General features: G+C 44.1%; 1 protein-coding gene across 2 annotated transcripts; it reads left to right on the forward strand.

Annotated features, from left to right (window-relative positions):
• Positions 1 to 61,973: 61,973 nt before the first annotated feature.
• LOC141143526 (protein DGCR6-like) lies at positions 61,974 to 112,242 on the forward strand. 2 transcript variants are annotated; one of them, XM_073629335.1, is made up of 6 exons: positions 61,978 to 62,155; positions 66,367 to 66,527; positions 69,502 to 69,602; positions 76,849 to 77,088; positions 109,298 to 109,438; positions 111,881 to 112,242. In XM_073629335.1, exons 1-6 carry the CDS (start codon positions 62,046 to 62,048, stop codon positions 111,962 to 111,964), a joined length of 837 nt encoding a protein of 278 aa, XP_073485436.1. In that variant the 5' UTR covers positions 61,978 to 62,045; the 3' UTR covers positions 111,965 to 112,242. The 2 variants fall into 2 exon arrangements, with proteins under 2 accessions (XP_073485437.1, XP_073485436.1); XM_073629336.1 differs by lacking the exon at positions 76,849 to 77,088 and having other exon boundaries at positions 61,974 to 62,155.
• The last annotated feature ends 15,818 nt before the right edge of the window (positions 112,243 to 128,060 follow it).

Raw genomic sequence — 128,060 nt, forward strand, 5'->3', positions numbered from 1 at the left:
CACATCGGACACTTTTGACACATTTTTGGGACCAATCACATTTATACAGCGATCAATGCTATAAAATTGCATTGATTACTGTGTAAATGTGACAGGCAGTGAAGGGGTTAACCACTAGGGGGCAGGGAGGGGTTAATGTGTTTCCTAGGGAGTGATTACTAACTTAAGGGGGAGGGGACGCACTAGGGGAGGAGACCGATCTGTGTTCCTCCGTTCTGGGAACACAGATCGCTCTCCTCAGAGCTGACAGGCTGTGGATCTGTGTGTTTACACACACAGATCCACATGCCGGCCCGGTTAACGGGCAATCGCGGGTGCCCGGCGGACATCGCGGCCGCCGGGCACACGCACCGGGTCCCGAGGAACGCGGCGGGCGCGCGCGCGCGCTCCCTGCGGCGGGCGCGCGCGCGCGCCCCCTAGACGCCCGGGAATCCCAGGACGTCATATGACGTCCACCCAGGATGGGAGATCCCATCTGGGGACGTCATATGACTATGGGCGGGTAGGGAAGTGGTTAATTAGATTACTGGTTATGTTTAGGTTGGCTGTTCCTTAGCTATGTTAATTATCTTACTGTTTGTATAACAAGGGGTGCTAGAATTTCCCGCAAACTATTGCGAACACCCGATGTTCGAGTTGAACTTACTCGAACTGGGGGCTCATCCTTAGTGGTGAGTGCCTGTGGGATCCTTGGAGTGGTTTTGCTTCGGGTTCAGGTACATGTCTCCCTGAAACACACAGACTCTGGGAACCCGATGCTGGGGTCTCCTGCTATAATCTGTTCATTAAGGTGTCATTTTTTTCCCTATGGTATCATTTCCCCATTGTGTGCCTCCTAGGTGTGAATTCCAGTGGCGGCCCATCCATTAAGGGCACACGGGCACCACCCCCTCTATCACGCCACCCCCCTATATGAGTAATGGATAGATTCATGCACAGATTTGATGGGCACAGTGGCTGCAATAATGACACAGTGGCTGCATTTGATGGGCACAGTGGCTGCAATTGATGGACACAGTGGCTGCAATTGATGGCCCAGTGGCTGCATTTGATGGGCACAGTGAGGCTGCAATTGTTTTTTTCAGTATTTTTCAGAATTTTTCACTTTGCGCCCCCCCAAAAAAATTTTGAGCACCAGCCGCCACTGGTGAATTCCCATTGTTAATTGAGCTACCTATTGTTTCTGTCTGTCTGTTAATCCTTTAGCGATTTGGACAGCCCTAGGTCTTCCTACTGGGGAACTGGTGGCGAATGGTCTGGGTGGGCACTGAGTCACCTAGACTTGTCTAGGTTACTAGTTAGCTTACTATTTAATTAGATTGCTGGTTATGTTTAGGTTGGCTGTTCCTTAGCTATGTTAATCATCTTACTGTTTGCATAACAGGATCAAGCTCTTATCTGATTTTGTGTGGTGTATATACAGTATATTCTATGTGAGTTTACAATAAAGTGAGTTCCAGTTTGCACCTAAGCTAGTGTTGTCTAGTCCTTGGGTGCAAGATTCAGCTATAATACCTGGTTCCTGGTTCCAGAGTGGAGGAAGCTGTATCTAGATGGAGGCACCCAGGCTGAGTGCCTGGTGCTCCATCACACATGTGATGGCTGTATTCGTTTTCTTTTCTAGGCTTTCTTTCCCTTATTTTCACCTGGTACAGGTCAGTGATTAAAAGGGCAGGGATATCTTAACCAATTGAAAGGAAGGGACATTTAAAGTTGCCTGATTATTCTTTAATAGGAGCAAATATGTATGCTCTCTGTGCTGTAACCTCATATTTTCTGTATTTATTTTGGTGGTTTTGGAGACACATCTGGTTAGATTCATAGATTACTATCTATGTTGGTGCTGTCTACCCTCATTATATATTATATTATTGATAACAGCACAAGCACATCTTCTATGGATTACAAAATTCAATATTTTCTATTCTATACTGTTTCGATCTTTCATGTTCCTTTTTTATATGCTCAAACATAATTTTACACCCTTCCTTTCTGAGAGCTTGATCGTGTTTTGGCTCCTTGGGGCTTTTCTCTAAAGTTCAAGAGAGCATCGTGCATTCTCACATAACAGTGCTACTTTTTCAATATGTATTTCTTTAGCTTGTGGGCATTTTTAAATTGAATTGAAGATTTTTAGATTGCAAGAGACCTAAAATAACTAACTAAACCAATCTGTTGCTACAGACTTGAGGCATATTTAGGCTTGTCTCTGTTTTCTGCGCTGCTTCTTGTCTATGTCTGCAATATGTTAAAGGGGGCTTCTAGGCCAACATATAAATTACACAGTTTGAATAGAGAAACATAATTTGTTTAACTAACCTATATATTTGTAATTCTATTGAGTTGCTTTTGTATTTTACACGCCCTTGTTGGACTATATTGAGTTAATCCTCCACATTGTGTAAAAAGGCTGTTTAACCACTTGAGCCCCGGACCATTATGCTGCCTAAGGACCAGAGGTATTTTTCCAATTTGGCACTGCGTCGCTTTAACTGCTAATTGCACGGTCATGCAATGCTGTACCCAAACAAAATTTGCGTCCTTTTCTTCCCACAAATAGAGCTTTCTTTTGATGGTATTTGATCACCTCTGGAGTTTTTATTTTTTTGCGCTATAAACGGAAAAAGACCGAAAATTTTGAAAAAAAATGATATTTTCTACTTTTTGTTATAGAAAAAATCCAATAAACTCAATTTTACTCATACATTTAGGCCAAAATGTATTCTGCCACATGTCTTTGGTAAAAAAAATGTCAATAAGCGTATATTTATTGGTTTGCGCAAAAGTTATAGCGTCTACAAACTAGGGTACATTTTCTGGAATTTACACAGCTTTTAGTTTATGACTGCCTATGTCATTTCTTGAGGTGCTAAAATGGCAGGGCAGTATGACCCCATTTTGGAAAGTAGACACCCCAAGGAAATTGCTGAGAGGCATGTTGAATCCATTGAATATTTATTTTTTTTGTCCCAAGTGATTGAATAATGACAAAAAAAAAAAAAAATATTTACAAAAAGTTGTCACTAAATGATATGTTGCTCACACAGGCCATGGGCCTATGTGGAATTGCACCCCAAAATACATTCAGCTGCTTCTCCTGAGTATGGGGATACCACATGTGTGGGACTTTTTGGGAGCCTAGCCGCGTACAGGGCCCCGAAAACCAATCACCGCCTTCAGGATTTCTAAGGGGGTAAATTTTTGATTTCACTCTTCACTGCCTATCACAGTTTCGGTAGCCATGGAATGCCCAGGTGGCACAAAACCCCCCCAAATGACCCCATTTTGGAAAGTAGACACCCCAAGCTATTTGCTGAGAGGCATGGTGAGTATTTTGCAGCTCTCATTTGTTTTTGAAAATGAAGAAAGACAAGAAAAAACATTTTTTTTTTCTTTTTTCAATTTTCAAAACTTTGTGACAAAAAGTGAGGTCTGCAAAATACTCGCTATACCTCTCAGCAAATAGCTTGGGGTGTCTACTTTCCAAAATGGGGTCATTTGGGGGGGTTTTGTGCCACCTGGGCTTTCCATGGCCTCCGAAACTGTGATAGGCAGTGAAGAGTGAAATCAAAAATTCACGCCCTTAGAAAGCCTTAAGGCGGTGCTCGGTTTCCGGGGTCCCGTACGCGGCTAGGCTCCCAAAAAGTCTCACACATGTGGTATCCCCGTACTCAGGAGAAGCAGCAGAATGTATTTTGGGGTGTAATTTTACATATTCCCATGGCATGTTTGAGCAATATATCATTTAGTGACAACTTTGTGCAAAAAAAAAAATTTGTCTCTTTCCCGCAACTTGTGTCACAATATAAAAAATTCCATGGACTCGACATGACTCTCAGCAAATAGCTTGGGGTGTCTACTTTCCAAAATGGGGTCATTTGGGGGGGTTTTGAACTGTCCTGGCATTTTATGCACAACATTTAGAAGCTTATGTCACACATCACCCACTCTTCTAACCACTTAAAGACAAAGCCCTTCCTGACACTTTTTGTTTACATGAAAAAGTTATTTTTTTTTTGCAAGAAAATTACTTTGAACCCCCAAACATTATATATTTTTTTAAAGCAAATGCCCTACAGATTAAAATGGTGGGTGTTTCATTTTTTTTTTCACACAGTATTTGCGCAGCGATTTTTCAAACGCATTTTTTGGGGAAAAAACACACTTTTTTAAATTTTAATGTACTAAAACACACTATATTGCCCAAATGTTTGATGAAATAAAAAAGATGATCTTAGGCCGAGTACATGGATACCAAACATGACATGCTTTACAATTGCGCACAAACGTGCAGTGGCAACAAAATAAATACATTTTTAAAAGCCTTTAAAAGCCTTTACAGGTTACCACTTTAGATTTACAGAGGAGGTCTACTGCAAAAATTACTGCCCTCGATCTGACCTTCGCAGTAATACCTCACATGCATGGTGCAATTGCTGTTTACATTTGATGACAGACCGCCGCTTGCGTTCGCCTTAGTGCGAAAGCAGGGGGCGACAGGGGTGCTTTTTTTTTTTTTTTTTTTCTTTATTATTTTTTTGCTTTTTTATCTTATTTTTAAACTGTTCCTTTCATTTTTTTTTTTTTTTTAATCATTTTTATTGTTATCTCGGGGAATGTAAATATCCCCTATGATAGCAATAGGTAGTGACAGGTACTCTTTTTTTGAAAAAATTTGGGGTCTATTAGACCCTAGATCTCTCCTCTGCCCTCAAAGCATCTGACCACACCAAGATGGGTGTGATAAAATGCTTTCCCAATTTCCCAATGGCGCTGTTTACATCCGGCGAAATCTAAGTCATGAAATGCTCGTAGCTTCTGGTTTCTTAGGCCATAGAGATGTTTGGCGCCACTCTGGTCTCTGATCAGCTCTATGGTCATCTGGCTGAATCACCGGCTGCATTCTCAGGTTCCCTGTTGAGACAGGAGAGCCAGAGAAAAACACGGAAGACGGTGGGGGGCATTCCCTCTCACAGCTTGTAAAAGCAGTCTAGAGGCTAATTAGCCGCTAGGATTGCTTTTACATGAAAGCCGACCGCTGGCTGAAAAGAATGATACCAAGATGATACCTAAACCTGCAGGCATCATTCTGGTATAACCACTCAAAGTCGTGAATGGCGTACCTGAAGACAAAAAAATGGTTAACAATAAAACACAGTAAGCAGTAAAGTATAAAAAATTGCATACCTGAAAAGCAGACATGATAAAACATAATAACAATAAAACATTGCAGAATAGAATACAGTTAAAAAGAGCAGAACAATAGAGAGAGAGAATAGAGAGAGAGAGAACAATAAAACGACAACTATTTTTTTTTTATTTTATATATTTTTTTTTTTTTTTTTTTTACACTTTTTTTGTAACTAACTTTTATAACTGTAACCGGTTCCAGGTTCGGGTCTCTCAAAATGCGATGGCATCTTGGGAGACCCTGTGAAAGTGCGCCTAGTCTGTGCAATGCTGTACCCTACGCTAATACTCAACTAGTGAATGGTAGCGTTCAAAACATTCACCAATGCAAAGACCAGGATTGTCAGGACAGGAGGGACAATAATAGCGGGTGTCACGCCTATATCCGCGCTTGCTGCAGACACGACATCTTTTTTGGGGGGGTTCGTTGGGTAGGGGTACTCGGGAGGACATAAAGAAAATGCCTCTCATGCAGCTGACTGCATTTGGTTGGGGATGTGAATGGGGGAAGTACGGGTGCTGCAGAAGCGGTGGGTTCCCAATTAGGATTGGCGAATGCAGCAGGAAGGGCACTATGGGCACGACGCGCCTGTGTTTGTCTTTTTGGTGGCAGCGGGACACTACTTGTGCTTGCCACCTCACCAGCTTGAACTGCACTTATGGGACTCGCCACGTCACCAAGTGTTACTGCAGTGCTGGTTTGACTACGACCGGGGTGTACTAGGCCGCTGGTGCTTGCCAGTTCACCAAAACGCTACCAAAAAAACTGTTAGCGATCGCAGGGATCAGGCCTGACTCTGCGAACACTGCAGTTATGCGTTTAGTGTTTTGTAAGTGACAGTGATCGATCGATACTGCACTTGGGTGGGCTGGGCTGGGCCGGGCGGAGGGGCAAAACGCAGGTGATAGCAGGTATCTGGGCTGATCCCACTAACACTGCGTTTTTGGGAACCCTAAACTGCTGGGGACGCTAGTATAGATCTGATCGGATCAGATATTGATCCGTTCAGATACTATACCACTAAGGGAGGTGTATGGTGTGTGCGTGGGTGTTAGCGGTACTGACACTAACCTGACGCTGCCTGGGGCTGGTGCTTGCCAGTTCACCAAAATGCTACCAAAAAAACTGTTAGCGATCGCAGGGATCAGGCCTGACTCTGTGAACGCTGCAGTTATGCGTTTAGTGTTTTGTAAGTGACAGTAATCGATCGATACTGCACTTGGGTGGGCTGGGCCGGGCGGAGGGGAAAAACGCAGGTGCTAGCAGGTATCTGGGCTGATCCCGCTAACACTGCGTTTTTGGGAACCCTAAACTGCTGGGGACGCTAGTATGGATCTGATCGGATCAGATATTGATCCGTTCAGATACTATACCACTAAGGGAGGCGTATGCTGCGTGCGTGGGTGTTAGCGGTACTGGCGCTAATCTGACACTGCCTGGGGCAACGCATATCACCGCCGGGCGATCAGGGGGCTAAACCTTTATTCGGTAATAAACGGCGGGTGCCCTGACACTATAAAAAATGAACGAACTAACCAGCGTCACCCGTAACGGTTATACGGTGATCAGTGGTGAAAGGGTTAACTAGGGGGCAATCAAGGGGTTAAAACCTTTATTAGGTAGTATATGGGGGTCCCTGTCGCTATAAAACGCTGACGGCGAACCTAAATATTTACCTCCCTAACTAGCGTCACCAGTGACACTAATACAGCGATCAGAAAAATGATCGCTTAGCGACACTGATGATCAAGGGGTTAAAACTTTATTAGGGGGGGTTAGGGGGGTACCTTAGACCTAAAGGGGGCTAACACTAACTGCCCTAACACAGTAACTGTCACAAACTGACACCAATGCAGTAATCAGAAAAAAAAAAAAAAACTGCTTGGTGTCAGTTTGTGACGGGGGGGTGTGATTGGGGGGTGATCAGGGGGGCGATCGGGGGTGTTTTGTGTGCCTGGCATGTTCTACTGTGTGTGTAGTGTTTGTGCACTCACAGTGATGTCTTCTCTCCTCGGCGCCGGAATGGAAAATACCGAGCCGAGGAGAGATGACATCATTTCCTTTGCTGCTGTTTAGCATACAGCAGCAAAGGAATGTTCCCATTGGCCGGCGGCGATCGCGAGGGGGGGCCACGAACGGATGACCTCCCCCTCACCTCCGATCACCGGGGGACAAAAGAGGACCGCTTCGGGCACCGGGGGGGGTCCGATTGGACTCCCCACCCGCGGGAGGCAAATCACGTATATGTACGTGATTTTGCCTGCCTGTGCCGCCTTGCCGACGTACATCGGCGTGAGGCGGTCCTTAAGTGGTTAACCCTGTCTTCTCTGATCCTCCTCTTCTTCCACTGTCCCCAATATATCTCATGATAAGACAGAGCCTTTGGAGTCACTCTGCACATGCTCAGTTTGGTGTGTATTGCTAGAGAGTTTTTTTTCTTGGGGGGGGTGCACGTGATCAGCACAGGGCCAATCAGCATTGTCCAGACAGAGGGTCAGGGGTCCTGCATCATCATAAGACAGTCAGAGTAGAATGAAAATTCCTCCTACAAGCTTTAACCAGACCCTGATAGAAGTCATAAGACTGCTATATGCTGCTGATGAGAAAAGGTATTTAGCAGTTTATATTTACTAAAACTATTGCATTTCCATGTTCTTTGTACTGTGGATGACCAGATATAGTAACAATTTAAGGCCAAAGCCCCTTCAACATTGGTGCCCCGGTATACAGAATGACAGTGATTTTCTAGGCGCTAGAACACAGTGTATTCCAACACTCAGCAGTGTACCTTAACTGGTGAAACCTTTGTTATGTATTACAGCACTGTGATAGTGCCTGCAATGTTCTGGCCATGATGTAACTTGCCCAGTAGAGATGCTGAGTGGGGCATATACAATGGTACGTGGCCACTTAATGCCAATGGTGTGGGGGCTTTTCTGCCAAGGATGGAGCACTGTTCTTTCCATCAACACCACCAATTAGCCACTAACATTCTCATTGACACCAACAATGGGCTACTTTCATCTCCCTAAATACTGCTGTCATGGTATGTTTTACTACTACTGACCTCTGACCCTGAAGCATATTTATCTCCCACTAACCACCAAACCTGGGGCACTTTCTGACTTCAGAATAGAGACAATAGTTTCTAGATAACATAGGCAGTTCACAATTTTATTGCTTAGAGGGAATTGCCTATTAGTGTGGTAGTACTCCCCCACAGCTACTACCCATTGTTCCACTTGACCTTCCCTTCTAGATTGTAAACTGTATTGAGCAGGGTCCTCTGATCCCTCCTGTATTGAATTGTATTGTAATTGTACTGTCTTCCCCGATGTTGTAAAGTGCTACGCAAACCGTTGGTGCTATATAAATCCTGTGTAATAATAAAGTAGTAATATAAATAGTCTACTAGCTGACATTTGGCTTGGAAGACACCCTGTCTCATGTCCTTCTGGATTATGGCCAGGACTTCTGAAAAGAGAAAAAAAAATCAGTTAAAAATAAATATTGTGTATTAGGATCAATTCTGCTTAGATGTTTGGACAATCAGTGAAACTTCTCGGGCCCCCGGGAGACACTCAAATCAACACACACACAGTCGGGTTGTTTCAATGTATAAGGGGTAAAAGGCGTAGCGCTTTTTACCCCTTATTTTTATTATTGTACCCAACAATATTGTGTCAGCAGCTACTTGTAATATTATTTTTCTTAGTTTACCGCAACAAATCTTCTTTTTATTGTTTCAATGAATGCTCAAATGTAATGACAGGTTAGCGAAGTTTTATACAGGATATGGACAAAGAATATTGCACAAAGAAAAGGAGGGAGGGAGGGAGGACAGAGTTCATCACATGAGGCATAATTCCTATATAAACATATAGCATCTGAGACATAATTTAAACTATTTATTGCTGACGTTTTGACTTTGTCTGAAAACATCATTTCAAAACAGGACCATAAAATAAAGATATTCCTCAGTCAGCTATTTTAAAGTTTTAGTCATTTATTATTATTTCAGGTACTTATATAGCGCCGTCAATTTACGCAGCGCTTTACATATACATTGTACATTCACATCAGTCCCTACACCCTCAAGGAGCTTACAATCTAAGGTCCCTAACTCACATTCATACATACTAGGGACAATTTAGACAGGATCCAATTAACCTACCAGCATGTCTTTGGAGTCTTAACTCTTTCTCACCCTTCATTGTGTATGAATATTTTCTTATTATATAGATAGCCAGAGGCTCCATTTAAAGGTTTCCAGTTTTCCATTGATGCCTGCTGTTAACAGCCTGTTATTTACAGAGCTCAGTAAAGCAAAGTGAAATTTACACAGAAGAAAATTAGTCCTTCCATGCTTTCAATGAGAGATAGTATACCAGTAAGGAAAGTGCTTGTGCTATGCTATCTCTTAATCTAAACCATAGTGCTCAGTGGATCCTTTGTTATGTATTATGCCCCGTACACACGGTCGGACATTGATCGGACATTCCGACAACAAAATCCTAGGATTTTTTCGGACGGATGTTGGCTCAAACTTGTCTTGCATACACACGGTCACACAAAGTTGTCGGAAAATCCAATCGTTCTGAACGCGGTGACGTAAAACACGTATGTCGGGACTCTAAACGGGGCAGTAGCCAATAGCTTTCATCTCTTTATTTATTCTGAGCATGCGTGGCACTTTGTGCGTCGGATTTGTGTACACACGATCGGAAATTCCGACAACGAATTTTGTTGTCGGAAAATTTTATAGCCTGCTCTCAAACTTTGTGTGTCAGAAAATCCGATGGAAAATGTGTGATGGAGCCTACACACGGTTGGAATTTCTGATAACAAAGTCCTATCACACATTTTCCGTCGGAAAATCTGACCGTGTGTACGGGGCATTACAGTTAATATTTATAGGTAAAAAGTTAGTGAACTTAAAGGAGTAAGATAACTAACCTAGCTAAGGAACAGCCAACCTAAACATAACCAGTAATCTAATTAAACAGTAAGCTAACTAGTAACCTAGACAAGTCTAGGTGACTCAGTGCAAGCTGCTGAGAGCCTGAGCCAGCTGCTCTCACCCCCTCTACAGCCCAGTGTTCCAATGAGCACTGGAGGGGCAAAGGAGGTTGCTGCTGACTGACAGTCACCAGTTCTCTGAAGCCTGGAGACCAAGAGCTGAGTGATCAATGAACTTTGATCGCTCTGTTATTGGTCTTAGAGCCAACAGGGGACAGATGCAGTATTGGCTCAATGCTGCATCCACCTAGGTGAGTATAAAACTTTATTTTTTTAAAACCCAAACTTCTCTTTTAAAGCTCATCTTTGGGAATAACAAAAAATCAGTGGGGACCAGGGGTTTCAAAATAGGCTGTATTACTTACCTGATTCTCCACAGTAGCAGGCTGTGGCACTCTCCCTTCTCCTTGAAGCTCTGGTCTGTGGGTGGAGCCTCAGCATCATCATGTACAGTGATAGCTAATAACCCTGTATTCTACATTGTGAGGGCAATGCATGTGACTGCTACCGGGAGCAGCTTATGGATGAGGCTATGGTGGCCCAATCACATGGATTGAGGGAGCCTGCTGGAGTAAGGAGTAGGGTAAGTAATATAGCCTCTTCTGCAAACCCCTAGGCTTAATAAATATTTACCCATTACAGTGGGGGGGCTCTCCACCGAAAGTGGGGTTTTTTTTTGTGTGCCTGTAGTTGGGCACAAAATAGATTAGACAAAAAAATTTCATTTACACTTAAAGTTATAATGATTACTGAATGGGTGCTGAGATTGAAGTTTCAAATGTAAGCAGAAACTTTTTTTTTTTTTTTTTATGGGGTAATCTTAATCTTCCTTCTTGTACCAATCTTTCTTCTATGTGTGCTGCTCCATTGTAGTCTTCATCATGATGTTTTGCTTCATCCTATCCTTTATATTGACATTATTTTGTAAATCCAATCTCTTTGTCAAGTCTAATCTCTTTAAAATCCAGGAGTTGTGTGGTCACTAACGGCACTGGAGCCAAGCAAAGCCTCATTGATTTTACAAGTCATCACCACAGTTTTGTCAAATAGTATTGTAGAAAACACTTAAAGCTTGATTCCAGACAGATAATATAAGATTGACATTGTCTGTATTTATTCAAAGGAAATTGCGAGAAAATAAACAATCATAATTATCTTTGTGGCTGCAGCATTGGTCCAATGCTGCAGATGTCCCCCGCTGGCTCTAAGACCATGAATCGTGCGATCAGATGACCGCTGATCACTCAGTTCTCGGTGTTCACTGAGCAGAGAGCAGTGTCAGTCACTGGCTCTCTGCTCTGTCCCTCTAGCGCTCACTGGAGCTCGGGCTATAGAGGGGAGAGGAGCGGTTGCTAGCGCTGCTAGTCAGGAATCTGGGTGGATCCGGACATTAATGATCCATGCACAACCTGGACTGTCTATGTGACGTCAGCCAACAGCTTGCTGTCAGCTAAATCTGGGTCATGGGACTGCAGAAATAAGTGACTGTGACCTACATGAGAAGTATGGATGAAAAAGCTTTAGCCATACTTCTCCTTACCCTGCAGATGGCAGGACATAACGAGCATTGGATGCACAGTCCTGGAATTGAACGAGTGAGCACATGGCTTTGCTCCTTACCCAGGTATGTACAGTTTGCTCTCTTTCGCAATGGCACTTAGCTGCGAAAAAGACAATTGACTGTGCCTACACCATCTAGGTGAAACTTTTTTCACATACTTTTTTTCAATAGCACGCCACTGGCTTTGGAGTCCAGAAGCCAGTGGAGCGTTAAGCACATTTGTAAAGCAGAGTGCTGTCCTTCATAAATGTGGCATTATCTTTTTATCAGCAGTATTTAAGTCTCCCATATGCAAATACATAAATGACAGCTTTGTTTTTTACTTTTTATTTCTCACTGTGGCCAGTCATTGGAACGTGTTTGTAAAGTTTCTTCAGAGCTAATATAAAACATACATTCCTGGGTTTGTAGTATTTTTTGAATAGTGAAGTTAATATTGTTTGTGGGCAGGCATAACTGGGTGGCAGTAATTTCAAATGTTGAGGCAAGACAACCTCATTTATGAATTTTTTTGGTTCTTTTAAAGAATAGTAAAAAATACAGCAATGCAATGGGTATTCCTAACCACTTCCGGACCGCCCCGCATACATTTATTGCGGCAGGGCAGCCCGGGTGTGCAAAATCACGTACCTGTACGTGATTTCGTGCACGCGGTTTAGGGGGCTCCAGCTGTGACTGGACACAGTGGGAGCCAATCAGCGGGTCCAGCGGCCACAATGGCCACTGTTACCCGCCGATCGTTCACAGGAGAGACGGATCAGCAGTGTGCCGATGTAAACAAAGCACACCAGTGATCTGTCAGGGAGGAAAAGTGAGAGATTGTGTTTCAGCTAAGCTAAATCACAATCTCTCTTTTCCTCCAGTGTAACCCCCCCACAGTTAGAAACACTTCCAGGGAACACATTTAACCCCTTGATCGCCCCTAGTGTTAACTCCTTCCCTGCCAGTGTCATTTATACAGGGATCAGTGCATTTTTTTTAGCACTGATCACTGTATTGGTGTCACTGGTCCCCAAAAAGTGTCACTTAGTGTCAGATTTGTCCACCGCAATGTTGCAGTCCAGCTAAAAATCGCAGATTGGGGGGCGTGGCCAAGATGGCGCTGTGAGTGGCTGCTTTTTCAGAGAGCTCTGCTAATCAGCAACTCAAATCCAGATCCATCGGTACCTAATCTCCCGCAAAATCATCCCTGCTGACCGGGGGGGGACCCAGGGACTCCCTGACCACTGAAGTGTGAGGAGGATTTTTGTTCCTGGGCCGCGATCGGCGTCCTGCCAGATGTTCCCGGCCTACCTCGAGTGACTAGGCCAAAGCCGCGGCCTTTCCTGGCGGGCCACGCTGCGTGTCGGGAGATCCCTGGCGTGATCGGCTCCGCTGTCGGGTCTCACCGGCTGCTGCGGACCGCGGATGGGGGCGAGAGAGTTGGCCCTGGTTTGAACATAGGCCGTGCTCTGGGCCTGGTCCCTCATTTCTCCCCACGTTTAACTAGGCCGCGGCCTTTCCTGAGGGTCCGGAGCCGTCGGACCGGCTGGAGGAGTGCCCGACCCTGGTGGCCTGGAAGAAGGGACCCTGAGACGGCTGGCGACCGCTGCCTGGCAATTCCTGGAGCATCTCCACCCCTGACATCCCGGTTGTGAGGGGCGGTGGCCTGGCTGAATACCCCTGTAGGCCTGTGGAGGCCTGAAGAGGACTGCTCCTGCACTACACAATCGCAGGTGAGGGGGAAGACTGTTAAGGGGACACATGCTGCACTGTACCTACTGCCTGGATACCCCTGACCCCACTGACAGGCTCCCACAGCCAGTTATTGACTACTGCCCAGAACAGGGCCCCAAACACCTGAATGAGGCGCAGGAACTCCAGCGCAAAATATAGTAAAGGGGGCAAGAGGCTGACCTTTCCACCACAGTCGGACTCCCCTCAGACCCCCACCTGCCCCCCTCCGGAGGCTCTCACTACACGCAGTGCCCACAGAGCCTCGCAGACGAACATTATGGAGTCGGATGACTCTCGACCCCCCTGGCTGGCGGACGTCATGGCGGCCATAGCTACTTGCCAATCCACGTTAACAACAAAAATTGAAGCTGTTCAGCTGGATATGGGTCTCATCAAGATATAGACAAACTCAGGTCACGAGTCACTGAGACGGAGCAAAGATTGAGTACCACTGAAGACACCATCGCGGAACATGGCGCATCACTCCGTACGCTTCAAACCAAAGTAAAGGCCCTTGAGTACAGAGCCTGAAGACGCAGAGAACAGGAACCGGCGCAATAATCTTCGCATTATTGGTTTACCAGAGGGGGCAGAGGGGAATAATCCTACCTCCTTCATAGAGGGTCTGTTGCATGACCTTTTACCCGTGGCCCGTTGGTCACCCTACTACACGGTCGAGAGGGCACACCGCATCCCGCCTAAGCCGGGGCCTCCTGGATCCCTTCCCCGCACCTTCATTCTCCGTTTCCTCAACTTCAGAGACAGAGACGAAGTTCTGCGCGCCTCTATGAATGTTGGAGACCTCAGATTCCAGAATACTAAGTTGATGATTTTCCCCGACTACTCGGTGGAGACCCAGAAACTCAGGAAATCTTTCGACCAAGTTAAAGCGGCTTTGCGATCACGCAGCATTCGCTACAGTGTACTCTTCCCTGCTCGCCTGAGAGTCCAGGACGGCGAGACAACTCGTTTCTTTACCACACCGAGAGAGGCCTCTGCCTGGCTGGACTCACTACCACAGATTCGCTGATTGCCTAACCGGTATGTGCTGAATGACCCTTTTCATTGTTTACTCACAATAACCTGGGCCCAGGTCTGAGTTACCACACGAACTACCCCATGGATGACTTAGTTTTGTTGCACAGGTTATGCCCAGTTCAATCCATGGTGTGTGCGGACTTGCGGGGGGATGCTAACTATCCCTATCAGGAAATTTTAAGTTAATGCCCCTGCCAAAGAACTTGGTCATTAGACTGTTGAGATACGAAGTTCCTTTACACTTGCTTGCTCCCTCGAGCAGTGCTGGAGTTTTTGTTTTGTGTATCCTTCTAATGCTGGATCCACTTCACTGTGGGGTTGCACTATGGGCTACTTTCCTTCGTTTGACTTTTTAGTTCCTCACAGCCTGTTGTATTACAATAGTGGAGATCTCACATTTGGAAAGCCGCCTGAACTGCTGCTTACCCACCCGTGTGAAGTCTCGGGGGGGTGGGCTCGCCTCTTCCACGGACCCCCTGTTGTAGCCGGCAAGCTGAATAAGTTCGGGATTGAAACCCGCCTCAGTTTGGGGGGTCATGTGGGGTGGGGGGTGGGGAAAGTTCCCCTAATGGGGCTAGTTTCATTTACTTCAGATATCGGGATCCTATATCTGTTTTTAGTTTGGTTTTGTTTTTGTTTGATTATTGTACTAAAATAATTGACTCATCAGCATTGCACTGTTTCCAGATGTGTCCGTTTTGGGTCCCGGGGTCCAGTCCAGGAGCCGTGACCTACATTGATCCTAACATTCTTATTATTCTTGGTACACATGTCCTCCCTTAACATCATCTCCTGGAACACCAGGGGACTGAACTCCCCGGTCAAGCGTTCCCTGGTGTTCCAATTCATTAAAGCTTATAACCCACATACAGTATATGCGTGCTCCAAGAAAGGCACCTAACAGGAAGTAGGATTCTGGCCCTAATAAAACCATGGGTGGATCACCACTACCACTCCACGCACTCCACTTTCTCTAGGGGTGTTACTATTCTGGTATTGAAGTCACTTCCTTTTCGGCTCTTGGATTTGGCCCTGGACCCTGATGGTCGGTATGTTATCATTCATGCTAAAATATACTCTCAAAAGTGGACCATTGTGGGCTTATATCTGCCTCCTCCGGCTTCCTTGCTGGTGCTCAACCAGATCACCAGCAAAATGGCCGACTTTGCATCAGACAATAATGTTATACTGGGTGACTTTAATCTGGTCCCTTTCCCGGATTTGGACAGACTAACTTCTGTGGGACATCATTGCCCTGGGTTGGCTGAGTGGGCGGATACCTATGACTTGACTGATGTCTGGAGGTGGCGTCACCCCCAGACCAGGGCATACACATGCCACTCGGCCTCCCACAGAACATTTTCCTGCATAGATTTGGTCTTTGCAGGGAGCCCGGTCCTCCCACGGGTCACAGACATACAAATACTGCCTAGGGGAATCTCCGATCACGCACCCTTGTTGTTGTCATTGGACCTATCCCTGGGCCCAGTAGAAAAGATATGGAGGCTCTCTAGATTTTGGATTTCAGACACTGCAGTGGATTCCCAATTCAGAACGGAGTTGCTTGACTTCTGGGCAGTAAATGACCCCACAGTTGTGTGGGATGCCTTTAAGGCCACGACGAGGGGACATTACCAGACCATCATTGCCAGAGTTCGTGGGGAGCATAGGGTAGACTTGATAAGGGCTGAGAGGAAGGCGAGTAGTGCAGAGGCTCTTTTTGTTCGTACCCGAGACCCTATGCACTATTCACAATTACAACTTATGACGCAGGAGGTTGTTCGTCTCCGTACCTCTCTTACCCAGAAGAAAATGTTGGCTCAATCCCAACGGATTTTTGAGCAGGGAGAGAGGTCAGGCCGTTTGTTGGCCTGGCTCTCCAGGGAACAGGTGGGAGGGATGAGCATCTCACAAATTAGGGACCCCTCGGGACAGCTGATCCATACACCGGAAGGGATCAATTGTTGTTTTGCGGAATTCTACGAATCCCTCTACAAGTCCAGGGTAGACTATAGAGGAGAGGATCTGGTAGCATACTTATATGACATTGATATCCCAACCCTTACAGTAACGTATCGTGACAAGTTCGACACCCCAATTGCATCCTTGGAGATAATCCAGGCACTTAAATCAATGCAGACAGGGAAAACACCGGGACCCAATGGCATCCCTGTGGAATTTTACAAACAATATGCTACAGAACTAGTTGATAAACTTCAGGGCCTCTTCTCTGCATCGACGCGCTTCGAGAAACTCCCGGACACAATGAGTGAAGCGATCATAGTGGTTATCCCTAAGCCAGGGAAAGATCCCACATTATGCTCCTCGTATCGCCCTATATCCCTCTTGAACATGGATGCAAAAATACTGACGAAAGTATTGGCCAATAGGCTTAATTTGGTCATTACTGCCCTGATCCACAGGGATCAAACAGGCTTCATGCCCGGGAGAGGGACTGACATTAATATCAGACGCCTTCATACTCACATAGACAGAGCAGACAAGACGACTAAAGGAACGGTGGCCTCACTCGACGCGGAGAAGGCTTTTGATTTCGTCGAGTGGGGCTACTTATGGGAAGTGCTCTCGCGATTCGGCTTTGGCCCGGGTTTCATGGCTCCGCATGCTATACCATGGCCCTTCAGCTAGAATACGTACCAACGGATGCCTATCTGGGAAGTTCCAATTATTTCGGGGCACACGACAGGGGTGTCCCCTCTCCCCGGGCCTATTTGCTCTGGCAGTGGTGCCCCTAGCTTTAGTGCTGAGGGCTGACCCTGGGGTAAGGGGACTCCAGGTAGGTCCAATTGAGGAGAAGATATCGCTGTATGCGGACGATGCTCTGCTCTACTTAGCGGATGCGTCGTCCTCTTTACAGACTGCACTGGATCTGATCAACCAATTTGGCGGGTACTCGGGGATTCGCATTAATTGGGACAAGTCAGTTCTTTTCCCGCTCCATCCCTCGACCCCTAGGGTGCCACACCCGCAGCTCAAATGGGTAGATGACTTTAAATACCTGGGGATTAAAATTAGCGGTAAAGTCCAGGACTACATGGACAACAATTTGCGACCAATCAGCTAACGGCTAGGAGTGCCGCTTGGCGTTCCCTTCCATTGACCCCTGTTGGCAGAGTCAATTTCTCAGAGTCAATTTCCAAAAAACGATTTATCTTCCCAAATATCTCTACTTCTTCTGTAACACACCCATACACATCCCTAGGACTTTTTTCCGGAGTCTGCTGATACACTTTGTCTGGGCTGGGAGGCCACCCAGGGTGGCCAAACAGATCTTATATCTCCCACTTTCGGGGGGGGGACTGGCGCTACAGAATTTTCAAATTTATTATTGGGCAGCCGTTCTGGTCACGATTCGGTGGTGGTTCTCCCAGCTCACACAGAATCCGGCAGTCACTCTGGAGGCAGCCATTCTGGGTTCCTTTGCTGCCCTGAGCAATCTCAGTTTCGTGGACTTAGGGCCAGTTCGTCCATGACAACTCTGATGCGAACCACCGTGAGGGTCTGGCAGGAGGCTAGAAAGATATACGGGAAGCCCAATCACATCTCACCTCACATGCCCCTATGGGGTAACCCAATGCTCCCTCACTTTTACAGTATACTGGACCCCTCTCTCTGGGCAAAAAAGGGAATCCTTACATTAAAACATATATTTCAGGACGGTAGGCTTATGACTTTCCATGCCCTGAGGCAATCTTTTGCTATCCCGTCCTCCTTCCAATTCAGGTACTGGCAGCTGAAGCACGCCTTTGAAGCTCAGTTCCTTGCCCCCCTCATTCTGGAACCAGACTCCATTGAACGGCTCCTGATTTCCAGTGTGATGGGGAAGCCTCTCTCAACACTATATCTATACCTTACAGTGGAGTACGATACCAAACTAACTAAAACCTGGGAAAAGTGGAGGGTTGATATTCCCTCTTTGGACGAGGAGGAATGGAAGGAGTGTTTAATCTCCTACATTCCTTCCATGATCGCTGCAAAAGATAGGTTCATACAATTTAAGTTCCTACACAGAGCGTATTTCACCCCACAGAGACTGGCGCGCATTTACCAACAAAGAGATCCCAACTGTCAGAGATGCAGGCAGGAGGTGGGCACTTTCTGTCACATGGTCTGGTCTTGTCCCAAACTCAGACCCTTTTGGTCAGCAGTGGCCTTCACACTGAGCAATGTCACAGGCTTAAACTTACCGGTGGATCCTCAAATACTGTTGCTCAGTCATCTGGAGGATGTTGAGGGAGACAGGTATATTAAATTGTGTCTAACCTTCGCATTATATTAGATGGAAACTAGTAGAACCTCCTACTCTGGCCTCGTGGAGAAGGTCGGTGAATATGGTACTCCCCCTGTATAGATTGACGTATGAATGCAGGCAATGCCCAGGGAAGTTTGATAAAATCTGGTCATCCTGGGTGGACGCCTCCGGGGACCCTGAACCCCCTACCCCATAACCATGACGTGAAACACATTGGAGGACATCCTACATCTCATGTCTATTCTTCTTATGCCCGTTCCCCTTCATCCCCTTCCTTCCCCTCCCCCCCCCCCCCCCCCCGCCGCCCCCAACATGCTTGATCGAATATTGGCTACTTACTTTAGATTATCTAAGAGTTTATAATACTATAATGAAATAAGGAGTAACTGTTAAGTGAAACTTCTGACATTTGCACAACTGGAATCTCTGATAAATAGTGGCTACCAGTTGAAGGTAGATCTTACTGTCATTATTCTAACCGCATTGATTGTTCTAACTTCTCTTGTATTGTAATGCTGATTTGTTTAATAAAAAATTTTCTGGTAAAAAAAAAAAAAAAAAATCGCAGATCACCGCCATTACCAGTAAAACATTAAAAAAAAGTCCCTAAATCTATCCCGTAGTTTCTTGACGCTATAACTTTTGCGCAAACCAATCAATATAGGCTTTTTGGGATTTTTTTACCATAAATATGTAGAAGAATACATATTTGCCTAAATTGATGAAAAAATTCATTTTTTTACATTTTTTGGGGGGGATTTATATTATAGCAGAAAGTAAAAAATATTTTTTTTTTCAAAATTGTCGGTCTTTTCTTGTTTATAGCGCGAAAAATAAAAACTGCAGAGGTGATCAAATACCACCAAAAGAAAGCTCTATTTGTAGGGAAAAAAAGGACATCAATTTTATTTGGATACAGCGTCGCACAACCGCCCAATTGTCAGTTAAAGTGACGCAGTGCCGTATCACAAAAAATGGCCTTGTCAGGAAGTGGGTAAAATCTTCTGGGGTTGAAGGGGTTAAAGTATCCATATAGACAGCAAAGCACTTTTTTCGTTCCATAATAGGGCAATTTAACTATGGATCTCACATGCTTGAACACTGCTACCTTAACAGGTTTTCTCAGGCTCACACAGTGCTGAGCTAGCGACACAAGGCACAAGAATGCGCCAATCCAGATGCAGGCTGGCAGAACCAGGTGGTTTCCAGAGATTAAAAGAACAACTGCAAGATGACCCTTTTCCACAAGAACCTTTACCTATGATGAGCCTCAATCCTCAAATCTCCACACAGGAAAGGTGCTCAGAATGACAGCCCCCCTCACAAATTAGATTCCATTGAAATAAATTAAAATGCATTAAAACACATATTAACGCCCATGTGACGTTACACCACATTACTAAACCATCCCCACACTTTTTGTTAATTTTTTGGAACAGGAATTGAAAAGATCTTCCCAATAATGACGCAGATTATCTAAAACAGTTGTAATGCCGTGTACACACGAGTGGACTGTCCGACAGAAAAAGTCAGACGGAAGCTTTTCATCGTATATACTGATCGTGTGTATGCCTCATCAGACTTTTTTTTTTGAAAAATCTGACGTACCTAGAAATGGAACATGTTCTAAATATTTCCGATGGACCCAATTCCTATTGGGAAAACCGATCGTCTGTATGCTGGTCCGACGGACCAAAAAAGACGCATGCTCTGAAGCAAGTACGAGACGAAAGCTATTGGCTACTGGCTATTGAACTTCCTTTTTCTAGTCCCGTTGTAAGTGTGAGAATACCTTGAAAACATATTGTTAACTTGCTTTCCAGTCCAAGTTTAGAACTCAAAAACGTTTCAGATGTACCAATGTAATGGCAAGCAACTCAACAGTTTTCAAAAAGTAATGTTCAAACATTACTCAAAAACAGTGCTTTAAAAACAAGTAAACGACTTTAACAGTAGATAAAAAAAAATTGCTCATTAACTTTTTGGAGGTTGCAATGTGCAAACTATCTTCTAAAGTTTTAGAGGATAAAATATGCAAAAACCTGTTTGTAAACATTGTAAACAAATAACTAATCTAATCAAAAAAATAAAGATTAACCAGCATTGTAATCCTCAGACATGCTTGTAATGTTATGTAAGCAACATCCCTTGTAGCAAGCTGCTTTTTGAAGGCAGAACAACAATGATGGTTTCATTGCTTAGTCCAATCAAGGCCTCTTTTTCCATGGACATAAGCATAAAGGCCTCCAAATGTGGTTGGGAGAGGGAATTTCGAAGTCTGTTTAAGATATATTTCAGTTTTGAAAATAACCTTTCACATGCTACTTGAGAAGAGGAAAGTGTCAGTGTTAATTTGTATGCATTAAAAAATGAACTATACGTCAGACTGTATAAGTTGTAACGCAGTAACAGATTGTAGCAGCATGCTATACAGTTCTTACAAGTCTTGCACTTTCCATTTTGATCACCAACAGTTGAGTATGGTTGTTCCTCAGTTTCAGTGATAAGATGAGAATGTATGGCGTCTTCATCTTGACCTTCATTGTTAGCATGAGTATATTCTTCATCAAGAGACATTTTCAATCTTTGCCACTTTGATGAAAAATCAAGTAGCTCACTTTGCAGTTTCTCTTTAGTTGCCATGGAGTCAAATTTAATTACAAGACTGCTCAGTCTTTCTAATGCATTGTTGGGAAGGTGTAGCAAAATGTCTTCAAAATTTCTGGGATCCAAACATGCCAAATCTGCAAATAGCTGACCATGTTTTGTAAATCGGCTCTGCAGACTATTAATAATCTTGTCTAAGGTCACTTTGTATACCTCCACCCTGAACTGATCACTTGTCAACAAGATTGGTTCGTCTACTGCAAGCTCACCAGCCATTCTTTTCTTTCGTTGTATTCTTTTAGTTGGTGGAACTTGGCATAACTTGGCAATCAGTTGTCTCCAACTTGCCATTTGCCCAGACTGCAAACTTCTTTGCAGCATCTATAATCATTTGAGAATCATGATCATGTGCTTGTAAGTTGTCAACGGTTTCTGACACCATTCGGTATGCCTGCAGTATATCCATACCCTGTGTTTGCAGGTACAAGGATAGTGGAGTGGTATTCTTGAAAATAAATAAGTACAGCTATGCTGTTATACATGTTTTGAATTTCTTGAGGGAGTCTAAGAAAGTTCCAACCTTGTATCTTATGTCAGCATTAAAATGATCAGAACATGATATCGCTGCCATGGTCTGGATCAAATTTACATACAAGGCTCGACTTGGATCATTAAATGAACCAAACACCTTTGTAAGTGCTGCATCTGTGGACCACCATCTTGTTTCTCCAATCACAGAAAGTGATCGGAATCTTTCTTCCTGAGACTTATCCCGCCATACATTCATCCGGAGGTAAGATTCACGGATAAACACAGCACATGAATTTAAAATGCCGAACAATGATATTGCCTGAACAGATATCTTTGTGACATCCATCATCACCAGATTTAGTACATGTGCATAACACTAAACATGAATCTGGCCAGGCGCTTTTTTACTCAGCCATGTGCTGAATCCGTTGTACTGCCCCTGCATATTAGAAGCTCCATCTATTGAGTTCCCAACACAGTTTGTAACTTCAACTTCCATGGATTCCAATACATCGCAAACCAGTTCACACAAAGCCTTCCCTGTCGTGGATGTGCAATTTACCACAGCAACTAGACGTTCATGGACCTCATCCGTGACATATCGAATTATAATTGAACACTGGTCTGAGACATTTATATCCTGCGTTGTATCTAGCTGAATTGAGAACATGCCAGCATCTCTGATCTCTTGGGCAATACCTGTTTTTAAAAGTGTTGAAATTACACAGATGATATTGTTCACTCTCGTTTTAGAAACTAGTGTAACAAAGCCGCCACGTCCTTTGCTACTCATTGCACCTTGATGCTTCTTTTTACTTTTTTTAATAACTGTATCAAGGTGATTTTTCAGCAAGGGATCAAACTTGCTTAGGAGTAGCAAAATCTCAAGGAAGTTTCCATCGTCCAAATTTTTATCTTCTAAAGTATATGCTGCTTCAGCTGTTGCTCTATAGCTTAGACCTCTTTTTCCAATCAGCTTGATGGTGTCAATCACTCTCTCTAGGATGGCACGTTTTCTCTTCACTTCCTCCTTTCTGGCTGTTGTTTGTTTCTCAAAGAAATGACTAGATATGCCCATATTCTTTGAGCTCATCAAGAAGGATTCAGAGCTATTACTGTGGTGGTTGCTTTTTTCATGCTCTTCAATTTCCTGATACGCATGTTTTTCATCAAAGCAACCATCAATAAAAGCACTGATGTTTGTCTTTCTACTGAAAGCAAGACACACCATGCAGAAAAAAACACCATGTTCATGTGAATAGGTCAACCAGTGACGCTTCTTTCCATCCCTCCTCTCATATAACTTTTTCAAATTAAAAGAATGGAAATCTGGTTGACATGGATGAAACCGGAAGAATGAATCCAAATTTTCTGATTTTGGTCTGATAAACCACATTTTATCATCAACTGTGTCAGGTATGCCCTCATTAATGCCCACTACTTCTGGAATCTCTTCTACTGCTAATGATTCATCCACAATTTCTTCTTCCAATTCTTTATCAGTTTCTAGCTTAATAGGAGGTCCAATACTGTGGTGAATATCTTCACCTGCATCAGTATCCATATCCACTTGTACAGTGCTAGGTATTTAAGTGGAGATGCAGGTAGTAAGTCATGCTTTGTTGTCACTATCTTAAACAAGCTACTGACTTTTTGATACTGGTTTGCAGCTTTTTCTAAGAGTTTTTTTTTTTTCACGTTCTTTTTCTGCTCCTCCTTTCTGTTTTCTTTTACCTTCACCCTTCTTATCCATTTCAATCACTAAAAAGAAAATAAAAATACATGTTTCCTAAATCTCTCCTAGATCAAAACACGCTGTCAGCAAACAGCAAATACATCTAATAAGTCATTCCCTAACTGGACATATTTCCAAATCCGCCACTTTCTACATGACAGTAACTGTAATTCAACGGTTTCCCGGGCACTCTCCCCTTTTAAAACTCTGTGCTCCCAATCCTCACCCCAGCAGCATGTACTATCAAATATTCATAATATGCTTTACGCGTACTCCTCCCACATATCTGCGAAAGTATGCCAAGCCTGGGAAAGGGGATTGCAACTGGACCAAACAGAGGATCAGCGGGAGCGCATTTTCACTTTTGCCCACAAAGGCATCACTAAATGTCTTGATCCAGGAGAATAACTATAAGACCCTCACTAGATGTTATCACACACCTGTTATGTTTAATAAATACCACCCAGACACCCCCAACACTTGTTGGAGAAGCTCCAGGGAACCTGGATCACTACCACATATTTGGTGGTCATGTTCACTAATACAACCTTTCTGGTCACAGGTTCACAAAATAACGTCACTAATCTCCACCTACTTCCTGGAACACACTCCGGCCCAGTTTATCCTCCATCACTTCACTACACCTGTACAGTCTTACCATAAGTACCTGGTTATCAGGGTGGATAAATATCAATGATTGAGAGCCGGTTCACACGGGGGCGACTTGTCAGGCGACCTAGCCGCCTGACAAGTCGCCTCCCGTTCTGTACAATGGAACCGTTCTAATCGGAGCGACGCAAGTCGCTCCGACTTAGAAGAAAGGTTCCTGTACTACTTTGGGGGCGACTTGCATAGACTTCTATACAGAAGTCGTCTTGCAAGTCGCCCCGGCAGTCGTGTGCAGGTCGCCTCGGTGAGGCGACCTGCAAGTCGTGCCGCGTCTAGTGTGAACCGGCACTTAAAAAAAAAAAAAGATTTTTGTTTGATTTTTATCAAACTTATTTTAATAAAATGCTTTTGGAGTAAAAATCTAAAAGATAGTTTTCTATTTAAAGTGGAGGTCCACCCTGAAAAAAAAAATGCACCAAAAAATACCTAAAAAAATGGAGGAAAAGAAAAAAATATTTTTTTTACTTACGTGAAATGGATGTTGCTAGGCAGTCTTCCTAATCTGCCTGTTCCTACACTGCGGTGATCTTCAGTCTTCTCATCTACGCGTTGTCTTGTGGGGAATGGGGCGCGGTGTGTTATGGGAACTGTGTGTGTCCCACAACACATCGCGTCCCACTCACAAAGCGCCGCGCCGCTGCTCGTGAATGCGCAGTAGGAAACTGGCAGTGAAGCCGCAAGGCTCCACTGCCTGTTTCCCTTACCTAGGATGGCTGTGCCGGGACCCGAGAGCCAAGGGACGGGTCGGCCTCGGGCGGCCGACATCGCAGGCACCCAGGACAGGAAAGTACTTATTTAAAGTCAGCAGCTACAGTGTTAGTAGCTGCTGACTTTTAAATTTTTTTTTTTCAGGAGCGGAATCCCGCTTTAAGATGAAATAAGAAAAAAAAAAAAAAAAAGAGGCTGTATATTCTGCAATATTTTCATTTTTGGTAAACTCATTCAATGAATCCAAACTCTGCAAGTTGATATAACATGCACTGCATTGATGTCACAGTAACCATGAACAAAATTCAAGAATATTACTTATCCCATTGTTTTGCATATCTATATACACTGCAAACTGTATGATTGAATCGGTTCTGATATCGCTGTTTTACTAACCTGACAGCTTATTATTCTAAATAGGAAACCTTCATTTTGTTTGCAAATATTAAAGATTCTAACTACCAGCTAGAATGGTTCCTTACATTTAAAGAGCACCTGTAATTTCAGATCCATCATGGCAGCGCCTGTTAGCGGGCATCCACTTGCCTGCTGCCACCATGTTCCTCACCTTGTTGTGTCACTGCCGCATTACCAGCCGTCCCATTAAAGTGGGACTGTCGGTGAGTCAACAGCAGGTCAGAGGAGGAGCTGCTGCAGGACAGAGATGACAGTTGCTCTTTAACCACATCCCACCCAGCCACTGCACACATACGGCCAGGTGGGCGCTTCCTCCTTCTGAGTGGAGGTTCAGGAACGTCCCTCAGAAGGAGGGGGATCGCGCGCGTGCGTGCGTTCCTGCGCAGCGGCGCGATCCCGATGCGCTTGTGTCACCTGGACACGGCGCATCTCCGATCGGCAGGAGGGCTCTGTGATTGGCCACAGCTGTGATTCAACACAGCCGTCATGTGATTAAATAGAGAGACGTTTTACTAGGCGATCGGCTCTCCTCTCTTCACACGGAAGTTGTCGGAGAGGAGAGCGGATCTCTGCAGCCGGCTAGTGATCAGTGAGTATGAGCTGTTTTTTACAGCTTTTTAAACACTGATCACCAGCCTACTGTCCCCACACATGTCCCAACACAATGTAAACACACAAAGTCCCCAAAACACTGTCCCCACACAGTAAAAACACCTGTCCCCCACATATGTAACAGTAAAATCATATGTCCCAATGATCATCTGCACACATGTCCGTGATCACCTGCGCACATCTGTACGCGCACATCTGTACATGATCATCTGCGTACATATGTCTGTGATCACACAAACCAGCTATTATACACTTAACAGGATTTTTTTACCAAAGACATGTAGCAGAATACATTTTGGCTTACATTTATGACAAAATTAGATTTTATTGGATTTCTTTTAAAATAGAAAGAAGAAAATATTGTTTTTTTTTCCAAATTTCCGCTCTTTTTTTCCGCTTATATCGCAAAAAATAAATAACTGAGTCGTGAATAAATACCACCAAAAGAAAGCTCTATTTGTGTGAACAGAGTTGCATGACTGCGCAATTGTCATTGAAAGTATGACAGCGCTGAAAGCTGAAAATTGGCCTGGGAAGGAAGGGGGTGAAAGTGCCCAGTAATGCACACAAAAAATAAAAGAAATTGCCTGCACACCACTCTGTCCCTTAATGCCCACCTCCTTTTTATAGGGCACACAGTGTATAGGGACGTATAATACAAAACATGGTGGTATTTCCCCACCCAGGGGAAATACAACTGGGCAGTGGCGGTGCGTCCATTGCACCCGTCAATCTTCAATAGACAGATTCATGCATCGCATGAATCTATCTATTGTCGCTGCTGCCGCCCCCTATTCAGGTGTCCAGCCCCTTGTCGGGCATCGGGCATCTGAATTACAGCGCCGGGGGTGTTTTTAGAAGTGCCTGATTAGAGCCGTCAGCTCTAATAGGCTTCCAAATTGGTAAACAGCGGGCACACTGTTGTGCGTTCGCTGCTTACACAGTGCTGTGTTAGGAAATCAAATAAATCGCTTCCCTAACACTGACCCGCCTCTCAGCCAATCAGGTGCACTGGGTCTGGTTATCTGTCACCTGATTGGCTGAAGCGACAGGCGCTGTGATTGGATGCCTATCGGAGGGAGCGTGGAGCAACACGCTGACCTGAGACAGGTAAGTGCCGGGCGGGGGGGGGGGACACTGGCAGGATTTGATGGGAAAACCGGTGGCAATTGATGGGGCAAACTGGCGGCAATTGATGGGGCAAACTGGCGGCAATTGATGGGGCAAAATGGCAGTGGCTGCATTTGATGGCATAGTGGCTGCGTTTGATGGGCACAGTGGCTGCGTTTGATGGGCATAGTGGCAGCGTTTAATGGGAACAGTGGTGGCAATTTATGGGTACAGTGGCTGCGCTTGATGGCACAGTGGCTGCGTTTGATGGTCACAGTGGCGGCAATTTATGGGTACAGTGGCTGCATTTGATGGCACAGTGGCTGTGTTTGATGGGCACAGTGGTGGGAATTTATGGGCACAGTGGCTGCGTTTAATGGGCACAGTGGTGGCAATTTATGGGTACAGTGGCTGCGTTTTAATGGGCACAGTGGCTGCGTTTAATGGGCACAGTGGCTGCAATCGATGGGTACAATGGCTGCGTTTGATGGCACAGTGGCTGCGTTTGTTGGGCACAGTGGCTGCGTTTGATGGTACAGTGGCAGCGTTTAATGGGCACAGTGGCGGCAATTTATGGGTACAGTGGCTGCGCTTGATGGCACAGTGGCTGCAATTGATGGATACAGTGGCTGCGTTTGATGGGCACAGTGGCTGTGTTTAATGGGCACAGTGGTGGCAATTTATGGGTACAGTGGCTGGGCTTGATGGCACAGTGGCTGCGTTTAATGGGCACAGTGGCTGCAATCGATGGGTACAGTGGCTGCGTTTGATGGTACAGTGGTTGCGTTTGATGGGCACAGTGGCAGCATTTGATGGTACAGTGGCAGCATTTAATGGGCACAGTGGCGGCAATTTATGGGTACAGTGGCTGCGCTTGATGGCACAGTGGCTGCAATTGATGGATACAGTGGCTGCGTTTGATGGGCACAGTGGCAGCTTTTAATGAGCACAGTGGTGGCAATGTATGGGTACAGTGGCTGCATTTGATGGGCACAGTGGCGGCAATTTATGGGTACAGTGGCTGCGTTTGATGGCACAGTGGCTGTGTTTGATGGGCACAGTGGTGGGAATTTATGGGCACGGTGGCTGCGTTTAATGGGCACAGTGGTGGCAATTTATGGGTACAGTGGCTGAGTTTGATGGGCACAGTGGCTGTGTTTAATGGGCACAGTGGTGGCAATTTATGGGTACAGTGGCTGGGCTTGATGGCACAGTGGCTGCATTTAATGGGCACAGTGGCTGCAATCGATGGGTACAGTGGCTGCGTTTGATGGTACAGTGGCTGCGTTTGATGGGCACAGTGGCTGCGTTTGATGGTACAGTGGCAGCGTTTAATGGGCACAGTGGCGGCATTTTATGGGTACAGTGGCTGCGCTTGATGGCACAGTGGCTGCAATTGATGGATACAGTGGCTGTGTTTGATAGGCACAGTGGCAGCGTTTAATGGGCACAGTGGTGGCAATTTATGGGTACAGTGGCTGCGCTTGATGGCACAGTGGCTGTGTTTGATGGGCACAGTGGTGGGAATTTATGGGCACAGTGGCTGCGTTTAATGGGCACAGTGGTGGCAATTTATGGGTACAGTGGCTGCGTTTGATGGGCACAGTGGCTGCGCTTGATGGCACAGTGGCAGCGTTTAATGGGCACAGTGGTGGCAATTTATGGGTACAGTGGCTGCGCTTGATGGCACAGTGGCTGTGTTTGATGGGCACAGTGGTGGGAATTTATGGGCACAGTGGCTGCGTTTAATGGGCACAGTGGTGGCAATTTATGGGTACAGTAGCTGCGTTTGATGGGCACAGTGGCTGCGTTTGATGGGCACAGTGGCTGCGTTTTAATGGGCACAGTGGCTGCAATCGATGGGTACAGTGGCTACGTTTTATGGTACAGTGGCTGCGTTTGATGGGCACAGTGGCGGCAATTTATGGGTACAGTGGCTGCGCTTGATGGCACAGTGGCTGCAATTAATGGATACAGTGGCTGCGTTTGATGGGCACAGTGGCTGTGTTTAATGGGCACAGTGGTGGCAATTTATGGGTATAGTGGCTGGGCTTGATGGCACAGTGGCTGCGTTTAATGGGCACAGTGGCTGCAATCAATGGGTACAGTGGCTGCGTTTGATGGTACAGTGGCTGCGTTTGATGGGCACAGTGGCTGCGTTTGATGGTACAGTGGCAGCGTTTAATGGGCACAGTGGCGGCAATTTATGGGTACAGTGGCTGCGCTTGATGGCACAGTGGCTGCAATTGATGGATACAGTGGCTGCGTTTGATGGGCACAGTGGCAGTGTTTAATGGGCACAGTGGTGGCAATGTATGGGTACAGTGGCTGCATTTGATGGGCACAGTGGCAGCAATTGATGGGTACAGTGGCTGCGTTTGATGGCACAGTGGCTGTGTTTGATGGGCACAGTGGTGGGAATTTATGGGCACAGTGGCTGCGTTTAATGAGCCCAGTGGTGGCAATTTATGGGTACAGTGGCTGGGCTTGATGGCACAGTGGCTGCGTTTAATGGGCACAGTGGCTGCAATCGATGGGTACAGTGGCTGCGTTTGATGGTACAGTGGCTGCGTTTGATGGGCACAGTGGCTGCGTTTGAGGGTACAGTGGCAGCGTTTAATGGGCACAGTGGCGGCAATTTATGGGTACAGTGGCTGCGCTTGATGGCACAGTGGCTGCAATTGATGGATACAGTGGCTGCGTCTGATGGGCACAGTGGCAGCTTTTAATGGGCACAGTGGTGGCAATTTATGGGTACAGTGGCTGCGCTTGATGGCACAGTGGCTGCGTTTGATGGTCACAGTGGCGGCAATTTATGGGTACAGTGGCTGCGTTTGATGGCACAGTGGCTGTGTTTGATGGGCACAGTGGTGGGAATTTATGGGCACAGTGGCTGCGTTTAATGGGCACAGTGGTGGCAATTTATGGGTACAGTGGCTGCATTTGATGGGCACAGTGGCTGCGTTTAATGGGCACAGTGGTGGCAATTTATGGGTACAGTGGCTGCGTTTGATGGGCACAGTGGCTGCGTTTAATGGGCACAGTGGTGGCAATTTATGGGTACAGTGGCTGCGCTTGATGGCACAGTGGCTGTGTTTAATGGGCACAGTGGCTGCAATTGATGGGTACAGTGGCTGCGTTTGATGGCACAGTGGCTTTGTTTGATGGGCACAGTGGCGGGAATTTGTGGGTACAGTGGCCGCGTTTAATGGGCACAGTGGTGGCAATTTATGGGTACAGTGGCTGCGTTTGATGGGCACAGTGGCTGTGTTTAATGGGCACAGTGGTGGCAATTTATGGGTACAGTGGCTGGGCTTGATGGCACAGTGGCTGCGTTTAATTGGCACAGTGGCTGCAATCGATGGGTACAGTGGCTGCGTTTGATGGTGCAGTGACTGCGTTTGATGGGGCACAATGGCAGCAATTTATGGGTACGGTGGCTGCGCTTGATGGCACAGTGGCTGTAATTGATGGGTACAGTGGCTGCGTTTGATGGTACAGTGGCTGCATTTGATGGGGCACAGTGGCAGCAATTTATGGGTACAGTGGCTGCGTTTGATGGGCAGGGCACAGGGGCAGCAATTTATGGGTACAGAGGCTGCGTTTGATGGGCAGGGCACAGTGGCGGCAATTTATGGGTTTAGAGGCTGCGTTTGATGGTATACAGCTTTTCCAAGATAATCTGGCACTTGAACAAAACATGGACACCTCCCTGAGAGAGAGAGAGAGAGAGAGAGAGAGAGAGAGAGAGAGAGAGAGAGAGAGAGAGAGAGAGAGATATTTTTTTCTGTACCTTAATTCTTGTGCTGCAGCTGCACGACCGGCCGTTCTGTTCTCTCCTTGTGCAGATTAGTGGGCGGTGCTGGCGCCGCACGGGACGAGTCACGAAGGGAAAAATCAAGCAGCCAGCACGGCGTTCTCCTGCTCCTCCTCTCAGGCACACAGAGGCATATTACTCTTTAGTTCAGTGGGCGGCGCGCCGGATCGGAGGAGGAGCCACACAGCCATTGCATAGTGCGGCAGCCGCCACTGCTCTTTATATTGCTGACACAGGCAGCCAGCCAAGCTCCAAGCCAAAAGCGCCCCCAGCGGTACTAAGTGCAGACAGCCTACCGGGAAATATCCCGGTATCCCGGTATCCCGGTAGGCCAGTCCGGCCCTGGTTGGACTTTGGGTTGACCGTGTGTAGGCAAGACCGCTTAAATGGAATTCCATCAGATATCCGTCTGAGAAACCATCGGAGTTTATTACAAGGGCTAAACCGGTTGTGTGTACAGGGCATAAGAGTTTGTAACTTCTCCACTCCACTCAGTACTGAAAAGTGGTGTGGTCTACTTTACTACTTTGCAGCTAAATCCATTCTAAAATGTTAAACATGCATCACAAAGATATAAGGGAAATCGCTTAAACAAATATAAAAATACAATAAAAATTTAAAATATCTCATCCTCTTCTAATCTGCTGAAGAAATAATATTCTGCAGAACCTTCAGAATCATGCCAGGAACTCACTACTCACTGTGCAAAGGAAAGAAAATAACATTGTAATAGTTTTTCTACAGTGTATTATTTTCCTGCTGCCCTATTACAACAAATATATGAGACCCATTTCTAAATATTTTTTGTGTCAAAGTTTTACTGTGTGCTTGCTGTGTTTTCCATTAAAATCGATAGAAATGCATTAAAATGCATGTCGACGAGTTAAAACGTGTGTCAGCTAGGAAAATGGCAACTGTTCTTTTCTGGCACAGCTTGGATTTTTAAGTCGTAAAACAGGTATAAATGAACACAAACAGCCACAATTTCTAAAGCTGGATTCACACCTTTGCATTTTTGTTGGATCCATTTTCCTATAAAATCAATTAAAATGTATTAAAATGTATCTCAACACATGAGTTAAAGTGGATGTAAACTGAATTCATGAAATCTGACCTGATACATATATCTGTAGTGTTTACTTATCTCTCTCCAAAGCTCTAAGTCCAGTGTCTTTCTGCTGCTCCGTTCTTCTGTTATCAGCATGATAACTTCTGACAAGCTCTCCAACAGAGGAGATAAAAGCAGCTGGAAATTTGTGTCAGGGAGGGAACTAGAGATAGATTAGCAGAGAGCTTGTTTACAAGCAGAACAGCTCTGCAAATTTCTTCGTTCCTCTGCCTATGTGGAGGGAGGGGGTGTGCCTTTCCTTCAATCAGCTCACACACAGTGTATGCCCAGACTCCCCTCCTACTCCTGAAACAGGAAGACAAATTTCTAACACAAAGGGGGTTATTTACGAAAGGCAAATCCACTTTGCGCTACAAGTTCACTGCAAGTACACTCGGAGGTGCAGTCGCTCTAAATCTAAGGGGTAGATCTGAAATGAGGAGAAGCTCTGCTGATTTTATCATCCAATCATGTGCAAGCTAAAATGCTGTTTTTTATTTTCCTTGTATGTCCCCCTCAGATCTACAGTGACTGCACTTCCAAGTGCACTTGCAGTGCAAAGTGGACTTGCCTTTAATAAAAAAAAACCCAATGTGCACTTTCTAAAGAATATAGAACGCTGAAGACAGCAGATATACATGTAAAACTTATGTAGGGATATTTGTTTCATCTCTGTGTATTATCTGAGGCTGTTCACTTCACTGTGTATATGTGAGGGTTTACATCCACTTTAAGACTTGCGTTAATACATTTCATGACACACATAAATGAATAATGAAGCATGTCTATGCAGCTTATGTGCAATATCATTAACATACATTACAAAATACTTTGAAATGTGCATTGAAAACACACAATAATGCACATTAACCTGCAACGGCATTTGTTATAATGCAACTTTATTCACGTCTATGTGTTTTCCCGGATGCGTTTCTATTAAAATGTATTAAAATGCTTCAAAACTCATATTAATGCATTATCCTGCGTCACCACGTGTTGTAATTCACTTTGTGTTGAAAGCCAATGCACGTCATAAAGCACATTTCTATTGATTTAAATGGAAAACGGAATGGGGGGAAAAGCACATAGTTGTGAATCCAGCAAAATTGTGGTGCTGAGTTAATTTATAACTTTAATACAACTGCCAAGAATCTCCATCACTTCCTATACTGCTAGACATGCTGTGCCAGAACAGAGCAGTTGCCACATTCACAGGAAGGAAAGAAGAATGCAATAATTGTCAGGATATGAGCCATATTCCAATTTTACAATTATTAGATGCAATTTTTATTCTATGGCTACCTCTAAGGTGTTAAGTATATAGACACTCCATTTACAAGATTTTCACAGCAGTCACTTTCCCTTTGCTGGGATGCCTATGGGAAAACATGACATTTATTCTCACTATATATCAGTGTACATTAAACTGATGTTTTACCCGTTATCATAATCCTAAGTGACTGATTTGCAGTCATGCTAACATTGCAGAAATTGCATAAATGAATACTTGACTTGAAAACTGTCTGCATTGATCAGCCATACTATGAATTTGCTGTTGGAGAGAAGAACACTACAATACCTCTGCTGAAATTTACAATTTGTTTCAAAAGATAAATCTGAGCATAGGATTTTAAATTTTAAACACTGACACAGAGATCATGCAATACTTCACAAGTTTTGAGATTAAAATAAGCGTTTAATCACACATTGAAATTCTTTTGAAAACAGCTTGTTACAGACATCTCTAGTAGACAACACAAGAGACTGCAAAGCTCTGGTACTACCCAACTGCTCATAGCCTGCACTCCCAGACAGGAGTCATGATTGAAATAGACTTAAATAATATGCACTTCTGATAGTCCTTCTATTAAAGCCATTAGTATTTGGTGGTGCCGCTCCAGGCTGAGGTGTAGAGCCCGATTGGTACTCAGGATAGTAGGGATGCCAGCGTACAAAAAAGCGCATTCAGTGAGCAATGAACATTTAAACGTAAAACTGCCACTCACCATAGCCGATCCTAGTGCTGATGTATACATGTGAAAGCCTTAGTTAATGGCGCTCCTCCTTGATTAAGCATCGGTGGACGGGGCGAAACCTGTCAGGAGATATGGCCCGAGGGGAGGCATTGACTGAGGCTATGACATGTATACATTCACACTATAATCGATTATGGTGAGGGGCGGTTTTATGTTCTAATAGTCCTTTGAGACAGAGTCCAATAAACTGTCTATTCTATCCCCCACTATGCATCAATTGACCTCAATGCTGAAAAAAAGCACAAGTAATGCATTGAAAACCTAAAACTAAAGAACAGGAAGTGCATTTATCCAGCTCAATTAAAACAACTTTACTGAAGGAATAATAACTCTAGCAATATATGCACTCACATGTACCCAGATAATGCAGCACTATGTACACAGTCTCTGTGTAGAAGGGGGTAGCAATTATGAGGACCAGCAGCATTACTAGATTTTTTTCAAAATCCTCCTCCTCCGGAATTACTGTCTCACCGGTTATGAGTATGGTGCACTTCCTTAGATTGGATATTCCACAGGCTGGATCAGAATGAGCTTAATGTGTACTGCATTCACCATTAGCTGGATCCTTCATTAAGATAGAAAATTGCTCCAATGTTCCTTTAAGTCCACTCAGACCACCAGACATTATGCAGCATAGCATCTCATAGTTTAATTGTTTTTTATTAAATCCCACACAATAAAAAGTATGTATTGCACTTACAATGTAAACAGCAGATCAAGGCCTTAAAAAGTGAAACCAGAAGCACTGTTGTGCCACCAGCGTGCATTCCAAGAAAGTGGAAGTGACATAACCGAAAGTCTCGCCCTGCGTGTTTCGTCGTTAGTGTGCAACATCTTCAGGTACAGCACAGTGGAGCAATTTACTGTCTTGATGAAAGGTTGAGCTAATGGTGCATACAGTATTAATTGAGCTCATCCTGATCCAGCCTGTGGAATGTCAAATCTAAGGAAGTACAGGTTGATTTCCCTTCACAATCAGAAGATGGCCAGTGGCACCATTAGCTCAGACTTGGCAGAAACCTCCAACATGGAAATAAGGCCAACCTATGTACAAAAAAACATAAGGACTGGTGTGCGGAAAAATGGTAATGGGTGTTCTGGACTGATGAGTCCAAATTTAAAATATATAGCTAAAACAGAAGACAGTTTGTTTGCTGAATACCTGGAGAGTTGTACAAAGTCAAGCATTGTAGAAGTTACTGGCTGGTTAAGGGCTGCATTTCTGCACATGGAGTTGGGGATTTGGCTAGAATGAATGGTCTTCTCAATGCTGAAAATACAGTCCTAAAATTATTCTGCAGCAGGATAAGGACCACGAACATAGAGAAAATGTCAAAAGTACTATCTTCAATGAAAAGAATAAAAAGGAATTGCTGGAAGAGATAGTATTACCCCACAGGACCCCAATCTCAGCATCTGTTTCCAATTACATGAGAGGACAAAAGCAACTGAGACAGCCTATATCCACAAAAGAGCTGTGGTTAGTTCTCTTGGATGTTTCGAAAAAACCTACATGCTGGGTTCTTAAAAAAAAAATTGTGTGCATGTGTACCTAGGAGAATTGATGATGTTTTGATGTGCTTTTGATAATGATTAGACATTTACTGTATATAGATTCTAAAATGTAGATTGAGTCACCATGTGAACTTTTATTGCATTTCAAACAGCATCACAATTGCAGCACTGACTGCAGCAATATGACAATCGTTTTGAGCTGCTAGCGCTTTAGCAAGTCAATAGACAGATCTGATACAAAAGGGTCTATATATAAAAAGTTCACTGAACAGACATGAAGCACATTCACACAGTTCTAATGAAATGTGCTGTTATCTGTGTTATAGAACTAGCGCATATGATCATTATCGCCATCTTGTGGCCATAATGTGGTAATTCTTCTTAAATATCAGGAAAACCTGAATTTTGGCCATTAGATGGTGCGTAAGCCATAGAAGATAGTTCTATAACACAGAATATGGAAAATTTCATTGGAGCTGTGTGAATGTATGTCACTTTCGCAAACTTTTTATATGTAGACTCCAAAGTTTCTCACAGCAAACATTTAAGCAAAACACGCTGAAAATTACATATAAAAAGAATATTTTAAAGTGGAGACCATAACAACTTGATAACAAAAATGTTCTTTAGCAAGGATCGTACATTCCACATTAATAATTATGCTACCAAAATTAGTGTGTGCTGTAAATTGCTTCCAACATTGCTCCTGTTTCTTCTTGCTGGAGGCTGCCATTTTGCTGCAGGCCAGAGTCCCTGAACAGCAGTAAATTTTTAGGCTGTCAGCAGATTGGTCTCTACAAATTCCGCACAAATAGAGAGCTATACCTGCATAGAGGCCAGCCTGAAGTGATCTAGTAGGACTTAATGTTCTGACTAAAGTTCCACTTTAAATCTCTGTCTCAGACAGAACGAATATACTGTACATGCAGACATAGTTATCTCTTTCCAATACATTTAATCTTCTTGTTTTTCCTTAAAAAAAAAAAAAAAAAATCAATTCCTAAAGTGGAACTAAAGGGATTAAAGTTGTATTAAAGCTTTGTGGGTTTTTTTTGTTTTTTAAATAACAAATATTTTATACTTATCTGCTCTGTGCAGTGGTTTTGCACAGAGCAGCTCCGATCTTCTTCTTTCCCGGTCCCTTGCTCTCCCGGCTCCTCCCCCTCAAATCAGTGCTCCCAGAGAAAGACGCTTGCCCTGGGGGCACCACTGCGTGCTCGCTCCTGAGCCACTGCTCTATGCGTCCATAAGACACATAGAGCCACAGCTCAGCCCCGCTCTCCTCATTGGCTTACTGGCTGTGATTGCTCCCACTGCTGTCTCAGCCAATAAGGAGGGAGAGTCCCAGGACAACCAAGGCTATCGTGAACATTGCTGGATCGAAAGGAACTCAGGTAAGTATTGGGGGGGCTGGGTGCTGCTGCACACAGAAGGTTTTATACCTTCATGCATTCAGCCTTCAGAACAACTTTAAACTTTCCTTCCCAGTGCTCCCTCACTGGTGCGAGCATCTTCTTCTGTGTGCCGTTTTTTTGGCCATCTTCATTGGCCGGTAGAGGATGGCGTCAATACAGCGCATGCGCAGCAGCCAGTCATTCTGGCACACAGAGACCGACCCGGTGCTGTAAGCTGAGCTGTGCATGTAGCACTGAAAAGGACAGTGAGCAGGCAGGTAGGGGCATTTTATTGCAGAAGTGATATTGCATGTCTCTCCTGCAATAAAACCCTGCCTGCTCGCTGTTTGTTACAGTGGAACTGCAGTTCCGCTTTAAAGTGATTTTAAATGTATTTTTTTTAAAATAACAAACATGCCATTCTTACCTGCTCTGTAGAATAGTTTTGCACAGAGCAACCCCGATCTTCCACTTCTCGGGTTCCCCACTGGCACTCCTGGCTCCTCGCCTCCACCGAGTGTCCAAGCTGCTTGCTATGGGAGCACTCATGCGGGTTCAATAGATGCAGAGAGTGGGACTCAGCCCCGCCCCCTGCATCCTCATGACTGGCTGTAATTAACAGCAGCAGGAGTCAATGCCTCCCACTGCTGTCTCTGAGCCAATGAGGAGGAAGAAAGCAACCAGAGCCTCAGCTCTTGTACACATCACTGGATCGAGATCGGGCTCAGCTAAGTATACTGTAAGTGGGGAACTTGGGGGGAGACTGCATGCAGAAGGTTTTTTACCTTAATGCAGGGAATGCATTAAGATAAAGAATCGTCTGCCTTTAGAATCACTTTGACTTTACTAATATAAATATGCATCCAGGCCCTCATTTAGACTCTTAAGTTGGAAAGTATACAATCTGTAGTTCCACGCTTCATCTTTCTATTTGACTTTCAGTGGTTCTCAACCCCTGTCCTCAGCACCCACTAACAGGCCAGGTTTGCAAGATAACTGAAATGCATCACAGGCTATATAATTTGCTGCTCAGTCATTGCAGTATTCTAGTCTGCATCTCCTCAAGTAATACTTAAAATCTGGCCTGTTAGTGGGTCCCCAGGACAGGAGTTGAGAACCACTGCACTATATGATCTTGCAATAAAGCATCTTGCAACAAGCAATTCTCTTTGCTTGTGTTTTATTTAGGTATAACTAAAGGCAAAACTTTTATATTTCATTTTGAATAGAGTGAAGATGGATTAGAAGCCCTGTCAGGTTCTACTAAATATTGAATATCACTGCACTAGAGGTAGGGTTTCCCAAATAACAGCAGCTGAAAACCTCTGCCACCCCAATCAATATTGTAAGCTTTTCATACACCACTGTTGAATCCTCATCTACAGTTGCTATGTGTTATCCTTCTTGGGAGAAATCCTCGCGTCACACTTCCAAATGGATATTAGGAGCTCCCAAAAAGGAAAATTATACACATAGTGTGATACCATAAAGCCCCCTTCACACTGGCGGAGTCCGCCAACCGATCCGCCCCCTCAGCAGGGGATCTCTCTGCTGATCTCTGCTGAGCAGGTGGATGACAGGTCCGTGTCCGCTCCACTATGTAGAGTGGACATGGACACAGCCCGCTGTTCTCTATGGGCTGTCAGATTGAAACAGATCGCTTGTCCGTTTCCATCCTACTGTCATCCGATCTGATCCGCCAGATGGGTGGGAACAGATCCCTATCCATCTGTTTTTAGTGGATAGGATCGGATTAGATATCAGCGGGTGTCCCCCGCCACTCCATAGAGAGCAATAGATTGTCCAATCCGGTCCACCTGAAAAAGTGACAGGCAGACCCGATCAGTCCATCAATGTAAAAGGGCCCCAAAACTTGTGAACACAAAAAAAAATCTTTTACAAAAACCTACTCACAAATAGTGAGCCTGAAACGTGCTTGTCCCTTTAAATCCCAATCTCCAATCCACCACGTGTCTTGTGCTACACCAATGCCTCTATGCACCTTACCAGATATTAAAAAAAATCTTATGCAGTGTGTATTATTGATGGCCACTGGGGGGGGGGGGGGGGGGGGGCGGAATGAGTTTACATTGATTTTGACCCCTGAGGTTTTATTATGTAATTTTAAGTGAAATACAATGTTATAAAGACAAATCACAATTGTATTGGGTATTTTGTACATGTAATTTATATGATGTTATCGGTTTGGTAACTTGGATGTTTGGGCGGCACTCAGAGGCTCAGGGCTGTCTATTTAAATACACTGTACTCGGATGAAACGTACATTGGGGCTGGGCCTGTGCTGAGGTCATCGCACATGCTGGAGCTGTTACCAGTAGCGCTGGTTGTTGAATTGATTTGCACAACATATTTTAACATAGAGATATAAAGTTTTTGGCCAAATAATGTTATGCCGTTTTACACTATTGGATGCTGTCATCTGTTTCCCTTGTCGGTTTGACACCATTTGGGTGGAGGAGATTACAGCTCTTTTCCCTAGAGGTGCGCTCTGTGGTTCATCAGCTTGTCAAGGTCCACACACCTCTGAGCTTGTATAGACCACCTATATCTTGGGGTCTCCAATTTTGGTAAGAGGCTGTGGGGTTTGCTTACTAAAACTGGAAGGTACAAAATCTGGTGCAGCTGTGCCTTATAGCCAACCAGCTTCTGACTTCAGCTTGTCCAATTAAGCTTTGATAAAAAAAAACCTGGAAGCTGATTGGTTTCTATGCAGAGCTGCACTAGATTTTGAACTCTCCTGTTTTAGTAAATGAATCCCAGTGTGTGTCACGGTGGAGGGATGCACTGGAGGCACTTGAAATATTGCACTAATGGATTTATTATGAGTTGTTCACTTTTACACAGCAATTGTGGTATATTATATGAAAGACATTATTTGCCCTTTTTATTTGATGCTCAGGTTTGTATTGAATCTTGTATACAGTTTTGGCATTTATTACTGACAACACTTGTATTTTTGTGTTTTGAGTGCAGCTGTAGTTTAACTCTTTTAATCTCGTCGTATTTGAGCACCAAGCGCAGTTCTTTTTTGTTGAAATCCTTTTATTATACCACTTACTATACACTTGCAAAATAATTAACGGGACAGACCATTAATAAAGGAAAAGTTAATAATGAGGATTGAGGAGCTTCTACTTGCTTATAAAAATGATATACTGTATATCCTTTATTATAGAAACTCATAATTAAAAATCACAAATTTTATACTACACCTTTCGCTGTGGCTGTGGGTGGCTCGGATGTCTAGTGTATGAAATGACAACGTTGTCATTTTTTAATATATGGTGAAGGTGTAGTATAAAATTTATAATTTTTAATTATGAGTTTCTATAATAAGGGATAAACAGTATATCATTTTTATAAGCAAGTAGAAGCTCCTCAATCCTCTTTATTAACTTTTCCTTTATTAATGGTCTGGTCCATTCATTATTTTGAAGGTATCTCCTTTCTGACATGTTATGCCGCATACACACGAGCGGACTTTATGGCAGACTTTGCCCGGCGGACTTTTCAACGTACTTTACGATGGACTTTCTGAATGAACGGACTTGCCTACACACAATCAACCAAAGTCCGACGGATTCGTACGTGATGACATACGACCGGACTAAAACAAGGAAGTTGATAGCCAGTAGCCAATAGCTGCCCTAGCGTGGCTTTTTGTCCGTCGAACTACCATACAGACGAACTGACTTTTCGACCGGACTCGAGTTCGGCGGATTGATTTAAAACATGTTTCAAATCTAAGTCCGTCCAACTTTTAAGAAAACAAAGTCCGCTGGAGCCCACACACGATCGAATTGTCCGACGAAATCCCGTCCGCCGGGCAAAGTCTGCCGTAAAGTCCGCTCGTGTGTACGCGGCACTACAAGAAGAACCAACCAACTGCTGTGCAATTATACATGGAAAATCTAAACTGAAAGGGAAAAAAGGTAGACCAGCAACAAGGTAGATGTATGCAGCCACAGAAATGATAAATGTAGTGGATGCAACGCGGCCCCTGCAATTTTGCCGACTGAATATACAGACCAGACACGGGCTCTTCAGAGAGAGGAAGAGTGCGCCGGGTCAGGACCTCCTCTTCACTGATTCCTTCAGCTGATGCAAGCAGCGCTCGCACATCCATGGCCGCCTGGCTTACTCCCTCCCCTGCATCCTCATTGGCAGGAAGAAAGGGAGCTAATCAGAAGGGGCTAAATACAGGAGTCAATTGTTAAGCAGCAGCTGCAAAGCATCATGGGATATGTAGTCATCATATCAAATGGCCCTATAGACTTGTATGGTGGCAGGAACTACAAAGCCCAGCATGCTCTGGGAGAAAATCTCCATCTTGTTTTCCTGAGGGAGTTCAGCAGAGACCAGAAAAGCCTGCTTGTACCAGGACGTTTGTTTGGCCCTAACCATAGAATTGGTGAGGGGGCACTTGCCCATCCACAGGAAACAAGGACACTACAAATAGACAGAGTTAATTCACTTTTGCCCATACTCACTATAACCTGGGTCTAGTCAATGGCCTGTCAAGCAGTCACAGTGTCTGCTTTGTTATTTGGATACTGTCAGCATACCACCGTGACACTTTACCAAGCAGGAGTTAAGGTGCACCAACTAAAGTGGCTAGCTGAAGATATAAGGCCTCATCCTTCTTCCAAGGACTTAAGTTACTGGTGCCATATCGGCATGCACACACATACTCAGGCACAGCCACTGATAGAAATTACAGGGCCTCGTACAGCCTACCTGACGAGGCCCCCTTCAGCCACACCCCTGGTCCTGCCTCTGGCCCCTCCTGCAGCCTCACTGTGCCCATCTGCAGCCTCATCGGTGCCATCAATGCAGCCTCCCTGTGCTCATCTGCAGCCTCACTGTGCCATCAATGCAGCCTCACTGTGCCATTAATGTAGCCTCACTGTGCCCATCTGCAACCTCAATGTGCCATCAATGCAGCCTCACTGTGCCCATCTGCAGCCTCACTGTCCCATCAATGCAGCCTCACTGTGGCCATCTTCAGCCTCACTGTGGCCATCTTCAGCCTCACTGTGCCCATCTGCAGCCTCATCAGTGCCATCAATGCAGTCTCACCGTGCTATCAATGCAGCCTCACTGTGCCGATCTGCAGCCTCGCCAGTACTTTGATTACACAGAGCAAGTATCTCCCGCTGTGTCATGGAGCTGGGGTCTGAACTGTAGGGTGGCCGTCCACTCACTGTAACAAACCCCCGCCTGCAAGACTGTGATAGACGGGACACTGATCCCATTTCCCAGCATTGGATCAGGGTTCTGTCTATCACAGTCTAGGAGGAGGCGGGGCTTTGTTACAGTAAGTGGACGGCCACCGAACAGTTCAGACCCCAGCTCCATGACACAGCGGGAGATTCCCCATGAATAAGTGGAGAGAGATAAATCACTTCGCCAGGGAAGGCAGGTCAGGACTTGAGTCAGCAATGACATGCGGAGCGGCCGTGGAAGTGACTGTACTCAGGGCCTTGTGTGTGTAGTGGGTGTGTGGGATAGTCTGACTTGGGAGTGAAGTCACTAAATGTTGATTTGGGTACAGTGTTTGTAGTTGGGCCTGTGGTGTCAGGAGACAGAAGAGAGGTCTGATATAAGGTGTCAGGAGGCAGAAGACAGAGGTCTGATATAAGGTAAGGTCATTCCTCTGCTCTCCTCCTGCCTGGGCTCATATAGACAAATTAAGTGGAGGTAACTAATTTGATATAAGTCGCCATTAGTGATCATATTGTAGAAGTGTTTGCCTCTGCTTTTGGGGTCTTTCTTAGGTTTGGAATCCCCTGAAAGAAGCTTGAATACAGTATTGAGCTATATTGCTCTTGATCTCAGTTATTGCTCTCCAGTTGAATTACTTGAATATATACTGTTACTGTCTGTTACCCTTGTCCACAGTTATGTTGCAGTAAAGACAATTTCTGTGTTTTATCATAGCAGGTGTGTTTTATTGGTGCTTGCACCTACACTATTGCCAGGTGTGCCAGGGAGGCTGAGACTATTGTTGGAGTTGAGAGGCAGAGTACGGAACCAAACATACTCAAGCGGCTCCTCTGGGGGTAGCGCTACATAAAAATGGCATTGTGAAGACTGAAGACGCAAAGAGAAGACAAATTATTCTGAAAAAAACACTATCCATGCATTCTCCAGGAGTCAACATTGATTTGGCTACACTTAAAGTGGTAATTAACCCTAAACCAGGGGTGCCTAACCAGTGGCCCGTGGAGCCCTCTGATGTGGCCCACGAACTCCTGCTCTGGGATGGCGGGTTGGCAAGTCCAGATCCCAGAGGATCAGTGTTGTGAATGAAGCCAGCAGTAGAGGAAGCAAGCGGCTGCGGAGCAGAGCTGCATAAGCCAATGTATTTTTGTATAGAACCGGCTCCTGTCACAGATAGAGTGATACCAAATGCACTCTGCCTGGGACAGCAACAGCCAGCGATACCTGAATGGAAGACTGTTATTAAAGGTAAGTTTATTACTAAAATCACAGTATATATTTGGGCATATCTGTTCTGCAGTGGTTACTGGACTGCTTTCAAACTGGTACAGCGCAGTGCACGTGGGGGTTACCTGCACTGAGCCATACACTTCTGTTATTACCTGCGGGTTTGGCGCACTTTCTGAAAGTGCACCCCACCTGCAGGATATAATCAAAGTTTATGGCAAAGTTCAGCTAACCCCCAGGAAAGCCACAGGTGCACTGCCCTGTACCTGTGGTATGGGTAAATAGCAGTGCGTCAGTGTGAAAGCAGTTTTAAGCCCCTTTTCACATGATCGGTCCGACCCAATCAGACCCTCCATTTACCTCTATGGAGCAGCAGATGTAAACAGACTTGTGTCCACTTACACCCGCCTACCTCCAATCCGATCCACGAAAAAAAAAAAGAACGGGATCCGTCCCCTACCATCTGGTTGGATCGGAGGGCCCATAGAGTAGAGTGGGCTGTGTCCTTGTCTGCTCTGCATTTGCGGAGTGGACACGGACCTGCTATCTTCCCGCTCCGCTCATTGTAGCCCGTGACCTGACCGCATTGGGTGACCACATTTCCAAACATTTCCAAACTGCCATTCAGGGACAAAACCCCCCACAACCCCCCCCCCCCCCCCCCCCCAAAAAAATTTACATTTTTTTTTTTTAAATCAGCGGGCCCGTGTGCAAGATCAAAAGTGGGCCCTAGGCATCAAGAAGAACAACAATATGGCGCGCAAAGCGCGTCGTGGTAAACAGTGGACATATCTTAAATTGCGCTAAATATTGGATTAAAGGGGGTGTTGTTAAAGAGAGTCTGAGATGACTTATATAGTGCAAAATGCGGTAATGTTAAATAGGGAATGCAGAGTGTATGGTGGTGAGTAGTATGTACAGGAGAGGAGTGCGGAGTGTATGGCGGTGGGTAATATGTACAGGAGAGGAGTGCGGAGTGTATGGAGGTGGGTAATATGTACAGGAGAGGAGTGCGGAGTGTATGGTGGTGAGTAGTATGTACAGGAGAGGAATACAGAATGTACAGGAGAGGAGGCAGAGTGTATGGCGGTGGGTAATATGTACAGGAGAGGATTGCGGAGTGTATGGCGGTGGGTAATATGTACAGAAGAGGAGTGCGGCATGTATGGCGGTGGGTAATATGTACAGAAGAGGAGTGTGGAGTGTATGGCGGTGAGTAGTATGTACAGGAGTGGAGTGCAGAATGTATGGCGGTGAGTAGCATGTACAGGAGAGGAGTACGGAGTGTATGGCGGTGGGTAATATGTACAGGAGAGGAGTGCGGAGTGTATGGCGGTGGGTAATATGTACAAAAGAGGAGTGCGGCGTGTATGGCGGTGGGTAATATGTACAGAAGAGGAGTGCGGAGTGTATGGCGGTGGGTAATATGTACAGGAGAGGAGTGCGGAGTGTATGGCGGTGGGTAATATGTACAGAAGAGGAGTGCGGAGTGTATGGCGGTGGGTAATATGTACAGAAGAGGAGTGCGGAGTGTATGGCGGTGGGTAATATGTACAGAAGAGGAGTGCGGAGTGTATGGCGGTGGGTAATATGTACAGGAGAGGAGTGCGGAGTGTATGGCGGTGGGTAATATGCACAGAAGAGGATTGCAGAGTGTATGGCGATGGGTAATATGTACAGAAGAGGAGTATGGAGTGTATGGTGGTGAGTAGTATGTACAGGAGAGGAGTGCAGAATGTACAGGAGAGGAGTGCAGAGTGTATGGCGGTGAGTAATATGTACAGGAGAGAAGGGCGGAGTGTATGGCGGTGGGTAATATGTACAGGAGAGGAGTGCGGAGTGTATGGTGGTGAGTAGTATGTACAGGAGAGGAGTGCAGAATGTATGGCGGTGAGTAGTATGTACAGGAGAGGAGTGCGGAGTGTATGGCGGTGGGTAATATGTACAGGAGAGGAGTGCGGAGTGTATGGTGGTGGGTAATATGTACAGGAGAGGAGAGCGGAGTGTATGGCGGTGGGTAATATGTACAGGAGAGGAGTGCGGAGTATATGGCGGTGGGTAATATGTACAGGAGAGGAGTGCAGAGTGTATGGCGGTGGGTAATATGTACAGCAGAGGAGTGCGGAGTGTATAGCGGTGGGTAATATGTACAGGAGAGGAGTGCGGAGTGTATGGCGGTGGGTAATATGTACAGGAGAGGAGTGCGGAGTGTATGGGGGTGGGTAATATGTACAGGAGAGGAGTGCGGAGTGTATGGTGGTGGGTAATATGTACAGGAGAGGATTGCGGAGTGTATGGTGGTGGGTAATATGTACAGAAGAGGAGTGCGGAGTGTATGGTGGTGAGTAGTATGTACAGGAGAGGAGTGTAGAGTGTATGGTGGTGAGTAGTATGTACAGGAGAGGAGTGTAGAGTGTATGGTGGTGAGTAGTATGTACAGGGGAGGAGTGCGGAGTGTATGGTGGTGAGTAGTATGTACAGGAGAGGAGTGCAGAATGTACAGGAGAGGAGTGCGGAGTGTATGGCGGTGGGTAAACGTTACAGGAGAGGATTGCGGAGTGTATGGCGGTGGGTAATATGTACAGGAGAGGAGTGCGGAGTGTATGGTGGTAAGTAAATCAAGCCTCCAAATCTCTGCGCTTAGGACATATAGCAGAAAAAAAAAAAAAAAAAGGGGGGGAGAAAGAGTAATGCAGATGGACAAAAGATGCAGATATAAAAGGGATGGGAGGGGGGAGGAGGAAAGGAAGGAAAGAAAAGAAAATTGTAGGTATGCTGCCTCCCCAAGTTAAGTCCTCAAAAGGGCTAACATATAATGGATTGTAGGTGGGGGTATGGCGCTTCCTTGTGAGATGTGGACTATTAATTTTATGTGCGTTTAACAGTGACTATACCATATAGGTTAAATAGTATTCCAAACGCAAAAGGTGAAGACTGTGAAACTCTTACTCGGTGAACCCATATTATGTAAATCAAAAAAGCAATAAAAATATATGTATATGTATATGCAACCCCTATTATATTGCATATACCTCTGTGTCACAAGTAGTGTCAAAAGGTGCCACTAGGTGCTGCTGCTGAGCAGCTGATGTAATAAATCCAACTTATATGTATGCAAAATTAGTAACATATACATATAACAATGCAGAAACATATATATGCCATATATACGTATATATATGACCGTGCAATCCAACATATAGATGTGCAATAAAGTGCAATATAGTGCAATAAAGTCCAAAAAAAGCCAAAAAGGAAAAAAACTGTAAATGACATCAAAATTGCAAAAAAAAAGAGGGGATGTCATTTTGATGTCATTTACAGTTTTTTTCCTTTTTGGCTTTTTTTGGACTTTATTGCACTATATTGCACTTTATTGCACATCTATATGTTGGATTGCACGGTCATATATATACGTATATATGGCATATATATGTTTCTGCATTGTTATATGTATATGTTACTAATTTTGCATACATATAAGTTGGATTTATTACATCAGCTGCTCAGCAGCAGCACCTAGTGGCACCTTTTGACACTACTTGTGACACAGAGGTATATGCAATATAATAGGGGTTGCATATACATATATTTTTATTGCTTTTTTGATTTACATAATATGGGTTCACCGAGTAAGAGTTTCACAGTCTTCACCTTTTGCGTTTGGAATACTATTTAACCTATTTGGTATAGTCACTGTTAAACGCACATAAAATTAATAGTCCACATCTCACAAGGAAGCGCCATACCCCCACCTACAATCCATTATATGGTGGTAAGTAGTATGTACAGGAGAGGAGTGCAGAATGTAGGGCGGTGAGTAGTATGTACAGGAGAGGAGTGCGGAGTGTATGGCGGTGAGTAGTATGTACAGGAGAGGAGTGTGGAGTGTATCGTGGTGAGTAGTATGTACAGGAGAGGAGTGCGGAATGTATGGCAGTGAGTAGTATGTACAAGAGAGGAGTGCGAAATGTATGGCGGTGGGTAGTAGTAACAGGAAAAGAGTGCGGAGTGTATGGCGGTGAGTAGTATGTACAGGAGAGGAGTGTGGAGTGTATGGTGGTGAGTAGTATGTACAGGAGAGGAGTGTGGAGTGTATGGTGGTGAGTAGTGTGTACAGGAGAGGAGTGTGGAGTGTATGGAGGTGAGTAGTATGTACAGGAGAGGAGTGTAGAGTGTATGGTGGTGAGTAGTATGTACAGGGGAGGAGTGTGGAGTGTATGGTGGTGAGTAGTATGTACAGGAGAGGAGTGTAGAGTGTATGGAAGTGAGTAGTATGTACAGGAGAGGAGTGCAGAATGTATGGCGGTGGGTAATATGTACAGAGGAGGAATGCGGAGTGTATGGAGGTGGGTAATATGTACAGGAGAGGAGTGCGGAATGTATGGCGGTGGGTAGTATGTACAGGAGAGGAGTGCGGAGTGTATGGAGGTGGGTAATATGTACAGAGGAGGAATGCGGAGTGTATGGAGGTGGGTAATATGTACAGGAGAGGAGTGCGGAATGTATGGCGGTGGGTAGTATGTACAGGAGAGGAGTGCGGAGTGTATGGAGGTGGGTAATATGTACAGGAGAGGATTGCGGAGTGTATGGCGGTTGGTAATATGTACAGGAGAGGAGTATGGAGTGTATGGAGGTGGGTAATATGTACAGAAGAGGAGTATGGAGTGTATGGAGGTGGGTAATATGTACAGGAGAGGAGTGTGGAATGTTTGGCGGTGGGTAGTATGTACAGGAGAGGAGTGCAATACCACCTCCTGATAGTCTGTCAGCCACTGCTATACCACCTTGGTGGTGGGGCACCCTGAAGGATGTAAGGGGGCACTCTGGAGGAAGTAAAAGGGCACTCTGGAGGCACTAAGGGGGCACCCTGGAGGTTGTAAGGGGGGATGTAAGGGGGCACTCTCGCGGTACTAACTTAGTCAGAGCCCCCTTACATCCTCCAGGGTGCCCTCTTAGTCCCTCCTTACATCCTCTGGAGTGCGCCTTACATCCTCCTCCAGAGTGCCCCCTTACATCCCCCTCCAGAGTGCCCCTTAGTACTACTGTACTAAGGGGCACTCTGGAGAAAGTAGTAGGTGTCACTCACTTCCTGCAGCACATGTCCACGGTCTTTGCGGTGAAATGCAGGGGGTAGGGGGGAGGAGAAGATCCGGGACTGGAGTCTGGACAATGCATGCGATGCTCCTCTTCGGTCAGCCTGACAGACTCTGCCCCTTCTGCTTTCTCATGCCATCGCCGGACCCTCCACCTGTCACTTGAGCAGTAGCAGCAGTTGGGCACATCCATTCTTAGCTGACAGTGGGCAGGCTGACAGCACAGCGGGGAGCGTGGGCTGACACTGGAGAGTGAAGATTACACCAGACCAGTCCCTGCTGAATGCCGCTGGGTGCCGGAGGAGGAGGGGCAGGGCCGGGGGGTGCCGAGGTGGGGGCATAGAGTTGTGCAGCACTAAGCGCCGGCTTCACTCCTGGCCTGTCTGACTCTGATAGTTTGTGACATCACTGGTTGCTAGACGGCCCTAACAACCAGTCCAGGAAATTTAGGGTGGCTGCACTGGCTGACAGGCTGTGTCCTCTATTTCATTTAGGGACACTGTATTGTCCCGGAATGAAGGTGCCCGGGACCTGGGACATACATGGCAATTGCGGGATAGTCCCGGGCAATCCGGGACACGTGGGCACCCTACGATTACCAAGTCGCCTAAGTGGCCTCGCTATTCAAAATTTTGGGCACCCCTGCCCTAAACAATCCCTAAACCAACATCAATTATTAGATGTAGTGGCTGCATTTGTTTAATTTTTTTCCCTCTGTTTTCACCTGGTCATCCAGCCAGTAACAGATCTCCTGTATGAGAGTGCTTCCTCTCAATAATGGAGCACATGGGCATAGCAGCATTGTCAGTCTGGGGGAAGGGGAGTGTTAGATGGACCAGCAGATTTAGATACACCAACAAATTGAAGCCAAACACCACACTGCAGTTACAGAAACCGCTTTTTTGCCTTTTGAGGTAAAGGTTTTACATGAATAAATAAGAGATGATAATTGTAAGCACCACTGTCAGTGGTAAATGGTTTGTGTTAACACTCTAACTGCTACAGCTGTAGGAAAACATGTTCTGTTGAAAATCAACAGATTTACCGGCCAGATCACCAGCTGAAATAAAAGTGTAGCAAAGTCTTTAAAGTGGTGTTCCAGACGAAATTATACTTTTTAAATAAAAATACCCCTATAATACACAAGCTTAATGTATTCTAGTAAAGTTAGTCTGTAAACTAAGGTCTGTTTTGTTAGTTTATAGCAGTAGTTTGTTATTTTATAAACTTACAGCAGGCCGTGGCCATCTTAAGTGTGGGCATCTGAAGACTATATTTCTTCCTGGATCTCATCCTTGCAGATCTCACACATGCTCAATGCAGCACAAGCAGTGTAATAGGTTTCAGGTCAGGTTTCCATAGCAATGGCAGTGTTAGAGGAGGTTGCCGCCCCTTCCCAGAAGACACTGAAAGCAGGAAATGATGCGATGGGCCGCCGCCAGGGAGGAGGAAGTCAAAAATGAATACAGCAAATATACAGTAGGTGCTGAGAAAAAAAAATTAAAAATATCCAATTTGTTTACAGTGCACAGTTTAGTGAGGGATGCTGAAGAGTTGTAAAAGTGGGTAGAACTCTACTTTAACCTCTTCCAACCTAATGAGAACCTTCAAGGCCAAAGACAGCTGACATCCTTCAATATGTAGTGGGTTGTGAGGTATAGTGGGTACAAAGATGGTGAAAGTCACTGGGCGCCGGACACTTCTTGGATGCAAAAGAGGTTTTACTTCTTTTAACAATCCTTTTTATATTTTGAAGGGAAAGAGGGTTAGGGCCTGGACACCCTTAATTAGTGGCAATTTCAACTGGCAGACACTGAGACTTCAATATGAGGACAGCTGTACAGGAAAAGGCCCCAGCAAGGCGTCACTTCTGCACATGCAGGATTGCTATCTCCTATGGCAACAGTCTTTAACAGTTCCTAACACAAAGTTCAACAGTTCACTCATCTTCATTACAACTTCTACTTCCTTAGCCCCTTGAGCTCCTGGTCTCTCACTGCACTCTCTGATTCACTGACTCTGAATCCTGTGAGCTCCTCAAGGCTTTTGCGGTGGTATCTCCCTCAAGTGTCACCCACGCTTCCCTGCTGGGTCCCTAGCTTGGCACTCCAGATACTCCTCAAGCTTCACCCCTGCTGACCGGTCCCTGGCTTGACACTCAAGGCTGCTCTGCAAGCATCCCCACCGCTGGCTGGGTCCTTGACTTGATCACCGTCTGAAGTTTCCTGATTCTCCACCATGCCCGTTCGGTGAGAATACTGCTCTGGTACTTGCTTCAGTTACTCACTGTGGTCCCTGGTAAAGGTGGTTGGTCCCTTAGTGGCGACAACTTCCCCTTTACCTCCGACCACTGACAAGTTCTCCAACCAACTGCAGAACTGTCTTTTTTGGTTGGACTGCAAGCCGCAGTCCCAACCCTGCGCTGCTCTCTTACTTCTGGATAGGCCCTCACACAGCCTGGCAGCCACAGCCTGCAAAAACAAGGTCCATAAAGACATGGATGTGCGAGTTTGGGGTTGTTAGGGGCAACTCTTAAATAAGTTGCTTATAGTTTATATTGCTTTGTCTAATTATTGCTTCATATAGGAATTAAGACACAGAGTCAGGTATGTCTGTATCAAAGTTCTGAGCATCCCCACAAAAGGACTGCTCCCTTTACTTCTTTTATAGGCAGTTCCAAAAGCAGTAATCTTATCGGCATTACCAAATGAGGTTAAGGTACAAAGAGTTTCTCATCAGCGAACATGTAACGATTATTCAGCAGTTCCAAATTCCATCTAGATACAGATTGATAGAACAATTGATACGTACACAGGTAAGAAAGGAGCACAAACAATTTAAATAGAACAATTGATACGTACACAGGTAAGAAAAAACAGAAATAATTAAAGTGGAACTCTAAGTCATTATTTCAACCCTATCAATTTCCCCCTTTGACATCATCCTCTCCTTCCCCCTGGGTCCTCATGAATAAGTTCTAGTCAGTTTTTCCCCAGAGTCCTTTCCCTGACCGCGAGTTGTCAGAGGGGTAGAACCCATCCCCCTAGGTATTACCAACATCTTAAAATTCAAGAAGAGGAGTTTTATAGGAGTAGGGTGATGTCAATACACATTTATCAGTATACCCTGTCTATTCTCCTAATTTTCCTATTTATTTTCCTGTATACACATATATTCGTGATTGTAAGTGATATTAATATTAGAATAATAATTACCATTGGACTTAACAACCAGTGAAAGGTATTGGTTGCTGTAGAAGACATTCCACTAAATATATCCCACCAATGTGGTACAGTATCCTGTTGTATCTGTGAGGAAAGATGTACTAGTCTACCTTTGTCAATAATAATTTACTACTTTAGGATCATCTATAGCCCATTCGAAAGTTGTTGTTTCCTCTACTTCAAGTACATTAATACCAGGAGTCCATGCATATATTTGTAAAACAACAATCTTCAACAAAAAATATGTAAGTAGATATTTCATCATGTTGTTTTCTCGGGTTGTTTCTTGCAATGTGATGCGTGTATCCAGGTAGGTTTTCCTTCCAGCTTTACTGAGGTGGCTGTGGTCAAGAGTACTTGGTAAGGACCTTCAAACCTGGGTTCCAATGTCTTTCTGGTGTGTTTCTTCACATATACATAATCCCCTGGTAGCAGAGTATGTGTACCTGTTATTGAATTAGGGTCTGGAAGAGAAGAATACACACTTTTGTGGATCTTAGTTAGACGTTGTTGTAATTGTATCACATATGCAGTCAAACTATCACATTGCAATTGCATACTCTGTGGAAAGTATAAACCCAATCTAGGTGCATTCCCAAAAAGTATCTCATATGGGGATAATCCTGTCTTTCCTGTTGGAGTGTACCTTATAGAGAACAAAGCCAAAGGCAGGCATTCTAGCCAAGGCTTGTTTAATGCCGCGTACACACGGTCGGACTTTCTATCCTACTTGGTCCGGCACACTTTCCGACGGACTTTGTCCGCCAGGTGCGCCGGACTTTAAAACGGACGGACTTGCCCACACACACCCGGACTTTCCGGCGGGCTAAGTCCGCCCGTCTTTCCGACGGACTTTCGCCGGAGTTCCGGCGGACTTTCAGAATGAACGGACTTGCCCACACACGGACAAGTCCGTTCATTTTGAACGTGACTCAGGTGCGACGGGACTAGAAAAGGATGTCAATCTTGCCGCTTTTATCGGCGAGATTGACACCTTGCGAGCCCCGTCGCGGGGCATACCAGGCCCTTAGGTCTGGTATGGATTATAAAGGGAACCCCCTATGCCGAAAAAACGGCGTGGGGTCCCCCCTAAAATCCATACCAGACCCCGATCCGAGCACGCAGCCTGGCCGGTCAGGAAAGGGGGTGGGGACGAGCGAGCGCCCCCCCCCCTCCTGAACCGTACCAGGCCGCATGCCCTCAACATGGGGGGTGGGTGCTTTGGGGGAGGGGGGCGCCCTGCGGGGCCCCCCCACCCCAAAGCACCTTGTCCCCATGTTGATGAGGACAAGGGCCTCTTCCCGACAACCCTGGCCGTTGGTTGTCGGGGGTCTGCGGGCGGGGGCTTATCGGAATCTGGGAGCCCCCTTTAATAAGGGGGCCCCCAGATCCCGGCCCCCCACCCTATGTGAATGAGTATGGGGTACATGGTACCCCTACCCATTCACCTAGGGAAAAAGTGTAAGTAATAAAACACACTACACAGGTTTTTAAAATATTTTATTAAACAGCTCGGGGGGGGGGATCTTCCTCCGGCTTCGGGGGTCTTCTTCCGGCTTCGGGGGTCCCTCCGCTTCATCTTCTCCCGGCGTCCGGTTGGTTCTTCTCCGCTCTCTTCTCCCCCTGTTCTGGTCAACATCACCCAGTGACCACGCCCCCTAAAACGTCACAGTCCCAGCATGCCCAGGGACTGTGACATCAAAAGGGGGCGGGGTCTCCACCTATATAAGTCACAACGCAGCCCTCGGAGAGCAGTCCAGCAGGAGAGAGCGTCGTGTCAACATCTGGGGAAGAGAAGCCCAGAAGCCCAGAAGCCCAGAAGCCCAGAAGTCCGGACCTCTGCTGGCAAGAGAGCTACTTGAAGACAGCAGAGGAGCCGGCCGAAGAACAGGAACACCGGGAGAAGAGAGCGGAGAAGAACCAACCAGACGCCGGGAGAAGATGAAGCGGAGGGACCCCCGAAGCCGGAAGAAGACCCCCGAAGCCGGAGGAAGATCCCCCCCCCCGAGCTGTTTAATAAAATATTTTAAAAACCTGTGTAGTGTGTTTTATTACTTACACTTTTTCCCTAGGTGAATGGGTAGGGGTACCATGTACCCCATACTCATTCACATAGGGTGGGGGGCCGGGATCTGGGGGCCCCCTTATTAAAGGGGGCTCCCAGATTCCGATAAGCCCCCGCCCGCAGACCCCGACAACCAACGGCCAGGGTTGTCGGGAAGAGGCCCTTGTCCTCATCAACATGGGGACAAGGTGCTTTGGGGTGGGGGGGCCCCGCAGGGCGCCCCCCTCCCCCAAAGCACCCACCCCCCCATGTTGAGGGCATGCGGCCTGGTACGGTTCAGGAGGGGGGGGGCGCTCGCTCGTCCCCACCCCCTTTCCTGACCGGCCAGGCTGCGTGCTCGGATCGGGGTCTGGTATGGATTTTAGGGGGGACCCCACGCCGTTTTTTCGGCGTAGGGGGTTCCCTTTATAATCCATACCAGACCTAAGGGCCTGGCATGCACCGCGCTCACCGCAATAGGAAAATTTGTTTTTCCTATTGCAGAGAGCGCGAGATGCAATACCCTGCCCTCGCGTCGTATCTGGTCTGTCGGACCAGCCTACACACGAGCGGGCTTTCCGTCGGACCAGCACACACACGAGCGGACTTTCCGCCCGAAACTGAGTCCTACGGAAAGATTTAAAACTTGTTTCAAATCTAGGTCCGGCGGGCTTTTGGGAAGAAGTCCGCCGGAAAAGTCCGCCGCCGCCCACACACGGGCGGATTGTCCGGCACACTCTGGTCCGCCGGACCAAGTATGCCGGAAAGTCCGACCGTGTGTACGCGGCATAACTCTTGCATGGCTTTTTGTATTTTTAACTTTATTGTCCCATTTACTCTCTCCACTGATCCTGAACTCTGTGGGTGGTAAGGGGTGTGAAAACTTTGTTGAACCCCTAACATGGTCATCACATTCTGCATAATTTCTCCTGTAAAGTGTGTCCCCCTATCTGATTCTATGGTTTCAGGAAGACCAAACCTAGGTATTAACTCAGTGATCAGTTTCTTAGCTGTGGCTTTAGCTGTAGCTGATTTTACTGGATAACTTTCGGGCCAACCTGAGAATAAATCGATACACACGAGGACAAATTCAAAAGGGCCGCTCTTAGGCATTTGTATGTAATCAATCTGCAGTCTCTGGAAGGGGTATTGGGCCCGGACCTGGTGTTTTCGTGGGGTTTTTACTCTCTGTCCTGGGTTATTCAGGAGACAGATTTGGCAGGCTGCACAGTAGTTTCTTGCAGTGCTACTGAATCCAGGGGCGAGCCATCCTTGGTTCACAATCCTATACATGGAATTGGAACTGACGTGTGTGGGTAGGTGAACTGCCGCTGCCATTTCTGGGTACAGAGAGGCAGGCAGGCATATTTTGCCTCCTTCCCTCCATACATTGTCAAGGTCTGGTGCTGCTCCCATCCTGATCCACTTATCTTTCTCGCTCTCCCCTGCTTGCACCTGTAATTTACTCAGCTGCTGCCATGTTGGTTCTGGGATACTCACCTCTACCGCTGCTAAGGTCTCAGGGCTTCCTTCCCCTAGAGCTGCCTGTTTTGCAGTCAAATCTGCAAATGCATTTCCTTTTGCCTCAATAGTTTTTGCGCTCGTGTGTGCCGCTATCTTCATAATGGCTACTCGTTTAACCTTTTGAAGATTGTTCAGGACTCTCTTAATCCCTTCTCCATGTTTTACAGGTGTACCTGCTGCTGTCAGATAACCTCTAGCCCTCCATATGTGGCCATAATCGTGCGCTACACCATAAGCGTAGGCAGAGTCAGTGTAAATATTCCCTTCTCGTTCTTTTAAGTATTCTAGGGCTTGTTCTAAAGCTTTTAATTCTGCTTCCTGTGCTGACATGTGGGCTGGTAAGGCCTGTGCTTCAATTACCTGCGTATCAGTCACTACAGCATACCCTGTGTGATATTTACCCTTGTCATCAGCAAACCTACTACCATCTATATACAAGGTGTGCTCAGCATTTAAAATCGGTGTATCTGTAACATGTGGGAATCCCATTGTCTCCTGTTCCATGAGCTGAAAACAATTGTGCTGATCTACTTCTTTAAACAAAAGAGTGTCAGTGTCCTCATTTCTTTTCTCACTAGTACTATTAGTACTATCATTCCCCCTTGCCAAATCTGGTGACTGAAGAGGCAAAAAGGTGGCCAAATTTAAGGTTGTACAGCGCTGAAAAGTAACATTTGGAGGTAAGAGTAAAGTACACTGTAATCTTAATTGCCTAGCCATTGAAATGTGTTTGGGCTGTACCTGAGACAAGATTGCATGTATGTCATGTGTGGTATGCACTACGACTGGATTGTCTAGAACAATCTCTGATGACTTATCTATGATAATTGACACTGCAGCTACCGCCCGTACACAAGACGGTGAACCTCTAGATACTGGATCTAATGCTGCTGAAAAGTAAGCGACTGGTCTTTGTTTTACATGTGCCTGTGTCAGAACACCTGTGGCGTGTCCAGTGATCTCAGCAATGTACAGATTAAATATCTTGGTGTAATCTGGTATACCAATAGCCGGGGCAGAAATCAACAACTTTTTCAAAGTGATAAACGACTCATAAGCTACTTCTGTAAGCACATACGGTACAATTTTCAAACAATCGTATAATGGCTGCATCAAAGCGCTAGCATGTGGTATCCACTGTCTACAATATGACACGATACCTAAAAACATACGCAATTGTTTGAAATTCCGTGGGGGTAACATTCCCTTTATCACTTGAACCCTCTCCTCAGTGAGATGTCTCGTACCCTGTGATATACAATGTCCCAAAAAGATAACTTTTTCCTGACACACTTGTAACTTTTTCTTATTAACCTTGCAACCTTTTTCTGCCAAAAATCGCAACAAATTAAGGGTGGTGGCCAAACAAGTTTCTTTGTCAGGGCAGCATAACAATAAATCATCCACATATTGTAACAATACACAGGAATCTGGTGGTACCCATTCTCCCAACACCGTTTGCAATGCTTGCGAATACAAGGTAGGTGAATGCGCCATACCCTGAGGTAGGCGTGTCCAGGTTAGTTGCCGATTTTTGATTGAAAATGCGAACCAAAGTTGGCATTCTTCAGCAAGCGGGACGGAAAAGAAAGCATTCGCTAAATCTATAACCGTAAAGTACATACTGGTTGATGGTATTTGTGACAGTAATGTATGTGGATTGGGTACTAAAGGTGTCATCGGGGCTAGTATTTTGTTGACCGCTCTAAGGTCTTGGACCATTCTATACTTAACCGGACTACCGGCTACTGATTTCTTTTTAACCGGGTACAAGGGAGTGTTTGCCGGTGATTTTACCTCTTTTAGAACTCCACTTTTTAAGAAGGATTGGACCTGCATTTCTATGGCCGTCTCTTGGGGTGCACTAAGTGGATACTGCTTTTGTTGGGGAAGCACTGCTCCTGGAATCAGCTGTAGGGTAACCGGAGGTATGGGCAAAAGTCCAACATCAGCTGGATGTTTTTCCCATAGTTCTCCTGGAAGGGACGACAAAATCTGATCTAAGTCTGAAGGAGGTGTGCCGGACAATTCCGATTCCTCCTCTAGGTATTGTATCAGGTTACACATCTCCATGTGTTCTTGATTATCCCCTATAGCTAAGGTGACAGTGCCATCTGGGTGATAGGTAATGTTAGCTCCTATTTTCTGCAAAATGTCAGCTCCTAACAAATTAGTGGGGGCTCCTCTGGATACCAGAAAGCGTGAAAGGAACATGTGGTTTCCTACTTTAACTTTCAGAGGTTTTGTAAGCGGGGCGTCGGCTAAAATGCCATCATATCCAGTTATTAGTAAAGTGTCAGGTGATTTTTGGCCAGGGAGTAGTTCAGAGTCAGAAAGTAACGAGCGTGAAGCTCCTGTATCGACTAAACAAGAGATTTTCTTATTACCAACCGTTATATTTGTCTTAAGCATTGTTGTTTTGGATTTTTCTAAAACCGGGGTGAGTCATGCTCGTGGACCATCTCCCTGCTGCCTGATATGACTATTTTTGTTGTCCCTGGGCTGGTTCCTTCTCTGATTAACTGGAGAATCAACACCTTCCTCTCCTTCATCCCTTATTCTTTTCTTACAGTTGCGTCTGATGTGACCAATCTTGTTACAGTAGTGACAGGTAAGGGGTTTGCGAAAGGAACCTCTACCTTGCTCTTGGGGACCCCCAAGTGCGTTGATAGCATGAGATTTCCTCCCTTTGGTTTCTGCTAAGTCCGCCTCTATGCCTTGCGCTTTTTGTAACAACGTCCCTCTATCTCTAGTTGCCCTCCACTCTGGTGTGCAGGCTTTCAGTCTCTCACTTATCTGTGGAATTAATCCCTCCATAAATTGTCTATTGAAGGCTCGGATTGTGACTGGCAGGGCCAAGTCCAATCCCTCATCTGCCATCATACTTTCCATAGATAAGTAAAATTCCGATACAGTCTGTCCTGGCATTTGCTTCATGGGTGATATGGACCCCCTCTCCTGTTGTTTTGCCTGACAAAAAGCTTCTAATCTAGCAATAAAAGGGGCCCTTGAGTCTATATGTCTGACATGTCCTGTCTCTAAATTGCCATCCCCATCAACTTGTCCTGCAGGTCTGTGTGGACCTATTTCTGTCATAAACTGGTTAAACAGGGTCAGAGTCATTTTGTGTCTGCATAGATCCTCCCCATCCTGCCAGGTCGCTTCATGTGTATTCATTAACTGTGTCACAAATCTACAAAAAGCAGCTGGCTTTGCTACCGGGTCTGGGGCGCTCTGTATTAATGCCATAAGGGTGTCTGCCGACCATGGTGCCCAAGTCCTTATTTGCATTCTACGAGTGACAGTAGGCGGGGCATTTGGATGGGCTGCTTGTCCAAATTCTGGATTGTTTACCTGAACAATGCGTGTATCAGTGCGTACGGGAGCTACAGTTTCTGGATGAGGTTTTTGTGCCCCACAATGCACACATTCTACTGCCCATTCTGGGTTTTGTGCTCCACAATCCTGACAAACCCATCCTCTCCCCTCAAGTACCGGATATATCTTGTGTGGTTTGCGTTCTACGTCAGTGTATGGGGGTGGGATGGCTGAGCTGGGAGCCTCGACATTTTTTGTTCTTCTATCTTTCATATCCCAACCATCACAATCTGGATTATACTTCCACCCCTCTTCTTTCGCTCTATTTGAGACCTTAATTAAGCATTGAACCTGACGCATCCATTGCTTCTCTAACACCTCTCCTTGTCTGTCCCTTTTTATTTCACTCCATACATCCGGGTCTAAGCCCGCTGCTCCTTTCACCTTAAATTTACGAAGGACATCCTTTAAGTCCTGTGCTTCGGTTTTCCCATAAATGTTCTTAATTATCTGTGGCACCGTATAGTGCGCCACAATTCCCTGACGGGGTTTTGTGTTCCTCTGGCCCATTCTAACAGTCCTGCCTAGGTAGCGTGTGGGACACTTAGTGTACAATATAATGCGGCTACAACATATACAAGAATGAATAATTACTTTATATGCTAGCCCAATAGCAAACCAGCTAAGTTACACTAGTTCCTCGTTGCCTTCCTCCTAGGGTGCTAGAATTCTAGAAACCTCTCCGGAATGAGATTTCTGAAACCGAATTACTTTATATGCTAGCCCAAAAATAAATAATTACTTTATATGCTAGCCCAATAACAAACCAGAATGCGGCTACAACATATACAAAAATGCGGCTACAACATATACAAGCATTCCTTTAAGTGGCCAGGTATCCGACTAGATCTCGGGACTTTGTTGAGACCTTATTCCCTCCCCGTATCTGGGAATCCCTCTCATACACTCTTATCCCTGCTTTATGGAGCAGACAGGGCTTATACTCTCAACCCGTCTATGGTTTATGAGTTAGATGTGAGGTTAAGCATAAGCGTCAGACCCCCAAGCTCACAAGCCCTCAGGTTCCCAATCGTGTGAGGTAAGGCGCATTCCGTTTCTTAGTTCGGCAATCCCCTTCTAACTCATACCATCCTTGACAAGGCTCATTCACTTTCTCAACAAGACAGACAAGACAAACACAGATAACAAAACAAACAAATAATTCCAGCAATATAAACTAAAATATGCAGTAATTCTAGACTCACCACTACAGAGGCTGGTGTTTTAAAACCAGGAGAACCGTAACTCACAGAACGGATAGGCACAAATCAGGGGAGCACAGAATATAAGAAAAATAAAGCTTTTTCTTACCTGCGCAGGTTTTTTGATCTGTGATTCCCGGAATGCCTATTCCTTTTTGTTCCGTCAGCCGCGTTCGTCCACCTCTTGTAGTATCATCGGTGAGTCCCTGTTTCGGGCGCCAAAATGTTAGGGGCAACTCTTAAATAAGTTGCTTATAGTTTATATTGCTTTGTCTAATTATTGCTTCATATAGGAATTAAGACACAGAGTCAGGTATGTCTGTATCAAAGTTCTGAGCATCCCCACAAAAGGACTGCTCCCTTTACTTCTTTTATAGGCAGTTCCAAAAGCAGTAATCTTATCGGCATTACCAAATGAGGTTAAGGTACAAAGAGTTTCTCATCAGCGAACATGTAATGATTATTCAGCAGTTCCAAATTCCATCTAGATACAGATTGATAGAACAATTGATACGTACACAGGTAAGAAAGGAGCACAAACAATTTAAATAGAACAATTGATACGTACACAGGTAAGAAAAAACAGAAACAATTAAAGTGGAACTCTAAGTCATTATTTCAACCCTATCAGGGTGAAGGAACTTGATTGGCCTGCATAGTGTTCTGACCTCAACCCGATAGAACACCTTTGGGATGAATTAGAGCGAGGACTGCAAGCCAGGTCTTCTTGTCCAACATCAGTGCCCGACCTCATAAATGGGCTTCTGGAAGAATGGTCAAACATTCCCATAGACACACTCCTAAACCTTGTGTTGAGTGTTGAGTTGAAGCTGTTATAGCTGCAAAGAGCGGGCCAACTCAATATTGAACACTACAGACTAAGACTGGGATGTCATTAAAGCTCCGTTCACATCTGAGCGATCGATTTGAAATAGCGAAAAATCACGGGATGCCTGCACAATCCACGTCACTTCCAATGGCACCCCAATCGCTGCGCGATTTTCGCTCGACGAATTGCGGTAAAATTGCACAAACAGAATCACGGGATGCCTGTCGTTCAAAAGAAGTACAAGAACTTCTTTTGGGCGACAGGCATCCCGCGATTCTGTTTGCGTGATTTTACCGTGATCAGGGTGTCATTGTAAGCGACGGGGATCGCACAAGCGTTCCGCAATTTGCTACTATTTCAAATCGCGGAGATTCCGCCCGTGATTTGTATCGCTCAGATATGAACGGAGCCTAAAGCCCAGTACACAATAACATTATTGGACAAATGATTGTCCTTTTTTTTTTTCGGATGCTAATCTCCACATTGAAACGAATAGGTTACCAAAGTACGAAAATTCTCGTATGATAGGATAAAAATTCAGAAGTGATGTAATGTATTTTCGGACAAAAACTGTACTGATTAAACTAAGATCGTACGAGAAAAAAATCTTGACGTTTGTCCCTTTTGAAAATATCAGACGACAGCTGTGTGCTAACGATCAGATTATCGTACGATCACTTAGAAAGCAGTATTATTTGTATGATATTCTGATTGTGTGTGTACGGGTATTAAAATTCATGTATGTGTAAAGGCAGGCGTCCCAATACCTTTGGCAATGTATTTATTTACACACACATAGATGCCAGAAGTGCATTGTACCATAGAAAGCAGAGGATGATAGAAGTAACTTAGAAGACACAGCACAGGCTCCCCCAATCAGATGTGAACTCCACACTGAATTGTACGTTCTGAGAGCTGGTACGAAACACTTGAAACCAAGCTACGTGGTTAGTGTATGTAGTATCACGTGTCCTATGGACAATACCATCCATACACGGCTAACACACCCTCTATCTATGCATTTAATGGGCATCGACCAATCCCACATGTGTAAAGCTTGTCCCAAACACGCCCACGCCCAACCCCCTGACTCCTCCCAGGTGTGGCGCTACGTACAGCGTTACGTACAGCGTTACGTACGTACCAAGCTGTTGTTGGCCGCACGACACGCGGGGTCATGTGACCGTGTGGGCGGGTCATGTGACCGTGTAGCAGACATGGCCGGCTACAGGGAGATGTACGGGGAGCCGAGTGATATCACGTTGCAGCAGGAGAGACATTACTACCTGCTGTCCCAGCTACAGAACCTGGTGAAGGATCTTCCTAGGTCAGCGCTGGGAGAGTATTGTTATCATTGGGGGGAGGGGGGTGCACATATACAGGCTTGTGTGGAGGGGACAGTGGGATCATAGTATATAGTACATTTGGGATCAGGGCGTTCAATATAGGAAATGGGAATTTAACCTTAAAGTGGAAGTGAAAAAATAAACACTGTGAGGACAGGCAGGCTCTTGTAGGAGAGAGCATATGCTGCACACTTTATTGTCTGTGTGCTGGGATGACTGCGCTACTGCATATGGGAGTGACATCACCTGTACCAGCCAATTAAGATGGCCAAGGACTAGCATCAGGTAGAAGATGCCAGTATCTACGAGGGACCTTATGGGTATCGGACCTTTGAAACAGAGGTAATGCCTTTAGTTCCACTTAAAGCGGACCTTCACCTTCTTACACTACTTCCCTCCATTCCACTCCTCCTTCCATCCTCTTTCGGTGTTTCCCTGGATATGCACATCATATATCCCAGGAGGCATAGCCTTCTATTCAGAGAAGGAGGAGGCGGGCCTATCGGCGCATTATCATGAAGCCCACCCGCTGAACCAGGAAGAGCCGACGGGCCTCTCAATGACATCAGAGAGAGAACATAGCGGCATGGTACGGAGCTGTAGCTGGGCATGAGAGGATCTGAGAGTGGCATTGCTGGATGGGTGTGTATCTGAAATGTGCAGCTACCACCTTAAGGTAAGGGGAATGAATAAGGGTGGATAAAAATCATATATATATATATATATATATATATATATATATATATATATATATATATATATTATTTATTATTATTATTATTATTATTATATTTTTTTTTAATTAGATTTTTTATTTAAATCTGCATTTTTTGATTTTTATCAAATTTTATTTTAATAAAATGATATTGGAGTAAAAAATCTGTCTAAAGATAGTTTTCTATTTAAGATAAATTAATAATTTAGTTTATTCAGCATGAAATGGAGCTTAGTTATGTTGTATGAGGCTGTATATTCTGCAATATTTACATTTTTGTTCAACTCATTCAACGAATCCAAGCTTAAATAACACGCACTGCATTGATGCATTCACACAATTTCACAAAAAACCATGAGATAAAACAAAGTTCAGGAATATTCCTTTATCCCATTGTTTTGCAAATCTATGTACACTACAAACTGAATTGTTTCTGATATCGCTGTTTTACTAACCTGACAGCTTATTATTTTAAATAGGAAACCTTCATTTTGTTTGCAAATATTAAAGATTCTAACTACCAGCAAGAATAAGTCCTTACATTTAAAGAGCACCTGTCATTTCAGATCCATCATGGCAGCGCCTGTTAGCGGGCATCCACTCACCTGCTGCTTCCACATCCCTCACCTTGTTGTGTGACTGCCGTATCACCAGCCGTCCCACTAAAGTGATTGGGACTGTCGGTGAGTCAACAGGGGATCAGAGGAGGAGCGCTGCAGGACAGAGATGACAGTTGCTCTTTAAAAATTATTATTTAAATTGAGTTGATTTAAATCAATCCCTTTTTGTTAGTGATTTAAATCAAATGCACCCTGGGGGTGGGTATCCACTTAAAGGAGCAGGCCTATTCCGACACTCTTGTTTACAAGTAAAAAAAAAAAATTATTTTTAATATTTCTTTGTTAGAAATTCCTTAGAACCCCAATCTTTATATATATATATATATATATATATATATATATATATATATATATATATATATATATATAAATTTTTTTTTTTTTTTTTCTAGCAGAGGCCCTAGAGAATAAAAAAGTGGTAGTTGCATTTTTTTTTTTTTATGTCACACAGTGTTCGCACAGCAGTTTTTCAAACACAATTTTTTGGGAGAAAATACACTTAAATTTATAAAACAAAAAAAACACAATATATAACCCAATTTTTTTGTAAAATATTTAAGATGATATGCTGCGTAAATAGATACCCAACATATCATGCTTTAAAATAGTTCACGCGTGAAATGGCGCTAAACTATGGTACTCAAAAAAATCTCCATAGGTGACGCTTTAAAGTTTGGTTACCGGTTTAGCATTACAGAGGCGATCTAGTACTATAATTATTGCTCTCGCTCTGACGTTCTCCGCGATACCTCACATGTATGGTGCCCACAACGTTTACGTATGTGGGCATGACCAACATATTCATTCACCACTGCACGTGGGGCACTTTAAAAAAAAAAAAAAAAAAAAGTGTTATTACATTTTTATTGTTACACTCCTCCCGCTTCTAAAAGTGATCCAGCGGCTAACTAGCCACTCAGATCACTTTTATCAGAAAAAGTGGAGGCTGCAGAAAATTTTAATTCCAGGGTTATGGCATATAGCTGCAGCCATAATACCCTGGTATTAAACTTCAAAGTAATTATGTATTTTCCCAGTTAGGTGGTAAGTAAGAAGGTCACTTAAAGGTTGACACTGAGAAAGTGGAGTACCCCTCCTCGCCCGTAACAGAGCTGCAGGTTTTGAGGGCGATTTACTTTCTTTTTTGCTACCCACTTTCTCACATAAGCGAGGATAACATCGCTCGTCCCACAGCATGTCCCATGAGGCTGCAGGACCAGCTTCCCTGCACCGTACAATTTCAGATACGTGCAGTTAGGCGCTAGATATGATTCATCAAGAAGTCACAGCTGACTCTCCAATCCAGCCCTAAGAAGAATCGACTGCAGGAAGACAGCGCCCTGGTAGGTACCTGATTTTTACAAGTCAGCAGCTACAGTATTTGTTGCTGCTGACTAAATTTTATAAAACTTAGTGAAGTTCCTCTTTAAAGCTGAACTCTAGGTTAAGTAAAAATGCTCTCCTGCAGTGGGGCACTCACACAGCAAGGATTAAATGCTCATTTAGATCTAGGGATCAAGAAACACAGTTTTACTTTACTCTGGTTTGTAAGAGCAATCTCTGCAGACTTTTCTCCCCTGCACTCCAGTGGTTGAATGCACTCTGTATCAAGATCAATGCAAAGACATTTACCATTCTTTGGATGTTAGGACGCTGAGGAACAGTCCACTGCTGGAGCATAGGGGAGAAGAGGATCGAGTAAGTAAAACTGCTTTTCTCATCCCCTAGACCAGTGGTTCTCAACCTCAGTCCTCAAGTACCCCCAACAGGCCATGTTTTGGGAATTTCTCTCAGATAAAATAGCTGTCCAAAATACCAAGCTATTGACTCTGATTTAAAGCACCTGTGCAAGATAAAGGAAAACCTGCAAACATGGCCTGTTGGCGGTGCTTAAGTACTGAGGTTGAGAACTACTGCCCTAGACTGTACGAGCATTTAAATCTTGCAGTGCTGGAGGGTGCAATGCAAGGGAGGGTTTTTTTTTATTTATTTTTTTTTTACTTTAAACCTTCCCTTATGTCCAGGCCATAAACATTTATTCTTTTATATATTTCTAAGGGATAAATGCGCTTTAATACACAGTGCATTTTATCTTCTTTGCACCCTTCCCCAGACCTAACCAAACCCACCCTTCCCCTCCACAGTTGCATATTTACCTTAATCAGGTGGCCATGGCCTCTGGGGATTGTTTACACCCAGCACTGCAAGTCACACTCTCTTGGCTGCATCTGTGCATTACAGTCCCATTGACTTCTGTAGGTCTGTTTTCTTTGGCCAGAGACAATGAGAGATGGCAGGAGATTGCCCTCCAGGAGTCAATGGGGTTGTAACTTGCAGGTGCATCCAGGATGTAAAAGAACATCAGAGGCTGCAGTTGTCATATTAAGGTAAGTATGCATCTGGGGGGGTGGGGAACAGTTAGATGAGTGAAATGGGCAAAAAGAATAACTGCACTTTAAGGTTTAAAACAAGTCTTCACTGACTGTTGTAGCTGCACACACCGTGGACCAATTCATCCTTCACAGTGCAAACACTGAAATGATTATCTAGTCATCTCAGCTGCTCTCCACTACCAGCAGTGACTTGGCATCATGGATGGGTGGGTAAAGCTTATTGAGAAGGTGATTGTGAGGGGGGAATCAGCAGACACTTGAGTTGATTTACTAAAGGCAAATAGACTTTGCAGTTGCCCCAGAGCTTGTTAAATGTGGCGAGCTCTGCCTAGGATAAGAAGTGATGAGACTATACCCGTGCACACATGTATACACATCAAACTGAGATTTACATTTTAATCATTGATCTGTTACAACAATTCTGCATTATTTACTTGTTGCCCTCTACCTCTTTTGTCATCCAGCTCGTGTCAGCAACGCCTGTCTTACACCATCCTTAGTGATTTGGCCCTGGCACTGATTGATGGCACAGTATTTGAAATTGTTCAAGGACTGTTGGAAATTCAGCACCTAACAGAAAAAAATCTCTACAACCAGCGAATAAAGCTACATGCAGAACACAGAGGTAACTATGCAAGTTACACCTAGAAAATTGCTGTTATGTCTGCATAGCCAAGAAGAATTTTTTTTTTATAGATAATTAGGGGAGTTAAAAGGAGTCTGTCAGTTTTTTGTGTTTTTGTTTTTTCTTTAGGTATTATGTTTGTATGTTGATGTGCATTTAGATAAATGGAGAAATATTGCACACAAAATACGTTTACCATTTTTTTTTTTTTACTATCAAAGTTGGAAAGCCAGAGACATGCAGGAGACTAGCAAATAATAAAGTAAATTATATACAGGACTGTGGTGTGGCAAATTCCTGTTTTAATTTACCGCTTTGTTGGGAAATATGAGTCAATTGATTTTGTTTCCTTATGGCTATAACAATCATAAGGAAATAAAAGAGAAAATGGACAATACTTAAAGTATAACTAAAGGTAAAACATTTTTTTTTTTTTTTTTTTTTTTTAGTTATGGATGGAGTGCAGAGGGAATAGAACACCTGTCTGTGCCCCCATTAGGGAGATCCACCCTCTCTATTTGTTCTGTTTACCATTATCATTGAAAGTAAAAGACTATCCTAAATTTTGGGTTGTCCCCAGAAAAGTAATTGAGGGGAAATCTTCCAATGGGACACTGGTTCTTGTAAGCTGGGGGGTCCCCAAGGAATTCCTTTCATTTGCAGGGATTTCCTCTCCCTTCCTGTTTTGCTATGGGACAGGGAGTGAAGGGTAATCTCCGCAATGGGACACAGATGGTGAAAACAAAATCCGACGGGTTATAACCCTCCCTTACTATATCCAAAATGGAAAAAAGTTTTGCCTATAGTTCTACTTTAAACATGAACATGGGGCATGTAAACAAATCAAAATACTGAGCCTCCTATATATGGCCTCATTCACACTGTCAAACCTGTGTTTATATGCAAGGTTATTTCTAAGTGCATCTAATGATTTTTGAGTGATGTAATTTACACTGAGCATTTACTTGTGTTTAGGCATGGTCAGTTTTTAGATGCATTTAGCCTTGTTTCACACCATGATTTGCATCGCCTTCCTGTGCAATTCAGTGCAATTTGTGCATGGGCACAGATCACACCAAAATGGTGCATGCACCAATTTTGGAAATGCACTGCAACTGGATTGCATGATAGTTCTGTAGCATATGATCTGGTGCAGGCAAACTCACTGCGTTTGGGGGTGTCCTTAACCTTGCCCTGGTACCTGCTGCAAATTACATGGGCGGTGCAGGACACGCACACGGATTGCGGGTTTCGTGCACCGCATTCTAGTGTGAACTGGGGCATAAGGAAAATAGAATTCTGTGCATCCAAGATATAGTTAGACACTCTAAATGCAACTAAAGCAAAGTAGAACGTCTAATCACAAATGGAAAAAGTGATCTGTGAGTCATAAAAGTTGTTTCCTCTTCCCAGGTCACTTCTCCTATATGTGCTAGTGTGAATTCAGCCTATTTAGTAAAATAATTGATCATACTCTGTTAGGCTTTGTTTACATGGGGCATACATAACTGTACACCAGTGGAGGGCCATGTTTACCTGAACAAGGATGCTGGAATTCCCAATGCTATCAGTTGGGATGCAGTGGCTGCACAGGCACTGCCGTTGTTCCCAATATGATATTCTTGCGGTTACACAGCCCCAAATGCGTCCAGTAAAGACCGTATTATACTCAAATCAGAGCTGTTACAAAAAACAGCCTTCACTGCCCCCTCTAAAATATGGAATTTTTCCTGGAAACAATAGAAAATGTGGCAATTATTAAGTACTTTACTATGTTTTTTTATTGCATAATTATACAGTATATTAGTCTTGACAGTCAGAAAATTGATCTTTATTGGTGAGGAAAGCTTATGGAGAGGCTGCGCTATCATCTGCACAAGTATAGCGATGGCACAAGGCCTTCAACTTGGATTCCTCATCACAGCAAATCAACAAGTCACAGTGCTTTGCCTATCAGAGTTTTTGGCTGAAAAACGCATCACAGTGCTTCGCCCACCTACCCTACAGCCCCAACTTGGCTCCTTGCGACCTTTTTCGTATTCTCAGAGTTGAAGAAGGGTTTGAAAGGACATTTTGATAGTGTGGATAATGTCCAAAGCGCCACTAGGTGTGCCCTGAATGCTATCCCTTTTGAAGACTTCCAGGGATGCTATGAAGAATAGGGGGCATTGCTGGGAGCGTTGTGTACACTCACAAGGTGCATACTTTGAAGGAGACAATGTTCAGTAAAGTTTTTAAAATATCATTCTCATTACTTTCTGGATACACCTCCACAAATGTGCAAACTAGGTATTTTTACACACATGCTCAGAAAAAAAAAATCTGTCGGTGTGTCTAGAATTTGTGTGGCTTCTTTTACATGTAATTGTTACTAAATACAGTGTGCAAAAGCTATGTAAACCTATAACCACACAAATCGTATACACACCTGCAGTGTAGTTTTTCTCTCCAGTTTTTTTTTTTTTTTTACTGTTTAACTCTCTAGTGAAAAATGACAGGCACGGTGTGCATAAATCTATTGGTTTTTCAGTATGTAGTGGTTTAAAGCTACTCTACAAAGATATATTTAATATTCACCTCTCTTGTTGCCCATGCCACTAATATCTGCTGTATTGCAGAGAAGCCAGTGCTGGAAGAATCTTCAGGATCAGACCCTTTCAGGATTGCTGGACTCTTGGTTCAGAGACATGTGCTGTTCACAGCAGTGACAGTGGTAAGTAGGGGGAACCAGGAACCAGGCACACCAAAAATGTTTTATCTAGAAGATTTTTCCAGCAATGGCTTCACAGCAGAAGTCAGCAGTGTTAGCTACAAGAGAGGAGAATAATATCTTATTTGCGGAGTGCACAGCTTTATTATTCATATTTTGGTGACCGTGTCAATTTAAAAAAAATGAAATGTGCTTTATTTTTGTGGTGTAGTATTTATTTCTTCAATGTTAGTAAAATTCTGTGTTTGTTTTTTGTTTTAAAAGCTTTAAAGCAAGATCTCCTTAAGAAGCATAAAGAAGCTCAACAGTCATGTAAAGCACACAATTTACCAATTCTTAGAAATACGCAGCAGAAGGAGCTAGAGGTAAGACGGTTCATGTATTAGTTGCTGTATCCGCTCTGCAAGGTGGTGTGCATATATACTGTGTGTGTGTGTATATATATATATATATATATACACAAATACATACAGTTGTGCTCAAAAGTTTGCATACCCTGGCAGGAAATTGTGAAAATTTGGCATTAAGTTTGAAAATAATGACTGATCATGCCAAAAAACAGTCTTTTATTTAAGGATAGCAATTGCATGAAGCCATTTATCATCACATCATTTTTTGGATCCTTTTTAAATAATAACAGAAATCACCCAAGTGGCCCTGATAAAGTTTACATACCCTGGAATGTTTGGCCTTGGTACAGACACAGAAGGTGGCACACACAGGTTAAAATGGCAATTAAAGGTTAATTTCCCACATTTGTGGCTTTTTAAATCACAATTAGTGTCTGTGTATAAATAGTCAATGAGTTTTTGTTAGCTCTCACATGGATACGCTAAGCAGGCTAGACACTGAGCCATGAGGAGGTTGAAAAGAACTGTCAAAAGACCTGCATAACCAGATAATGAAACTTTACAAAGATGGAAAAGGGTATAAAAATAAAAAGATATCCAAAGCCTTAAATATGCCAGTCAGTATACCCCCTTCCTGACCAGAGCACTTTTTGCGATTCGGCATTGCGTCGCTTTAACTGACAGTTGCACGGCCGTGCGACATTACACCCAAACAAAAATGACGTCCTTTTTTTTCCCTTTAAATACAGCTTTCTTTTGGTGGTATTTGATCATCTCTGCGGTTTTTATTTTTTGCGCTATAAACAAAAAAAGCGACAATTTTGAAAAAAAAGCAATATTTTTTACTTTTTGCTATAATACTCCCAGAAAATATATAAAAAAAAAAGCAAATTTTCTCAACTCGCCTTTCAGGACAACCTTGGAGAGAGCGTAGCTCCGCCTTCTTCACAGGAAACACTGGAAACAACAGCCACCTTTAAATCCCTCCTCTTCCACCATGGCTGCGCTCTCTCCAAGGTGGAAGAGTGTTAGGCTTACCCCTTTGTTGTAGTTTCAGTGACCATCCTAGCACCCCCCAGGGGTGGGGGGTGTTCCAGGGCCTTCGGTCTCTCCATCTCAGGGGAGCTAGGGCCCTCAGGGAGTGCGGCGTCTGGTGCCTGGAGTCCGCTATTTCAGGTCCTAGGAGATGGCTCTGGTGGACGAGCGGGGGCCCACTGCTGGTCAGCAACATCTCCAGCATTTCGGTTCCGGGTCCCGGCCAACGAGGGCGTCATGTCTGGTGACACAGCTTCCTGAGGGGGCCAGTGGTTCCAAGCGCCTGGAACGCAGGGATCAGAGGGCGGGTCCATAGACCAGCGCTTCTGCTTCCGGCCCTCGCTGATGACGCGGGGACCGGGAAAAGTTTTAAAAACCTGTGGGTTTTTTGTCATTTGCTGCGGTTTCTCTGCAAAAATGGATGAGAGCAAGACAGCATCGGCGGATACAGGCGCCCTTAGCACCGGTCAAGCCCAGTTAAGAGAGGTACAGTGGTGCCTTTGTTTCTAATCCTTATGGGCTTTATTGGTTTTTGTTTGTTTGCCTCCCTGTGGGGAGCCTGTAGCTGCACAGTCAGAGGTTACTTCTCTCGGACCCTGCAGCATTGACTCGGTGCCTCACTATTAACACTGCTTGGGTTTCTGTTTTCCTCGACTTGGTGGTGGCTTTGCTATATATTAGTGTTGTGGTTTCAAGGGACACTGGGTTTAGTTTAAATTGTTTCTCATTACAGGAAAAAGCGTTAGCAAAAACAAAACATGCAAATCCACCAAGTCAAAGGAAATGCCCTTCTTGCAAAAACCCCCTTAGAGATTCATGGCAGAAGGCATTAATATTAAGTACCTGGTGGAGGAGGAAACGTCCCAGCAATACAAGAACTTATTCTCCTCTGTAAGGGAACTTACAAACTCGCTGAATTCAGTCAGGTCCCTATTAGTATAGAACCCAGCAGCTCAGGTTGAGCCCCAGAATCTACCATCTAGTCCAAAAGCATCCTTATCTAGACCAGTGGAGACTGAGGACTCAGGTGATGAAGGGGAAAGTACTCTTCTCTCACTCAGGGACTCTGATGAGGAGGAAGAAGAAGACGATAGCAGAACCTCTCGGTACAAGCTATCCCTAGAGAAAGTGGACGACCACTTAAGAGCAATCTACACTACTCTTGAAATTCAGGAAGAAAAGGTACAACAGTCAGCACACGACAAAATGTAACCGGGTCTGGATGAATCTAAACGCAGAGTGTTTCCAGTGCATAGGGTCCTATCAGAGTCAGTCAAGAAAGAGTGGAAGGACCCTGAGAGGGCCCCTTTTTTCTCCAAGGCCCTTTAGGAGAAGGTTTCCATTTGAAGATAAAGACTCTGAAGTTTGGAATAAGAAACCACGGGTAGATACTGCCTTCTCGCAGGTTTCTAGATGCACAGACCTTGCGTTTGAGGACATGGGGGTGCTGAAGGACCCGATGGATAAGAAGGCAGACTCCCTTCTTAAAAAAGCTTGGGATGCTACATCAGTCAGTCTCAAACCTGCTATGGTTTCCACGGTTGTGGCAAGGAACCTGGAATGCTGGGTGGAGAAGCTGAGAAGCCACGTTGAAGCGGGCACTCCGCGTAAAGATTTGTTAGTCTTTTCCCTTAATTCTAAAAGCGGTATATGGCTGATGCATCGGCTGAATCAGTCAAGTTGGCGGCAAGGTCATCAGCACTGGTGAACTCAGCCAGACTTGTGGTCTGGCTGAAGACCTGGTCTGGTTACACAGCTTCTAAGGTTAAGCAGTGCAGTTTTACCTTTTTCAGGTGATTTTCTTTTTGGTCCAGGCCTTGAAACAGCCTTAGATAGGACAGCCGACAAGAAAAAGGCTTTTCCTGCCAAAAAGAAACAGCCGATTTAAAAAGAATTATCGTGCTGTTCAACAGCCCCATAAGAGTAAGGAGCAGGAACTTAAGAGCCGTTGGGTCTCCCAAAGGGGTAAGGGAAAAGGAGTTCTTTTCAGATCTCCCCCAGACCAGCCCTCTAAAAGTAAGTGACAATCTCACCCCAGTAGGGGGAAGATTGTCAGCCTTTCACCTACAGTGGAACATGACATCTCCAAGTCTGTTTGTAAAAAGCATTATAACTCAGGGATACAGGCTGGAATTTTAAGAGCCATCCCAGAGCAGATTTTATGTTACAGCCCTACCAAGAGATCGGGAAAAAGCTTCTGCAATGATGAGCCTAGTGCAGGATCTGATCCAGCAAGAAGTAATCATCCAGGTCCCAAAAAATCAGGCGGGCAGGGGCTTCTACTCTTATATTCCTGGTAAAGAAGCCTTCAGGGAAGTACTACTTGATCCTGAACTTAAAAATTTTGAACAAATCAATACCGTACACAGATTTCAGGATGGACTCAATTTTTTCAATAACAAAGTTGCTAACTCCAGGCTGTTTTATGGCATCCCTGGATCTAAGAGATGCTTATCTTCATGTTCCAATAAATTGGACTTCTCAACAGTTTCTATGCCTGGGAGTGGATCTGGGGAACTCGGTATGGCACCTCCAATTCAGAGCTCTACCATTCGGACTTTCATCCTCCCCCAGGATCTTCACAAAAATAATGGCGGAAGCTCTGGAACCTCTGAAGTTGAGAGGGATTTTAGTCGTTCCCTATCTGGATGACCTGTTGTTCTTCACGGACTCCAAAGAACAAGTCTTATCAAATATCCAGGCATCCCCAGACCCACCTCAAGAGCTTAGGGTGGCTCCTGAAGAAAAGGCCAATCTGATCTTGGTCACTCCCTTCTGGCCAAAAAGGCCTTGGTTCGCGGCTCTGTAAAATCTAGCAACAGAACCTCCATGGAAGTTACCGTCCAGAAAGGACCTTCTATCGCAGGGGTTAGTGAACCATCCGGAAGTGGACTATCTTCAGTTAACAGCCTGGTTTCTGAAGAAGACCTCTTGAAGGCAAAAGTTTATCGGACAAAGTAGTAAAGACCCTTCTTTCAAGTAGAAAAGAGGTCACTCGGGCCATATACTTGAAGGTTTGGAAAAAATTTAACTCCTGGTGTGCTTCTAAAGGCCTCCAGGTTAAGAGTTCAGTATCTGCTCTTAAATTTCTCCATGAGGGAATGGAGAAGGGTCTGGCAGCCAGCACCCTGAAAACTCAGGTGGCGGCTTTATCTGTTTATTTTGAAAGAACTTTATCCAAAGAAGCTTTAATCGCAAGATTTTTCAGGGCACTCGCACGAAATAGGCCAGTAGCCCTTAAAGATTTCCCCAGTTGGGATTTGTCTATTATTTTGAAGGGTCTCTCCGGAGCTCCGTTTGAACCCTTACAAGAAGCATCATTGCAGAATTTGGTTCTCAAAACAATTTTTCTGGTGGCCATCACCTCTGCAAGAAGAATCAGTGAGCTCCAAGCTCTGGCAGTTGCAGGAACCTTTCCTGAAAGTTTTTGCAGACAGAGTGGTCCTTCAAACGGACCCAGCATTTCTTCCTAAGGTTTCTTCTACTTTTCATCAATCACAAGAAATAATCCTGCCCATTTTCTCTCCAAATCCGACCAATCCAGGAGAAGAAATTTTTCATACTCTGGACATGAGGAGATGTTTGTTACACTTTCTTACAGTAACCAAAGAATTCAGAAAATCGAATGCTCTCTTTGTGGTTTTCTCAGGCTCACACAAGGGAGAGAAAGCTTCCAAAAGTACATTGGGCAGATGGCTTAGATGGGCAAACACAGAGGCCTATAAAGCAAAAGGAGAAATACCCCCTTCAGGTATTGCTGCTCATTCCACAAGATCTATGGCAGTTTCCTGGGCTGAAAGAGTCGGTGCTACGCCTGAACAAATATGTAAGACTGCTACTTGGTCCAATTATTGAACATTTCTCCGACACTATCGGTTGGATTTACTGTACTCCGCAGATCAAGCCTTCGACAGGAAGGTACTGCAGGCAATAGTCCCACCCTAGGGTAAGTTTCTCTGTTATCCTCTCCAAGGTTGTCCTGAAAGGCGAGTTGAGAAAGGCATAGTTAGACTTACCGGTGATGGTATTTCTAAGAGCCTTTCAGGACAACCGTTACTTCCCTCCCTTTGTTTATCTCAGAAGTGGTTTTAAAAGTCTATCATGGTGGTTTGGTGGTTTTCTGTGCTTTGTTTTCCAGTTGTCGGAGACCACAATAACTGAGGCCATGGTGGAAGAGGAGGGATTTAATGCCGGCATGTGTTTCCTGTAAAGAAGGCAGAGCTATGCTCTCTCCAGGGTTGTCCTGAAAGGCTCTTAGAAATACCGTCACCGGTAAGTCTAACTATGCCTTTTTCCTCAGTTTAGGCCGATATGTATTCTTCTACATATTTTTGGACAAAAAAAAACGCAATAAGCATATATTGATTGGTTTGCGCAAAAGATATAGCGTCTACAAAATAGGGGATATTTTTATTATTAATATTTTTTTTATTAGTAAAGGAGGCGATCTGCGATTTTTTTTTTTTTTTTTTTTTTCTTTTATTGTGACTGCGACATTATGGCGGACACATCAGATACTTTTGACACTATTTTGGGACCATTGTCATTTATACAGTGATCAGTGCTATAAAAATGCACTGATCACTGTATAAATGACACTGGCAGGGAAGGGATTAAACACTAGGGGGTGATCAAGGGATTAAGTGTATCCTAGGGAGTGATTCTAACTGTGGGGGGGATGGGCGACCTAGGACATGACACCGTTCGCTGCTCCCGATCACAGGGAGCAGTGATCTCTGTCATGTCACAAGGCAGAACGGGGAAATGCATCTCCCCATTCTGCAGCTCCGTGACACCGGCGGACGTCGAGTCCACGGGCACGGTGCCTGCTAGCCCCGCCAATTAAAGGGGACGTACAGGTACGCCCATTTGCCCACCGCTGTCATTATGCCGACGTATATCGCAGTCGGCAAGTGGTTAAATAAAGTGGTTGTAAAGTCTCGTGTGTTTTTTTTTTTTTTTTTTTCGCTCTCCAAAAATAACAAACATATTATACTTATTACCTGCTCTGTGTAGTGGATTTGCACAGGACATCCCAGATCTTCCTCTTATCGGGTCCCTCTTCGGCTCTCCTGGCCTCTCCCTCCTGTCGAGTGACTTGCTATGGGGGCACCCGAGCCGAGCCACAGCTCCCTGTGTTCATTCAGACACCAGTGGCAGCTGGTGCTCAAAATTTTTGAGGGGGCGCAAACAAACTGAAAAATGAAACTGTTAGTAATGCAGGGCTGTAATTGCCATTTATCAGGTGATTATATATCACCTGAATGGGAAGAATGGGAAAATGTTAGCCAACTCAGAATCAAAAACTCAAACTGTGATTTTGGCCATTAAAGCAGAAGTAAACCCATCCATAAAACAGTTTCATTTCCAGCACGTGCCGGAAATGTAACGCTACCATTGACTGTGCTCTTAAGACATCATCTTGTCTTATTGAGATGAAACGCGTCGGGACAGGCTCTGCTGATGCCACTGCGTCATTTGATTTTATATTATCGCTTTTTTATGCCTTCTCAAATGTGAGTGACCATTTTTACTTATTCAATAAATGCTTTGTATTAAATGGTATCACACTATGTGGCTCATTCTTTCTCCTTTTACAACATACAACACTGGGGGGAATTTCCTTTGATCCTTGGTCACTATACCTTGGTGAATACCCATTGATGCTAAACACTGTGAGGGACCCCTGCTTGATTGGTCTACATTGGAAGCTGTGTACGCTGTTGTGTACCCTGGGTTTGTCACACCAAAAGCTCCGGTTGACTCATTAAGCGTATGCCTAGTTGGGTTCAACCTGTCTGGTAAGCCTCTCTCTCTATTGGTGGTGGATTATCTACAGACAACTCGTTCAAAATTATTCATTTTTGCATAGTCACTTTATGTATCGGAATTTATTATATGGACTTTATATCACTATGCACATATATTGATGTTTTATGTAAATGTAATTTTTCAGATTAGGTCACTATTGTATTTATGTAATTTTATCTACATTTTGTACACATTACCAATCCCTTGTTACTAGTGCAGACTATGTTAGCGGGATTTTATTTTCATTATCACAACTAGCGCTGCACTATACTATTTTCACTTTAGTTCACTTACATACAGATTTTCTGTTGTGCTGGCAGCTACTACTTATTACTTTAAGACAGCGCGGTTTTTCCTCCCCCTTTTTCTTGTATACTCTTTGCTATTCCTGGCCTCCATGCTTTCCGGCTCCCAGGTGGCGAACGCGTCGTTTCTGGCCGGGGGCGGGACTTCTGGTGGTGCGTGCAGCTTCCGGTTCCGGCTGCTGGAACGCAGCGGGAGGAGGCCTCAGCTGGTGTCGTTTCCGGTTCTCACAGCGACAAAAGGCCCAAGAAAATCAAATATAAAAGCAGCCGGACGCCACTGGAGACTCAGCAATATGGATCCAGGGGACCGAGCGGTGGTGGCAGGAGCCACTAACACCAGCCAGACCCAGGTAAGCAGGGTCTGAGGTCCCTGTATCTTATCCTCTATGGGTCTTGTTTTTTCCCTCACTTATTTCCCTGGGTGGGGGGGAGCCTGCAGGACGAGGAAAAAGAAGCTTTTTCACGCTACGGATTATCCCTAGAAGAGGTGGATGTTTAAAGACCATTCATACGACTTTGAACATCAAAGAGGACAAAGCCCAGTTATCTTTACATGACAAAATGTTTCAGGGCTTGGGGAGAAGTTAAACATAGTGTATTCCCAGTTCATAAATTCCTGTCGGAAACGGTAAAAAGAGAGTGGAATGACCCGGAAACGGCCCCTTTTTTCTCCAAATCACTTAGAGATTCCCTTTCGAAGAGGATAGCACTCGAGTATGGAATAAAAAAACAAAACTTGATGCAGCCTTTTCACAAGTGTCACGGAATACAGACCTGGCATTTGAGGATATGGGCGTCCTAAAAGACGCCATCGATAAAAGGGCAGATTTCCTGTTAAAAAAAAAAAAAAAAGCCTGGGACTCAACCTAAGCCAATTTAAAACCAGCTATGGCTTCAACTGTGGTGGCCAAGAACCTAGAGCACTGGCTCGAACAGTTGAAAAGCCATATTGAAGCAGGAACCTCCCGTAAAGATCCACTTTACCAGTATTACAGAAAGCAGTAGTGGCAGATGCCTCCGCAGAATCTATAAAGATGTCTGCAAGATCCTTGGCCCTGGTAAACTCAGCGCGTAGAGCATTTTGGGTTAAAACATGGTCGGGAGAAACACAGCTGGAGGGAGGAGCCTGGTAATGGCTCTGTGCACGGCGTGAGGATCCTGAGAACCCTCTCCCTGCAGCTGAGAGGAATGATCGGCCTGATGAGAAGGTGTAGGTAGCTTCCCTCCCCGCCCCCCCTGCTCATCACTCACTGAGCTGTCTTGTGGAGTAAGCCAGAGGAAGTTTGTACCTGCGTCTGACTGCAACAAGCTGTAGTGAGCGTCCCTTTTTGTCCCAAATTCAACAACAACTAAAAGATAAGTACCGTATTTTTTTTTTTTTTTTTGGCTTTTTTTCTATTGCAATTGTCTTGAAGTGAAAAGGCAAAGGAAAAGTAATGGAGCAAGAGAAAGGGAAAGGGAAAGAACATATTGAAATAAAACGAAATAAAATGGAATAAAAAGCGAAAGTAAATGAAGGCGAAAGAGCTGAAAAAGTAGAATCAAGTGAGCTAAGAAAAACAATAAAAACAGGGGGGGGAACAGGGGAGAAGGAGAAGGTGAATGAGAGACAAGCCAACGGAAGAGTTGTCTCCCAGCCCCCACCTGTTTGCTGCTGCTGCTGCAGTAGCTCCCTTTCTTGTGATCCTTTTTTTTTTTTTTTTTTTTTTTTTTGGTCTTTTTTTTGTTTTTGTTTTTTGCAAATGGTATTAACTATAGGCTCGATAGTATAAACTATAGAATAAGAAGAAATTTCATAGTAACAAAATGTGGAACATATAAGCTCATACTGGAACTATACTGCTGAACATATAAATCATCTTGCTGAATACTTGAATTAGATTGCATTATACCGCTAAAACATTTGAATTATTTTTATGAGCACCTGGGCCCTCATGCACATGGGCTGTTGGGAGAACGTTGTGAAAACGCTAGTGTCTTTGCAGTGACTTTTTTTTTTTTTTTTTTTTTTTTTTTACTTTTTTCAGCGTTTTTGCAATAGCGTCTTTGAGCGTTTTTGGAGCGTTTTTTTTTTGTTTTTGTTTTTTCCTCCTCTTTTGGCTCTTCTATTGCAATTGTCTTGAAGTGAACAAGCAGGGGAAAAGGCGAAAGAGCTGAAAAAGTAGAATCAAGTGAGCTAAGAAAAACAATAAAAACAGGGGGGGGGAACAGGGGAGAAGAGAAGGAGAAGGTGAAAGAAAGACAAGCCAACGGAAGAGTTGTCTCCCAGCCCCCACCTGCCTGCTGCTGCTGCTGCTGCTGCTGCTGCAGTATCTCCCTTTCTTGTGAATTTTTTTTTTTTTTTTTTTTTTGCAAAGGGTACTAATTATAGGCTTGATAGTACAAACTATAGAATAAGAAGAAATTCCATAGTAACAAAATGTGGAACAAATAAGCTTATACTGGAACTATACTGCTGAATATATAAATCATCTTGCTGAATACTTGAATTAGATTGCATTATATCGCTAAAACATTTGAATTATTTTGCTGAGCACCTGGGCCCCCATGCACACGGGCTGCTGGAAAAGCGCTGTGAAGACGCCGGTGTCTTTGCAGTGACTTTTTTTTTTTTTTTTTTTTTTTTAACTTTTTCCAGCTTTTTTTCAGCATTTTTGCAATAGCGTTTTTGAGCGTTTTTGAGCCTTTTTTTTTTTTTTTTTTTTTTTTCCAGCTTAAGAACGCTTAAACAATTGAACAGCACTAAGGAATGCTTAATGTATTTAAGGTAGTAACATAACTTCTGGAAAACGGGGACCACTCATATCTCATTAATTTATTTCTATTATTGGATTGTGGGGAGGATGCCGGGTATGAGAACGGAATAAAAGAAATATTAGTAAAAATAAGTCAATTTAAAAAGGCTGGGAGATTTTTTCATCATTAAGAAATCCCAATCAAGGGGTATTCTGGAAGGCAGCTTTGAAGATCTTATAAATCCAGCCATAGAAACAAACATGAAGGGGAAAACAACAAGAAGTGCGGGAGCAATACCGAAATCACCTAGGACCAGCCTAGGCCCAAGTCCAGGCCCTATGAACAGGTATATACAGCAAGGAATCGGAGAAGGAGAGAAACAAGTGGGTTCAAAGGGCAGACAAATAGATACAAAAAGGAGGGGCAACAAGGATAAAAAAGGCCAGTATAAAGTACAAACAGAAACCAGCCACCTCTCAGAACCCAGAATGGAGCCAGAAATGGGAGAGGAAGACAGAGGAAAGGAGGAAGGACAACAAGGGCCACAGTTGCCAACAAAACAGGATATGGAAAAAATGTTTGCGGCACTAGAGAATTCCCTAAAAGCAGAGATGTCAACACTCCATAAAGATATGGGATATATGTTAAACAGAGTGGAAGAAGTAGAGATCAAAGTAGACCTACATCAAAAAAACATAAAGGAACTAGAAGATGAAATAAAGAAATTAAAACGGGAACAACAGGAACAATCATATAAAATAGAAGAGCAAGAAAATAGAGATAAAAAGAAAAACTTGAGAATACGTGGGTTACCGGAAACAGAACAAGCAGAAAATCTAATAGAAAAAATGAACAATCTCTTCAACCAAATCTTGGGAAAGGAAACAACTAACACAATAGGAATAGAAAGTGTCTTTCGAGTAAAAAAACCTCAAAGGTTTGCAAGGGAAACACCTAGAGATGTAATCGTACGCTTTGAAAAATGGGAAGAAAAAAAACAGATCTGGATAAACCTAAAGAGGAAAACACAAATAGAGTTTGCGGGAGGTAAATTACAAATATTTCAAGACTTATCTCAAGAAACGTTGAAAAGACGACGGATACTAAAGCCATTATTAGAAATCCTCCGGGAGCAAGAAATTCAATACAACTGGGGTTTTCCAGCATGTCTAATAGCAAGGAAAAACGGAATAAGTGCGAGGCTAAGACATGTGGAGGAGATTCCGGACTTTTGCAACAAACTAGAAATCCCCTCCCCAGAACTGGAAAAATACGCAAATAGTCAGGAGCGAATAACGGCAAGAGATGACCTACAGTGGCAAGTAAATTCAAGGATCAGACATCAAGATGTGGACTCTCGAGGAAATTAATATCTGAGAAAATACCACACAACGGTGCAAGGGGCCTTAGAGTGGAAAGGGGGGGGGGGGCTGGGGTTGATGGGATGGGAAAAAAAGGAAAGTGAAAGGATTGGTAAAACACAACAAAAACGCAGGGAGAGGGAGACAGGGACTCACGGAGTGGACAGGGGGTCGCCCTATTAGTGCTTAGGCAGGGGGGTAAATAGGGTGTCTTACAGAGCTCCGCCTCACAATAAATAGAGCAGAGGGGGCAGAGCGTGCCCCACAAAACAAAGTAAAATGCTCTCAGCTCTAGAGAATATGGGGGTAAAAAACCCATATCAGAAAAAAGGGAGGGGGAGGGTGGGAGGAGGGAGGGGGAGGGAGGGTGGGGAGGGAGAGGTCTGAGTCACATGAGTGGTTACATAGGCACACCTATTCTGAGACAAGAGATGAGGAGACCCCGTGCGTCCGCTGGGTGTCCCCTCCATCCGGTCTCCTAGGGGGACCGCGTGGGGGGGAGGGCCGGAGGACGGGCGGGGAAGAAAAGGCACAAGAATGGAAAATGTAAACAGCATAAAAATAATCTCTTACAATGTCCGAGGACTAAATTCCCCAGGGAAGAGAAATATCATCCTCCGAGAACTAGAAAAAAGTAAAGCAGAAATAATTTTCCTACAGGAGACGCATATAACCCAAAACTCAAGTGCCAAAATTTATTCAAGAAACATACCAACATGGTATCAAGGAGACTCGCCAATAAGAAGGGCCAAAGGAGTAGCCATCGGTATAGGGAAAAATGTACGTTTTCTAATAGATCAAAGGAAAATAGACCCGGAGGGTCGATATCTTTTTATTACAGGAACTATACATGGGGTAAAATATACATTGGCCAATGTCTACTGTCCTAATAAGAACCCTAAAAAATATTTGATAGATATAATTAAAATACTAATGGAATTCAAGCAAGGGAAATTAATACTAGCTGGAGACTTCAACTTCAGCATGGATAATAAAATGGACAGTACCTCAAGAGTAAGGGACAAAGAGGTAAATCAACTAAAGAAATTAAAAAGAACATTATATGAACAACAACTAATAGACCCTTGGAGAATTCAGCACCCCAGCACAAAGGACTACACATTCTACTCAACAGTACACAAAATTTACTCCAGATTGGATTACATCATGGTCGAACATAGAAACTTGGAAGAAATAGAAGAAACAAAAATAGGCATAATAACCGCCTCAGATCACAGCCCAGTAATCTTGAGAATGAAAATAAAAGGAGAAGTCCTTGAAAGGGGTCCATGGAGAATCAACGAAACTTTATTAGAAGACAGTGAGACCGAAATAAGCATCATAGAAGAAATTAAAAGATATTTTGAAGAAAACGATACACCAGAAGTATCGAAAGCAACAATATGGGAGGCGCATAAATCTGTTATTAGGGGCAAGTTAATAGCTATAGGGGCAAGAAAAAAACAGGAAAGGAAAACAAACATGCAACAAATAATTAAAGAAATTTATGAATTGGAACGAAAACACAAAAATCAAGTAAACAACAAAATCTTCGGCCTACTATCTCAAAAGAGAGAGCAATTAAAAGACTGGATGGAACAAGAAGAAAGGAAGGACTACAACAGAGTAGTACAAGAAAAATATAAATGGGCTAATAAACCAGGAAAATACCTAGCAAATCTGGTAAAAAAAAAGAAGTCTTTGAATTACATTGAGAAGATCAAAAATGAAAAAGGAGAAGTGGTAAATAAAACCACAGATATAGCGATAACATTTCAAAAATACTTCAGCTCCCTTTATGCAATAAAAGGACAGGAAAGTTGGAAAGAAGCGAATACAAGAACAAAGAAGATACAAGAATATTTAAAAAAAGCAAACTTACCAAAACTAAAAATAGACCAACTAGAAGAATTGGAAAAAAATATTACGCATGAAGAGGTAAAACTGGCATTAAAGGAAACTCCCGTAGGAAAAAGCCCAGGACCAGACGGGTTTACGGTCAAATACTATAAAAAATTTGAAGAACAGCTGACTCCAAAACTATTAGAATATATGAATTCCTTAGGGGAAGATGAAGAAATAAGAAGTGAATCGTTATTAGCTCATATTACAATACTACCAAAAGAAGGGAAAGACAAAGTTAACTGCTCAAGCTACAGGCCAATAGCCCTATTGAACGCTGATACGAAGCTGTACTCCAAGATCCTGGCCACTAGGATAAAAAAACTAATCCCACTGTGGATCAACCCGGACCAAACTGGTTTTGTCCCGGGGAGAGAGGGGCGGGACAACAGCCTAAAATCATTATTGATGTTGCACAAGAAGGTGCAGAATGAGACCCCAGTTCTATTCCTGTCATTGGATGCAGAAAAAGCATTTGACAGGGTAGACTGGGGTTTCATGATGGATACATTGCGGCACTTGGGTATTGGGACAAAAATGATGAAGTGGATAACAAATTTGTATAATGGCCCGACAGCAGTCGTAAAAGTAAACGGTAGACTCTCTCCAAAAATTAAGATGCAGAATGGAACACGGCAAGGCTGTCCACTGTCTCCACTATTATATGTATTGGCCTTAGAACCACTATTAGTAACACTCCGCAATAACAAAGAGGTAGAAGGAGCGAAACTAGGAGGAAAAGAGCATAAGATCGCTGCCTACGCGGACGACATCTTGATGTACGTATCCAACCCAAGAGTGTCACTCCCAAACATACTGAAAGAAATTAAAAAATACGGAGAACTGTCAAACTTCAAAATTAATCCAATAAAAACGGAAATATTAAACATAGGTCTAGAGGAAAAGGAAGTTCAGTTTTTACAAAAAGAATTCCCATTCACTTGGGTAAAAGAACTCAATTACCTTGGAATTAAAATAACTCCTAGAGTCGAAAAAATTTATCAGGCAAACTTTATTCCACTGATCAATGAGGTCAAAGAAGAAATGAAAAAGTTAAGAATACAGCCACTTTCATGGATTGGAAGAATAAATATGTTTAAGATGACGATATTACCTAAAATAAATTACAGATTACAGATGTTACCAGTAAAAATCCCGCAGAGCTTTTTTAAAATAATTAAAACAATCCTGCTAAAATACATATGGCTTAATAAAAAACCAAGAATTAAATACACGCTGATCACAAGAAAAAAGGAGCATGGGGGTCTTGCCGTCCCAGATATAAGTAGGTACTATAAAGCCATAGTTTTAACACGAATGTTAGAGTGGACAAATGAGAAAAATGAAAAAAAATGGGTGGAAATGGAAAACACAATAAGTGGAGCCACACTACATAAGAATATTTGGATTCCACGGAAATATAGAATATTGGACACCGACACGCACGAAATAACAAAAAATGTATTTAAAATTTGGGACACCATTCACTTAAAGAATGAATGGAAATATAATTCACCACTATTAGCACTCACAGGATCGAATCTCTTCACCCCTGGGAGGGAAATATTTGAAATTCAAGGAATAGGTAACCCACGACTGAAAGATATCACTAGAAATGGCAAAATAAGAACACGAGTAGAAATAGAGGAAAGGAATGGATGGAAGATGAATGAATGGAATTATATTCAAATAAGGCACCTAGTAAGCACAATACCACACCCACTGAGAGATGAAACAAAATTAACTGCACTGGAAAAGCTATGTAGCAATGAAACACCATTAAAAAACGGAACATCAAAAATTTATAGTATACTGACAGATTTGGAAGCACAAGAAAGACCAGAATATATAAATCAATGGGAAAAAGAAATGAATTTAAAAATAGATAACCAAAAAGTGGAAAAAATGATAGAAATGGGATATAATAAGGCCTGGGACATGAAGACCATAGAAATGAATTATAAACTAGTATCAAGATGGTATATGACCCCAGTAAGAATACACAGATTCCATCAAGATAGAACCTCCTTGTGTTGGAGAAAATGTGGCCAAATAGCAACGATCATACACATATGGTGGGAATGCCCAATAATAATGGAGTACTGGAAGGAAGTGTTAAACAACATAAAGGAAATAACTGGAGAAGAAATAGAACAAAATATTTGGACATGCCTCTTCCATATCTACAATAAACCTAAGAAACAATATAGAAAATCAATAATACCTAACCTCCTGAATGCGGCCAAGGCCTTAATTCCCAAGAATTGGCTAAAAAGTGGAAAACCAGACATTAGAAACTGGCTAAAGGAAATAGATTATCACTACAAAATGGAAGGAGGAGAGAAAGGGGATAATAGTAGATGGGAAAGTTGGAAAAACTACAAAGTCTCGGATATTTATTTAGATAGGATAAAAGAAAGAACAGGTGCAGAGCCAAGTGGATAAATAAATAACATAAAGGAACGGACCAGACACAGGGGAGGGGGAGGGGGGTGGGGGGAAATAAGAGGAACTGAGAGAGAATAAGATAATAATAGGGTTTATAATTATAGAAGGCGGTTTGTCGCCGGTTTTTAAAAATATTTAAGAATATCCTAGAAGGGAAAAATAATAAAGATGTGACGGAAACAATCCACAATGATGTGAAAAAGGAGAAGAGATAAAGTTTGACACATAAAGTTGAAATAATGTCTCTCGGAAAATTTTCGCTGAAGTGGAAAAAAAAAAAAAAAAAAAAAAAAAAAAAACATGGTCGGGAGATACTGCTTCTCAGGCGAACTTATGGGGTCTTCCGTTCGAGGGGTATTTAGTGTTTGGTCCGGATCTTAAAGCTGTGTTGGATAGGACCGCATATAAAAAGAAGGCCTTCCCAGTAAAAAAGAAAGTAAACATTCAAGTTAAGAAAATTTTTCGTACTTTTCGCCAAACCCAGGACACAAAGGAGACGGGATACAAGAGACCCTGGAGGTCCCAGAGAGGGTGTGGCAAATTGGTTGTGCTATTCGAACCTCGTAACCAAACCACTAAAAATCAGTGACAGTCCTCTGACTGTGGGTGGAAGACTGCAGTCCTTTTTCCCACAGTGGAAGACAGCAACAACCAGTCTGTTTGTCCTCATCGGAGTTGTCGCAGTCCCCACCAAGTCGTTTTTACATAACTCGGACTCCCCGAGACCAAGAGAAGTCCCTAGCAATGTCATCTCTCCTGCAAGAACTTATTCAGCAAAGAGTGATTATCTGTGTTCCCCGGGAAGAGGAAGGACGAGGGTGCTATTCGCACGTGTTCCTAGTCAAGAAGCCATCAGGGAAATTTCGATTAATTTTGAATATGAAAATATTAAACTAGAATCCGAGTGGAGTCTGAATACAGAGGTATTCCAGATGCTAATAGGAAAACGGGGAGCTCCCCAGATTGACCTATTCGCATCTCAGGCCAATGCAAAGGTGGCAGTTTATTTCTCCCTGAAGAGACGAGATCAAGTGGACGGCCTGGACGCACTAGCTCAGCCATGGACCTTCCACTTGTGCTACGCCTTTCCCTCTTTTCAGATGATCCTGTTGGTACTCAAGAAACTGCAAAAGGAGGCTACAAGCATAATCTTAGTGGCTCCGTTTTGGCCCAAGAGGGCATGGTTTTCAACCTTGCAGAAGATGGCAGTGGAACCCCATTGGTTCCTTCCATTACGAAAAGACCTAACTCGGGCCCATTCAACATCCCAATGTCTAGCATCTCAGATTGACAGCCTGGTTACTGAGGAGCAGATCCTTAAAGGGAAAGGGTTTGTCCAACAAACTAGTCTCAACCCTACTAAATAGCAGGAAAAAGGTCACTAGCGCCATTTACTTTAAAACATGGAAATGTTTCAATTACTGGGGTACGACAAAAGTTTTTTCGCCACAGAAAGTTATTTCTGTTTTTAGAATTCCTCCATGAGGTAATGGAGAAAGGGTTGGCGGCTAATACTTTAAAGGTCCAAGTGGACGCTTTATCGGTATTCCTGGAGAGACAGTTATCTCAGGATCCGCTGATCATAAGATTTTTTAAGGCATTGGCCAGAGCTAGGCCAGTACCATTTAAATCTTTCCCCAAGTGGGATTTATCTGTGGTATTATAGGGTTTGACGAAAAAACTCTTTGAACCTCCGGAGGAAGCAACAATTAAGTTTCGGTCAATAAAATTAGCATTATTAGTGGTGGTTACGTCAGCTAGGAGTGTGAGTGAACTGCAAGCCCTGTCTGTCATTGAACCTTTTTTTTTCTCTCTCTTTCCAGATCAGGTAGTGCTAAGAACTGACCCGGGTTTTCTACCAAAGGTTTCTTCAGTATTTCACAGGTCACAGGAAACCGTTCTTCCAACCTTTTGCCCTACACCATCCGGCACTAAGGAAAGCTCTTTTCATAGCCTGGATTTAAGAAGATATCTATTGCAGATGTCTATCTCGAGGTCACAAGAATGCAGAAAATCAAATTCTTTGTTCATATTGTTCTCAGATCTGCATAAAGGGTACAGTGCCTCTAAGAACACCATAGGAAGATGGCTGCGAATGGCCATCAAAGACGCTTATAAGGCTTCAGGGCTAGATCCTCCCGCAAAGGTAGTGGCCCATTCAACCCGGGCAGTGGCAACATCTTGGCAGAATGAGTGGGGGCTTCACCGGGACGAATCTGCAAGGCAGCTACGTGTACAAGTTTCTCCACCTTTACCTGCCACTACAGGTTGGACTTGCTCTCAGCATCAGAGCAATCATTTGGCAGGAAAGTCCTGCAGGCGGTGGTCCCATCCTAGAGTAAGTACGCTCTTATCTCCAGGTGCTGTCCTGAAAGATGAGGTGAGAAAACCTTACTTACCAGTATTTCTATGAGTCTTTCAGGACAGCACCGATGACCCACCCTAATTTTGATATAAAATGTGGTGTTATTGCTATGTTCTGCTTATTTAATTTCAGCATGGCTGGAGGTACTCTATAAACAACTGAGGCCATGATGGAAGTGACCGGTTTTTAAAGAAACTGACTGCAGTGTGAAAGTGGGTGGAGCTACGCTCTCTCCAGGTGCTTTCTTGAAAGACTCGTAGAAATACCGGTACCGGTGAGTCTTACTAAGGTTTTTTGGGTATAGGTCATATAATTTATTCGCACAGTGACTACTATTCAGATAACGCACTCAATAGAGGTCTGTCTCTTGGGCCTGGTTGACTCCCCAGCCAACTGTAGAGAGAACTCTGATTGTGCTGCTATTTTAAGCAAGAAAAATCATTGTACTTCACTGGAACGCTCCAGCTGCCCCTACCCTGGCTGCATGGAAAAAAATGGTCAACTCTAATTTGTCCTTTTACAAGGCCACTTACCTCTCGTGGGAATGCCCACAAAAGTTTCACAAAGTGTGGGACATTTGGACTGAAGCCTCCTCCACCAAGGCAGACTCTGCTCTTTCGCCTTAAACATTCCGCCCCCTGCTTTAAAGTCACAAGCCCTAAAGATTGACCCTGACTGGTTTAAATACAAGCACTTTGCAGGTGTCCTGTAGATTTAGAAGTGCACTTTTTGTCTAAGTGCCAGTTAGGGCACTAATGTTTTTGACTGTTCTAAGTCATGTTATGTTGTGTAAAGGTTCTGAGCCTGGGTATGCCATTATGCCCAATAGGCTCTGTTTTGTATGTTACTCTTTTTCAAAAACCCTCAATAAAAAGATTTAAAAATAAGAGAGAAAAAAGTAATGTGGGATGGAATGGGTGTCAGTCGGTGAGTGACACCCGGTTCTGACACCGGAAGCTGCAGGATGTGAGCATGTGAGGGGAGAGCAAACAAACAGCAGAAAGTGAAAGAGGGGGGAGGATCGGTGTGATTGGGAAGATGTACAGACTTGCATTATACGGAGAGAGGGGGAAGTAAAGTTGGAGGAGAAAGGTGCTGCTGTAGCAGGAGTCAGGATGGTGAAAATAGCATAGCAGATGCCCCTTCTGCCCCCCCAGTCCTGGCCCTGCGTGTACTGTACCATGATGTCTGTGTGTTTTCCAGTGATCCCTCTGTGTTCCCTGCTGTGTCTGTCACAGGGAGATGGATGGATGACATGGACTGCTGCCTTTGCCTCTCTCTGCTGCACGGACCTATTGCTCCCTGAGCTTGCCACCGTTCTGCTGATTCCCACAGCACTTACTTGCTGAAGGAGGCAGGCAGTGTGAGGCGAGTCACTCCTGGTACAGGTGTGTCTGATGGCTGTCCGACTTCAGAGAGGCTCAGTCCTTGTGTTCCACCACCATGGGACTGGGACAAGTTGACCAACGAAACAGGAAGTGAAGCAGATCAAAGCACCGCCCTACGTCCTCCATGGCTCCGCCAATCATAAACCACCATACAAAAAATAATTGTACAGTGGGAGTGTTCGGATGCATAGCTCTACATCCCAAGGAAACGCTAAAGGAAGCCAATCAAGCTTCCCAGCTGAAATCACGATTGCAGAAACGCCATGCTTCCCATAGACACCTGTGTGTCCGGCGCCCGCACACACTTAAAGGAACTTTTTTTTATCACTAGCTTTGGGGGGGTTGCACCCCCTATTGATGGGCTGCCACTGTCACACACGTAGCCCCAGTTTGGCCCCGTCCCCTCTCCCTCCTGATTGGCTATCTGGCTTTGACAGCAGCGGGAGCCAATGGCGCCGCTGTGTCTCAGCCAATTAGGAGGAGAGTCCCAGACAGCCGAGGAACTTGTACACATCGCTGCAGAGAGATGGGGCTCAGTTAAATATTAGGGGGTGCTGGGGTGGCTGCTGCACACAGAAGGTTTTTTTATCTTAATGCATTAAGTTAAAAAAAAAAAACTTCTGACTTTACAACCACTTTAAAGCCTTTTCGTCTGTTAGGATATGTCTCTATTAACTTTGCACATCTAGACTTTGCAATATTTGCCCACTCTTCTTTGCACAACTGTTCAAGTTCACTTAAATTTGATGGTGACCATTTGTAGACTGCAGTCTTCATGTCATTCCACAGGTTTTCAATGGGGTTTAGGTCTGGGCTCTGACTAGGCTATGCAAGGACATTCACCTTTTTCTCCTTCAACCACTGTGTGGTCATTTTTTGCTGTGTGCTTTGGGTCATTGTCATGTTGGAAGGTAAACCTTCCCATTGACAACTGGCAGAGGGAAGCAGATTTTCCTCAAGAATTTGATGGTATTTTGCCCCGTCCATTTTTCCTTCTATCCTGACAAGTGCTCCAGTCCCTGCTGCAGAGAAACACCCCGTAATAGGATGTTAACACCTCAATGCTTTAATGTAGGAATGGTGTTATATAGGTGGTGAGCTTTACTGGATTTCTGCCAGACATTGTTAGGTGTTGAGACCAAATAATTAAATTTTAGGCTGGGTTCACACTGCAGTACACTCCGGCTCACTGCAGGGGGTCCAGTGCATCTCCATTCACAGTTTCAGGTCCGTTTTCAGCCCCATTTTTTTTCTTCTGAAATGGACCAGAAGATGCACAGGGCTACTGTGCAATTCGCATTGGAGCCGCTGCGGAGATGTGTGAACCGGCTCCATAGAGAGTCGGTCTTAATCTCCTGCTATACGAATTGGATGCAGTGAAATTCGCGTGGGTGTGAACCCAGCCTTAGTCTCTGCTGACCATAACCTTTTTTTCTATATGGCCTCAGAATCTTCAAGGTGCGTTTTGGCAAAGCTCAGTTGTGACTGCATGTAGCCTTTCTTGAGGAGTGGCTTTTTTCTTGCAACCTTCCCATACAAGCCACATTTGTGAAGAATTTGTGATATTGTTGTCACATGCACACAATGACCACTCTTTGTCATAAATTACTGCAACTGCTTCAGGCTCGGTTCACATTTGAGCCGCATGCGGCGTACAGCAGGGGTCCGGTGCGATCTGGTTCACAATTTCAGGTCCGATTTCAGCCCGAATTTTGGGCTGGGTTCGGACCTGAAACGGACCAAAAGATGCGCAGCATTTTTCTGCAAAACGCATCAGACCTTCTGCGGAGATATGTGAACCGGCTCCATAGAGAGCCGGTCACAATCTCCTGCTATTGCGAATTCGCAATGGTGTGAACCCAGCCTCAGAGTTGCTGTAGGCCTCTTGGTAGCCTCTCTGACCAGTTTCCTCCTGACTTTCATCCAGTTTGGAGCGATGTCCTGAATCAGGAATGGTTTATGTTATACCTTCCACTTCTTAAGATATTTGCTGTGCTTCAAGGCATTGAATAAAGCCTTATACATTTTTTTTATATCCATGTCCTGACTTGTGTCTGTCCACAACTTAATCCTGGAGATCTTTTGACAGCGCATTGCCACTCATAGTTGATTGTTTGCTTCAGTTGCACTACCAGGGATTGAATGAACCAAGAAAGCTCTTTTCATGCTGAGCTAATCAAAATGAAACTGGCTGATCACAGTCGAAAGTCCGATGGCTTTGTGTGCCGTTGAGAAGGTGATTAGCTACACCTGATGGCGTTTACAAGTAATTCTTAGGAGGGGGTGATCCTTTTTCCAACTCCTGTGATTCTGTTTTTGATTTAGTTTTTTTTTGTTTTTTCTAACATGTTTGTGTTTATATCTTTCACTTGGATGTTCTAACTTTGCACTAAAGTAAATACAGCTGGAGATAACAAAAACTGTGTGTCTTATTTTCAGGCTGCAAAGTAACAAAATGTGATTATTTTAAGGGGGGCGATTATTTCTATACACACTGTATGTGTGATATATATATATATATATATATATATATATATAATTTATGATCTCTATCATTACACTCTTTCAGTTAACCATATCTTTTTACCATGGACATGTAAATTCCTGTGATCCATATTACAGTGTTCCATTAGACTGTATAAGTGAATTTAGTAAAGTCTGCTGCAAATGCTTTTAACTGCTTAAAACTTGGAATGGTTTGCATGATGAACAAAACAACTTTTATTTTGAAGGTGCAACCTTTTAAATTTCAGCCAAACGAAGATGTGCGTTTTTTGTAACTGACTTAGAGACTTTGTACAAATGTATTTATTGTACTGATATTGTAAAAAGGACAAATAAGAAACAAAGCACAGTATTATGTCAGTCTGCCCAATGATATTTTAGGTGCATATTCCAATATGATAACATGAGTTTAGAGATGCCAACCACCTCTTAGATTGTGGGGTCATAGTAAGAGATAAGCATCTTAATTCTAAGGGTTTTTTATTCTCCTTTTTGGGCTTAGTGTTTTAAAGTTTGTATTACACATAAGTGAAAATTATTGTCACATTTTGTACTTCTGTGAAAGGCTTCAGTTTGGTGTTTGAAGACAAGACCTAGACAAAGTATTTGAGTCTGTGCTTAAGGTCTGAAATAAAATGCTACCAGATTGGATAAATGTGGACAGTTTAATTGTAGCCTACCTTTTGGGGGGGTTATGACAAATGGCCCTCCCCAAACATGAGACTGCGCTAAACCTCTAGGTAAATAAGAGAACCAGGATGCTAAGTGGAAGAGTGGGTTTGAAAATTAAAGTTGGCAGTGGTGCAGTGTTGGAGGAAAAAGTGTCCTGTTAGGGGGCGGTGACCGGATGTTGGAGTGAGAGGCAGCGTGTGAGATCCTCCCCCAGCCCAATGCCTCCATGACCACTTGAACCAGCCTGAAGGATCCAGCCCGGATAGCCACACTTTGTCCCCCCGTAAGGTCTGGCGCTTGCTCAGCCGCCTGGCTCCCTCTCATCTGGCTCCCTCTCATCTAGCCCGTGCTCGCGCTGGACACCGGAACACCGGCGCTGCCGCTCGGACAGCGGGACGATTGGAGGAGGAAGACGCCGGGGGCTCCCCCTTTGGAGTGGTGAGCGGGACACTCGCTGTGCTAGGAGAGGTTGCTGGGGCAACGGCTCCGGCATCCGTGGAGAGAAGCAGTGGAAACCGAGCCTGTCAGTCCCTGCGCTGCCCAGGTAATCTGGCAGCATCAAGGTACAACCTTTGTCTTTTTTTATTTTTTGCTGTGTTTTTTTTCTCCCCCCCCCCCTCTGCTGCTTAGGAAGTAGATTGCCTGTCCTCTCCCCTCAGGAGGCGAATTGCTGTAGTTTGAAGTAGTGAGGGGGAGATTCAGGTGACTGGACATACAGTAACATGGTGGCTTGCCCCCTGTGAGGGAGAGAGGATCCCACTGGTCTGTGGAGTTATACAAACAAGGTGCACGCGGCTCTATGGCAATAAAGTGAAACCCCAAACAGCATTGAAATATTTATCGTATTAGGTCGAGTGATAACCCCAATAGTAATTAAATATAAGGACACCATCGGGACTGCGATCATACGGAAGGCAAGGTAAACTTGTCGGTCAATCAAATCTTCTTATATAACCCCCTGGCCTACATAATAAACTATGACCAGAAAAAAGGGTGAGGAGTCGCAGCAGCAGGAGAATATCAGCTCCCAAACAACCCGCACATCTAAAGAGAAGGGGAACCAGGTAGCAGCAGCAGCAGCGGCTAAACTGGAAAAATTTGCGCACCCCTCTACCTCTTCGCCACTTAAAAACACCCAGCAACAGCAGGAGAAACCTTGCGTGGGGGGCCCCGGGGATAGGAAGAGCCTAGGAAAAGGACCGGCTGTAATGCATACCGCAAAAACTGCAAGCAGCAAAAGCTCGGTGGGTGAGTCCTCGGGGACAGCAACCAACAATGTCGCTGAGCAAAACGCACCAGTAACAGTCGAGCCCACACTGAAAGATGTTCTGTGCGCCGTTAACTCCTGCAAGGCCTCCCTAAGCGACCTGTGCGACCAACTGAAGGGACTAAAGGAAGAGCTAATAACAGTAAATCAAGACCTGCAAAGGACTATTGCTAGAACAAGCACACTGGAAGAGAGGTTGAGCCAGGTGGAGGACGATTTAGCCCCAATAAAGCTAGAGCTCAAAGCAATGAAAACGCAGATGGGCCTATATAAAACCAAAATGGAGGAAATGGAAAATAGGTCTCGCAGGAACAACGTGAGGGTGGTGGGCTTACCGGAGAGGTGTGAGGGCCCTCACCCCGAAGAGTTCTTGGAAAAGTGGCTTAGGGGAATATTTGGAACGGAATCTTTTTCTCATCTATTCTCTATTGAAAGAGCCCACAGAGTGCCAACTAAAGCTCCATCGTCAGGGGGGTATCCTAGGCCAATAATCATGAAATTCTTTAATTATAAAGACAAGGCTATCTTGATGCGCAGGGCCAGAGAGATGGGGGAGATTCTGCACAATGGTGCTAAAATCCTATTTTTTCCCGACTACTCTCCCGATCTTCAGAAACGAAGGGCCGAATTTAGGGACATCAAGCGTAACCTACGGAATTACAAGATCGAATATGCCCTGCTGTACCCGGCACGCCTGCATGTTACTGCCCTGGGGGCTACCCATTTTTTTGATACAGTGACAGGGGCAACAAAATGGTTTGAAGATAATAAAATGGACCTGTAGAGCTATGGGTTGAATAAGGCTGGTTAGGGGTTCCTTTTTTTCTTTTTTTTTTTTTTTTTTTTTTTTTTTTTTTTTTCTCTTTTTTTGCTTTTTGGAGCACAAAAGTGGATGGCATGGGGGAAGGGGGGGGAGGGGTGCAACAGACGGAAGCACGGATGAGGGATGCGGTTGCACTAGTTATGTATGTTTTAAGTATTGTTTTGATGTCTTGGAACTGGGCTGTGGGAGGGGGGGAAGGGGGGAGGGGTCTGCAAGGTGGTGCCATGAAGCTTGGTAATAGGGTTGTGGAGGGGGGGGGAGGGGGGAGGAGTTTGGAAGTGTGTCACAAAGTATTTGCTCAGTGCACGAGCCGGGAGTTTTTTCTTGAATGGATGGGAGGGAAGGAAAAGGTCACAAGTAAAGCCCCTAGGGCTAGCCTAGTTAGGCAGGAGAGGGGGTCACATACAAGGGCGGGGAGAAAGGGGGTATATTTTGTTAAGGTTGGGGGGGGGGGGGGCTCACAGTGAGTTACAGGGTTAGACAATGGGGCGAACGAAAGGTACATGCACTTAGGAGGAGGGGGCTGATAAAAATAAAGCACATTTGCACATGGCGTTTGCTTTTGCAGTTAAACAATACAAGGGGCGGGGGGGGTGGTCCCTGGACGCGGGGACCCCTCCCCCCTCCCCCTTTTCACTTTCTTGTTTGTTACAATCACAGAGATGACGTCAAGACTTGTAGACACAAACGCACGAGTGAATTGCCTTTTCCTTTTTTCTTTTTCTTCTTTGTTGTTGTTGTTTTTTTCGTTTTTTTTTTTTTTTTTTTTCTAACTTTGCTAGATGCCTACTAAAACCCTAAAAATAGGCTCATGGAACATCAGGGGTATGGGTGACCCTGCCAAAAAGGCAGCGGTGTTCTCGGTGATGGAAGCTTATGGTGTTGAATTGGCTTGCTTGCAGGAAACTCACCTTACTAATGAAACTAAATTACAAATTCAGAGTAATAGATTCCAAGAACAGTACCACTCAGTCCATACCTCTTACTCAAGAGGGGTGAGTATTCTGGTTAAGAGAGGTATTTTATTTTTCTGCAGGGAAGCCAAGATAGACACTTTGGGACGTTATGTCTTCCTGAGCTGCGTTGTGGAGAACAAACCTATGGTGATAGCAAATATCTATATCCCTCCTCCGTTTAGAACAGAGATTATCTTGGATCTGTTGGAATTTATAGATAGTAGGGTGGATACTCCTATAATAGTGGTAGGGGACTTTAACGCAGTTCTGGATAACAAAATGGACCGGTTCCCGCCCGCCCTGCGGGCGGGAGGGATTTCAGAGGGGCGCCTAGGTCAACTCCTCGAAGAGATTGGATGGTGTGACCTGTGGAGATCTTATAATCCTAACACCCGGCAGTATTCTTGTTACTCAGGCTCACACTCCACTCTTTCGCGTATAGATATGGCAGTGGGTAATAGCGAAGCTTTGCGAATAACAGGAAACATAGAGTATGGACCAAGGGGAATATCAGACCACTCACCCCTGACTTTGACCCTAAATCTAAACACTAGATCTAGCCAAAAAAGGTGGACATTAAACCCACTATGGTTGGACCTGATACGTAGCCCAGCAGAAGTAGCCTCCAAACTAAAAGAGTTTATAACATTTAATTCAGGTACAGCACCAGCAGGGGTAATATGGGACACCTTAAAAGCATACCTTAGGGGATTATTACATCAGCAGGTTGTTATAGCAAAGAAAACGTCAAGGGAATGGGAGGTGAGGGCTAGGAGGGAAGCCATGGAATCAGAAGCACAATATGTACTAGACCCAACCCCGGAAAAACAGGAGATTTGGCTTAATAAACAACAAGAATACAAAGAAGTAATTAATAGAAGAGTAGAGAACAAGAGACTTTTTCAGAAACAAAATTACTTCGGCGAAGGGGAGAAAGTAGGTCGGACGCTTGCCCTCTTAATTAAGTCCAACCTATCCTCACCGGCCATCTCCTCAATTAAGACATCGGCTGGAAAGATTACATCCGATCCCGCCGAGGTCCTAGAGGCCTTCTCTACATTCTACAGAGACCTGTATAGGTCACGTCGGGGTTGGAATCAGAGCGAGATGGATGGGTTCTTGGAAAGGGTGAACCTGCCCGTACTCTCGGAGAGGGATAGGGACGAGATGGAGTCCCCTCTGACCCTGGAGGAGCTGCAAAAGGCAGTATCGGAGTTGTCAGGCCAGAAATCTCCGGGCCCGGACGGGCTGCCATTGGAGATCTATAGGCGATATGGGGAGGTCCTGCTTCCGGAGCTTCTAAAAGTGCTGGAGCAAACGGTCAAGGACGGAAAGTTGCCCCCATCAATGTTGGAGGCTGACATAGTAGTTATACCAAAGGAGGGCAAAGACCAACTGGAAGTCTCCTCGTACAGACCGATATCATTGTTATGCACAGATGTTAAGATCATTGCAAGGGTGCTGGCATCCAGATTAAATAAGTGTATTACAAAACTTGTGCACCTGGACCAATCGGGATTTATCCCCGGCCGGTCCACTAGCACAAATATCAGAAGGGCCTATTTGAACCTCCAGGTACCAACAGAAAATGAAGGATCCAGAGCTATACTGTCTTTGGACACTGCCAAGGCTTTTGACAGCCTGGAGTGGGAATATCTATGGAGGGTGCTAGAGAGGTTTGGATTTGGCCCCGTATTCATCAGCTGGCTAAAAATCCTATATAACCACCCAAGGGCAAGGCTCAAGATAAACGGCGAATATTCGGAAAATTTTCCCCTTGAAAGAGGGACAAGGCAGGGGTGCCCCCTATCTCCTTTACTGTTCGTCCTGGCCATGGAGCCATTGGCGGGAGCAGTGAGATCATCGCCCGAAATACAGGGATTTCAGCGAAAAGGGGGGGAAGAGAAAACAGCGCTTTTCGCGGACGATGTCCTATTTTTCTTGGGGGACACGACTACCTCATTGGAGAAAGCGATGTATCTAGTGGAGGACTTCGGAAAGTTCTCCGGACTAGCCATTAATTGGGAGAAATCATCGCTCCTGCCGGTTGACTCATCGGCCAATCCTATTTCGACGTGTTTGCCCCAACTGAAGGTTACGGGGAAGATGAAGTACCTTGGTGTTGTCCTGTCTAAGGACCCCAGTGCGTTTATTAAAGACAACCTGGTCCCCCTCTTATCAAAATTTAAGAGAAAATGTGACACCTGGAGTAGACTCCCTCTGTCTGTGGCGGGTAGAGTCAACTTGATAAAAATGGTATGGATGCCGCAGTTGTTATACCTACTCCACAACTCCCCGGTTTGGATCGGGGTGAAGTGGTTCCAAAAAATTCAATCCCTCTTCAGGGAGTTAATATGGAAGAAAGGTCAGGCCAGGATTGGCCTACAAAAACTGCAGCGCCCTGCCACAGAGGGGGGTCTGGGTGTTCCCCAACCGTTTATCTATTTCTTGGCAGCCCAGCTACAACAACTAGGGGGATGCGACTCCGAGGGAGGTGGAAGCAACAATGTCAAAATTACTCTGCAGGGGAACCCACACAGCTCACTAGTGGGAGCACTGGAGGCAGATTCACTACAAGGGGAGATTCCCACATTTAAAATGATCACTAGGGTCTGGCAGGCAACCAAGAGAATAATGGGGTACAAAGGGATTTCAGAACTCTCGCCAATGTGGAACAATAAGCGACTGCATGAATTACTAACCGTCGACAAGAATAAGATGTGGGAAAGGTGTGGGATAAATCGACTGATTCAACTATACGAAGGGGACACTCTGAAATCTTTCGAGGAATTGAGACACGAGTATGGATTACCAAGCCAAGTATTCTATAGCTATCTACAGATTAGGCATGCATTGAGCAAACAGTTTAATAGACAACCCCTAGTATGGTGTGGGATCCCGTTATTGCAAACAATAGTTAAGTCAGAGACCACTAAGGGCTTGATTTCAATGATATATACCCAGCTTACAAAGAGAATAAATACGCAGGCAGGTCCAACAGGGGGAAGGGACAAGTGGGAGGCCGATGTGGGGGAGATAACGGACGAACAGTGGAGAAGGATTCTTGAATTTGGATCGGAGGTATCGGTCTCTCCCTCACAAAAAGCCTCCCACCTGATGTTGCTGCATAGGTCGTATCATACACCAAAAAAGTTATTCATGTTTGGTCACAGAGCCAACGATGAGTGCCCTAGATGCAGAGGAACAGGTGATCTAATTCACATGGTCTGGAGGTGCCAAAAATTAGTTAGATACTGGTCCGAGATTCTAAAGAAAATCAACACCACCTTCAGAGTTAACCTAGAACCTGATCCCAAGACCTGTGTGTTGGGCTATGTGAACAACGGGCCGAGGGGTAGGAATACAGATTTAGCGATAGCAAGATGTTTGTTCCAAGCTAGAAAGCTAATAGCACAATCCTGGCAATCGAGGACACCCCCAACCCCTGAAGCCTGGATTGAAACCATTAACGCTACAGTATGGAGCGAAAGGACATTCTATACTAGATCAGGCAACTATAACACATTTGTGAAATTATGGAACTTGTGGGCCCAAGCAATGCCGTGCTCTTTACCAGTGCTATCTTAGTGCCGAGAGCAACCCTCTCTCCACCCGGATAGAGGTGTCGTGCTGGGCGTGGCTTGGGGTTCCGAAACCAAGAAAGAACAACGAAAAAGAACAGTAGTTAAATATAGGGCGTACCTCGGTATTATGTGGGCCCGATAGGGGGGGGGGGGGAATGGTGTATTAGACAGAACAGTAATAATATACAAGCACGTATGATAATAATAAGAGATTATGCGGCCGGTTGGCCTCGATGCACAAACTGGGTGTCTTATAAGTTACACATTTGTATTACTGTAATTATTTAAATATGGAATGCACAATGCAAAAGAAGGAAAGTTTGCAAGGCCACAATGATGTGACTAGGTAAGAGACACACATGAGTACCAAACTGAAAGCTGTCTCCATATTAAGTTAACTGAAGTGGCGGAAAGTAGAAAAAAAAAAAAAAAAAAGTTGGCAGTGCCTCCACCCAGGACAGGGCCCCTGTGAACAGAGGGGATTCCCTTCCTGGGAAATGAACTAGTAATATAATCAATGTAATTAGGAGCAGGGGAACTACTGTAACAAGCATATACCATTAAGTATATAGATGCACACCAGTATGGAAATAATACAAGCTGCATAGAAGAAAAGATCAATAATAGTATATACATCCAATGTACAACTAGGTGTTAACAGCAAAGGGCCCGATAAAAGCCCAGATTGAATTGTGCAGATAAACCCGGGTGTATATATAGTTCTTAACCACTTCCCAGGAGGCACAGCCACCTCATCTGTGCCCACCAGTGCCGCCTGCCAGTGCCCACAGTGCATATCAGTGCCCACCAGTGCACCCTATCAGTGCAGCCTCATCAGCGTACATCAATGAAGGAAAAAAATTACCTGTTTGCAAAATTTTATAACAAAATATAAAACTTTTTGTATTTTTTTTTTTTTTTTTTCAAAATTTTCAGTCTTTTAAAAAATTTTTAACAAAAAAGAAAAAACCCAGAGGTGATCAAATACCACCAAAAGAAAGCTCTGTGGGGGGAATAAAAAGATTATTTCATTTAGGTACAGTGTTGTATGAGCGCGCAATTGTCGTTCAAAGAGTGACAGCGCTGAAAGCTGAAAATTGGTCTGGGCAGGAGGGGGGTTTAAGTGCCCAGTAAGCAAGTGGTTAACAGAGATACCTCCAGATAAATGTTGCAGGGGTCCCTGAAGATGATTGCTGCAGCATTCGTCTTTGTGTTGGAGACCTGAAGACAAGATCAGTGCTGATGGAGAGATCCTCCAACTTTTGTCCCGACAGCCTGGAACGCAGTGTGGTGGTGTGGCACTAAAACTCATTTGCCTATCTACTCTGCCTCTTAGTCCCTTGTAGTTTCTATTCTGTCGTTCAACTGGACCTCTAACTTTTAGATGTGGCCATCAGATGCCTAACCTAGCTCTAGCCTATGCTGGTTATTGAGCCCTTACCAACTAGATATAGAATCCCAGACCAAAAGGGACAGCGTTTACTAAAATAACAGGAGCTGCATATAAACGATATTGCAATAAACAGGTTCACCTACTATTAGACTGGAAGGTGACCACTACACACATACAGTAGCACAGACCTAGCTATCTAAGTCTGTCGCAAGGATTTAAATATATACTCAAAATGCTATGAACCACTGCAGTTAAACTATTAGAACATAGGAGTCCATGCCAAATAGTCTCCGCTTCTAATTTGTGTGTAAATACAGTAGGGCTGAAACAACTAATCGATTAATCGACAACTAATCGATTATGAAATTAATCGATTACTATTTTCATAATCGATTAATCGGCCAGTAACATAATGTGGTTAAAAAAAAACTAAAATGAGCCCTTTATAGTACAAAAAGAGCAAATAATCGCTACTGTAACTATTTCTTTCACAGTTCTACAGTAAAAAAAATTAACCCCTTACAGTACTGATTATTTGTTTTTTTTGTACGATAAAGGGCTAATATTAGTTTTTTTAACCCCATTATGTTACTAAACGTCTTACACCTGGTTCACATCTATGTGTTTTGTGGTGCTTTTTCCAGAAACGGACTACAGTTCATCTACATGGTTTCCTATGGGACACGTTCACATCTATGCTTTTTCAGCCGCTGCGTATTTGGAAAGCGTCAGTGACTTTTTTTTAACGCATAACAGTGCTTTTTTGGTTCAACCTACTTCAATGGAGAAGCTGCAGAAAAGCAGGTAATGCGTTTTTCCAGCAATTTGTGTTTTTTATTCTGCCCAACAAATTGGCCAAAAAAAATGCAAAAACGCAAATCGCAGCAAAATCATGTGCGCAAAAATCAAAACGCACAGCAAAGAGCACTGTATAAACAGATCAAAAGGAAACTGCATAGGTGTGTACCGAGCCTTATGCTGACCACACCGATCAATTTTCAGGTGAGAATATTCAGACGAAAAATCTTTGTACATTCGCTGAATGAAAGAATGTTTGAAATTTTCATTTGTTTTTAACATTCTGTTTTTAAAATAATTGTAATTTCTGAACGAAAACAACATCCACTGTCTGATAATTCCTTTCACCAAGCTTTTTATTATTTCCAAATTTTCCCATTACTGTGGTTGAAAATGAACGTCGATTTGACCCCACTAACGATTAGAAAATCAAACGAACGTTCTTATCTCTCCTCTAATAGTATATACAGTATATATCCTCTAATAGTATATACAGTATATACCCTCTAATAGTATATTCAGTATATCTCTCTAATAGTATATACAGTATATCTCTCTAATAGTATATACAGTATATCTCTTCTGTCTGTTATTCTCTGAGTGGATTAGATATTTTGCTCCCTAACCATATAGTTGGCTATTTTTATTTACCACTGCATAGAGATATTTACGAATAAATTGCCTTTTTTTAAAACTTTACATATTAACTAAATTATACACCACACACTTTTTTTTTTTAAGGTTATTAACCGATTAATCAAAACAATAATCGGCCAACTAATCGATTATGAAAATAATCGTTAGTTGCAGCCCTAAAATACAGCAGCAGTAGCAACCCCTATGTGTATGAAGCCATGTGGCTCCATTCTCTGTCTCTCTCCACTTCCTGCTTCTGTGGTTTTTTTTTTTTGTTTTTTTTTAATCAGTCTGCCAGACAGAGGCATGAAATGCTAAGACCCCTTTCACACTGGGGCAGTTTGCAGGTGCTATTGCGCTAAAAATAGCGCCTGCAAACCGACCCGAAACAGAGGCGCTTTGCTGTGGTTTTTAACCCTTTCTTGGCCGCTAGCGGGGGGGTAAACCCCCCCCACCCCCCACCCCCGCTAGCGGCCGAATACCGCCGCTAATAATAGGGGCGCTTTACCACCGACGCACCTCCCGCCCCAGTGTGAAAGGGGCCTAATAGATAATTCTAAATAATGCTGTAATATTAGTCATTACCAGTAGAGGGCAACAGATCCCTACACAACCTTTTCTGTTGTCTGAAGATTAGGTGTCTTTGCAAAGCCATTGCACAGGGCAGGTAAGTATAACATGTTTGTTTAAAAAAAAAAAAAAATAGGATCCCTCTAGTCACCTTTAAACAAAAATGCAACTGTAATGGTTCCTCTTATCCTGAATACATGCCCATTCATGGGATACAAGCTTGCATGTATATGGTGATGCTGTAGGAAAGAAAGGTCAGATCATAGCTAATATCTGTCTATATCTGTAAATCAGCTTTAAATACACAGTTGAAAAACATATTAGATTACCAAAGGATTTGCAGTTCTATTCAATCAGTCTTGTGATTCAGACACCTCTGCCACATCTGGATCTTCCTGCAGATTTCACTGCAGATATGCAATATTGTATTGGTCAATGATCCAACCTTGCCTGTGGTTGGGCAATGAAGCATAAATACATAGTTGAAATACATAAATATATTTTACGGTGTGTGTTTTGTCTGTTTGCCAGGCGTTCAGCTTTAAGTGTCTTTTTATATATTGTAGATTTATAATTATATCAGTGTTGCATGGGCCCATACTCTTGTTTGCTGATGCAGTTTCATCCAGTTTTTCTTTTTGGTAATATTTTGGTACATTATTATTATACAGGATTTATAAAGCGCCAACAGTTTGCGCAGTGCTTTACAATGTTAGGGCAGACAGTACAATTGCCATACAATTCAATACAGGAGGAATCAGAGGGGCCTGCTTGTTAGAACTTACAATCTAGGAGGGAAGGTCAAGGGATACAAAAGGGTAAAAAAACTGTGGGGGATGATCTAATGAAGAAAATAAAAGTACAGTTGTTACATGGAGGCAGGATAGTCTTCTCTGAAGAGAAGTTTTCAGGGATCGCCTAAAAGTGGATAGACAGTCTGACAAATTGGGGTAGGGAATTCCAGAGTATGGGCGAGGCTCGGGAGAATTCGTGGAGGAGAGTATGGGAGGAGGTGATGAGGGAGCTAGAGAGCAGGGGGTCTTGGGAGGAATGAAGAGAATGATTTTGATTGGTATTTTGAGACTAGGCTAGTGATGTAGCTGGGGGCAGAGTTGTGGGTGGCTTTGTAAGTTATTGTTAGTATTTTGAATTTAATTTGTTGGGTGAGTGGCAGCCAATGGAGGGATTGGCAGAGAGGGTAGCAGACACCGAGCGGTTTGTAAGGTAGATGAGTCTGGCAGCAGCATTCATGATGGACTGAAGAGGGTATAGCCTATTTTAGGCTAGGTATCCACTATTGCGGCCCAAAAGTTGCACGATTTTTTTTTTTTTTTTTGCCACATCAGTGAGGAGGTTTACCATGGGAATAAGTCTTTTCAAATAAATATTCAAAAAACACTTCCCCTTAATCATCACATCATTATGGCTTTTGATCTGTTTCCTTAATTAGGATGCTTCATATCACAGAAGATAAGAGAATAGTAAGCCCCCCATCTGTTTCTACTCTTTATTGTTATTTTTCTTGCTCCCGATCCCTCCTCCCCCTCCCCTTCCCACCCCCCCGAGACCGTACCTCCTCCCTCTCCATGATTTCCTTCTAATTTCCCGTTTAATTTTCCCGTTTTCTCCCCTAGGTCGGGATCTGCTGCTCTCTCTGTTGCTTAGGTTGTCCACATCTCAGCTGCTCTTATGGATTTTTTAAATTTTTCCCATACTCCCCACTTTGTCCTATAGGTCTCCATTTTTGTCCCTTCACTAAACCTCAAATACTCCAAATCCTGTATCTCATTTATTTTATTCATCCATTCCCTCATGGTTGGTCTTTTTTTTCTTTTCCAATTTTTAGAAATTAGGCTTTTAGCTGCATCTATAAAATGGGGTAGGAGTGTTCCGAGATAGGCCTTGGTGGGCATCTCACTCAGATGAAATAGAAGGACCCTGGGATCCTTTGGGAGATCGAGTTTTGTAATCTCTTTAGTGTATTTTTTAATCTCCTCCAAGAAAACTCCTATCTCGGGGCACGACCACCACATATGGGCCATCGACCCTATTTCGTTGCATCCCCTCCAACAAAGCTGGGATTTCTCCCTATCAATTCTATGCATCCTATCCGGGGTCATGTACATTCTCATCAAGCATTTATAGTTTAATTCTAATAGTTTATAATTAACTGAAGTGATCAGAAGTCGTTTCAGTATCTTATCTGTCTCTGACTCTGTCAGCTTTAGTCCTAACTCCTTCTCCCATCTGTCTATAAAAGTCAAGGTGTCTGTCCTCCTCAACTCTACCAGTATTTTGTATATACGGAAAAAAACACCATTTTTATCTGTTTCCATACAGATTTTCTCTAAAGGGAGTAAGTTTTTAGTTGTCCTGATTGGTTGCGGTAAGGATTCCACAAAATGTTTTAATTGACCATAACGCCATGGGTTAATATTTATTCTGTCTCTTTTATTTTTAAGCTCTTGAAATGAACATATTTTACCCCTATCTACTACATCCTTCAATTGCAGGTTCTCATCTAGGAGCCATTTACCAAACCACTCTTCCCTTCCTGGAGGAAAATAGTCTACATCCTTTAGTGACATTAGCAGTGAATTATATTCCCAGTGTTCCCTTTTGTGAATGAGATCCCATATTCTGAGTGCGTGTCTAGTGACTTCATGTGGTTCTGTGTTATACTTTCTTATTTTAGGTGGACACCATATTATTTTGTGTAATTTTAAACCGTTAATTTTGTTTTCAATTTCTACCCACTGTTTTCCTTTATTTTTAACCCAATCTACCACTCTCGCAAGTGCAATGGCCTCATAATATTTAAAAATGTCAGGTGCTCCCCAATAAAAGTTGCACGATTTACAGTGTGACTTCGCAATGTGATTTTTGATGCAATGTCATGCGACTGGTGAGAACAATGGGAGAACAAGTTGCACCGTAGTCAGAACAAAGTAGTACAAAAACATTTTTTGGAGTCTCGACTTGAGAACGGGGACCATTGAAATACATTGATTGTAACTTGTCATGCGACTTTACATGTGTCAAGTCGCACAACAACTCGCAGTGGTGGAAACGGAGCCTAAAGGTAAACCAATGAGGAGGGCATTGTAGTAGTTGAGGTGAGAGATAACAAGGGAGTGAATCGGGAGCTTTGTAGTTACATTGGTTAGAAAGGGATGTAGTTTGGAGATGTTGCGGAGGTTGAGGCGGCAAGCTTTGGAAAGGGATTGGACGTGGGGCCAAAAGGAGAGTTCAGAATCCAGAATAACACCCAGCACCCTGGCATGTGGGGATTGGTGGATGGTTGTGCCATTGATCTTGACAGAGAAGTCAGGGGAAGGGGCATGTGGGGAGGAAATATTTAGAGCTTAGTTTTGGAGTGTTGAGGGCAAAATCCAGACTGAAGCGGATCATGAAGGATATTCTTAATGAGGTGGTCACTCGGCTGGTTTGTAGACCAGGCATTCAAGGAGTTTAAAGGAAAAGGGGAGCGAGGAGATAGGGCGTAGATTGTTACGATTTGTTGGGTCCAAGGGTGGCTTTTTAAGTATGGGGGTGACGAGTGCATGTTTTAGAGCGTTGGGGAAGATGCCAGAAGAGAGGGAGAGATTAAAGATGTGGGTTAGAGAGTGTAGGATAGAGTCAGAAGGTGACCGTAGTATTTGAGAGGGAATAGGGTCCAGGGGACAGGTGGTTAGGTGAGCGTTGGAAATTAGTTTAGCAACTTTGTCTACAGTAGCAGGTTTGAATAAGGGGAGTGTTTTTAATTGTACCTGTTGACATGGGGTGTTAAGTAGGGGAGATACCTTTTAGATTGGAGATTTCATCACAAATTGAATCAATCTTATTTTTAAAGTGACTAGCAATCTCCTGAGCAGTGAGTGAGTTAGTGGGTGGAGGACGAAATAGAGAGTTAAAGGTAGAGAAGAGTTGATGGGGACTGGGTGAGAAGGCGTTAATGAGAGTGATAAAATAGGTCTGCTTCGCAGTGTGGAGGCAAGAATTAAATTTTTGGAGGGCAGATTTATATTGGTTGAAGTCTTTGAGAGACAGTCTTATGCCACAGACGCTCAATGCTATGGCCACATTTTTTGAGACTTCTGGTGTCATCTGTTTTCCAGGGTTGTAGGGGTCGAGGCCTGATTCTGTGCGTAGTGAGGGGGACAAGCTCATCCAGGGTTGAAGACACGGATTTGTTGTAGACAGAAGTGCCTAGGTTGGGACAGGACAGGGGTGAGATTTTGTCAGAGGTGGTCAGTAGCAGAACAGATAAGAGGAGGGAAAGGTGATGGAAGACAAGGAGAGAGAGAAACTAATAAGGTGGTGATCAGAGAGAGGAAAAGGATTGTTGGAGAGGTTGCATGAAGGGCATAGGTAGGAGAATACAAGGTCGCTAAAAAATAATTAAAGATTCTTCCAAAATATAAAAGGCGCCAACCCTATGTAAATGTGTGTAACAGCTGACCCTTTAAGTGTGAATCACACTAATAAATTGTACAAAAAACATAAAGTAGGCGCTAATTAAACCACATGCATCCTAAAATTGACATGTGCTAAGTAATAAGGATTACTCCCACTGTGATCACTATTGTGCAGTGCAAAAACAAAAAAACAATGCACAAAAAATTCCACAAAGATGCTGTGAAAAAAAGTTTTCGTTAATTCTTAGTGCATATACATTCAAAAATTGAAATAATGTGATAATCGCTATTATGCAATGCCAAAACAAAAAACGCACAAAAAAATGCACAAATAAATCGCACAAAACCTCAAAAAGATGATGTGAAAAAAAATCCAAATATTAATACCAGTGTTCTATCAGTGATCGCTTGGTGCATATACAGTGGGGACGGAAAGTATTCAGACCCTCTTAAATTTTTCACTATTTGTTATATTGCAGCCATTTGCTAAAATCATTTAAGTTCATTTTTTCCCCACAGTATGATGCTGCCACCACCATGCTTCACTGTTGGGACTGTATTGGACAGGTGATGAGCAGTGCCTGGTTTTCTCCACACATACCGCTTAGAATTAAGGCCAAAAAGTTCTATCATGGTCTCATCAGACCAGAGAATCTTATTTCTCACCATCTTGGAGTCCTTCAGGTGTTGTTTTAGCAAACTTCATACGGGCTTTCATGTGTCTTGCACTGAGGAGAGGCTTCCGTTGGGTCACTCTGCCATAAAGCCCCGACTGGTGGAGGGCTGCAGTGATGGTTGACTTTCTACAACTCTCTCCCATCTCCCGACTGCATCTCTGGAGCTCAGCCACAGTGATCTTTGGGTTCTTCTTTACCTCTCTCACCAAGGCTCTTCTCCCCCGTTAGCTCAGTTTGGCCGGACGTCCAGCTCTAGGAAGGGTTCTGGTCGTCCCAAACGTCTTCCATTTAAGGATTATGGAGGCCACTGTGCTCTTAGGAACCTTAAGTGCAGCAGAAATTTTTTTGTAACCTTGGCCAGATCTGTGCCTTGCCACAATTCTGTCTCTGAGCTCTTCAGGCAGTTCCTTTTGACCTCATGATTCTCATTTGCTTTGACATGCACTGTGAGCTGTAAGGTCTTATATAGACAGGTAGGTGTGGCTTTCCTAATCAAGTCCAATCAGTATAATCAAACACAGCTGGACTCAAATGAAGGTGTAGAACCATCTCAAGGATGATCAGAAGTTAAATATGAGTGTCACAGCAAAGGGTCTGACTACTTAGGACCATGTGATATTTCAGTTTTTCTTTTTTAATAAATCTGCAAAAATGTCAACAATTCTGTGTTTTTCTGTCAATATGGGGTGCTGTGTGTACATTCATGAGGAAAAAAAATTAACTTAAATGATTTTAGCAAATGGCTGCAATATAACAAAGAGTGAAAAATTTAAGGGGGTCTGAATACTTTCCGTCCCCACTGTACATATCAAAGATGAAAAGTGCTGTAAAAATATGCAGGTTCCAAGAGCAAATGTGCTCCACCACCAATAATGCAAATGCTCACTAACCAGAGCCCAAAGCCATACAGGTGAAATGCATAGAGGTCGGATTGCCGTCTCTATTCCCGTGGATCGCATGTGATGTCATGTCTGGGCAGTGAGACGCACTCCGGAATCTGGTGAGACAAGACGGCGCCTTTTTCTGTACCATTCTAACGGCAGTGTGTTGGATATTATCCTTTGAACTAAAGCGTTTACGCTGGTCAAGCTGGTGCCGGTCTGGGCACCCTGACATGTAAGCGTATATATTTGGGGATTGGTTTTAAAAGGGAACTTTTTTAATAAAACTGTGTTGCGCAAACACTGTTTTTCTTCTTTTTGGGTGATTGGTGTGTATCCTGCTGAGGGGAAAGAGTGTCTGTGAGTTGGAAAGGAGAAAACTTGGAACCTCATGCTGGGAGATTGTAATATCATTACACACGCTTTGTGATCCAGCGAGCCTTTGGGCTCTGGTGAGTGAGCATTTGCATTATTGGTGGTGGAGCACATTTGCTCGTGGAATCATATATAAAGATGCACAGTGGATTGGAATCATTTAATTAAAGTGCAAGGACTTGGAAATGGTCACAGTTGAATAAGGACTTCAACCTGCATATTTTTACAGCACTTTTCATCTTTGATATGAATATACACTAAGCTATCACTGATAGAAAACTTGTATTATTATGTGGAATCTTTTTCACAGCAGCTTTTTGAAATTTTTGTGCGGACTTGTGTTTTTTTGTTTTTTTGTTTTGGCATTGCACAATAGTGATTATCACATTATCTCAATTTTTGAATGTATAAGCACTATATATCATATAGTGCATATGCATTCAAATATATATGCACTATACATCAGTTATCACTGATAGAATACTGGTATTAACAAAAGTTTTTTTTCACAGCATCTTCGTGGAATTGTTTTTGCAGGGTTTTTTTGTTTTTTTTTTTGTTTTTGTTTTTTTTTTTTTTGGCATTGCACAATAGTGATTATCACAGTGGGAATAATGTTTATTACTTGGCACATGTCAATTTTAGGATACATTTAGTTTAATTAGCGCCTACTTTATATTTTTTGTACTAAAAAAGATTTGCTATTAAAAAAATGTAATATACTAAATAGAGACAATATATTTCCAAGCATGTGCGCAGATGTTTGAGAATTGGTTAATATGTTACTGTGCCTGTCTGTTTTAGGCTCTGGAACAGAGGATAAAAGAAGAACAGCAAATGATGGATGAAAAAATTGTGCTGGAGTTAGACCAGAAAGTCATAGACCAGCAGAGTACATTAGAGAAAGCAGGTGTGTCGGGCTTCTATGTCACAACTAATCCCCAAGTAAGTGACTACGTACTTTTAGATGAATAAGAATTTTACATATTTTAGATAAATAATTCCTTAGTAGTTATGCCTGTAATGTCAGTCCCGCTGGTTGCAGACTGTAGGCTAGATGGAGGTCCCGCTGCCTAAGGGTTTAAAGCCAAAGTTTATTTAAATAAAAAAAAAAACTGCATTACTTGCCGTTTATCTGATGTTACTTGTGCTGCTGGCTCCTGATTTCCTTGAAAACTTCAACCACTGACACCACCTTCACAACTGTAATTATCTGGTCCGGCTGGGGGTTAATAGAACTGAGGGATCTGTAACAACCATTTGCCAAGCATGATCAGACATGCCTTCTGTTCTTCTCTATTGCCTGATTGATTCTGCCTGTGCCTCTCCTCCGGATAGTAAACTAAGCATGGCAACCAATCCTTGCTAGCTTGGTCAGTGTACATCCTCTGTCATCCCGCACTTAAATACAGGCACGCTGTGCAATCGCACAGTGAGCCTATATCTTCCATAGTCAGTGTAAGCCACAATCAGCAGGCGGTACTACCACCAAACATGATCCGTTCAAATTAATAAGACTTCTTCACAAACCACAAAGCAAACACTGGAATCCTGGTGGTGGCATGGTGTTTACATACAAAATCCTATTTGGCTATCAAAAAAAAAAAGCCTACCACCATGGACCATTTTGCGGCAAGGGCTGTCGCCCGTGTATTAGCCCAAAAGGTTATGTGAGAAGGAAAGGGGTGGAGGAATTTGTCCAGCACAGAGAGTAATTAAACACTCCTAGAAGAAGAAATGGTTGTTGCATGCAAGGAAGGAGAGGGAGCTGTGCTAGGGAACTGACTGTCCCTGGAGTAGTCACATTTTCTAGCAAGCTCACAGGCAGATGATTCATTGGAAAGGAAATCCACTACAAGTATTTCAGATACTTGACTTTTCTATGCAATTATTTAAGTTGGTGACAGGGTTTCTTCAATTGTAGTAGAGAAATGCCAGGTCACCCACCTGGCTGTGCTGTCTGGCCGTTAAGCCTACATTTCAGCCCTGGCTAAACAAAATTACAAATAATCATTTGACCGGTAGAACAACTCATATCTGTATATACTGAGTATTAGGCTATTTTACTAGAGTTCAGGTTTAACTTGTAAGCTTTAACCCTAACACTTAATGTTAAACCTCTGACTCCCTTTCAGTTTATACTCATTAACCCCTGGAAGTGTGCATTTATCATACTGCCAAACCCTCCTGAGCCACATGATATATTCTTGTTCTTTGTTGTACTTTATATGGAGTATAGGGTTGTACCGATACCGGTATCAGTGCCAATACAAAGCATTTGCACTCGTGCAAACACTCCGATACCTTCCGGGCTGGTTTGCAGAGGACTCTTTCAAATCGCACTGCAAACAGGCTGTAAAAACTCACTGAAACGCACATGAAAACTGATGTCCCTGCAAATGAAATCTGTGCGCTTTTACCAGCTCGTGTGAACGAGTCCTAAAAAACTTTCACATGAGACTAAAAATAAGTATCGGTAAAAAACTGGTATCAATGCATCCCTATTATGGAGACCTCCCCTCTCTTGGCTACCAGGATATCTGCAAATTGTAATTGGGCAATAAAAGGGAATCACATCTGTGGGGAAACAATGGGTATTGCTAGCTACTTGGCATGTTTCACCTGTTGTATTTCTAGCACATATGAATATAACATCTGATTTATGACTCTGGACACTATACTTTCCCCTTTCCTCCAGTTTTCATATGTGAGGCCTATTAGGTGCTGAAACCAATACGTGTGAAAGGAGATTATAGGAGTAGAAAATCAGCCCATTTATCTCCTGTGTAAGGCAAAAATTGTCTGTCTGTATTACCTATAGCAACAGTCTTGGTCCCATATTGTAGGAAGGAGAGAAAGAAACTAGCTGCTGTGGGCAAAGCAGACTGAGATATTCATTCTTTTAGACATGATAAATAAGAAGTACAATCAGAACCAAGAGAAACAGCAAATGCGCTTCACTAAGGCCCCTTTCACACTGCCACGACTTGAAAGTCGCGCAATTTTTTTTCCGTGATTTCAGGGAATGCCTGTTTAAACTTGAGGTCTATGGACCTCGACTCACATCAAAGTCAGACTAAAGTAGTGCAGGGACTACTTTGAAGTTGGTGCAACTTAAAGTCGCACAGATATGAATGGTTATCATTGGGAATCATGGGGTACGACTTGTCATGCGACTTTGCAGTCCCAAGTTGCAGGACAAGTCGCACAAGTGTGAAAGGGGCCTTAGGAATGCTTGTTGGAAGCAGTACTTTTTTTGTTTTATTCACAAGGGGTTTTATGCACAAAACAAGCCTTCAGGTTAATTCTGCCAGTAACCTTTATTTTTATCTTGTGGATCCACACCCATTAATATATTTTAATATTTTTATTTATTTTTTATCTTAGGAACTAACATTACAAATGAATTTATTGGAGCTAATCCTCAAGCTGCAGCAAAAGGAGACCGGGATAAGCAATAAGTATTCTTAAGTTAAACTAGAACATTTCATTTGCTCTTTGAAAAGTGATAAAGGCCCATGTCTGTTGGCTGTGATGGAACAGCCTTAAGATTTTCTATTATTCAGTCATATTTTTCTGTACATTTGTCAAGATGTTTTCCATTATGTTTTTGATGCTTTTTTGTAAATTAGAATCCAATGTTTGTAGAATGTATATAACCTGTTATTGTAAAACAAACACCTTTTTTTTGTTCTGAATATTCAGTTTGTTTAATATTTCTTTATTTATTAAACCTTGCACCTTAGTTATATGTTGTTGTATTTGTTCCTTTACCACGATTTACTGAAGTGTGGTTATGAGTGTTTTCAAACTAATTCTTAACAATATACTGTGGAGTATAATGGACAGTGACAGTCAACAAAAGACGCATGTGTAATTTGTGGAGGGCTTTGTTTCTTCAATCTTCTGGTGAGAGTAACCCAAATATGAAAGTCTATTTTTAATATATGGACTGTAGAGAACATAGGAAGCATTGGCTTTTGTATCTTGCTGATTTGGTCTGCCCGGGAGGGGGGCAGGTTATTTCCAGCTGCTGGGAAATTTTTCATATACCCTCAGGTGCTGATTATTGGTATTTATAATTACTAACATATTCTATCTGTAATATATTTAATCACATCCTAAAATGAATAAAAAGGTAAATCCTTTTGTAACACTGTTGTCATGAACAATGAGAAAAAAAGTGTTCAACTTTTGTCTCTGAAGAATACATTCTTCAACTTGTATGGCTGCTACATGGATGTCCATCCATAACTTGAGCTTGGACAACTAAACAACAAGACGTTGAAATAAAAAAATTTATATACACTGGTGCATCTCACAAAATTAGAATCTCATCAAAAAGTTAATTTATTTCAGTAATTATATTCAAAAAGTGGTGTTATATTGAGTTAGGTCTTCAGCTTGTCTGCATTGTTGGGTCTGGTGTCTCATTTTCCTCTTGACAACACCCCACAGATTCTCTATGGGGTTTAGGTCAGGTGAGTTTGCTGGCCAACCAAGCACAATGATACCATGATCATTGAACCAAGTACTGGTACTTTTGGCAGTGTGGGCAGGTGCCAAGTCCTGCTGGAAAATGAAACCAGCATCTCCATAAAGCTGGTCAGCATGGGGAAGCATGAAGTGCTCTAGAATTTCCTAGTAGAGGGCTGTGCTGACTTTAGACTTGATAAAACACAGTGGACAAATACCAGCAGATGAAATGGCTCCCCAAATCATCATGGACTGTGGAAACTTCATACTGGACCTCATGTACCTTGGATTCTGAGCCTCTCCACTCTTCCTCCAGCCTCTGGGACTTTGATTTCCAAACTAAATGCAAAATTTTCCACAGTCTGTTTGCTTTAGTGCTAGACTGTGATAACACTATCCAGTGAAGGAGAGCCCCAATTGGCATAGTGTTTCCTTCCCTGTATGTTAAAGCCTAGCTCAATGAAAATTAAAAATCCACCCTTGCAGTGGGTCCGCTACTCCAGGACTGCAAGGGTTTAAATGCTGCTTATGTCTAGGGAATTGCAAAACAAGCTTCATCACCACCCAGATTGCTTGCTCTAGTACGGCTCTGCCCAGAGCCTCAGCGTCCTCTCATAGAATACAGGGACATTTATATTGTACCTCTAGGAGGCTGGAATGCGATCAGAGGCACTCGCAGCTTACATAGCAGCTGCAGGGGACCAGTTGCAGCACTGGAGTGAGCCTGCTCGAAGTGAGGAGTAGGGTACTAAATGAGAATTTAACAACTTTAGAAGTGATGTAATGTATTATATTGTAATCTTTCATTTCCAAGCATGCGTAGTCTTAGTCACATGATTTTATTCCGTACAAGTACTATACTAATTACAGGAAAATCATTGTCCCTTTTGGATAATTTTACATAAACTTTTGGGATTGGCTCTCAAAAGCTGTGTACTAATGATCAGATTAAGGGACAATCGATCTAAAAAGCAGTATTTTTTTTCTTTCCAAATTTTTTTTTTTTCCCTTCTCCTCCATCATGTGTACTAGGCATTAAATGTGGTGGCTGCATTAGTTTGTTTTATTTTAGTAAACATACTGAAGGAGCTCTGAGAAAGTGACTGCTGATAATGTTTTTATTTACACGCAGTTTTTATTATGGTTTGATAATCTTGAATTGTGATGATGTGATGTCATCCCATTTTGCCTGTCCACTCGAAGCCTGCGAGTGTGCTGTTAATCACAGCCAGTGAGGAGGGAACAGGGGGTGGAGCTGAGGCACGCTCTCTGTGTCTTATGGACACAGAGTGGGGCTCAGGAGCGAGCACATGAGTGCGCCCATAGCAAGCCGCTTGCTATAGGGGCACTCGGCAGGGGGACAGGGTCCCAGAGCACTGACAGGGGACCTCAAGAAGAGGAGGATTGAGGCTGCTTTGTGTAAAACCATTGCACAGAGCAGGTGAGTTACCAAGTTTAAAAAAAATGCCTTTAAAAACATGTTAAAAGAGAAGTACAACCAAAGCTCGTATGGATTTACTTCTCCTGTAAATCACAGGAGTTCAGTTTGTTGTGCAGTCCTGTGACCAGTTTTCAGCAGACAGTGGGTTGAAGTCAAAGCCGAGAGCCTGACCTGGCCGCTCCCGCCCGTCCACAGCCTAGAGCTCCAGTGAGCAAGGGGGAGGGGCAGCGCAAAGAGCTGGTGACTGCATCGGTTCTCAGTATTAGAGCTGGAGGATGACAAATGTAGCATCGGACTGATGCTAAATCCACCTAGGTTAGTATGATTCTGGAAAAAACGAAACCCCATACTTCATTTTAATCTCATGGTTTTTGACTGAACTATGGTGATTCTTATCTTGATGGATTCAGTCTGACAATATCTTGGGTGAGTCTATCAGTGTGTTGAGGTGAAGGACATGTGGTGTATAAGGCACCATAAGAAGAATCTCTGTTTTGCACAAAGCACAGTGGTGCTTTTTGGAATTTTTATTTTTTTATTTTTATGGAGGACTTTGTAACAATATAATCAGTGGCGGCTGGTGCTTTTTTGTATTGGGGGGGCGGCGAGCAATCGCCACCCCCCACCACCTTTAGATCGGTCGGCGGCAACAACAAGGCCCCCCCCCGGGAGGAGGATGGTCGGGACATCAAAGCCCTGCACTTACCCCATCTAGGAAGTGGGCAGGAAGCGTGTCTGGCGAGCGACCGCTTTCTTCCTTCCTCCTGTGGATCACGGTGGCTTCTGCCGTGCATCTCCCTCCTCCTCCTAGGCGTCCAATGGGATCATTGAAAAAAAAAATCACATCAGAAGAGGATGCAATCTAAAGTACCACTTGAGGCAATGAGCCTCAGGGATCTAGCAATGAATAATGTCAAAAAATAGAAAAATGTAAAACTAATTACAGTCTATTGATAAACACCAATTAATACAAAAACACTCAAAAATACTGTGCCTTCCACCATTAAAAAAAAAAGACAACGTTGTCTGGTATTAAAAATCATCTAGACACCACTTAGACAGCCATACACATTCATGTATCAAATATAACTGGATGATAGAATGATTGAACAGGCCAGTATGGGATACATTGGATTCACATCCAGGTAATGATGGACATTACATAAATGGAGGGGTCATCTAAATGCCAGTGTTGGAGGTGTAATTAGGTGAACCCAACTGATAACCTCATAGGCAGTGTGCCATCCCTTGTGCAAAAATCAAGCAAAAGTCTGTCCAACTGATGCACAGCAAAAAGAGCGTAAATGAACAGGAAGCCAAAGGCAGGCAAAGGTGTGTGAAAGAAATCAGTCTCATGTTAAATAAAGCCCTAAGACTAATGATGGATGGCAGATGAAAATCAAATGAATGGCTATGCATAGTTACGTGTTCCTTGAAGGAGACCGCAGGATCCCTGGATGAATCGGGTAACCTGCGGGCTGCACATGGCTTTCCAAACTTGTATGCTAAACGTCAAGGTATTTAAATGATTACAATCATTGATCGTTATTGTTGTTCAAACAAATGAAATACCTATCTGTGTATGGCCAATAGGGGACTGGTGCCAGGATCAGATGACAGCGATTATCCTATTCAGGATTTGCAGAGTAGAAGCCTAGGAACAAGAATGACAAGATCAAGAACTGGTTCTGTAACCAAGATTATTCTTGGCTCTAGCACCTGTCTTATTTACAGATTACTGTTTGGACTGCATATTTGCAAATGACACACTATGCAGTCCAATGAATGTTATATGTATGCTGAGAAAACTGTATTTATTTTGTAGTGTTTGCAAAATATTTGGCTTTTTTTTTAGGTTTCATGCACAAGTTTTTTGGCATATGGGAGAAGGACAGAAAGCAGATTAGGACATCAAAGAGTACTAATAAATTAGGGCAGATTCTCATATATGCGTTGAGGTGACGCACAGTATAACGCACATAGATGCATACGTCTATGTGTTTTTAACAAGGGTCCCGACTCCTAAAGGCCTAATGATGACCTCCAGAGTCAGGGACAGCTGACATCCTTCTATGTAGAGTGGGTTATGAGGCATGGTGGGTGCAAAGCAAGGTAGATTAATGGGCGGCAGACACTTGTTGAATGCAAAGAGATTTATCATCTCTTAAACAGGACTGTGGGAGAGAGGGTTAGGGCCAGGATACCCTTTAACAGTTGCAATGTTAATTGGCAAACTCCGGGACTTCTATAGGCAGACAGCCATGCAGGGAAAGGCATCCAGCAAGACACCACGTCTGCACGAGTAAGATCGCTGTCTCCTATGGCAACAGTCATGTAGCAGTTTCTAACACAAGTTGTAACAATCTCCTTTACTTCCTCTACAATCTCCTTTTGTAGATCTTCACTCCACTGAGCTTCCAGTCTCTCTCACTAAACTTGCTGATCCACTGCCACTGGATCCCCTGAGCTCTTCCAATCTTCTCACACAGTATCTTCCTCAAGTGTCACCCTGCTGGGTCCCTAGCTGGCACTCACAGATACTCCACAAACGTCACCCCACTGGCCTGCTCGGTCCCTGGCTTGACACACCATACTGCTCTGCAAGTGTCACCTTTGCTGGCTGGTTCCCTGGCTTGGTGCCTGCTAAGGTTTTCCAATTCTTCACCATCCCAGGTTGGTGAGAATACTGCTCTGATACTTGCTTCAGCTACTCACAGTGGTCCCCGGTAACAAGGTCAATGGTCCCTTAGTGGTGACAGCTTCCCCTCTACCTCCAACCACGACAGATTCTCCGGCCAGCAGAACCATAACTTCTGGTTGGACTGCAAGCTGCAGTCCCAACCCTACGCTGCTCTTTTACTTCTTGATAGGCCCTCAGAGAGCCTAGCAGCCAGGTGCCCCCAGGATAGGCCTCAGTTCTTTGGCCTAGCAGCCCGGGCAGTACAACACACATCCACCCGGACAGCCGTCCAGGTGGGACAGAACCCCAATCACCTGACTCCACCCAAATAAATAGGCTCTCCCAGCAGGCCAAGACAGTCAACAAAATCCCTGCCCATTGTCTTAGATACCCCATATACACTGGGGACGGAAAGTATTCAGACCCCCTTAAATTTTTTTTTTTCACTCTTTGTTATATTGCAGCCATTTGCTAAAATCATTTAAGTTCATTCCTCATTAATGTACACACAGCACCCCATATTGACATAAAAACACATAATTGTTGACATTTTTGCAGATTTATTAAAAAAGAAAAACTGAAATATCACATGGCCCTAAGTATTCAGACCCTTTGCTCAGTATTTAGTAGAAGCACCCTTTTGATCTAATACAGACATGAGTCTTTTTATGAAAGATGCAACAAGTTTTTCACACCTGGATTTGGGGATCCTCTGCCATTCCTCCTTGCAGATCCTCTCCAGTTCTGTCAGGTTGGATGGTAAACGTTAGTGGACAGCCATTTTTAGGTCTCTCCAGAGATGCTCAATTGGGTTTAAGTCAGGGCTCTGGCTGGGCCATTCAAGAACAGTCAGGGAGTTGTTGTGAAACCACTCCTTTGTTATTTTAGCTGTGTGCTTAGGGTCATTGTCTTGTTGGAAGGTAAACCTTCGGCCCAGTCTGAGGTCCTGAGCACTCTGGAGAAGGTTTTCGTCAAGAATATCCCTGCACTTGGCCGCATTCATCTTTCCCTTGATTGTAACCAGTCGGCCAGTCCCTGCCGCTGAAAAACACCCCCACAGCATGATGCTGCCACCACCATGCTTCATTGTTGGGACTGTATTGGACAGGTGATGAGCAATGCCTGGTTTTCTCCACACATACCGCTTAGAATTAAGGCCAAAAAGTTCTATCTTGGTCTCATCAGACCAGAGAATCTTATTTCTCACCATCTTGGAGTCCTTCAGGGATTTTTTTTTGCAAACTTCATGCGGGCTTTCATGTGTCTTGCACTGAGGCGAGGCTTCCGTCGGGCCACTCTGCCATAAAGCCCCGACTGGTAGAGGGCTGCAGTGATGGTTGACTTTCCACAACTTTCTCCCATCTCCTGACTGCATCTCTGGAGCTCAGCCACAGTGATCTTTGGGTTCTTCTTTACCTCTCTCACCAAGGCTCTTCTCCCCCTCAGTTTGGCCGGACGGCCAGCTCTAGGAAGGCTTCTGGTCATCCCAAATGTCTTCCATTTAAGGATTATGGAGGGCACTGTGCTCTTATGAACCTCAAGTGCAGCAGAAATTTTTTTGTAACCTTGGCCAGATCTGTGCCTTGCCACAATTCTGTCTCTGAGCTCTTCAGGCAGTTTCTTTGACCTCATGATTCTCATTTGCTCTGACATGCACTGTGAGCTGTAAGGTCTTATATAGACAGGTGTGTGGCTTTCCTAATCGAGTCCAATCAGTATAATCAAACACAGCTGGACTCAAATGAAGGTGTAGAATGATCTCAAAGATGATCAGAAGAAATGGACAGCACCTAAGTTAAATATATGAGTGTCACAGCAAAGGGTCTGAATACTTAGGACCATGTGATATCACCCTGGGGGAAAAGGGTGTGGAGGAAGAAGAGCGGGGATTGCCGCTGTAACAGCTTACATTTGAATTGCTGTCTTCTCGTGGTCACGCACAGCCCCGCCTCCTGACCAGGGGCCAATGATAGACAGAACGCCTGTCCATTCAACCCTGCCTTCAGTGCTCACCCCCTGCTCCCAGGCTGCCCACGCTTGCCAGCAGTCATTTTTCCACTCGAGGTGAGTGGAAAATTTGAGGGCTGTTAATTACTGGCCAAAATACTGTAGGATAATTCCTTTGCGTGATTTAATGATTTCTGAGGTATAGAAAGTTATTTTATAGAACCAGATGTTATGAATGATGCAAACACTGTTTCTACCTAGTTAAAGCGGAACTTCACTCTCATTTAACACTATTTTAATCCTTTTGTTGCTAGCATTAGTAAATAGATAGGAAAGTATATCATATTAACTTGTTTAAAACTTTTTTTTTTATTTCTTTAGTTACTTTCTGGTTTTCAGGCCTAGGCAAAATATGTCAATTAATGTCATACATCACAGGGGTCTTCAGGAGGGGAGGAGGTTCTCAGCTAAGCACACCCTCCTGTCTGCACGCCTGAGCTAAGGGCAGATGAATTCTAGGAAGTAAATACTACACAAATCATCTGCCCTTACTCAAGATTACTACAGCCAGAATTGCTAGGTGGTGTTTTTCAAACTGATTTCTCTGCAAATTAAAGCATGTAGACATGGAAGGAATGGGAAGTTTGCTTTGAATGTTAAACATGAATTAAATAGTGTTTTTGGTTTGAGGTGCTCAGATGCACTGTAGTTCCTCTTTAATGTTCTTATACACAATTGCAAACATTAAGGATACATTCACATCAGGCATGGTGGGACTGCGTTGGGCGGCTATTCCAGCACAGTCCCACCGTGTGATAGGGCAAAATGCCTTGTCTTCTCATCTGCCTGGTTCACACCACTGTGTTGCAGCAGTGTGCGGACAGTGTGCGCTAAAAGAAAAGTACTGCGCACAGTATTTATTTTGTAGCACAGTGCAATCCACTTTCCCACACTTCATGGGGTCCAATTGAACATTATGAGATTTCTTTGTAACATTTCAATAAAATTCATTAAAAAAAAAGAACAATGTGATGCGCCGAGATCGGTGTATCAGCACTGTGCTTATCTGCCCAGACCACACCACACACCAGCCAAATCTGGGTTTAATACCATCCAGTATAATGCCTCCAATGGCTTTACTATCCGCTCTACATAAAATAAATTATGTAGTGCAGACCCCAAACTGGCCCCGCTGTTTGTTCCAGGTTATATTCCTGTTGGGTGCATGGCAGCCAGGCTGCAGGCACACGGTATTTTCTCAGTCTTTTCATGCAGTAACCAGGCAGATTGGGGGAGATTTACTGAAACTGGTGCACACAGACTCCAGTGCAGCTGTGCACAGTAACCAATCAGCTTCCAGGTTTTATGGTCAAAGCTTAAATGAGCAAGCTGAAGTTAGAAGCTGATTGGTTATCATGCAAAGCTGCAGCAGATTCTGAGTGCACCAGTTTTAGTAAATCTGCCCCATAATGTCTTATTGTGGTTTTTATTGTTTGAAGAACTGGGATAGGGATTAGGGTGGGCCTTGGGATACCCAAAAGTAGTGCAAACTTGCTGAGGACACTATCTAGCAACGATTAACTTCTGTGGGGAAAAAAAGGCCTTCAGGATAGAAGAATGTGAACATTCAGCTCAGGTGGATCCCAAACTGGAAGCAGCCCTGGCCAACAGATCTGGAACAGATCTCCCCACTAAAAGAGCACAAACAGCAATAGTCCCTCACCAGAATTTCCAGGCTGGGTCACTCTCCCACTGGCAAAGGACCCTGCTGTTCCAGGCCCCAGAATATTTATACTCCCCTTAGCCCCACAGGCATTTCTAAGATTCTGTTTTCACTTGTGTGTAGATTAATGAGAAAAAAATCAATGTAAACAACTGTAGTATCAGGTTGCAACATAACAAAATTGAAAAAAGTGAAGGGGGTCTGAATACTTTATGAATGCACTATATACACTATATTACCAAAAGTATTGGGACACCTGCCTTTACATGCACATTAACTTTAATGGCATCCCAGTCTTAGTCTGTAGAGTTCAATATTGAGTTGGCCCACCCTTTGCAGCTATTCCAGCTTCAACTCTTCTGGGAAGGCTGTCCACAAGGTTTAGGAGTGTGTCTACGGGAATGTTTGACCATTCTTTCAGAAGCCCATTTGTGAGGTCGGGCACTGATGTGGACGAGAAGGCCTGGCTCGCAGTCTCTGCTCTAATTCATCCCAAATGTGTTCTGTTGGGTTGAGGTCAGGACTCTGTGCAAGCCAGTCACGTTCCTCCACCCCAGACTCGCTCATCCATGTCTTTATGGACCTTGCTTTGTGCACTGGTCCAAATCATTTGATGGAGGGGGGATTATGGTGTGGGGTTGTTCTTCAGGGTTTGGGCTTGACCCCCTAGAAGCCCCTTACTTGGGTCAAGTTCAAATCCCTAAGAAAAGATGGATCTCCTAGAAAATGGTTAGCCAGTTCTGGTCAACGGCTGTTACAAGGTAACAGCACTCTGGGATTAGTTCTGGTGATCCTGAGAAAGAAAGGTACATAGTTGTTGGCCATGTAATACATTTTCTCAAATGAAAGGCAGGGTCTGGGACCTGAACCATTTTCCTGTCCAGATCCCAAATGTTCACAGACCACTCCTGATTCCATTTCCCAGCTTTCTTGATGACCACCTTATCCTTTTAGACAAAGCAGCCATAGCTCCCACTTTTTTTAACACTAATGCCCCGTACAAACGGTCGGACATTGATCGGACATTCTGACAACAAAATCCTAGGATTTTTTCCGACGGATGTTGGCTCAAACTTGTCTTGCATACACACGGTCACACAAAGTTGTCGGAAAATCCGATCGTTCTGAACGCGGTGACGTAAAATACATACGTTGGGACTATAAACGTGGCAGTAGCCAATAGCTTTCATCTCTTTATTTATTCTGAGCATGCGTGGCACTTTGTGCGTCGGATTTGTGTACACACGATCGGAAATTCCGACAACGGATTTTGTTGTCGGAAAATTTTATAGCCTGCTCTCAAATTTTGTGTGTCGGAAAATCCGATGGAAAATGTGTGATGGAGCCTACACACGGTCGGAATTTCCGACAACAAGGTCCCATCACACATTTTCCGTCAGAAAATCCGACCGTGTGTACGGGGCATTAGAAAGTCCTCCCAGAACCCAGTGTATCTGGGTTGGCAGTGGGGTTTTGGCACATGGAGGAATTCCCATATCCCCTCATTGCACCAATCCTGTCTGCATGCTTCAATTTCGTCCATGACAGCTGAGGGTACGTAGGGGTATTTGTACCAAAAATCCAGAGCTATCTCTTTCTATACGATCCTCTGTAGTCTGGGAAATCTGATGCACCAGCCTCACACCTGTATCCGTAGGGCGCTCGTACTCCTCAGCCGTCCAGTTTAGCCCCCTATCTTGGAGCTTGCTCTGAAAAATTTTGGACACTGCACAAGCACATAGCCCACCATCCTGGTACTCCTCAAGAAGTGACGAGTGTGCTTCTCACCCAGGACACAGGTTACCGCTCATACCTCCCCTCCTCGGGATTCTTGGCTGTTGCTTCTCCCGCTCTGCAGATTAAACCTTTGGTCTCTAAACAACAATTTTCAAACTGGTGGCGGCAGAAACCGCTGCAGTCCAGGTGTTCTGCCTTGCTTAACTCTTTGCTGTCCAGCCGGAAATACCTCTAAGTGGCATATAATGCTTCCACATTCACTCCGTTATTAACTGCAGACTCTTTGCATAAAAACATGCACATGTCACTGGCTGCAATTTCTCACACAGTTGCTAGTAGTAATGGCCACCTGCACCCAGGGATCCCGGACTAGCCCCAACATGTAGCATAGACCCCAAACTGTTTATCCCAGGTTCTATACCCTGTTGGGTACATGGCAGCCATGTACACAGTATTTTCTCAGTCTTTCCATACAGCAACAGTTTCTCTCAGGCCTCTCTGTATACATGGACGCTTCCTTCCAGTATCAGCCAAACCCTGTACCATGACCTTCCCAGCCAAATCCTCCACAGACTTTGCTCCAACTGTTCCTGCAGCTTTAGAAGTCAGTTTTTTAGGTCTCCCTGAGTTGGGACGGCACAGGACGCCATGCAAATTCTAACTAGATTACTTTGGAGGGCAGACAGCTCCTCCAGGCTGGGCCACTCTCCCAATGGCAAAGAGCCCTGCTGTTCCCAGTCCCAGAATATTTATACTCACCTCAGCCCCCTGACGGTCACTCTCTCGACCAGGGATCATCTGAGGCACCTAACTAGGAGGGTGCTACACTTATAAGGAAATTTTAGGCAGCAATATCTAAAGTAGATTTCCAAACCCATTCCACAAACAGCTTCAGGCTTTACACTTTTAAGAAACGGATATTATCCCACTACATTCTGTCTAGGACCTGTATTACAGCATTCCAGTGACAACTAAAATTGTTCAAAAGAGTGCATTATTCATCAAAGAGATGTTTAGAGTCACAGCTACTCATTATTTTAATTGGATGGTCAGGGTGATGTTTGCTCGCCAAGGATGGTAGAAGATTGGCTGGTGCTGATTAGCCAGAAACGTGATTAGGGTTAGAGATTCTAATTATGGAGGAGTGGGGGACTGGCAGGGATATTGTAGTTCAGTAATGGCAAACCTTGGCACCTCAAATGCTTTGGAACTACATTTCCCATGATGCTCAACTACACTGCAGAATGCATTAGCATCATGGGAAATGTAATTCCAAAATATCTGGGGTGCCAAGGTTCGCCATTACTGTTGTAGTTGGTCATTGGCCTTGAAAAAGGAGTCATGCCTGTTCATCAGGTGTGAAGGTGTTTGACTGGTGCTCATCACTCTATCAGTAATGAGTAAGGATGAGCCCCGGCGTGTTCGCACAGCCCACGTGCAGAGCCCGCCAGGAAGTCTGAACTGTGCTGCGCTAATCACAGGCAGTGAGACATTTCCCGATCTTTGCAGCCGCACATCGGGAAATGTCTTACTGCCTGTGATTAGCGCAGCGCAGTGCAGTGCCGACTTCCTGGCGGGCTCTGCACGTGAGCTGTGTGAACACGCCGGAGCTCATCCTTAGTAATGAGAACCAGTTGGGTTGGAATTGATAGAAGGTTAAAGGTAGGTACACATGAGCTGGAAATTGTCCGAAAATGATCAGTTCGGCAGGAATTGGCTTCACGAACGGCTTCTGTTGAATGAGCAAAAGAGCGAAAGAGAACTTCATGTGTGTACCCAGCATTAATCAGTGTTTGTGAGCCAAGAGGCCTCACGTGAAATTATTCCCCAAGTCAGCCTGACCACTTAGACCTGCTGGTTGTTTGTAACACCCGCTGTGTAATTCCTTAAAAATTGTAAGTGTGATTTTATCATTTTAACATGATAAAATCACAGCTCATCTCATCTCCAGCTTATCACAGGCTGCAGGACAGGGGTATCGCTGGTTGGAGTGACCTCGCTTTAACGTGCGTGCGGCAGTGTCAGGTACCATTCGGGGGGGGACAGGCTACAGGCTCTAGGCGGAGGCATTCATTACTTCGGGCCAGTCAGGCCATAGCACAGGGAAGCGTTCAACAGCTGTCACACGGCGGGGAGCGAGGAGGGTGGGGGTGTGTGGCAGTCCTGTCAGGCGGGCAGAGGCATGATAGAAGGAAGGAGGGAAAAGGAAAAAAAATATATATAGGTCAGTGTGTGGGGAGGGGGTTCACTACATTGCGCAGATGCAGACACATCGCTGCACGGGGGGGGGGGGGGGGGGTACTGCCGATAATCAGGGGTGTAGAGGGCCGCTGTAGATCTGGGGGGGGGGTGCGTGCTCCTGTGGATGCATGCCAGTACGGGGGCTGTGCACAGGTGGGTGGTTGCCAGGGCTGGACTGGGACAAAAATTTGGCCCTGGACTTCATCCAGACCGGCCCACTTTAATTTTGCAAACATGCACAAAAACAGTATATAAACTATACACAATTGCGCAAAAAAACATAAGGGTCCCCAGAGAGCCCCCTTACATCAGAGTACCCAGAGAGCCTCAGTCTTGCATCAGGATCCCCAGAGAGCCTCAGTCTTGCATCAGGGTACCCAGAGAGCCTCCTCCTTACATCAGGATCCCCAGAGAGCCTCCCCCTAACATCAGGGTCCCCAGAGAGCCTCCCCCTTACATCACAGTCCCCGGAGAGCCCCCCCTTACGTCAGAGTCCCCAGAGAGCCTCCCCCTTACATCACAGTCCCCGGAGAGCCCCCCCTTACGTCAGAGTCCCCAGAGAGCCTCCCCCTTACATCAGGGTCCCCAGAGAGCCTCCCCCTTATATCAGGGTCCCCAGAGAGCCCCCTCTTACATCAGGGTCCCCAGAGAGCCCCCCTTACATCAGGATCCCCAGAGAGCCTCCCCCTTACATCAGGGTCCCCAGAGAGCCTCCCCATTACATCAGGGTCCCCAGAGAGCCTCCCCATTACATCAGGGTCCCCAGAGAGCCTCCCCCTTACATCAGGGTCCCCAGAGAGACTCCCCTTTACATCAGGGTCCCCAGAGAGTCTCCCCCTTACCTCAGGGTCCCCAGAGAGCCTCCCCCTTACATCAAGGTCCCCAGAGAGCCTCCCCCTTACATCAGGGTCCCCAGGGAGCCTCCCCCTTACATCAGGGTCCCCAAGGAGCCTCAGCCTTGCATCAGAGTCCCCAGAGAGCCCCCCACTTACATCAGGGTCACCAGAGAGAGGGCAGACAGTGAGAGATGATGTAATCTCTCTGCTGCCCTGGTTGCACAGTGAGGGCGGAACAGCAGTGATGCAGGGCGGGCGGTGAAAGATGATGTCGTCTCTTTGCTCTCTGGCCCGCCCGCCTCTGCCTGTCCACTCTCCGGCTTTCCCATGCTGCCCGCCTGCTCTCCGGCTCTCCCATGCTGCCCGCCACACGGCTGCAGAGAGGCCGCGACACACTACCTGTGTTTGGGGACTCCTGGGAATCTGGGCTATGGGCCCCAGATTCGGAGCTATAACCCCAAACCGGCCCACTGAGCCATCGGCCCACCGGGAAACTCCCGGTAGTCCCAATGGCCAGTACATGCCTGGTGGTTGCCCTGCACATGGTCTGGCACTCGGCAGGGGGTAGCAGGCATGGGGGTTGGGGCATCACGACTGGGCTGAGGCTTGTGGTTCCCCTCCATTATTTCACAATAATGGGTGTCATCGTGGGGCTGCTGGGGTGGGCGTGCATCTAGTAACATGGGCTGTCCAGGCATACATATTTCATGGGGGGGGAGGTTCATCACTGCATCAGGACCCCATTTTTATGTTGGTTTGCAGGTGCAGCAGTGGTCAGGTGCGTTGCACATGTGGATCCTAGCATTTACACAGGTGCGTCCAGGTCATTTTTGAGCGGGCAGTTGGCTGGTGGCCGCTCAGTGGGTGCTGGGGCAGGGGGATGCTTTCCACCAATCCGGGCTTGGTGTTTAGGGAAGAGGGGGTTGTTGGCAGGGTAAGTGGTTCTAGTTGGTCATTCCTCTGTTGTATTTTACCGTTTTCAGGATCATCACCTTGTGGGTGATTTCTTCACATTGATTAAGGTTTTACGCAGGAGGTGCAGGTGCGTACATGTCGTTTGGGATTCACGGGGGCGGTTAGTTAGGTTACATGTCAGGATCTATCACGTCCATAGATCCATACAGACCGGGAGGCATTTGTAAGTGGCATACAAATTCTCAGCCGTAGTTCATAATTCATACGTTGCACAATCATTTCTAACGCTGATTTGATACCCACCACGCTCTGAGTGTCGCAGCCCTGAGTGTTCATTGTTAATTACCTGTTCGAGCGCTACAGGTGGCTCGGGCTCGCTCATTGCATTCACGTAAGGTGGGTGGGGCATCAGGTTCATCCACGCGCGGGTTTGACACATTGCTGCACCCACATCTTCAGTGTTAGGTTGGTGGGTGCAGGGGTGTTGTGGTCCTACAAATGTTTCTTTAACCACTTGCCTAGTGGGCACTTAAACCCCCCTCCTGCCCAGACCAATTTTCAGCTTTCAGCGCTCTCACACTTTGAATGACAATTACTCAGTCATGTAATACTGTAACCAAATTATTTTTTTTGTCCTTTTTTTCATACAAATAGAGCTTTCTTTTGGTGGTATTTTATCACCTCTGGGTTTTTTATTTTTTGCACTATAAATGAAAAAAGACAGAAAATTGTGAAAAAAAACGCATCTTTCTTAGTTTCTGTGATAAAATTTTGCAAATTATTAATTTTTCTTCATAAATTTTGGCCACAATTTATACTGCTACATATCTTTGGTAAAAATAACCCAAATTAGTGGATATTATTTGGTCTGGGTAAAAGTTAGAGAGTCTACAAGTTGTGGTGCAAATCATAAAAAATTGATCACACCTGATTTACTGGTGGCCTATCTCATTTCTTGCGACCCAAACAAACCAGGAAAGTACAAATACCCCCCAAATGACCCCTTTTTTGAAAGTAGACATTCCAAGGTAATTAGTAAGATGAATGGTGAGAATTGTGATGTTGTCATTTTTTCCCACAATTCTTTGCAAAATGAAGATTTTTTTTCCCCCACAAAATTGTCATTGTAATAGGTTATTTCTCTCACATGGCATGTGTATAGCACAAATAACGCCCCAAAATACATTCAGCTACTCCTCCTGAGTATAGTGATACCACATGTGTGGGACTTTTTCACAGCCTGGCCACATAGAGAGGCCCAACATGCAGGGAGCACCATCAGGTGTTCTAGGAGCATAAATTACACATCTAACTTGTTGACTACCTATTACACTTTTGAAGGCCCTGGAGCACCAGGACAATGACACGTGACACTGATGTGGCACTGATGACAGATGGCACTGATATGTGGCACTGATGACACGTGACACTGATGTGGCACTGATGACAGATGGCACTGATGACACATGATACTGATGTGGCCCTGATGACAGATGGTACTCATACGTGGCACTGATGGCACGTGACACTGATGTGGCACTAACGACAGATGGCACTAATACGTGGCACTG

This window comes from Aquarana catesbeiana, linkage group LG01 (genome assembly GCF_042186555.1).
Source record: "Aquarana catesbeiana isolate 2022-GZ linkage group LG01, ASM4218655v1, whole genome shotgun sequence".
NCBI lineage: Eukaryota > Metazoa > Chordata > Amphibia > Anura > Ranidae > Aquarana > Aquarana catesbeiana.

Excerpts from the sequence above, each read along its gene's own strand:
- LOC141143526 (XM_073629335.1), top strand. The coding sequence starts at position 62,046 with ATGGCCGGCTACAGGGAGATGTACGGGGAGCCGAGTGATATCACGTTG. Across the intron at positions 62,156-66,366 it reads CTGGTGAAGGATCTTCCTAG|CTCGTGTCAGCAACGCCTGT; the intron begins GTCAGCGCTGGG and ends TTTGTCATCCAG. Across the intron at positions 109,439-111,880 it reads ATGTCACAACTAATCCCCAA|GAACTAACATTACAAATGAA; the intron begins GTAAGTGACTAC and ends TTTTTATCTTAG.